Source organism: Ranitomeya imitator, chromosome 10 (genome assembly GCF_032444005.1).
Source record: "Ranitomeya imitator isolate aRanImi1 chromosome 10, aRanImi1.pri, whole genome shotgun sequence".
Lineage (NCBI taxonomy): Eukaryota > Metazoa > Chordata > Amphibia > Anura > Dendrobatidae > Ranitomeya > Ranitomeya imitator.
In genome coordinates this window covers 16,900,751-17,044,929 of record NC_091291.1, presented here as the reverse complement: position 1 = coordinate 17,044,929, position 144,179 = coordinate 16,900,751, and the positions used below count along the sequence as shown (strand labels likewise).

The window sequence follows — 144,179 nt, the reverse complement described above, 5'->3', positions numbered from 1 at the left end:
GGACAATCGGAGATAGCATGAGTGGATTCACCACAGTAAAAACACAGCCCATTCCGACGTCTGTGTTCTTGCCGTTCAGCTCTGGTAAAAGTCCTATCACACTGCATAGGCTCAGGCATATGCTCAGAGAATATCGCCAAATGGTGCACAGCTTTGCGCTCACGCATGCGCCGATCGATCTGAATGGCCAAAGACATAGACTCATTCAGACCAGCAGGTGTGGGAAATCCCACCATGACATCCTTAAGGGCTTCAGAAAGACCGTTTCTGAAAATTGCCGCCAGGGCACATTCATTCCACTGAGTAAGCACAGACCACTTTCTAAACTTCTGACAGTACACCTCCGCTTCATCCTGACCCTGACACAAAGCCAGCAAGATTTTCTCTGCCTGATCCACTGAATTTGGTTCATCATAAAGCAATCCAAGCGCCAGAAAAAACGCATCAACATCACGCAATGCAGGATCTCCTGGCGCAAGGGAAAATGCCCAGTCTTGAGGGTCGCCACGTAACAAAGAAATAATGATTTTTACCTGTTGAACGGGGTCACCAGAGGAGCGGGGTTTCAAAGCTAGAAACAGTTTACAATTATTTTTGAAATTCAAGAACCTAGATCTATCCCCAGAAAATAAGTCAGGAATAGGAATTCTAGGCTACAACATAGGATTCTGAACCACAAAATCTTGAATGTTTTGTATCCTTGCAGTGAGATGATCCACACAAGAGGACAGACCTTGAATGTCCATACCTACACCTGTGTCCTGAACCACCCAAAGGTCTAGGGGAAAAGAAAGACAAAACACAGTGCAAAGAAAAAAAAATGGTCTCAGAAGTTCTCTTATCCCTCTATTGAGATGCATTAATACTTTGGGCCAGCTGTACTGTTATGACCTGGTGGTTAGGAGCACCCAGAATGACCTGATAATTAAACCTCATACAGGACGAGCTCTGGGATGTGGGAGCTCTGCTGACCGCAAGCCCTAATCCTATCACACACACTAGAAATAGCCGTGGAGCGCTCCTGACCAGACCTAGGCGCCTCGTCACAGCCTAAGAACTATCTAGCCCTAGAGATAGAAAATAAAGCCTACCTTGCCTCAGAGAAATTCCCCAAAGGTAAAGGAAGCCCCCCACATATATTGACTGTGAGTAAAGATGAAAGTCACAAACGCAGAAATGAAACAGGTTTCAGCAAAGGGAGGCCAGACTTACTAAATAGACAGAGGATAGGAAAGGTAACTTTGCGATCAGCACAAAAACCTACAAAAGACCACACAGAGTGTGCAAAAAAGACCTCCGCACCGACTCACGGTGCGGAGGGGCCACTCTGCATCCCAGAGCTTCCAGCTAGCAAGACAAAATCATGAAAACCAGCTGGACAAGAAAACAGAGAACAAAATAAGACTATAAGGAACTTAGCTTCTGCAGGAGAAGGCAGGTCACCAGAGAGATCCAGGAGCGAACTGAACGAATGCAAAAACATTGACAGCTGGCATGGAGTAACGATCTGAGAGGAGTTAAATAGAGAATCCAACCAAAGGATAAACCACGTCACCTGTGTAAGGAACCTCAGAAGCAGCAGCTTCACTCATAGCCACCAGAGGGAGCCCATAGACAGAACTCGCCGAAGTACCATTCACGACCACAGGAGGGAGTTCGACAACAGAATTCACAACAGCCTTTATTTTTGATAACCAGCCTTGCTGAAGCTGACAGCTGATGATTGCAGCCCATAACTGTCAGTTTTTCCTGGCTGGTTATCAAAAATACAGGGGAAACCGACGCCATTTTTTCATTATTATTTATTTGTAGTGCAGGGGCAGCTGATGAATACTCCCATCATCCGCCAATTGCTCTCGCTGTTAACAATTGAATACAATCTCAACATTGTTCCCTGCTAGCGCTGATCGCAGCGTGAGCAGGAGACAGTAATGTGAGCTGTCTTCTTGAGTTCCAGGCGTGAACAGTACCGCTATGCCGGTATGTGTCACACTGATGACACAGGGATGTCATCCGTGTGTCATCAGTGTGCATGTTTGCAGGACATTTTGCGGCCTGTGCTGCTACCGGAAGCATTGACGTCTGAAAGAGCCCTTGGTGAACTCGGTAATTTACCAAACTTTGGCCAACTTTTGCCGATTTTTGGGAAAAATGCTCAGAAATCTGAATAAAATCAAAAATTTGCAGAAGATTAAAAAAAGAAATATATATTTTTTTTTAATTCAAAAATTTTATTTAGCGTAAGACAAAATAATTAGTGAAAAAAAATTCCAGATCGAAAAAATTCCAGCAAACCTGACAAGTGTTTTGAGGTCTAATTAAACAATCATGCTTTCACCAAACTAGTCGACTATTCTTCGTTATGGTGGACATCGACCATTGCATTCAAAGCTTTATCTAATCTGCAGGCCTTTGCCTGGTCCTCTCCATTGTCAGGAAACCGTCCTTCCTGGACTGCAGATGTTTTGGTCTTAGTTTGCTCAGTTTCTTCTCCAGCAGTGACATCTAGCGGTCACTTTCCTTTCCTTCACCCAGATGACATTTATCGTGTAACTGTTTGTTATCTCTTCATATGTCTACCTTTGACCCAGATCCTAGGTCTACTCCAAGAGATGTCTGGAGATTCTTCAATAAAGTTCTACTTGTCACACTTGTGTTCCTCAGCCACTATCTTGGAGGTATTGTAATCTTAGGGTGTTAAGGGGATAATTTTGTTTTTTTTTTTTGGCTTTGGCGGTTGAGTGGGGGTTCTTGGAGTTGGTGGCAAAATTCTGGTGGGTGGTGGTTTCATCTGGAAGATGGTACCCTCTAATTGTACTAGCATGGTGGAGTTTTGGGACTCTTCAAGGTGGGTTCTCTGGGAGTCGATGGTATGGCAATGGGTCACAATTATAGGCACTATTACGTTCTATCATGCACACATGGGACCATATTACTTTCTAGGGAGCATCATGGGGGCAACATTTCTATGTGGCATACAGGGGTCATGATTACTTTTGAGAGGGCACTTAATGTTTGGGGGAAATGAGAACACCACGATTGCTGTATGTGGCACTAGAGATGTGTTATGTCTCACCTGGTGGATCCTCATAGTCCTTGGTCCGGATGAGCAGTTGTGATGCAGCATGGACAGATGACGTTGGTGCAGCGGGGAGATCCAGACGGAACAATGGAGGCCGTGGTGACAGAATGGTTGGGATCTGCTACTACATGGTCAATGTATGGTGGTAATATTGGTCATTTTATAGTGTTTATTATTTTGTGACAGTTTGGAGCAATTCAGTCACTCTCTAGTCGTAGCGGTATTACTTATTTTGTACAATGTGTTTTGTTCGGCAGTAGTATGGTAATATTATCCATTCACGGTGTGGCCATATAATTTGGTCCTATTATAGTAGTATTATTGGTAATAATGGTCTTTCTAGAATGTTTAGTGATGCAGAAATATTATCTATTGTTTATGTTGCGGTAATAGTAGTGGTCATGATGTGGCGGCATTATTATTTTTGCTTAGTATAGTGGTATTATTGGTAATAAGATGTTTTGTCCATCACAGTATGCAGGGATTATTTAGTCCTGGAACAGCATCTTATAAAATCTGTACATATGTTATATAAATATAGGTATTCTAGTTGGTGGTGGGATGCATAGGGAGACATATCGTTGTGAGCTTGTGCCCCTGATAATTTAGGACCCTAGCGGCCTCCTGTGATGACAGTGACGAATGCGAATTTTTGTAGCGTGTGATTGGCTGCAGAATTCTTCTTTTCCGATGACTTTTTTTTTCAAAAAAACTCACAAGAAATCAGGGGCCTCATACTGTCCCGGTAACAGGGACCCTAACTATTTCTATCACGGGGGTACTCTTGATGGTAGAGAGGCCTGAGTCTCCGACCTTACCATGCTCCTGTCAAACCCTGATCTGTCCCCTCCCCTGCGCCATGAAGCCTATGATAGAAATATAAGGCAAACAAGACACACGACAAAACAGGGATAACAGAAAGCAACAAACACTCATTAGAGGTAAAGAAATCTATAGGGAAGGATAGAAATGCACCAACCAAATGGAAATAGGACATTAAGGAAAGCATACATCCAAAAACAGCACGCAACAATCTCCTATTCAGCACAGCGTCTCCAAGGAGCTAGGAAGAAAAGCTTTCACTGGCAAGACAGAGACGGTCTGGCCAGGTTTTATAGGGAGAGGTAATGACCAGATCAGAAGCAGCTGAAATGGAGCTGCAAGTTTCTCACCAGCATAGAAAGGGTCGTTAACCTCCTCAGTACCAAAGGAAGCCAAATCCATTTGCTATGAGACACAAACACACAGGCTAAATGGAAAATCTGTGATTCACAATACGAACCCCAGATGTCCCAGGAGGACATGACACACTCGTGACAGTTGGTCATGTTTTTATTTTTTTCCTTCAATCCTGGAGTGGGCAGTTGAAATTCACCAGTGCCCAGTAGATCTTTTGCTTTCGGCTTTACCTTGCACGACACAAGCCTTTGCCCACCGCCGGCCACACTAGGCCATTGATGGACCACTACTTTGAAATATTCATGGAGACAAAAAGAATATAAAAGTATTAAAAGGCAATCTTTATTCCATGCGGAAGATACTAGAACATTTCGTTTTTAACTTTTTTTTACGTTTATTATTTTTTTTACTGCAGTCTAAAAACGAATTTTATCCGTACCTACAACTATCTCTCCCCATCCCTCACATGAGATCTGTCACGGTATCTAAAAACAGAGCGAGGGAGTGCGGAAGTCACATTTATAGATGGATCCCTCCTGGGAGAGAAGCCACAGGTTTCCCTGATCATAAGATACATGTCGGAAGTTGCCATTGACCATCAACTGGGTCCAAGAAGTTCCAACAGGATTGGCAGCCGAGATCCCATCCCTGAAATGGAAAAGCCAGAAGAAGTCAATGTTCAGCGTTTAGCAACAGACACTAACTGTCCGGTCCGTACCCCAAATTTTTAAGTTCGGGTTCGCTCATCTCTACTCAATACATGCAATGCGCACATGTATGGCGGAAATTGGAATCTCATCAGATTGGTCTTCCTAGTCTTGCCTGTTGCTGTCACTGTCCATTTAATCAGTACTAAACTGCTTACCCTGCTCGCGTGATGCTGTCATAGTTATAACTTGCATTCACCACTAGGGGGAGCCCACTGCTTATAGTATAATATAGCTCTCGTTGACTTTATTACAAATCCATATGCAGTGAGCTCCCCCTAGTGGAGGCTGCAGGTAGTCAGAATTTTAAAAAAAAAGTATATTAAAGCAGTTAAAATTCTGCATCTGGAACTAGTTCTGAACTTCAGCTAGACTAAAGTGCTGGCTGTGTAACACAGCTTGCACTAGAGCGTTATGGAATTTGGGTCAGCTGGAACCAGTTCTGAACTTCAGCTAGACTAAGGTGCTGACTGTGTAACACAGCTTACTGTTGTGAATTCTGTGGCAGAGTTCACTCCTGTGGTCACAAGTGGTACTTCGGCTGATTCTCTCTGGGAGCTTCCGTTTGTGGAGGAAAGTGGTACTGCAGCTTCTGAGTTTCCTCCCTCAGGTGATCTGGTGAGGTCGTTAGCTGCTTCTCTACTTAACTCCACCTGATGCTTTGATCCATGCTTCCTGTCAATGTTCCAGTGTTGGACTTGTGTTTCTCTGGATCATTCCTGTGGCCTGCTGCTCTGCATAGCTAAGTGCTTCTTTGCTATTTGTTGCTATTTTTTCTGTCCAGCTTGTCTATTTGTTTTGCTGGAAGCTCTGGGACGCAGAGGGTGTACCTCCGTGCCGTTAGTTCGGTACGGAGGGTCTTTTTGCCCCCTTTGCGTGGTTTTCTTTAGGGTTTTGTGTAGACCGCAAAGTTATCTTTCCTATCCTCGTTCTGTCTAGAATATCGGGCCTCACTTTGCTGAATCTATTTCATCCCTACGTTTGTCTTTTCATCTTACTCACAGTCATTATATGTGGGGGGCTGCCTTTTCCTTTGGGGTATTTCTCTGAGGCAAGGTAGGCTGATTTTCTATCTTCAGGCTAGTTAGTTTCTCAGGCTGTGCCGAGTTGCATAGGGAGCGTTAGGCGCAATCCACGGCTGCCTCTAGTTGTGTTTGGAGAGGATCAGGAATTGCGGTCTACAGAGTTTCCACGTCTCAGAGCTCGTTCTATTATTTTGGGTTATTGTCAGATCACTGTATGTGCTCTGATCGCTATGTACATTGTGTTACTGAATTGCCTATCATAACAGCTTACACTAGAGCGGTATGGAATTTGGGTCAGCTCCTGAGTCTACTCCATACATGCAGTGATCACATGTGTGCGGCCAGGGGCGGATTATCAGAGGGTCAATATGGGTGGTAGCCCAGGGCCCAGTGGTCTGGGGGGGCCCTGGGCTACCGCAGATTGACCCTCTGATAATCGTAGGTGACTGCCCGCCTGGCGGCGTTTGTGTGCCCCCGGACCCGGTGGGCAGAGAGAGGGGGCCCGCATTGGGCCCCTTCTAATCTGCTCACCGGGCCCTTTCCGGCGCTGCGGCGGTTTCCTATTGATGTGCGGGCGCGCGCCCGCACGTCAATAGTTAACAACAGCCGCCAGCCAATTGGAGGCTGGCAGCTGATGTCGGCCGCAGCGCGCACACGTCGCCGGCGTCTGACGTCATTGTCAGTCGCCGGCGAGTGTGCGCTGCTGCAGGGAGCTCGCCGCCTGGAGCGCGGACAGGTGAGGAGACTGCTTGTTTTTTTTTGTTTTTTTTTGGATCAGTTATCGGTGGACACACTGGGGGGCAATGCTGGAGGACATACTAGGGCAGATTGGAGGACACACTGGGGGCAATGCTGGAGACAGTGGGGCAGATTGGAGGACACACTGGGGGGCAATGCTGGAGACACTGGGGCAGATTGGAGGACACACTAAGGGCAATGCTGGAGACACTGGGGCAGATTGGAGGACACACTGGGGGCAATGCTGGAGACAGTGAGGCAGATTGGAGGACACTGGGGGCAATGCTGGAGGACACAGTGGGGCAGATTGCTGGAGACAGTGGGGCAGATTGCTGCAGACAGTGGGGCAGATTGCTGGAGACAGTGGGGCAGATTGGTGGAGACAGTGAGGCAGATTGGAGGACACACTGGGGGGGGCAATGCTGGAGACACTGTGGCAGATTGGAGGACACACTGGGGGCAATGCTGGAGACACTGGGGCAGATTGGAGGACACACTGGGGGCAATGTTGGAGACAGTGGGGCAATGCTGGAGACAGTGGGGCAATGCTGGAGACAGTGGGCCAGATTGCTGGAGGACACACTGGGGGGCAATGCTGGAGGACACACTGGGGGCAATGCTGGAGACAGTGGGGCAGATTGCTGGAGACAGTGGGGCAGATTGCTGGAGACAGTGGGGCAGATTGCTGGAGACAGTGGGGCAGATTGCTGGAGGACACACTGGGGGCAGATTGCTGGAGGACACACTGGGGCAGATTGCTGGAGACACTGGGGGCAGATTGCTGGAGACACTGGGGGCAGATTGCTGGAGACACTGGGGCAGATTGCTGGAGACACTGGGGCAGATTGCTGGAGACACTGGGGCAGATTGCTGGAGACACTGGGGCAGATGATTGCTGGACACACTGGGGTAATGCTGGATACACTGGGGCAGATGATTGCTGGACACACTGGGGCAATGCTGGAGACACTGGGGCAGATGATTGCTGGACACACTGGGGCAATGCTGGATACACTGGGGCAGATTATTGCTGGACACACTGGGGCAATGCTGGAGACACTGGGCCAGATTGCTGGACACACTGGTGGTAATATGCTGGACACACTGGGGGCAGGACTGGAGGCATGGGCAGAATGTAGACACGGGGCATGATTGGAGACATGGGGCAGGATTGGATCATGGGGCAGAATGGATACGATGGAGACAGATGGGGCAGGATGGGGAGATCATATGGGGTAGAATGGATACTCATGAGTGCAGGATGGGAGAACATATGGCTGGAGCGAGGAATGAGATAAACGGGGCCAGGGTGGGGAATATTATTACCATAGGGGCTAATTAAGGGATATTATTACTGCAGTGATGTATTTATTTTATTTTTTGAGTATACTGTTTTAAATGGGGGGGGGGGCGGTCCTGTTATTGTGCAGAGTGACACTATATCGCCTTTTTATCTTCATGTGGTGTAATGTAGAAGTTGTGAAAAATTAAGTAATGTGTTCTGCAAGTGGAGCTCGAGATTACTGTGTTATTTCCTGCAGAAACGAGTCCTGGCTGGAAGGAATGATGGCGGTCTGTGCTGGATGAAAGATGAAGGACTTCACCTAGAGACGTCACTGGTGAGTCAGTGTTGCCTATACACTGACACTATACACTGTATACTATATACAGAGCTCCTGTGTATAATACCACCAGTGATCACTGTATTACCTCTACACAGACACTGCATACTAAGTACAGATCTCCTGTGAATACTGGCACTTATGGTGATAGTATTGTGTTTTTTGTTTTTTTATTACTGATCAGTATTGTGGTACTCAGTCACTATGTGGTGGTAATATGTGGTCTGGAAATGGTGCAGTGATATTTGTTCCTTGTATGTGATATTATTCGATCACTGTGGTTGTAATTTGTGGTCTGGTCATGGTGCGGTGGTATTTGTTCCTTGTATGTGATATTATTGGTCAAGATATACCTAAATTGTATTGCAGATTTTAACAAATATTTAATAGGTTACAGTAGAGTAGGGCCCGGCCATTTTTCTGGAATAATCTGGTTCGGGTATATCATGACCCCCGTCACATGACCCCCGTCACATGACCCCCGTCACATGACCGGGGGGGCCCACAGTGTGTGAACAGCCCGGGGCCCTGGCTACCCTTAATCCACCCCTGTGTGCGGCGGATGTCGCCAGTTGAAGCTTGGGCAGTTTGGGCTTCCTAGTGATGACGTGGTCCCTGTAAGCAGCAGTAAACTCATTCCCTTGCTTGTTGGATGCTGTCATAGCAGCCACCACTAGGGGGAGCCCACTGTTACAGATTCTCATTGAGCAGTTGAATTCTATATACAGTGAGCTCCCCCTAGTGGTGGCTGCAGGTATCCATAATTTTCCCAAATAATATTCCCAGATACATCATAAATTCATAGCTACAAAATTTTGACCTAAGAGCAGAATGTCCGATAATGGAATTTATAGTTAATTATTCTAATTTTTGTACCTTTTATATACCATTCCTCCAGAGTTCACGCCGTATACAGAACCATCGGTGGCGACCTCCACCATGACCAAACTGCCTTCTACCTGCTGCCAACGACTTCCTCTGCAGGCACTGGGCTGCACGTCATAGCGGTAATAGATGTTATTGATGCTGTTCACACCCCAGCAGCCATTCAGGCCACAAGAGTAGTATTTGAGAGCCCCATCTAGTTGAACAAAGGGCAGCACTGTAGCTTTAGAAAGTGTGTCCACTTGGTTCAGGCAGTAAATCCAATCCAATCCATTAACTCCAGACACGAATATCTCTCCACCTGCGTCTATTTGTTTCAGAGCACCTATAGAAGCAAAATCAAAGATAAATGGAATGGAATTTTTTGCACCAATATATGCCTGCATTAACAAGTTACCACCATTAGAGGGCACTGTAGTACTGTTGACTATAAAAAGAGGCTGTAAGCAGGAAGTAAATGACAGTGGTGGCTGAAGCCGCATGGAAGGCAGTGATCCCCCTGTACTGAGGAAAGAAAGCAGCCATTCTTTCACTCCTTCAGCAAAATAAGTTATGAAACTTTGCAAATTGCTTAATGATTTATATTTTTTCTTGTAAATAGACACATATAAATGGCTTCTAAACTTCAGTTTGTTTTTCCCAGCCTGTTTTCCTGGAATCAGCTGGAGTACAGATGATGGCAGTGATGAGTCAGCTCAGCTCCTGTGTCTCCAATTCTAGGGGAAAGCTGCTGCAGGAGATTGTTTTCATAAGCAGAACAGTCAAAGGAGGAGACAGGAGCTGAGCTGACCCATCACTACCATCATCTGTACTCCAAATGAGTATGCATTGATATCAATGCAGCTGAAGGGAAATAGACTGGGGAAAAAGCAGGAGGTTGGAAGCCAATGTCCCTGCCTTCATCTGCACTGATATCAGAGTGTACTCTTTTGGAGTACGAATGATGGCAGTGATCCGTCAGCACCTGACTCCTTCTCTTATTAGAACAATTTTCTGCAGCAGATTCTCCCCAGAATTATTGAGACAGGTGCTGATCTGACCCATCACTGCCATCATCTGTACTCCAAATGAATATGTGTTGATATCAGTCAGCTGAAGGCAAATAGACAGGGGAAACGTAGAAGGTTGGAAGCCAATGTTCCTGCCTTCTGCTGCATTGATATTGGAACAAACTCATTTAGAGTACAGATGATGGCAGTGATGGGTCAGCTCAGTAGCTGTGCCATTAATTCTGGAGAAAAGTTGCTGCAGGAGATTGTTCTGATAAGATGAGAAAGAGCTTAGCCGTAACTAACATCATCTGTACTCCAAATGAGTGCATTTTGATATCAATGCAGCTGAAGACAAATATACTGGAGGCAAACTGTGGGATGGAAAGCAATGTCCTTCCCTTCAGCTGCATTGGTATCAGAACATACCCCTTTGGAGTACAGATGATGGCAGTGATGGGTCAGCTCAGTGCCTGTGTCACTAATTCTAAGGAAAAACTGTTGCGGAAGATTGTTCTAATAAGAGGAGACAGGCAATGATCCATCACTGCCATCATCTGTACTCTAAATGAGTACATACTGATATCAATGAAGCTGAAAACAAATAGACTGAGGAAAAGACTGGATTTGAAAAGCAATGACCCCCGCCTTCAGCTGCATTGGTATCAGAATGTGCTCATTTGGAGTACACATGATGGCAGTGATGGCTCAGCTTGGCATCTGTGTCACTAATTCTCTCCATAATTCTCTCCAGGAAATTGTTCTGAAAAGCACAACACTTAAAGGAGGAGACAGGAGCTGACTTATCACTGCCATCATCTGTACTCCAAATAAGTATGCTCTGATATCAATACAGCTAAAGACAAATAGACTGGGGAAAAGCAAGGGATTGGAGCCAATGATCCTGCATTTAGCTACATTGATAGTAGAGCATACTCATTTGGAGTACAGATGATTGCAGTGATGGGTCAGCTCGGCATCAGTGTCATCAATTCTCTCCGGAAGCTGCAGCAGGAGGTTGTTATGATGAGCACAACACTTAAAAGAGGAAACAGGAGCTGACTTATCACTGCTACCATCTGTACTCCAAAAGAGTATGCTCTGATATCAATACAGCTAAAGATAAATAGATTGCAGAAACGCTGCGGGCCTTAAGTTGCATTGATTTCAGAGCGTGTTCACTTGCAGTACAGATGATGGCAGGGATGGGTCACTAATTCAAGGGAAAAACTGTTGCAAGATACTGTTCTGGTAAGAGAATACAGGCAACGACCTATCACTGCCATCATCTGTACTCCAAATTCCTAAGTTCTGATATCAATGTATCTGGAAGTAAATAGACTGGAGAAAAGCAGGGGGTTGGAAGCCTTCAGCTGGATGGATATCAGAATGTGCTCATTTGGAGTACAGATGATGACAGTGATGATTCAGCTCGGCATCTGTGTCACTAATTTTCTCCGAGGTTGTTCTGAAAAGCACAACACTTAAAGGAGGAAACAGGGTCTGACTTATCACTGCCATCATCTGTACTCCAAAATAGTATGTTCTGATATAAACACAGCTAAAGACAAATAGATTGCGGAAAAGCTGGGGGTTGGGAGCCAATGATCCCACCTTTAGCTACTTTGAAATCAGAACATACTCATCTGGAGTGCAGATGATGGCAGTGATGGGTCAGCTCAGCATCTGTGTCACTAATTCTCTCCGGAAGCTGCTGCAGAAGGTTGTTATGATAAGCACAATGCTTAAAGGAGGAAACAGGGTCTGACTTATCACTGCCATCATCTGTACTCCAAATGAGTATGCTCTGATATCAAAACAGCTAAAGACAAATAGATTGCGGAAAATCTGGGGGTTGGAAGCCAATGATCCAACCTTTAACTACATTGATAGTAGAGCATACTCATTTGGAGTACAGATGATGGCAGTTGTCCCCAATTACAAGCAAGGTATAAGGTATTTGACTGCCGGACCCTCCAGGGATCAGCTATGGAATCAATCCCAGAAGATGCACGTTATATACTGATGCCATAAAGGTTATGGGTTCATAAAGCTGATAGATCAGGAGATGTTTGGTGAGACCCCCTAGAGATTTTCTAGCTGTGCCGTTCTGTCCTGCCACCTGGAGAAGACACTATGGTCTAGTGAGAAGACTTTTTGACCATGAGGAGCTTCAAGCAAACATCTCCCCATATCTTAGCTTCTTATGGGGAAGAAAGTAGAAAACTGCAGTAGCCCCTCGCTGAACTAACATGGAGAGGGTCGAAATTCGGAGCTGCAAGGCATCTAAGGGGTCTTCTTACCTGCTACGTTCTGCCAGAGGTTGTCTTGCCACTTATAGATATTGTTTGCCCTGTTGACTCCCCAGAGTCCGGCTGGACCGAACGTCACATGGATCAATTTTCCAGGCAACTGTATCCAGTTATTGTTCTCCCATTTGTAGATGTCGTCACCAAAATTTACGCCGTAAACCTGACCGTTGCTAGCATCGATCTGCTTCAGAACTCCAGGTATCGCGGTGCACTGCAGCTCTGAGAAGAGAAGATATGATAACGGCAAAAGGAACGCAGAAGATCACAGTAAGAGAAAAGCAAAAGTAATAATGTACAAAGTTCTACCATATCTAAGCTTCATGTATAGACAGATGTTACCTGCAGAAGTGGCCGCACCGATGCACAGCAGTAGACCAAGGATCAGGTGCATGATGACTCCTTGTGTGAAGAGCAGCAGGTTCTTCACCATTTATAAGCCGCTCGAACTCCTCCCCAAGGCACTTGTAAAACCGGCAGGGACTAGTAATGACTCAAGACTTCAAAATATTTCTAAAGTAACTATATACAGTGGTTTGCAAAGTATTCACACCCTTGACATTTGCGACCTCACAACCTAGAATTTCACGTTTTTTTTTTAAGGGTCTGCAACCGTTCATGTACAGAACATACCGACAGCTGTGAACATTTATTTTTCTTTTTATTGCAAAGCAAACAACAAATAGGACAAAAAACTGAGAACTTCAGTGTGCATAACTATTCACCCCCCCTAAAGTCAGTACTTTGTAGAGCCTCCTTTTACGGCATTTGCAGCTGCATGTCACTTTATGAGCTTTCCACATCTTGCCACTGGCATTTTTGACCATTGCTCATGCTCCAACTACTTCAAGTTTGATGGTTTTCTCTGGTGGACAGCGATCTTCAAGTCAGACCACAGATTCTCAATTGGATTAAGGTCTGGGCTGTGAATAGGCCTCTCCAAAACATTCACACGCTTCCCCTTAAAAAACTTAAATGTTGCTTTAGCTTTGGTTCATTGTCTTATTGGAAGGTGAACCTCCGTCCTAGTCTCAAATCACTGACAGACTGAAACAGGTTTTACTTTTCACACCATCCTTTTTCTCCTCAACTCTGACCATTTTCCCTATCCCTGCTACTGAAAAACATCCCATCATGATGTTGCCACCACCATGTTTCACTGTGGGGATGGTGTTCTTGAGGTGATGAGTTGTGTTGGTTTGGTGTAAGACATAGCATTTATCTTGGTGGCCAAAAAGTTCAATTTTGGTATCATTTGACCACAGCACCTTCCTCCATACATTTGGGGAGTCTCCCAAATGTATTTTTGTAAACTCAAAATGAGCCTTACAATTTGTGTGTAAGTAAAGGATTTTTTTCTGCCCATTCTTCCTTAAAGGACAAATCTATGGAGTGTATGGCTTATTGTGGTTGTATGAACAGATTCTCCAGTCTCTACCTGAGAACTCTTCAGCTCCTTCAGTGTTACCTTTGGTCTCTGTGCTGCCTCTGTGATTAATGTCCTCCTTGCCCAGGCTGATAGTTTTGGTGGGCGGCCCTCTCTTGGCAGGTTTGTTGTGGTACCATGTTCTTTCCATTTGATAATAATGGATTTGAAGGTGCTCCAGGGGATCATCAGAGATTGGGATATTTTTTATAACCCAAACCTGACTTGTATTTCTCAACAACTTTGTCCTTGGCTTGTTTGGAGATCTCCTTAGTCTTCATGGTGTTTGGAGATGTCCTTGGTCTTCATAGTGTTGTTTGGAGATCTCCTTGGTGTTGTTTGGAGGTCTCCTTGGTCTTTATGGTGTTATTTGGAGGTCTCATTGGTCTTCATGGTGTTGTTTGGAGATCTCCTTGGTGTTGTTTGGAGGTCTCCTTGGTCTTCCTGGTGTTTTTTGGAGGTCTCCTTGGCCTTCATGGTGTTTGGAGGTCTCCTTGGTCTTCATGGTGTTTGGAGATGTCCGTGGTCATGGTACAGTACACTGGATGATTGCAGTTTGCACAGAATGGTACAGTATACTGGATGATTGCAGTTTGCACAGGATGGTACAGTACACTGGATGGTTGCAGTTTGCACAGGATGGTACAATACACTGGATGGTTGCAGTTTGCACAGGATGGTACAGTACACTTGATAGTTGCACATGAATTGAATATTTCTTAACTCAAATTATCTTGAGGAGTTTGTTACAAGGTCAATAGAAATATTTGATTGGACCACAGACAGCCGGGATGTACCTGGAGCTCTTTTCCTCCATCAGTGCTGCTGTAAGACCTCAGGTGCCTACTAACCTCAGCCTGTCCTGCCTAGGAGAGCGACATGGTGTTAATTCGCTCTATTTTCTTCTACCCAGTGCCTAATAAAGTCATCTTGTCTGCAAAGTAACCGCCTATTAAAATGCCCCATCCAAAGCACAAATCTCCAAATCTCTACTTTAAAGGATCCCAGGTCCACCACCCCACGTGCCGCACCGTCCAAATTCTTACATGGGAATGGCACCAAAAACTACAGAAGCGGCACAATTCATTAGCACTCGATCCAGAGACTCACAGGTCAAATTAAAGGCATTTCAAGGGGTCGACCATTCTGAATATGTAGCACCCGACCGGACTCAGCGCCGTAGTATACAGCCCCCGGGCACCTCCGTAAACATTCCACGGCTCTCGTAACATTCACTAATCCTAGGGCGTTTTCGCTTTGTTACAGCCTTATCAGATAAATATTTAAAGTAGGTAAACCCACACCTTTCCAAGTAACCTCACACCTTGCTTTTGTGGTTTTCTCCAGAAAAGTGAATCTTCTCTGTCAATATGTAATATAAAGATAAACCGCACAGTGTAATCCAAAGACGACCACGTCTAGCCAACTTCCCGTCATGGCCAATTTTTTCTTTTCAGTAGCCATAACGTTTTTTTCCAACATCGCTCTATGAGGGTTTGTTGTTTTTTTGTTTTTTTTGTGAGACAAGTTGTAGTTTTGTGCTGAAAAGCAGGAAAACATGGAGTATTGCAGTATATAGGTAAAGTGAAGGTCTCCGATGAAGCCTAGGGTGTTGTTGTGCTTACGAGAAATATGAAGATGGCATCCATGCCCCCCAGCTGCATTGTCAACCCATCGAAACCTTGCGATTACATCATGGGGGAAGTAAAGGGTTCCCAAAACAGTGCGCTAATGTGTTTCCTCCACTCGAATACTGGAGTCAGACTTTGACAGTGGGATTTAATGAGCTAACAGCTCCTAATAGCCAGATTCCTACTCCACACTGATGAGGGGCAAAAACCCCGAAACAGCTGTCTGTGGATGGATACCATGCTTGGCATAGGTGGCTTTCCTTCATAGGATGCTGCCCTTCCCGTGGTTGTTCCTTCCCGGGGAAAGGCCTGGCTATTCACTGCTTGCGTCGAGAAACACGTGATGGTGTCTCCGCAGCTTCTTTACTTGCATCTGCATATTTCCCATAAGGGATGGGGGCAGTGTTCTGGAATCACTGCGTTGAGAAACACGTGATGGTGTCTCCGCGGTGTTTGATGTTTTGGTCTCCCCGAGGCCAATCATCTGTGCCTTTATAGCCTTTTTACTAGGCACTGCTCCTAATAGCCAGATTCCTACTCCACACTGATGAGGGGCAAAAACCCCGAAACAGCTGTCTGTGGATGGATACCATGCTTGGCATAGGTGGCTTTCCTTCATAGGATGCTGCCCTTCCCGTGGTTGTTCCTTCCCGGGGAAAGGCCTGGCTATTCACTGCTTGCGTCGAGAAACACGTGATGGTGTCTCCGCAGCTTCTTTACTTGCATCTGCATATTTCCCATAAGGGATGGGGGCAGTGTTCTGGAATCACTGCGTTGAGAAACACGTGATGGTGTCTCCGCGGTGTTTGATGTTTTGGTCTCCCCGAGGCCAATCATCTGTGCCTTTATAACAGCAACTCTGGTCGCTGCTTTTACAGAGAAATCTTGGCTGTATAATACAGCCAGCATCCACCATGTGTGAGGCTTACTCAGCTTCACAGCCCCCTCCATTCACCAACACCTGGGTTCCAGGCTGCAGATGTCATGATCCAGGCCGGGGTTTGTTTCTTGTTATTTTCTCTCTGGTCTGGTCATGCGGAGGTTTACCTTCTTTGCCTCATTTTGGCTTCTGTGTTGCTATTTCAGTTTGCTGTGGCCTGCAGACCAATGTCAGTGATAGTTCATACTCCCAGGCTAGAGCAGCTGACCCCTTGATACCGTGTTTTGTCCTCTGCCCGTGTACTCTGTTCCCATGACTTCCCTTTCCTGCCACCCCGCTTTGTCTTAGTGTTCGCTCCCTGTGCTTGGACCTCTTGCTATGTAACCCGGCTTGTCTTCTGACCTGTTTACTGTCTCTCGTCTGGGTTATATCTGCTCCCATCTGGCTCTGACTTCTGGCTTGTATTTGACCACGTGTGTTGCTGTGACCTCTGGTACTTTTTATCCTGATGGTTTCTGACTCGGCTCGTCTGACCACTCTTTTGCCACTTGGTGGCGCTTGTGCTGCTGCTCAGTGGTGTTCCGCTGGGTGTGCAACCTCTCTACCATCACCAACATCCCCTGGTGGAGGTTTACTGCACTGCAGCAGCATTACAGCAGACATTCTCACAACAGACAGCTCAGGTCTAAGTTCTAACCATCACATAGGTCAATGACAAGTTTTTCCGGCACATCATGTATAATATTGCACCCTTCCCTCTCAAACCTCTATCCAAAAAATTGCTCGATAAAGTTTTGCCTTTGCCCTTGTACAACAGTGTGAATGTTTTGCCACTGAAGACCTACAACGATAATATCAGTCCTGTGCCTTTTCAGGGTCCGCACTGATGTTGGCTCTTTCTCCAACAACGCGCGTCAGGGCCACCTGGGCTTTTTGAGAGCTACCAGTCGATGACAATTTGGTATGGAGGGTGCCCAGATGGTGCATAACTATACGAATCCAGCAAGAAAAAAAATCACACACATGATCTATTTCTGGGGAAAATATGTCTGTCTAGCAGCACAAAGAGGCTTTTGTACACAGTTTTATCGACTTTTTACACATGGCCGAGCCCCGAACCATTAATCTGGAGACATTCATTGATTTCGGCCTTGTAACTGTGAATAATGGGGAAACACCCTGAGAAGTAAATGTTTATATTGGATTAATCTAAAACTTTCTAAGTAATTTCATAACTTATTTATTACAGCTTGTAAGGAGGTAAAAAAAAAGAATCTGCCACCGTCTTACAAAAAAAATCAAGCATTACGAGGACATCGCTGTGAGGTTCAAGAGATTTCTGCTTTGGTAAATTCCACGAGGTTGCCCAAGTTGCCTCAGGTCGACATTGTTAGAAGTCGTTACAACATCACAATGCACTACAAGTGAATGGGGTCACATTGTGACCCAGAGTGTACTAACCACACTACGACTTACCAACGATCACGGCCAGGTCGTATCGCTGGTCGTGATCGTTGGTAAATCGTATAGTGTGACGGTACCCTAAGACGGAAACAAGTAAGTTGCAAAAAATCCAGCCTGCTTGGACTTTTTGCTTTATGCTCATCATGGTCGCAGTATACTCAATGTTGCATTGTGACTCCATTTACTTGTATTGCGCTGCAATGTTACAGCGTGACCGAACAAACTTTGGCCATCAACATCGCGGTGTAGCCCCAGTCTTATTGCTTTATGCTAATGTTCCTTGACTCTCCTGAATCCATCAGGTGCTGTTTCCTCTTCTTGCCACCATCTCTCCCTGTTCTTTGTTATGTTGAATTGCCATTGCAACTCTATTGCCATGTCCCGCGGTCCTATAGGCAACCAAAGAAGTGGAACTCCCCCTGAGTATTCAGGTAGTAGGAGTTCATACTGTGACACTAATCACTGCTCACGGACAAGCCGTGAGGCTCGGGTAGTCAAGAGGCCTGGGGTCTGATACCGAGAGGGCTCATCGTAAACAATGGGGTAAGGCAAAGGTGTAGGTCACAGTCCAAGGTCAAAATTCCAGGAAGGTAGCGGATCAAGACAAAGGGCCAAGACAAATGGATGGTCGGAGGCAAGGTCCAAGGTCAGGCAACAAAGATCAAATACAGGAACACAGAGAACAAAGCAAGAGGACGCTACTTGAGCTAAGCTACAACTGGCATAATTGGAAGCAAGAGACACCTAAATAGCCAGGTAATCACTCCGAACAGGAGACACATGGAGGAAGCCCCGGCACTCCCCAGCCCTGATTGGATGGTTAAACTGGCACTCAACACACTGAGAGCTCAACACAGCCCAGCCTCTGATTGGACGGCTGAGCTATCCATCACCATACTGTCAGCTAAGCATGCTCCTGTCCTAGATTGGATGGCTGAACTGTCACTCACGACACCGATAGGTAGAATCGTGACTCATGTCACTACTGTGGGCTGTTTCACTGCCCAGCTTTTTGCTTTGTACACTGCTGGCTCTGTTATAATAAACTTTGTGAAGAGGCCAGCTGCACAATACAGCTGACCAGCTTTCTCTACTAGACTCTGTAACAAAATCAGCTGTGCTGCAACTCTGCCATACCGGTGACAGCTCTGCATTGGACTCTGTGACAAATTTGGCTCTACCGTACCACTGTCAGCTATTAATTGGACTCTACGACAAGCTTAGCTTTGCTTTATCACCGAATTTAATTTGTTACACGACTAGTCCAGTCCTGCCACATCAGCGCCTGTGCTTCTTTGTCCCCTATGACACTGTTATGCCTTTGTAGATCCCATCTTTTCTGTGAGCTCCTCCTGTTGCCCTTTTACCACCGCTGCTCCCGTTGTTCCTTCTTGATCTCCCCGTTGCACCAACATCCTCCGTCCCTGCTGCATCACAACTGCTCATCCAGACCATATGGTTTGAGGATCCACCTCACCATTCAACAATTTATTCGGTGCTAGGCATGATGAAAGTTTCGAATGGAACATCATCGAAAGAAAAAAAAGGCAAACAGAAGTGACTTGAATGAAAAGCTCAACTCCACAGTATATATCACTAGAGCTACAGTGTTTATTATCAGACAACAACCTGTTTGGTTTCACAATGTATAGGAGTCTGAAAAATGTATTTATTTTTCATAAATCAATAGTACACATAAAAAGAAGCTACCCTGTAATATATCTTATCAGAGAAATTGACATCTTTCTCCTTCCGGACTGATCTTTTACTCTCAAATTGTGAGAAAAATCTGTGTTCAGTGAAGACAGATTTTCCCATTACTGTGATGGGAGACGACAGTTGGTGCTTTTAAAACTCTATGGAGAAGGGAGGAACTAGGGGAGGGAGGAGCTAGAGGAGGGAAGAGCTAGAGGAGGGAGGAGCTAGAGGAAGACACAGACATTCTGCTGCAAGTTCTCCGGAGTCGACACTTACAGTTATCTTTATAGAAGGTGAGAAAAAAGAGCCAGAGGCAGACACAGACATTCTGCTGCAAGTTCAGCTGAATTGACAGTTACGGTTTTCTCTATGGAGGGGCAAAGGGGAAGAGCTAAAGGCACGCAGAGACATTCTGCTGCAAGTTCTCCTAAATTGACAGTTACAGTTTTCTTTATGGAGGGGGAGGGGGAAGAGCTAAAGGCACACAGAGACATTCTGCTGCAAGTTCTCCCTAATAGACAGTTACAGTTATCTCTATGGAAGGGGCAGACAGACATTCTGCTGCAAGTTCTCATAAATCAACAGTTATAGTTATCTCTATAGAGGGGGATGAGTGTTGTGACCTGGTGGTTAGGAGCACCCGACCTGATAGTTAAACTCATGCAGGACGAGTTCTGGAATGTGGGAGCTCTGCTGACCGCAAGCCCTAATCCTATCGCACACACTAGAAATAGCCGTGGAGCGCTCCTGACGCTCCCTAGGCGCCTCGTCACAGCCTAAGAGCTAGCTAGCCCTAGAGAAGAAAATAAAGCCTACCTTGCCTCAGAGAAATTCCCCAAAGGAATAGGCAGCCCCCCACATGTAATGACTGTGAGTAAAGATGAAAGTCACAAACGCAGAAATGAGATAGGTTTCAGCAAAGGGAGGCACGACTTACTAAATAGACAGAGGATAGGAAATAAATCTTTGCGGTCAGCACAAAAACCTACAAAAGACCACGCAGAGTGTGCAAAAGGGTCCTCCGCACCGACTCACGGTGCGGGGGGTGCCACTCTGCATCCCAGAGCTTCCAGCTAGCAAGACAAAATCAAGATAACCAGCTGGACAAAGAAACAAGAACAATAATAACAATCAGGAGCTTAGCTTCTGCAGGAGAAGACAGGACACCAGACAGATCCAGGAACGAACTGAACCAATGCTAAAACATTGACAGCTGGCATGGAGAAACGATCTGAGTGGAGTTAAATAGAGAAGCCAACCAAAGAATAAACCACGTCACCTGTGTAAGGAACCTCAGAAGCAGCAGCTCCACTCACAGCCACCAGAGGGAGCCCACGGACCGAACTCACCGAAGTACCATTCATGACCACAGGAGGGAGCTCGACAACAGAATTCACAACAGATGAGGAGCTAGAGGCAGACACAGACATTCTGCTGCAAGTGCCCCTGAAATAACACTTACAGTTCTCCATGGAACTTTATGAGCACCAACTGTCATGTGTTATCTTTGTCCTGGGAAAATTGAGCATTTTGAGAATGAAAGATCAGTTCAGGAGGACAAAGAAACAGATATGCCTGATAAGAGACATTGCAAAGTTTTTCCTGACGTCACGTCATTGATTTCACATCAGAGGAAAAAAAAAACGTAGGGGGTCTCAAAATATGGTGACACAAAGCAAATCTTTATATTTACAAAGTTCAGAATTGAAAATAAAAAGTATACAAGTGTTAGGCGTCAGGATTCTCCCACTGCACATGGTAGCATCCCAAGCCTTATCTGCCTCTGCGCTCAGGTTTGGCTGCTGCTCAGCATACAGTATATGTCGGTCCCAGTGTCTAGCTCAGGCTCGTGGTGTACTCTTGCTTACTTCTGGCTCTGCAGACAAACCTATAGTAACTAGTGATGAGCGAGTGTACTCGTTGCTTGGGTTTTCCAGAGCACGCTCGGGTGACCTCCGAGTACTTGTCAGTGCTCGGAAATAAGGTTTCATCACGGCAGCTGAATGATTTACAGCTACTAGCCAGGCTGAGTACATGTGGGGGTTGCCTGGTTGCTAGGGAATCCCCACATGTAATCAAGCAGCCTAGTTGCTGTAAATCATTCAGCTGCCGTGATGAAAACTAAATCTCCGAGCAGTCATAAATACTCGGAGAAAAACAGCCGCACTCAAGTCTTTATGTTTACGTAGAAAAATTTTTTTGTTGCTTTTATTCACATGTACAGACACCACCAAATAATTTCAAAGATAAAGAAGGGTGATTGCGGACAACAGGGTTAACGTTTTCGACCAGGCACGGTCTTTCTCAAAACCTCACTGCAAAACAAATAAACTGTATAAGTGTGCTGTACAAATCTACACGTGTTGAGATACAGGTGAACAAGTAGCGTACATATATACATACATACATAAAAGGAAGAACATCTATAACTTCCAGTCACAAGGTAAATAGAGAATATATACAGCTTACCATATATTACATAAGGACTAATCTAAGTCCAAAACAACTCTTTTCATAGTACGTCACGGACCAAAATGAGGTCCTATGGGACCAGGCTAGAAGAAGGACCAGGATAAAGCACGCACTTATAATGGAGCAAATATTTAGTTCTAGGTTCACGTGGATACAGATAAAAACGGATCAAGCCGCCATAATGATATACTGACCTTGTGCAGGAGTAAATAGGGAAAAAGAAGTATAGAGGGAGAGTCCATAAAGGCTAGAGGGAAGAGAGGAGACATAATAGGTAAGTATACAGTACTGCTACATTAACCTGCAAAGGCAAGGACCATGAGGGCATCGAACATCTGTAATTACCAGCTCCAGGTAGAGATCACAGGAAGGATGTCCGTTCACCTTACCAGGTATCACAAAACACACAACACACTTCACACTCCAGTCCACCAGGGGGAGCCTTGCTCCTATCTACTATGGCGCTCCTCACATTAGGGTAAAACTGGTGGGTTGGATAGAAAGTCAGAGAGAAGATGACTGGGCTTTGCCCAGACAACACCTGTCAGGCAGACAGAGGGAAAAGGAGGAACATCGAAGCTGAAGACATAGGGTCCCTGTCAGGGGTGGGATCCTGACAGAGGTCTAGCAAGACAGAAAGACACGGAGCTGCGCCTGCCCCACGTGCGGCAGCATCCCAAGAAAGGAATTGTATTGTAAGGAGTGAGAAACTAAGTCATAGCACAAGGAGAACAAAACCAGAAGGATTCTTGTCCTGGGAGAGGCTGCCTCCTTCTGGAGCGCGGACCGGTGGCCAGAACACCGAGGGAGTAATAGACTCTATGCTTTACTTCAGAGACTGGCAGGACAGTCAATTCCAAGTTGACTGCCCGACCTTAATACCTAAGAAGACACAGGTGGCAAATTGTGGAGGCCGGGGCGTTTCTAGAGTTCCTGTAAAAAGCCTCAGGCCACCCCGTCATACGGGTTTGTCCTATCCATACCATCTGGGGGACAGAGAGGAAGACATAACATCTACAAAAGTTGTGAGGACCTTACTGAGTTGCTCAGCAGGGAGGTACTACAACGCATGAGCCCTATAGGAAGGCTACTGATTTCCACCTGGATAAGGGGACTCTGGAATTGCCATCAGACTGGCCGGACCCTGCCTACCCTGTCATCCGGCATCCGGGACTGTAGATGCTGAAGCCTTCAGTAAAGGTAAAGAGACTGCACCCATTGTGTCCTCGTTATTCACTGCGCCTTACATCATCCACCATCACCATCTACACTTCTGGGAAGCCCTGGGGGAACACTTCACCTGTGGGAAGGAATACCATCTAGCTGCCATCACATCACCCCAGCGGACCCCTGAGCAGCGTCGGTCACTCTGACCGAATACCACAGGTGGCGTCACGAATACTACCATTCCATACGAACTCTGCCTTTTATTAGATACCCCTCATAGGGCCACGGGCTGGGTCGGGCCACCATGACATCCTCGCTAAAGAACCGAAGGACCCGGTACTGAGTACCCCATTGCCCTTACGTGGGGGCGCTCCATGACACAGCTCAGTTGCAGAGCATCTGTTCCGTTTCTGTGTGCGAGTGACACATCTCAGTTGCAGAGCATCTCTTTCGTTTCTTTGTGTGAGTGACACAGCTCAATTGCAGAGCATCTGTTCCATTTCTGTATGCGAGTGACACAGCTCAGTTGCAGAGCATCTGTTTCATTTCTGTGTGCGAGTGACACGGCTCGGTTGCAGAGCATCTGCTTAGTTTCTGTGTGCGAGTGACACAGCTCAGTTGCAGAGCATCTGTTTAGTTTCTGTGTGCGAGTGACACAGCTCAGTTGCAGAGCATCTCTTTTGTTTCTGTGTGCGAGTGACACAGCTCAGTTGCAGAGCATCTGTTTCATTTCTGTGTGCGAGTGACACATCTCAGTTGCAGAGCATCTGTTTAGTTTCTGTATGCAACTTCAGTTCACGTACTTGTCCTGTGCCGTTTAACAGGACAAAGCACTCAGTACTCGTTTGCACTGTTCCTTCCTGTGGAATAACAGAGTTTAGAACTCAGTGTCCTGTCCACAGTGAGTGGTGTTAACCAAGTGTGTATGGGTGATCGCTCGCCGTGTGTTCCCTCATTCTTTACTAGCAGCAGTATTCCATCACTGCACGGTGGACCCCGGGTTGCGATTGCGCTTTATTATTTATTTATTTGGCGCAATCCGCCAACCCAACCTACAAGTTTTCGCATCCCTGGAATCGTATTGACCTGAACTATCCTATTGCCAGTTTAGTTTTGACTGCAAAGTTATAACGAATCTTCCCAAAAATTGGTAGAATTGAGAGTTTTTTTGCTAATTTATCGCACTTGGATTTTTTGCTTAGTTTTTCCATGTTAAATGAATTACGTTGTTCATTGCTACAACACACAAGTCCTCACACGCCAAATCGGAAAAAAAAAATTCTTTGTGCAAGAAGGGAATTCAAAAAGGAAAAAAAACGGAAAATTGCCCCATCATGAAAGGCTGAACATATTTCTAGTTCGGGTGTAAATTTTAAGTTTTTCCTGCCATATTTTTACTATTATTGCAGTCACTTACAAGGTGTTTCTTGATCCGCCCATAATACTTCTGCCATAAGACGAGTAGTCTCAGTGTTTATGGTGTTTGCTCTCTGTGGCCTCCCAGCTGTAAAGTTTGGGCTTCCGCTTTGGTCGCGGCAGTCAACTTCTCACGTTTAATTTTATTTTTTTACGCTTGATCATCTTACCTGGGACATACCTCTATTCATTCCGTATAATCTTTGCTATTGTCTCTGTTATTGACTCTCGAGTTCCAGTATTAATACCGTAGTCTTCCTTTACTTTTGCCACCTCGTGGCCCATTTTTGAAACTACCATTGCAAATTATGTTTCTTTCTTTTTTTTTTTTCTGTTATTTTTGAGAGTAAGCATATTTTTTTTTTTTTGCGTTGATAACAGACTATTGCCAAAAAAACTTGCCTTTTTTATTGCATTTTTTTTATATGTTGCTAATTCATTTTTATCTCAATTGGGGAAAAAACTGCGGTAAAAGCACTGAAAGAATTAACTTTAAAAAAAAAAGCTCAACAATCTCATTCATTTTGCTCATTTTGCGCATGGAAAAAGACATCAAAAACACAACGTGTAAACAAGACCTAAAGAAAACAAAAAGCAGCACTCCGCAATCGATGCAAAAAAATGATAGTGCATTGTAATTAGAGACGTGTGAATCTTTTTAAATTAAAATTCAATTTTTTTTCCAAAAATCAAAAGTGCTGCAAAATCTCTATTGCCCTTAAAAGATGTGTGTAACACCCTGAGGACTCCTAGGCCTGTATCCCAACCAAATTCCTTAATGCAAGCACAACCTTAGTAATATCTAATTGATTTCAACATATCTGGTTGTAGGTAAAAGCTGATTTTCACTGTTTTGCTGTCACACACTATCTCTACGGTTTCTTTAGCGTTTCATGGCTTTCTTTCCTTATCTCCATGGCTAAGCTGTGAGCTGTGACGTCCTCTCACTGTCCAGATTCACCATCAGATGGCTGCTGCATTCCCTGCCTCTGCTTTCATACGGGCTATGATAGTCCCTCCTGATTGGCTGTGCTATACAATGAGATGCCATACATGCAAGGCAACATGGAGAAGCCTGTGATGCTACGCCTGTGGTCACGTGACCCTTCTGTGTCTGGCGCAACCTTCTGCAATTTGTAAAATGGCAGCATTTTATGTGATTTAGACAAACTGAGTCCATGAGGAATTACATAATGTGACTCATCCTGCTGGCTTTATATCTAATTTTCAGCTGTCTCTGAACTACTGGTTAGAGACTACCTGCTAGGATGTCTCCCATACGTAGCATAAACCGACATGACGGATTCCTGCTCTCCTGTCTCTATGTACCTCATGTGCCAAAGCAGCATTGAGGACATTATACTGCAGTACTGAGCAGTGTAGCTGTTAATCTAGCTTTGGAGTGAGATAAAACACTAGAAAGCAGAAACGCCAGGATGTTTCCCATACGTAGCATAAACCGACATGACAGATTCCTGCTCTCCTGTCTCTATGTACCTCATGGGCAAAAGCAGCATTGAGGACATTATACTGCAGTACTGAGCAGTGTAGCTGTTAATCTAGCTTTGGAGTGAGATAAAACACTAGAAAGCAGAAACGCCAGGATGTTTCCCATACGTAGCATAAACCGACATGACAGATTCCTGCTCTCCTGTCTCTATGTACCTCATGGGCAAAAGCAGCATTGAGGACATTATACTGCAGTACTGAGCAGTGTAGCTGTTAATCTAGCTTTGGAGTGAGATAAAACACTTACTAGAGAGCAGAAACGCCATTTTATGTTTATGTCTGAGGACGCACATCCAGTTGAAGTTTGGAATGGCGTCTCAGTGGTCCTCAACCTCTGCCACCGCGGACGTTACACCCCTGGGTAGCTGTAATCTGATCTCTCACTGAGCTGGAAGAATTTCTTGTTTTGAGAAAGACAGATTTCAGCAGTTTTTGTAGCATAAATGAAAAATACTGTATATGTATAGAGCTTGTTTGTTTTGTTTTTATCTCAAGAATGATCAGATTAGGGCTTTGCAAATCCCCACCTCAGATATTCTTTTCTTTTATCCCAGCAATTATTCTACTTATGTCAATATACGATTAGTTTGCACGGACAACCAAACCCCTTCGCCTTCTAGTGCAGATCGTGTGTACTTTACAGGCGGATCCAGTCGGTAAGAAAAATGAACAATACAAAGAGAATGAAAAAAAAATAAAACACAAAAACTCTACAGTCAAAAAACAACCTAAAATAAAAGTATTATAAGTCAGTGAGCTCAGGACTGACGGTCCAATGCCAGAGTTTATATATATATATATATATATATATATATATATATATATATATATATATTTTGGACGCTCTCAGCTGATTTATGACCGCAGAACACGTCAAAGTTAAATGCGTAGCAAAAAAAGAGTCTTTTAAAGTAAACAGGTGACTTTTTTATTTTTATAAAATCGAAAAATTATTTTTAACCCCAAATACTTACATTTAAGTAAAAAAAAAAAAATGTAAAATGTTTCTCAAAGGTGGTGATCAGAAATTTTCTCTGAGCAAAGTGTTAAAAAAAAAATTTGGTCGTCTCTGATTGCTTACCTAAAAGGGATTTATTTATAAAAGTGTTTTTTTTTTCTAGAAGCAGATATGTTGTGTCTAGCATTGCAGCTCATCCCGCTTGACGTGAATGGAGCTGTGCTGCAATACCAGACACGGCCCACGGGTGAGAGTGGCGCTGTTTGATGAAAAAAGCAGCAGGTTTTAATATCTCCAGCAAATCATTATATAGTTGACGATCAAACAAAAGGTGTAAAAAGTTACTAACAAAAAAGCAAAAACTTTATTGTTCACCAATTCCTTCTGTGACTCTCGTAGAATCATTGCATGTTCGTAAAAAAAATAAATTGGACTAATTTTCTTCAGTGCATTTATAAATATCTCCGTTTTGAGACAAGGCCCAAAGAAATCCGGCGTCATAGGTGACATGTTTTACTTTGGCACACTCGTCCACGCGGTACCAAGCTGTGCCATGGGGGGCCTTATCAAAGACGCCGATCCTGGAAAAAAGAACAAATAAATTGTTAGGATTTGTGGCGATATGGAACAAAGGGTTCAAATGTTATTGCTAAAATCTTCCATTTATTATTTCACTTGCTTATATAGCGCCATGATATTCCGCAGCGCTGTACAGGCATCATCATCAATGCCCACATCGGGGCTCATAATCTACATTCCCTACCAGTCTTTCGAGTGTTGGGAGGAATCGGAGAACCCATAGGAAACCCACCAAACTCGGAGGTAACCCACCAAACTCGGAGGAAACCCACCAAACTTGGAGGAAACTCACCAAAATCGTAGGAAACCCACCAAACTGGGAGGAAACCTGCAAAACCCAGAGAAAACTCGCCAAACTCTCAGAGGTAACCCACCAAACTCGGAGGAAACCCACCTAACTCGGAGGAAACCCCCCAAAACTCAGAGGAAACTCGCCAAACTCGGAGGAAACCTACAAAACTCGGAGGAAACCCACAAAACCCAGAGGAAACTCGCCAAACTCTCGGAGGAAACCCACCAAACTCAGAGGAAACTCACCAAACTAGGAGGAAACCCACCAAACTCGGAGGATACCCACCAAACTCTGGGAGACCATACAAACTCCTTGTAGATATTCTCCTTGGTGGGTTCTGAACTCAGGAACCAAACACTACAAAGCAGCAGTGCTAACCACTGAGCAAATGATGGGACAACGGGGGTCATAGACCTGATTATGGAGTGGGAGAAGGGGATCTCTGCAAAAGGTGTGGTGGACACAACACATTGTACAGGAAAGCTTTGTGTGATACTTTCCTACCAAACAGCTTCCCAGATCTCCGCTTCCACGTGGAGTGGTAGGATGTTAACCCATTATCTAGCATGTGATCCTTTCCTTACCTCTTGTATATAACTCCAGCTGAGTTGACACCAAAGACGGAGCCATCAGGTCCAACCTCAAGCATGCTCAGACTACCATCCAGAGGCTGCCATTTAACACCCTGGCATGAATCGGGGGTCACAAATTCACGGTAAAAGACATTTTCATTGCTGTTGACACCCCAACAGCCATATGGTCCACAGCTGTAATATTTCAGAGAGCCTTCAAGAGGATAGAATGTCACGATCGAAGACCTTGAGACGGTGCAATTCTGCATCAGGCAAAAGATGTTGTTCTGGGCATTCACTCCACCAAGGTACTGATTGCCACCGGCATCCACCTGCCTCAAGGAACCTGTAGATAAATGGGGAGGTGTATTAGAAGAGTTATAATATATTGGGTAATGCATAATACAAAAAAGCCCCCAAGACGGAAAGACAGAGTTTTGATCATCCTCAGCATTTTTGTAACCCCCCAAAAGTTCTGTTGACTTGTTCTTGGACGCCAGTTGAAATCACGCTGCAGCTGATTGGGGAAAAAAGCCACTTCATGAAAAAAATGGGAACGCAAACAATTTGATTTCAGCAGTTTGCTCGAATTTGGTCAGGAAATTTGATTCACATCAATATATGATGTTCCTTACCCCCAATGCATAATAAACCGATCTCGCCACCAATGACCCCTCCTGTCCTTTTCACAGCACCGTCCGGGGTCGTCCTTCAGTGCCTGAAGTTCTCTACTGGACTTTCACTCTGTGTCGGTGTTTCCGGTGTTGAGTTGACTTCCAACATCACAACATTCATTACTCGTGGTTTAGTCAGGTGAAGAACACACCAAGACATCAGAGGAGGACTACTCAGCACTGGAAGGCCCTGCACAGAGCTAAGGTGTCACCTCAAGGTGACAACAGCTGGAGCCTGATGGAGGACCAGTTTAAGGACTGTGGCAAAGGAACAGGTGACTGTCAAATTGAATTTCAATTTCTTTTTTTAAGCCCATTCGATCCTCTAATTTGAGTAAAATGGCAAAATATTCCAAAAAATTCAATTGCCCTCCATCTGATTTGTTCACTAAACCAAAAGTAAGAACAATTTTTGATGGAGAAAATAATTTTGATCAGTGAGGACCTCTATGCTATGTGTCCCTATATGATCAGCAACCTGTTGAGTCATTTTTCCTACGTTTTGACCATAACCATCTATTGCCAACCACCATTTATTTCTTAGATCTGACAATAAAACCTTATAAAAAAATTTGGCATTTTGGTTTTTTTTTATTACCTGTCACAGGCTGCCACCTGTTGTCCTGATATCTGAAGACGGTACTGTCGCTATTGACCCCCCAGACTCCAGCTGGTCCGACAGACACATGAATGAGCTGCCCGGGAACTTGCTGCCAAATGCCATTGACATAGTTGAAGATCTGTCCGGCATCATTAACTCCCCACACTTGTCCGGCACCGGCATCGATCTGTTTTAGGTTTCCTGGTATCAGGACACATTGGTAATCTAGAAATCAAAAATATTTTGAAAAAAATCATAAATATCATACAAATTACGCACTCCTGTTCCGTATGGATAGAAGTTGGGCCCTACTGAATAATTTCTTCTGGTGGGCTCAAGTATGACCCAGTCTAGATAACAGGTATGTGGAGCTGTATGTTGGGACGGTCACACTATAGTCCTTGGAGTACGCCAGTGTCTGGAAAGGACAGGAAAGGTCTTATGGTACTCTAAAGGCCCCTATATCCATTAAGATTGGCCAACAGTGTGATGGGTCTGGTGGTTATTTGATTATATTGAGGGAGAGAAGGATTCGACACATCGGATTTCCAATGGATCAATCCTCTCCAAGAGATAAGTCGCTGCCAGGAGAGCCTCGTAGAGAACACAGGTGCTCAATCGAGTTGAATGTTCCAGGGTATGGGGAACTCGGGAGAGAGAGTTGTTGGACAAACAATGGTTCAACCATTCATTTGGCCGACAGCCATCTCTTCTAACTCTTTCATACACCGGAGCGTTCCTATATTTTCTACGTTCTGAGTCTCCTCCGGCGACAACTTATCCCACCAAGAACTAAGGGATCGACAATCCAAAATTGGACATGTTGGATCATTATCTCTGCCAACCTGTCGGGGGAACGTCGGTTGGACCCCAACGGTATTAGACTTCCAGCCAAACCACTAATATCGGCAGGTTCACCCGACCTTACTCTAATGTGTATGGAGGGACTTAAGAGAGGTTTTAAAATTATCATGAGATGATCCCAACTATTACAGGGGTAGATAGGAGAAAAGATACAATCCAAAAACACAAGGGTATAACAAATGCAACCTCAAGTTTGGTTAATAATGGAAAAAAGAATAAGATCGAGCAAAGGATGAAGAAGGTCTTACCAAGGGCGAAAGTAGTGGCTCCTGCGCACAACAGGATCAGGCTGAGGATGAAGCTCATGGTGACCGGAGATGGAGTCAGGGAATGTCCTGGGCTGTAAACTCAATCCTATTTGTATAAGACCCCCGACTCCTCCTTAAACTACAACCACCTCACTAATGATCAAAAGGACAGGGAAGGAGATAACGATCTGCTCCTTGAATCGGTCCTTTCTGTCTTCATAGTCAAAGTGATTTTTAGAGTAATTTTTTTTTTACTTTATTTTTACTTAATTTCAGCAACTCATTTTTTTTACATTAGTGTTTTATTATGTCAATATATTAATTTACCTTTAATCTAGTATTAGTTTAACCTGTTGTATTTACTGTATTTATTTTTGTCTTGGTTTTATTCTTATTATACGTTCTTATATAAAGTTTATTGAATGCATTATATCAAAATAAATCCATTAAAAAAAATGCTACAAAAAAAACCTCTGCAATACGAGTGACGGAAAAGGTAGATTTGTTTTCTTTGTTTCTAGAGAATCAAAATATTATTATTATTTATTATTATAGCGCCATATATTCCATGGCGCATTACAAGTGAAAAGGGGTATACATAATAAAACAGGTACAATAATCTTAAGCAATAGAAGTCACGACTGGTAGGGGAGTTGAGAGGACCCTGCCCGCGAGGGCTCACAATCTACAATGCCCCCTTAATTAATTTTTGTTACATTAGCGCTATAAATTTAATTACTTAGGTGAATTTCCTTGCCTTTACTAATTTACTATTTTTATTTTGTGTATTGCGTTTTTGGTTGTTGTTTTTTTTTTTTAAAATGACATGTATAAAGTTTATTAAATACGTTATAAGACTTGCTAAAGAAAAATGGAATCCAAGACATGGAAAAGCTTTTAAGTAGATTTTAACCCTTTAACCCCCGGAGCTTTTTTTTCGGTTTTGCGTTTTCGTTTTTCGCTCCCCTCCTTCCCAGAGCCATAACTTGTTTATTTTTCCGTCAAAATGGCCATGTGAGGGATTATGTTTTGCGGGACGAGTTGTATTTTTGAACGACGCTATTGGTTTTACCATGTCGTGTACTGGAAAATGGGAAATAAAAATTCCAAGTGCGGTGAAATTGCAAAAATAAAGTGCAATCCCACACTTGTTTTTTGTTTGGCTTTTTTTGCTAGGTTCCCTAAATGCTAAAACTGACCTGCCATTATGATGCTCCAGCTCATTACGAGTTCATAGACACCAAACATGTCTAGGTTATTTTTTATTTAAGTGGTGAAAAAAAAATCCAAACTTTGTTTAAAAAATGGCGCCATTTTCCGATACCAGTAACGTCTCCATTTTTCGTGATCTGGGGTCGGTTGAGGGTTTATTTTTTGCGTGCTAAGCTGACGTTTTTAATGATATCATTTTGGTGCAGATACGTTCTTTTGATCGCCCGTTATTGCATTTTATTGAAATGTTGCGGCGACCAAAAAAATGTAATTTTGGCGTTTTTACTTTTTTCTTGCTATGCCATTTAGTGATCAGGTTAATCCTTTTTTTTATTGATAGATCGGGCGATTCTGAACGCGGCGATACCAAATATGTGTGGGTTTGATTTTATTTTTATTGTATTATTTTGATTGGGGCAAAAGGGGGGTGATTTGAACTTTTATATTGTTTTAAAAAATTTTAAAACTTTTTTTTTTTTTACTTTTGGCATGCTTCAATAGTCTCCATGGGTGACTAGAAACTGCCATAGCCTGATCGGCTCTGCTTCATAGAGGTGATGATCAGATCACCTCTATGTAGCAGAATTAATGCATTGCTATAAGCGCCAACCACAGGGTGGCGCTCACAGCAAGCCGGCACTGACAACCATAGTGGTTATTCCACCAAATATTGATTTCTGAACTCTTTCTGAGTTAAAACATTAGTATTGTTGTTTTTAAATGATTATAAACTTGTTTTCTTTGCATTTTTTGAGGTCTGAAAGTACTGTTTTTTTTTTTTAATTTTGACCATTTTTCTTTGTCAGAAAAAAACTACAAAAATTATTAGTAGGAATTTCAGAATTTAGAGAATAAAATAACAATTTACATTTTTCTCAAAAATATACCTACAAAGAGAAAATTCTGAAAGTTTACTTTGGGGTGAAGTTTACCCGTCTTTTCCTATCGGTTTGACACCGAGGAACCATGTAGTGGAAGTTTAACCCTGCTGTTGTCTTCGGTCTGGGGAGACCGATTTTGAACTTTGGTATTTTTTGGGGGTGTTCAAGATGCGGTTCTGAAACTTGTGGTTGATTGACTTAAATGAGGATGGGTCGGTCGGCCACGGGTTTCAGAGCCGCATCTTGAATATTTGAAAGAATATTGAAGTTCAAGGTCGGTCGTTTTTGACCGAAGACAACAGCCGGGTTTTAAGGAACACAATGTATTTGTAAGAAGATGGAGAAAATGTAGGATCTTGGAGCATATGGATATATTTGTTTTTTCCTCTTTTTCTCCTGCTCAGCATTCCCTTCCCTGACCAAGTGCATAACTATTGCCAATCAATAGCAGCCCCTGTCCTACAAAGACAGCCATCTAGGCAAAAGGTTGGAACACTTGTTAATCCGGGTCATTCTAGCCACAGACTCTTTTTTTGCTATGTTAATTAGTACATATCATTAGGGTGGGAGAACAGGTTTCTTATTGCGGGAGGAGAAGGTGCCTTGGGCAGGGCTCTTGTAAGGGAGCAGTCCCATGGGTATCATTGCAGCCACTCATATACAAAAACTTTAATTACCTGCAGATATAGGGTTAATCCACAGGTAAATAGCATTAAAATGCCACCTGGCCTCCAAAAGTGCGACTACTGGTAGGCAATGAACTTATATCCACCCAGGAGACGATCGCTTTCAATCACTGGTTGGTGCACGGATGTAATCACTCACTGGCACTTTGATTGACAGTTCGGTCTGCACATACTTGGGCAGCACGGTGGCTCAGTGGTTAGCACAGCAGCCTTGCAGCTCAGGACAACATCTGCAAAGATTTTGTATGTTCTCTCCGTGTTTGCGTGTGTTTCCTCCGGGTTCTCCGGTTTCCTCCCACATTCCAAAGACATACTGATAGGGAATTTAGATTGTGAGCCCCATTGGGCACAGCGATGATAATTTGTGCAAACTGTAAAGTGCTGAGGAATATGTTAGCGCTATATAAAAATAAAGATTCCTGGGAGGATATAAACTCATCTCCTCCCGGTATCTGTGCCTCAGCAGGAAGCACTTTAATGCTATTTACCTCTGGATTTTCCCCATACCTGCAGGTAAATAGCATTTTTGCACATGACAGGTTCCATATGGTCCTTATTTGTGTTCTTTTGGATAAACCTTAGGTCTGCTGCGGACCTAGGATCTGTCTGTCAGATCCTGTACGTGGATCTGGCCTCTCGACTTCTTTACTCGGATCTGGTCTTTCAACTCTTTTACCCAAATCTGGTCTCTCAATTTCTTTACTCGGATCTGTTCTCTCGATTCCTTTACCTGGATTTGGTCTCTCAATTATTTTACCCGAATCTGGTCTCTTGGCTCCTTAACTCTGATCTGGTCTCAACCCTTTTCACTGTGATCTGGTCTCTCGACCCTTTTACTTGGATCTGGTCTCTTGACTCCTTTACCTGAATCTGGCCTCTCAATTTCTTTACACGGATTCTGGTCTCTTGACTCCTTTACCTGAATCTGGCCTCTCAATTTCTTTACTCGGATTCTGGTCTCTTGACTCCTTTACCGGATCTGTTCTCTCAATTCCATTACCCGTATTTGGTCTCTCGATTCTTTTACCTGGATCTGATCTCTCAACTCCTTTACGTGGATCTGGTCTCTCGACTCCTTTACTCTGATCTGGTCTCTTGACTCCTTTACTCAGATCAGGCCTCTCGACTTATTTTCCCGGATCTGGCTCTTGACTCATTTTCCCGGATTTGGTCTCTCGACTCCTTTACTCAGATCTGGTCTCTCGACTCCTTTACTCAGATCTGGCCTCTTGACTCCTTTTCACAGATCTGGTCTGTCAGATCCTGTACTCTGATCTGGCAACTGGACTCCTTTACTTGCATCTGGTCTCACAATTCCTTTACTCAGATCTTGTCTCTCGATTTCTTTACTTGGATCTGGTCTCTCGACTCGTTTACCCAGATCTGGCCTCCTGACTACTTTAATCGGGTCTGGTCTCTACACTCCTTTATTCAGATCTGATCTTTCAGCTCGTTTACCCAGATCTGGCCTCCTGACTACTTTACTCGGATCTGGTCTCTTAGCTCCTTTATGTGGATCTGGTCTCTTGGCTCCTTTATTTGGATCTGGTCTCTTGGCTCCTTTATTCAGATCTGGTCTCTCGGCTCCTTTACCCAGATCTGGCATCCTGACTACTTTACTCAGATCTGGTCTCTCTATTCCTTTACTCAGATTTAGTCGCTTGGCTCCTTTATTCGAATCTGATCTCTCAACCCCTTTACTCAAATCTGGCCTCTAGACTTCTTTACTCGGATCTGGTGTCTGATCATTGTGTTTCCGTTTTTATGATCCAAAAATGGAAACAACAATTGGACTTGTGATCAGAACCTTATCTCTTTTGCATTTATCTGCTGGTTTTTGATCTTCATTTTACCTGTGCCCTTATCACATTCCCTTGTTTCTTACCACAAAAACATCATTAGATACGTGACAGCAGACACAGAAATTACATGAATGGGACAGAAATGTGGATATCTCCAAAGTGTTTCTTGTGATGAGTCAATTATCAGATCACCTTTGTCTTCTACTACCCAACATCATTATCTTTTCGATCTCCATGTGCAGCTTTCCTTTGTTGTCTGCATGACCGGAGTCTCTACGCATCAGTTCATACATGGACCGCATTGTACTAGTTCCAGTTAGTGGCCATGTACATTGCAAAAAATCATAGGTTGACGTCAGGAAGCTTTAGAAAGTAAAACATTTGGGTTTTGATTCATCATTGCCATTGCTGCTGTTTTTCGTCTAGTTTGTATATTTTGCACCTTTTTTTGCTCACAATTCATTATTTTTATTGAACTTTTTAAAAAAATCTATTTTACATGTGCCTACCTGCCAGAGTTTAGCAATTCCAGATATTTTTCAGCTGATTAAACAATTGTGACTTTTTAAAAAGTGGCAAAATTTGACTCAACTCCCCTCCAGTTCCCCACGCCTGGGGAGACTTTCCTCACTGAGATCAAAAAGTTGCGACGTTTTGAAAATAAATTGCTCGAAAAGTTGCAAAAAAATGATAAGTGACAGCAAAAAAAAAAGCCCATTTTTGACTTTGCGCCAAATTCTTGAACGAAACTAGCCATTTTGATGAATTAGGTGCAATAAATGGCAAGTCAAAAATAGAAAAATTGTAAAACATGAATCCAGGAACATTGGTCTTTGAATAAAACAGAACACAAGTTGGGCTCCGGTGATCCGGAGAATGTGCTTGTGTTAGATCAAGTTGTCCTATCAAAGCCGCCCATTAATTAATGTCAGCCAAACTTCCCAATAAGGACGGGCTCAGCTGTCAGTCATATCCAAATAATACTCTTTATAATTCCACCATATGGCGAGGTCCGTTCCGATGGGCTTTGTTGGTCTTCCTTGGTGCCTCCTCTATCCCTACAGTCGCCGTTCCCCAGCCTTGGTTGATGTGGATGACGCATCCTACATCATCCATACAGCGACGCCAATCTGCCTTCTGCACAGTTGGGGCACAGACCTGTGGAGGCACGTTTCACTTTGCCTAGCTAAGGAAGAGCAAAGTTCTGTAACGTCGAAGCGTCTGCTTTTCCGAGCCATCGGCGCTTTCTCTGTCTTCTCCTGGGCACATGCACATTACAGGGTAGGGCAACGTTCATCTGCGCAGGTCTGTGCTTTTCTACGCAGAAGGGAGATTGGTGGCATTGTGTGCATGGTATCATCTACATCAGTCAAGGCAGGAGGAAGCTGTTTGTGCCGGTAAAGTAGACGCGGAGCAAGACCAGCGATGCCCATCGGACCGTGCCTTATGATGAAATTCTAAAATGTATTTTTCGGGGATATGCAGAGGGAGTTGGGGGCTTTTATACAGGTTGAAGAACCTTGGTAAAAGAGTCATTAAACGTGGTGGCTTCAGTATAGACTGGGAAAAGCTGATGACAGGTTCACTTTACATTTTCCGCTCATTAATGACCAACGAGCATTCATTAAATATGGTTAGATTGGATATACCTATTCGTACCGGTAAGGTCTAATTCAGAGGAGCATTTTGTACCAGGGATGTAACTGTACAAATTAGGGATATTCCATGGGTCAACAAAAAATGAACTTGTGGACCAATTGGGTTGATGGCCCTGAAGGTTTGGTTCTGTAGACCCCTTTTTAAGGAGGGATCGTGATGTCACATCCAAAATATGTAAATCCTGCAATCCCAATGAAGGATTAAAATTTCACATTTATTCCCAAAACTTTAAAAACATAATAGAAAAATGAAGGAGGGAGTGAATAAAATCACATGGATGACGCGCTTCAAACCAAACCGGTTCTTAATCACATCTTATCCAGCTTGGTTCGAAATGCGTCATCCATGTGTGACATCTGACATCACTAATGGATTGTGTGCCTTCAAGGATGGACCTTCACATCAAGGTGGGATAGAAGAGCAATATCCAGAGGCAAAGCTGCCGAGATGACAGATTAGGAGGAATACTGTAAGGTCAACAATAAGAAGGTTTTAAATATTTGCCCCTGAGATAATAACTTCTAAAGTCATCTTATCAGGTAAGGAACAAAAGGCAAGAGAGATGGATGACATCCCTCTACAAACACTTCGGTGACTCCTACATTGATCCCTTAAGATCCAAGAGATAAAACGCATCATTACATCTTATCAATAAAGCAAAAAAAAAAAAACAGAATCTGGTGAAAAATTTGGATTTATCCAGTTTTATCAATCAGTATATCACGTATGTGAAAAATAAAGTTTGTTTGTGGGGGTCAACATTGATGGATAATAGAGAAAGGTTTCTTTTGTCTGATGTTTTCACAAAAATCTTTGTTTGCCTTAAAAAAATAAATGAGTTTTACTCATTGCTTAATGTACTTAAAAAAAAGTCAAACAAAAATTTAAATTGCTTCAAAATGCGCCAGAAAGAAAGCACAAAAAGAAACTTCCGAAAAAAAAATGCAAAATTGCTGTTTTCTGAAGCATTTGCTTATTTGGGTTTTTTTAAGGTTTTTAAATGTCGACGTGAATTTTGTTTTCCAGATGTTTGTGTCTAGTTTAAAAATTTTAAAAAAGGTCCTAAATTTTTTGCGCAAACCTCTCCCATGGAGTGATTTTAGTTATGTTGGTAATTTATGCACAAATGTCGTGGCGTTTTAGCTTTACAGACAACTTTTTATTCTTTAAAAAAGTGCAAATAAGTAAAAACAAATCTATATGCTGTATATATATATTATACAGTAATAATTAACCACATGAACTATTTTGAAGAATTTGGTCCAAAAATGTCATTGAATACTACAAGATAAAAAAAAGAAAAGTGATTAGTAAAAAACAGCAAATGATGAATTAGGCCCATTATAGATCGAAGATATTTTACATTTTTATTTTTTAGGGGACTTTAGAAAAACAGCAATTCTACAATGTTACTGTTTTTTTTTTGCATTTTGTTTTTATTGCGATTATTTTGTCAATACCAAACGCTTTTCAATTTTGGGTGAGCAATTTCTGATGGTCGTAACTCTTCTATTTTCTGTTGATTGGTTAAAGTTATAGAGTTTGAGTCAACGGTCACTGATATCTATTTCATACATTTTTTCTTTATTGATTTTGATATTTTTTTTTAATTATGAAGAGGCTTTTTTAGATTTTAAAATATTTAATTTAACTTTTTCATATACAGTATTTTTTTCCTTGTTCCGCTAAGGACTTGACCATGTAATCACACATAACATAATGCTGAAAGGTATCCCATTAGAGTCAAATCTATATACAAGGATTGCCGACTAAGGGCCTTCATTACACCTGCGTCAGGCACGACCGTTCATTGGCACAGAACTTCTGCATGGTCACTTTAATTTCATAATTGTAATTAGAGATGATCAAATCTGCCAAAATTTTAATTCATAGAATCTCATGATTCAACTAGGAAATGTAATTTGCATCAAATTTATTCGATACAACTGAAATTGCCCTAATAGCAGAAAAAAATTGTTTACTATGTTCTGAAGTCTTCCGACCGCGAAGATTAATAAATGAATGGACCAGGAAAGGGCTTAAAAGACAATAAACTATCATAATCACCATTCCCTCATTTGTCTCTTCTGCCGTTTCTCCTATGGCTTTCTTAGACCCACTCCATACTCTGGTCTCCTCTTCACAAATGCCTCCAGTAATGGCTTTCTTAGATCCAATCTGCACTTTGATCTGCTCTTCATCAATGCCACCAGCAATGGCTTTCTTAGATCCACTATGCATTCTGGTTTCATGTTCACCTCCATGATGGTTTTCTTACACCCAGTTGGTCACTCTTGCACTTTGGTCCTCTCTTCATTAATGCCTCTAGTGATGACTTTCTTAGAACCAGTCCATATTTTGATATCCTCTTCACCAATATCTCCATTGATTACTATTTTAAACCCATTCCCCACTCTGGTCTCCTATTCACCAATGCCTCTAGTGATGGCTTTCTTAGACCCACTCCGCACTCTAGTCTTCTCCTCAACAATGCCTCCAGCGATGGATTTCTTAGACCCACTCTTCACTCTGGTCTCCTCTTCACCAATGCTTCCAGCGATGGCTTTCTTAGTTCCATTCTGCACTGTGGTCCCCTCTTCACCAAGGCCTCCAGTGATGGCCTTTTTAGAACCAGTCCATACTTTGGTAGCCTTTTCATCAACATTTCCAGTGATTGCTTTCTTAAACCCATTCCCCACTCTGGTCTCCTCTTCACCAATGCCTCCAGCGATGGCTTCGCACTCTGGTCCCCTTTTCACCAATGCCTGCGGCGATGGCTTTCTTAGACCCAGTGTGTCAATCCGCACTCTCGTCTCCTCTTTACCAATGCTTCCAGTGATGGCTTACTGAGACTCACTGTACACTCTGGTCTCCTCTTGACCAATGCCTCCAGCGATGGCTTCGCACTCTGGTCCCCTTTTCACCAATGCCTCCAGCGATGGCTTTGCACTCTGTTCCCCTTTTCACCAATGCCTCCAGCGATGGCTTCGCACTCTGGTCTCCTCTTCACCAATGCCTCCAGCGATGGCTTCGCATTCTGGACCTCTTTTCACCAATGCCTCCAGCGATGGCTTTCTTAGACCCAGTGTGTCAATCCGCACTCTCGTCTCCTCTTTACTAATGCTTCCAGTGATGGCTTACTGAGACTCACTGTACACTCTGGTCTCCTCTTGACCAATGCCTCCAGCACCGGTTAGGTTTCTATGAATGTTCTGATATCATAAGATGTGCCTCATCATTTGTTTACATGGAGCAACGTGTAGTGAAGAGGAGACCAGAGCCGAAATGGAGGTAGTAGGTATGTTAGCAAGCCAGCAAGCTCCAGAGAGGAACTGAGGAGGGAGGTAAGTATGATATATATTTTTTCCCTACAAGTCCAATTTAGAACTAGCAGAATGGTCCTGGCTGTGGACACCTTTTTACTTGATTCAGAAGACTTGAATATCCAATCTTTTGGATTTGATAGAATCCGTAAATTTTTGGGAAATTGGGAAATTATTCGGTTAGTTTTTAAAAAAGTTTTTGGGGAACATTGTATACACAGGACACAGGATATTTCATCAATAAGATCTAATCATTATTTGTGAAACATCCCATAGAAAAACAGAGTCTAGTGGCCAGTGATTGCTCCAAAGTCACCTCCAAATTGGGGTCCATTTTTGTGCCAGGAGCTAGACTTCCCGGGGAATGTTGGATACTCTAATTAGGCTAGTCTGACGTTGATGTGTTTTTCATTGGTTCAGGAATTTATTTTACAAACAAATGCAATCCATTTTAGGAAGGTTTCCTCCTACAGATTTTAATATCAGTTTTTACACTGCACCAAAAAGTTCAACCTCTAAGGGCAAACTTTGTTGCAGTTTTTTAAACACTTTTTTTTGCATTTCCATAAAACATTCAATAAATGACATAATTTGTAAAATAAATGAAAAAAAAAATCATAGGGTACAAAATAAAATCCTAATTTTATGAAGTTCTAAAAAAAAAAAGTCAAAGCCTATTACACGTATAAACACACATAAAACTAATTTTTAAAAAAATGTCAATGTGTATTAGGGTCTTTATTCTGGTGTTCTATGGATAGAGAAATAAGTTTTTCCATTCTTCATGATGTTTACCATGAAATCAACACAGACTCAGTTAAGGAGCAGATCATTATCTCCTTCCCTGAAATTCTGACCATTAGTAAGGTGGTTGTAGTGTAAGGAGGAGCTGGGGTCCTGTATAAATAGGATGGAGTTTGTAGCTTATGACATTCCCTGACTCCATCTCCAGCCACCATGAGCTTCATCCTCGGACTGATCCTGTTCTGCTCAGGAGCCTCCTATATAGCTGCCGGTAAGACCTTCTTCTCCTTTGACCACTTCTCTACCTCCATGTCTGACTCCCATTGATGTAGAAGAGTATTGACCATTTATATGACATGTGCACTAATGATCCTTTTTTTTATTTATAAAAAAATGATTAGTTATTTAATAGTTTATGTAATTTAGACCGGTAATCCATAATAGAGAAAGGACTTTTTCGTGGAGGCTGTGGTCCATCTAGAATTGATAGGAACCATATGCAAGTTCATATATATGCAGTTGGGCTAACCAAGAGCTAAATAATATTCAACACCATACAGGTGGGATCCTTTGGCTGTGGCTTTCCCCAGCTAGTTTGTAGGCAACTGTAGATGGATCCTTTGGATCTTGGTAGCCCGTAATATCCAGAAGGTTCCTATATATAAGTTTGGATAAGATCCTTGTTGATTTATATGGTTCACAGCCCCCCAAAAAAGGTCCTATAGATGTCAAAAGTTTGCATCTGACACTTTTAGGGTTTTTATCCATTGTACTGTCCATGAAACACTGACCATGCTCAGATCTGAAGACCCTGCCCGACGCTCTGAGCTAAATGCTTAGTAGGCATATTTGAGTCAGTTATCTCAACTCGGGAAGCTTGGTGGTTGGCCCAGTGGTCAACCCAGTGGTTAGCCCAGTGGTCATTTCGGTGGACGGTTTAGTGGTCAGTAGATGTCTTCCAATCAGAGCAGGTCAATGTTTTACGGATGTGAGAAACCATCCTAACTTTTTGTGGTTGCCGCAAGCTGATGAGATCCACCTATTAATAAAATATGGAATAATGAGCAACGATGATGAAGTTATTACCCAATTAATGTATTTTTCTTGAATTTCATGTTTGTTTGTTTTTGCTAGTCTTAGCTAAATGATATTGTCTTCATTTATTGCATCCGACATAATTAAAGGTCAATTACCAGATAACAAAAAGTGCTATTGTACCTCACTGTCATTATTTTGTCCCTGAGGGTTAATCTTGTAGACTGTGGCTGAAGCCAATTGGGGGAAAGGAGGTTGTGAGCAAATAGTCAAGAAATTAGGAAATGTGTTTTACCTTGGACATCCTAGTCTGTGTTCCGAAAACTTGTCTAAATGATGACTAGTGTTCACACTACAGGAGAGTAAACATACAAATTAATTGAACTTTTTGTGATCTTTTTTTGTCTCCAGATTTTCAATGTACTCAAATACCTGGAAAACTAAAACAGATCGATGCTGGTGCTGGACAAGTGTATGGTGTGAATGATGATGGAAACATCTTCTTGGTGACCAGTAGCTTACAACAAGTTCCTGGGCAACTTATCCATGTGTCGGTAGGACCGGCTGGAGTCTGGGGAGTCAATAATGCCAGTGTTGTCTTCAAACTTCAAAACAATCAATGGCAGTCTGTGACAGGTGAGATGGGTTCACGTTACATTGTCAAGATGTCTATGTGTCTAGTGGCAATGCTTCCTAGATGGGTGTCTGCCTAATGCTTAGTTGGCCAACAGTCATCTTGACTGAGCGTCCATGTATTTTCAATGATGTAATCTGTACTAAAACCCAGTGTCAAAGAGAAAAGAAGCCGAAGGTTGGGTATGTAATGTTGGACAAGGGCAAGAGAAACTTTTAGAATCCACTTTTCACCATGGCCAAGAGATTGGGATTCTGAATGGAGGAACCCTCTAAACCCCAACATTTCTTAATAAAGTATGTGACAATGGGTTTTCTCAACAGGACAAGGGCTTTAGGTCATTGGGTCTAATTTGTGCGTAGTAACAAAGGGTGACAACGCTTGAGGAATGATTTACGTGCGAAACCATAGTTGTCTTGAATCCTCTATGTAACAAGTGTTCTTTCTGTTCTTGACATCTACAGGACTCTTGAAGCAGGTGGACGCCGGTGGTAATCAGTTCCTGGTTGGAGTAAGCGCTGACAACAGCATTTATTGCTTGAAACAGAGTTGTGTAACTTCAAAGGCTTCATTGGTGTCATTTAGCCTTGTGGATGGAAAACTGAAATATTACAGCTGCGGTTCTGCCGGTTGCTGGGGTGTTAACGGCGACAACAATATCTTTTTCCGTCAAAATGTGAGCCCAGAAGCGTGTGTAGGAAGTCAATGGCAGCAGGTTGATGGCAGACTCCTCATGTTGGAAGTCAGCACCGATGGATTTGTCTATGGGGTCAACGAGGCTGGAAATGCTTTCAGAAGGTGAGTGCTTGACTCTCTTACTGTACTAACCAATACAATTTGGAACGCTCTCCTCTATTCGTATTCTTCTTTCTCAGAGGAGTACAGATATCCATTAAAATTGATACCTACTGATATCACCGAGAACCATATCATGCTTCCATGTGGAGCATTCTAGTCATTTGGCACTACCCTATTTTTTGCAGTAAACTTTCACAACTTTTTGAACATAACAGAGGCCGAAACCGTATAAGAGAACACCAAGAGCTTACAATGGTCTTTCCTCTCTTACCACATGTGCCCCATTTATAGAGGACGTGATACTTCTGTTCAGACCTCCACTGATAATAGGAAAGATGGAGAGGACCATAAAGTTGTCCATTGGTCTCACAAATATGTTTTATCCTAGGGGAGCTCTGTAGAATTCATACATGTTATTGACGTGAAACCCGTTAGAATTTCTCTTCCGTGTACATATTGAACTGTGTTGCATTGCTCCATATCTGTATCACCACTGATTCTCTCTTTTTTTTTTTTAGGGATGGTATCTCTGCCAATAACCCAACTGGCACAGTGTGGACTCGTCTAGATTTTTGCGCAACCTTCAAGCATGTCACTTACGATTCCGGATTCCTTTGGCTTCTGTCTCGGGCTGGAGACATTTATAGGTGCAATAATCAAAACTAAAACCATCACGATGAAACTAAAAGTGAAAAACATCCATCCACTGATCTGATGATCTTGCGCATCATGTGCCCGCTCACTAGTCAACGCAAGGCTGCAGCGGCATTAGAATTTGGCAATATGCAATATTTTTGGAGAGGCATTTTTTTTTAACAAGTAGAAATCATTATTCAAATATCTTTTCAGTAAAAAGAGAATATTTTCTGTCTTTTTTTATGTTTGGATAACAAATAAAGATATTTTCAAATTACTGATTGCTTTTTTATTCACCACTTTTCTCATACATATAGAAAAACATTAAGGGGTTATATGGGACTATTACATTTCATGACTATGGACTCACAGAACTAAACAGGAAGGTAACTGCCATATTCTGCCGGCGCAGAGTGGTCACAGACTGCTCCTGCTGGCGATTCAGCAGCTTCCACAGTGGCTTCTCATCTGTTCTACTCTGCTGACAGGGTGTAACTGTTGACATCATTCCTAGTGACTGACGGCTCCCCGCTTCCTAGCTGGGGGGAGCCAGCTGTCGCTTAGCATGACGTCGGCAGTCACGCCCCATCAACAGAGGAGCCTGGAAGAACAAGAGCTGATATGTTGTCATGGAGCAGCCGGGATCCAAGGGGCAACGGTTCTGGATCGCCCCGCCTGGGCAGTGGGGTACTCGGTACTGGGTCCGGTCTTAAAGGGGATGTCACGGTGGCTGCGACCCGGTCTGTGGCTCTGGATGTGCAATTAAAGAAAAAGGTCTTTTAGGGGAATTTGTAATGTCTATGTTCGTGACGCCACCTGTGGTGTTTGGTCAGTAGGGACCGATGCTGCTAAAAGGGGTCTTCTGGGGTGATGTTGTTGCAGCAAGATGGTAACGTTTCCCACAGGTGAAGCGGGGTCCCTAGGGCTTCCCAGGTGTATGGCAAGATGGTGTAAGCCAAAAAATGCACAAAGAGCGATGACACAGGTTTGCAAGTCTTTAACTGGTTTACTGATGGTAGTAGTAGTCCTCAGTCCAGGGTACCAAGTACAGGGTAGCTGTGGTCCGGCTGGCTTGGAGGCAATAAGAGATCCCATTACCAGGTGAGGTCTGTAAGCCTTTCCTGCTGGCGCCATGTAGTTAATTAGGTCCCTGCTGCTTGAAGCTCAGTGCAAGTCCCCTTCCTCCTGTTCTAAGACAGATGTCTGTACGATAGGCAGTTTGAGCCTGCTTATAGGATCTCTTAGATGACCCAGCTCTCACGGTCACTGCTTCACCTCAGACTTGCTACGGGCAATTGACATATATTGCTTTTCCCTCCGGTTCTGTAACGCGTCCTGGAGAACAACACGACCTCGGGCTCCCGGTACCCGGCTTCTGCGCTCTGACTCTGAGGGTGTCATTCCGCTGTTCCCCTCCTGAGCCCTTTCCTCCTCTATACTTCTTTCCTCTAAGCTCTTCCACAATTCAAGTCTCCTTCAGCTTCTCTTTCCAGGGGTAGCAGCTCCCTCTTGGATGCTCGGCCCCCACGTTTCCTCCAGATGTCCTTCTACTCTCCTCTCTCAGACTGACTGACTCCTCCTCCAAACCAAGATGCATATAGTATGGCTAAGGGACGCTCCCCTGAATCCGGGTTCTGAGCTCCCCCTCCTGGCCTAGATTCAGATGTGTTGAATGTAAGTGCCGTACCTGATAGAAACAACCCCCCCTTGCCTCCAAGTGTGACATCACCCTCCCCGAAGGGAAGGCAACATCACTGCAGCAACCGGTTACCTGCGGGTGCTGCACTCCCCCCGTTAACTTCAGTACTCCCAGACTGGGAAAGGAAAACATAAACAAACAGGTGTTAAAAGACATGAAGAACATTTTTGAATGCTTAATAACAGGTATAAAGCAAATTAATAGTAACTGTGGCATCCCTATTCGGAAGGAATTAATTTCTTTAACGTTACCAAACATATTTACACTAATGTAAACAACTCCTACGCTATGCACGGTAACTACCCTTACGGGTATTATATCTTTAAGTCTTCAAAGTGCATTTTCATTTACTATCTCTTTAATACAGTGCAATTACCCTCTAAGGGTATACTATCTTCACAATTAAAGTGCATAACTACTCTCATAGCTAACAACCACCTTTTCAGGTATTCTACATCATAAATATATATATTTTATTCAAAGTGCAATACTTTAGCTGGTCAAACAGTGCATAATTTAGTCTACAAAACTCTCTAGCACATCAAAATCAATTCTAACTTTTCTCAACTCTGAGGTAGTGCAATTTTATTATTTAAATCAATATTCAAGTCCAACAATCACATTCTTGAACAGCAGCAATGAAGCGAGGCACCCGTTATCAACCCCCAACGTAGGTCTGGGGAGGGCTACAAGGCTTATCCAGGCCCAGGGTTCTGCCACACCAACGGGTTTTGCTTCAGGTCTCTATGTAAACAATCAACAATTAAAGGCAACTTTGGAACTGTCCCTTTAAGGGTTCCACATAAAACCAGTAGAAAGCACCTAAGGAAGTGCCAACTATTTACAGTACAGTTTGTGAACCATTCATTCTTCATGATCCTATTGTCTTTTTAAACAAATGAACTCCATAACTGGAAACCTGATCAGGTTTAATAAAAATTTCAAACTGGAACAACTAAGGAATATTCCAACAGGGTTAAATCAACAGTCATTTTCAAATTTTGAAAAACAGTTTCTTTACTTCCTTTTCCAGGGCTGAGAAGCACTGTCACCCCCTGGTCGGGAACACTCTGGATCATACCTCTCCATAGGTACTGCACACCAGGGCCTGCTGGCTAGTTGCACCACCGGTGTCTGAGTGGACTGGTCACTTTTGGGCGTTGGCCTGGCCTGGGCTGTGACTTTTACAGGGGCTGAGGGTGGTACACGCTTTTTGCAGTCTAGTGCATACCATCCTTTTTCTCCAATGTGACGGGTGTAAGTCACACGGTCTCCAGTATTCAGATCCCTGTCAGGATGTCTCTCAATTAGGTGTGACTCCACATCCCTGCAATTGACGAAGATTTCGTTGATCATGCCAGCTTCTTTTATAAAGCCCCAGCCATGCTGTTTGTTAAAGACTGCAACTTCCCCCAGCTGCAGTGGTCCTCTCTCTGACCATGGGATCTTACGTACACGGGCCTTCCCTGCCAGATTTTTCTCTTCAAATGCAGCTGCACGGGCCAAAGATTCCTGTCACTCCCTCTCCTCCCGACGCCTGCAGTGCTCCTGCCAGGTAATCATGGGGATCTCTCCCTGGAGCACGATCAGGTCCTCCCCCGTGGTCCCCCTGCAAACACCATGGGCTCTGGGGAGCTAGCCTGGGATTCACTTGCGGGGATAAGTGGAGATGTCAGCTGTCTCCAGATGCTGTCGTCCCGCGGTAGTCAGCGGCATGTCCGTCCAGGTGTCGTCGGGCCCAGAAGATGGTGTCGAGCTGTTGGCCGGGATATCCTCTAGGTACAGTGTTGTGTCATCAAGGGCCTCGTACCCCTGGACGGGTGGTGCATATCACGGTGGAGGTGAGTCAGCGGTGTCCGTCGGGCCTTTCGCTGTTGGGGTCATCAGGGTCGTGCCCCTTACCTCTGCTTCCGGAGAGCTGGATCTTCTTTTCGGCACCGAACCAGTCAGGGTATTCAGCGGTCGTCCGGCGAGACTTCCGATCAAGGCCTCTCTCCACCCGGTCATGGTTTCCAGCAGCAACCGCGTAAGTTGTCGGGTCAGCTCCTCCGCTTCTCTCCACAGGAGGTCCGGTTTCATCATCTGCGACGGGTAAAGTTCTTGCGTGTCCTGGCCGGGAGAGTCCTCTTGCTCCATCCCATGCTCCGGGGTCCACTCACCTCCCTCTGCCGTGTTGATTTCCGGTTCTGCCTCCTCGGCGTTGCTTCCCGTGGTTTTGCTGCACCACGCCCGTCTTATTGGGAGGTTCCTTTTATTCTCCCCGCCATCCCAGATCAGGAGGCGGACCTCTCTAGTTGATGCGCATATTTCACAGACATAGTAGTTCCAACGGTAAAGAAATAGAGAAAGGGACGGCACCAGAGGAGTACAAACTCTTATGGACTTGGACTCCTAGGAGAAACCGATTTGCAGGTGTCACGAAATCTCTGGGTATATGGTGCTCTGCACTTCTAGCGTGTAGCTGAATTTTTGTAAAAACAGAGAAAAAGAAAATATGCGGCACTCACCCTTCTTTTGCTGTGTATTCGTGCTCTTTATTGGAATAAAATTATAGCATGTTCATACATCCATTAGGACATCAGGTATACAGGAGGGTGCGGGAGTGGAGAGAGGACGACGGCCGTTTCGCACAGTGAGTGCTTTGAAGGATACCAAGTCTGTAGCCTTCCTCTATTATTCTGTCCGCTTTATCTTTAAAGTCATTAGATGGATTAACCTTAAGTTCTGTATACGTTGTCACATCCGATAAAAGTTCCATAATTTTTGAATGATAATCTATTGTGTTTTCAGATTGGTTGGTATGGTAGATACATCGACGATTTACTCATTATTTGGACCGCCGATGTATCTGCCATACCTGACTTCATTAGTTATCTCAATTCAAATGAATATAATTTACGCTTTACATATAGATATGATCAGAAACAGATCAATTTTTTGGATCTGAGTTTAGCTGGTGATGTTGACCAGGTGATAGAAACAAGAACTCACCATAAATCTCTTGGTGGCAATACTATACTCCATGCTGATAGTAGCCACCCTCTGCACACTATTCAATCCATCCCCGTCGGGGAATTTACCAGAATCAAACGAAATTGCAGTAATGAGAACATTTAAAAAAATGAAATAAATATAGCATCCGGTAAATTGAAAAGCCGCAATTATCCATTTTGGATGCTGAACAGGGCACAGAAAATTGTCGCACGAAAAGATCGTGACAATTTAATTATACCAAAAACATCAATATCTCCTGTACCTATTTCTGCCAAAGTAAATAAGAAACCATACATCTGTTTCCAGTTTAGTTCTCAGTTTAATCAAATAAAGAATATAGTCAACAAATTTTTACCTATATTGTATGAGGATGCTAGTTTGGCTAAAATTTTGGATACAGGAGTTAATGTAGTATCAAGAAAAGCCCTGACCATTGGTGATAGGGTTTCACCAAGTATGTTCCGCTCCAGTACAAATAAGAGTAAAACCTGGTTGAATTATACGGGTTTCTATAAATGCGGCAGTAATAGGTGCAAGACGTGTGATCATGCATTAGTCACTAAGACATTTGATGACTCCAGTGCTTCCAAGCACTTCAACATAAAGCAATATATTAATTGTAACACTGTGTCAGTGGTTTATAAGATTGACTGCATATGTCATACCTGTCATATGTTGGCTGCATATGTCATACCTGTCATATGTTGGCTGCATATGTCATACCTGTCTTATGTCGGCTGCACCTCTCGTAAGTTAAAAACACGGATCAGTGAACACTTACACGATATAGAGAAGTCAGGTGAGTCTGTTCGTTCAGTGTTGGCAGCCTCCAGGCATTTCATTACCCAGCATTCTGGCAGCACTAAAAGTTTCCGTGCTTATGGGATAGAACGTGTTAACAAACCATTGCGGGGAGGTGATTCCAGACGCTGTCTACTGATGCGTGAGGCATTTTGGATTTATCACCTGAGCACTCGTTCCCCTGTTGGTCTCAATAAGAGCAATGAATTAATGTATCATTATTAGTGTCTCTGTCATGAGTATTTGAAATTAATGTGTTTTTTTATGTGTCTAATGTGTTTATACAAACTTTTAATGCTTATGTGCAATATTTTTCCTTCTTCGCTTTATATTGTAATTTGCCAGTGGGATTCTTTCCTGTCATGTGATTTGGAGATTGTTGTCTATTGGCTGGTGGTGGCTATATAGTATTACTAGTTTTATTCAGTTGTAGCTCTGACAAAGCTCTGCAAAGATCGAAACGCGTAGCTCATTTCCTATTGTGCTGTGGAGAGTTATTCAGCTTGTGCTTTTATCATGTACTAATAAAGGACTCAATTTTAAATTTTGGAGCTGGAACAAAGCTTTTTTCGTCTTCCTATGCAACACTACGTGGATCAACGTGGAAGTTCCGTGCACCTGCTACAAGCTGCCTGGTGAGCTGGCTTTTTGTTTTTCTTCATGACTCCCCATAATACTCCATATAGTATACTGCATTCCAAATAGTCATCCATACAGTATTCTGTATTTACCATAGTCCTCCATACAGTATACTGTACTCCCCATCGTCCTCCATATAGTATACTGCACTCCCAATAGTCCTCCATACAGTACGCTGCACGCCCCACAGTCCTCCATATAGTATACTTCACTCCCAATAGTTCACCATGCAGTATACTGTACTCCCCATAGTAATCCATATAGTATACTGCACTCCCCATAGTCATCCATACAGTATACTGTACTTCCCATAGTCCTCCATACAGTATACTGCACTCCCAATAGTAATCCATACAGTATACTGTACTCCCCATAGTCCTCCATACAGTATACTATACTTCCCATAGTCCTCCATACAGTATGCTGTACTCCCCATAGTCCTCCATACAGTATGCTGTACTCCCCATAGTCCTCCATACAGTATGCTGTACTCCCCATAGTCCTCCATACAGTATGCTGTACTCCCCATAGTCCTCCATACAGTATACTGTACTCCCCATAGTCCTCCATACAGTATACTATACTTCCCATAGTCCTCCATACAGTATGCTGTATTCCCCATAGTCCTCCATACAGTATGCTGTACTCCCCATAGTCCTCCATACAGTATGCTGTACTCCCCATAGTCCTCCATACAGTATGCTGTACTCCCCATAGTCCTCCATACAGTATACTGTACTTCCCATAGTCCTCCATATCATATAATACACTCCCCATAGTCCTCCATACAGTATGCTGTACTCCCCATAGTCCTCCATACAGTATACTGTAATCCTCATAGTCCTCCACAGTATACTATACTCCCCATAGTCCTACATACAGTATGCTGTACTGCCTATTGTCCTCCATACAGTATGCTGTGCTCCCCATAGTCCTCCATACAGTATGCTGTACTCCCCATAGTCCTGAATGAAGTAATCTGGCCACAACAATGTTCTCACATTTAAAAAAAAAATATACAACACTCACCTCTCCTCCTTGTTCTGAAGTGCTGCATTTTTCAGTGCAACAGACATCATGTAGAGACGTCATCACGCCCGCTGCGCTGAGGAGTCAGATGCCGAGGAAGAATGATGGAGGAAGAAGTGTCAGCTGATGTTCCCTCCTCCATCATTTATATCAACTGTATCAGAATCCAGGATGCTGATACAGTTGAATGTGCAAGGACACGTGGCGGGGCCCTGAATCTCACGGGCCACATAGAGGCCGGGTGGCCTGCCACCATTGGTGGTACACCATTGCTTATGCAGTAACAGGCACCGCACACCTCGGGGTCTCATCCTTTCAGCCAATCACAGACTCTGCTTTATGAGCACATCTATAATTGGCTGTCAAAGTGTAAGGCGGAAGACCGGGCTGTGTGGTGAGCCAGCTCTGGAACTGTCGAGGTTGCGTCCCATGTTGCCCGGGGGAAGGAATAGGGGACCGGACAGGTTCCTTGACCCGGAAAGGGAGGGTGCATGTGAACCGGAGGTTAAGGGAAAAGCACGCAAAGTAGTGAGCAGTTTCCCGCCATCAGAGAGAGCGCAGCAGGGTGAGAATCGCGCTCCGCACCCCGAGCCCTGGCGCTGCGACGCACGGCAGCCGACACCTACGGGTAACATCAGTGGGACAATGCATGAAGAGAGCGCTGCGCATCCAGAGGCAGTAAAGGCTGCGCACGTGCAAAGAAGTGTGGGCCGGTTGCAGGACATTAGGCCGCGGTACCGTATGCTGGACAGCACATCTGAGCTCACACTTGATTCTGGGATTGGTGCAGCCCTCATTGCTTTGGTTGCACAGGGTCATCGACTAGGGGCTCAACGGGTAAAACTGGAGACCGCCCGTTGTCGCCAGAAGCTGGATTGCCGTCTGTGGGATCCCCATCTGTGGACACTACTCCGGCCGCTGCCAGTACTACAACCCCCAACGGATCATCTGCAGTGGTTGACCATAAGGACACGATAAGTTGGATACTTGGACTGCTGTCATCTTACATTTGCTATTTGTTTTTTTCAAGTTTAACTGTTTATCTCCCTGAGATGAGTTTTCTCCTTTGTTATAATTAAACTGTTATATTGTTAACCCCTGCACTGCCTCCCTTGCATCACTGCATCCCGCGACCAGCTTACAAAGGGACAGAGGACAAGTGTCTCCTGTGCCCTGGAGTCACAGTGAACAAGTCTGGTCAGAAGAGCCAGTCGTGTCCGCACATTACAGACGTGACAGTCTCTGTGTGCATACAGCAAAGGAGGAGAACGGCGCCAGCCGACTAATGACGCACACTAGCCTATAGAACAGATCAGATTGGTACATGCTATGGCTGGGCTATATAGGAGAACGTCATTTTTGTCTATATATTACAATACTATAGCATTGCAGTGTACAGAACAGACCATCACAAATTCATGTCACTTAAGTCACCAAATAAGAAAGTGAAAAATAAAAGTTTTCTAAAATGTAAAAGCATAAAAATTCAAATAACCCTCTTTTTCTCAATTAAAAAATAAAGAAATATATGATATATACACACATACATATATATATAATTTATATATATATATATACTATATATTTATAATATATTATATATTTGATATATTTGTAATTATATAATTATATTTATTTATATATATTTATATATTTTTATAATATGTTATATATTTCTACTACATATATTTATATATATAGATATATATTTATGTATATATATATTTATATATCTATATACATATACTAGCTATTGAACCCGTTCTACGCCCGGGTGGCGAGCATTTATATTGGTATATTGTCTCCATCCTGGTATGTGCTGCTCCATCCTGCGTCCCCATCCTGTCATGTGCTGCTCCCATCCAGCGTCCCCATCCTGTCATGCGCTGCTCCCATCCTGCGTCCCCATCCTGTGATGCGCTGCTCCCATCCTGCGTCCCCATCCTGTCATGTGCTGCTGCATCCTGCGTCCCCATCCTGTCATGCGCTGCTCCATCATGCGTCCCCATCCTGTCATGCGCTGCTCCATCCTGCGTCCCCATCCTTATGTGCTGCTGCATCCTGCGTCCCCATCCTTATGTGCTGCTCCATCCTGCGTCCCCATCCTTATGTGCTGCTCCATCCTGCGTCCCCATCCTTATGTGCTGCTGCATCCTGCGTCCCCATCCTTATGTGCTGCTCCCATCCTGCGTCCCCATCCTTATGTGCTGCTCCATCCTGCGTCCCCATCCTTATGTGCTGCTCCATCCTGCGTCCCCATCCTTATGTGCTGCTCCCATCCTGCGTCCCCATCCTTATGTGCTGCTCCATCCTGTGTCCCCATCCTTATGTGCTGCTCCATCCTGCGTCCCCATCCTTATGTGCTGCTCCATCCTGCGTCCCCATCCTTATGTGCTGCTCCATCCTGCGTCCCCATCCTTATGTGCTGCTGCATCCTGCGTCCCCATCCTTATGTGCTGCTGCATCCTGCGTCCCCATCCTTATGTTCATGCTCCATCCTGCGTCCCCATCCTGTTATGTGCTGCTCCATCCTGCGTCCCCATCCTGTTATGTGCTGCTCCATCCTGCGTCCCCATCCTTATGTGCTGCTGCATCCTGCGTCCCCATCCTTATGTGCTGCTGCATCCTGCGTCCCCATCCTTATGTGCTGCTCCATCCTGCGTCCCCATCCTTATGTACTGCTGCATCCTGCGTCCCCATCCTTATGTGCTGCTGCATCCTGCGTCCCCATCCTTATGTTCATGCTGCATCCTGCGTCCCCATCCTTATGTGCTGCTGCATCCTGCGTCCCCATCCTTATGTGCTGCTGCATCCTGCGTCCCCATCCTTATGTGCTGCTCGATCCTGCGTCCCCATCCTTATGTGCTGCTGCATCCTGGGTCCCCATCCTTATGTACTGCTGCATCCTGCGTCCCCATCCTTATGTGCTGCTGCATCCTGCGTCCCCATCCTTATGTTCATGCTGCATCTTGCGTCCCCATCCTTATGTTCATGCTGCATTCTGCGTCCCCATCCTTATGTTCATGCTGCATCCCCATTCTTATGTGCTGCTCCATCCTGCGTCCCCATCCTTATGTGCTGCTGCATCCTGCATCCCCATCCTTATGTGCTGCTCCCATCCTGCGTCCCCATCCTTATGTTCATGCTGCATCCTGCGTCACCATCCTTATGTTCATGCTGCATCCTGCGTCCCCATCCTTATGTTCATGCTGCATCCTGCGTCCCCATCCTTATGTGCTGCTGCATCCTGCGTCCCCATCCTTATGTGCTGCTCCCATCCTGCGTCCCCATCCTTATGTTCATGCTGCATCCTGTGTCCCTATCCTTATGTGCTGCTGCATCCTGCGTCCCCATCCTTATGTTCATGCTGCATCCTGCGTCCCCATCCTTATGTTCTTGCTGCATCCTGCGTCCCCATCCTTATGTTCATGCTGCATCCTGCGTCCCCATCCTTATGTGCTGCTGCATCCTGCGTCCCCATCCTTATGTTCATGCTGCATCCTGCGTCCCCATCCTTATGTTCATGCTGCATCCTGCGTCCCCATCCTTATGTGCTGCTCCATCCTGCGTCCCCATCCTTATGTGCTGCTCCATCCTGCGTCCCCATCCTTATGTGCTGCTCCCATCCTGCGTCCCCATCCTTATGTGCTGCTCCATCCTGCGTCCCCATCTTGTTATGTGCTGCTCCATCCTGCGTCCCCATCCTTATGTGCTGCTCCCATCCTGCGTCCCCATCCTTATGTGCTGCTCCATCCTGCGTCCCCATCCTGTTATGTGCTGCTCCATCCTGCGTCCCCATCCTTATGTGCTGCTCCATCCTGCGTCCCCATCCTTATGTGCTGCTCCATCCTGCGTCCCCATCCTTATGTGCTGCTCCATCCTGCGTCCCCATCCTTATGTGCTGCTCCATCCTGCGTCCCCATCCTTATGTGCTGCTCCATCCTGCGTCCCCATCCTTATGTGCTGCTCCATCCTGCGTCCCCATCCTTATGTGCTGCTCCATCCTGCGTCCCCATCCTTATGTGCTGCTCCATCCTGCGTCCCCATCCTTATGTGCTGCTCCATCCTGCGTCCCCATCCTTATGTGCTGCTCCATCCTGCGTCCCCATCCTTATGTGCTGCTCCATCCTGCGTCCCCATCCTGTTATGTGCTGCTGCATCCTGCGTCCCCATCCTTATGTGCTGCTCCATCCTGCGTCCCCATCCTTATGTGCTGCTCCATCCTGCGTCCCCATCCTTATGTGCTGCTCCATCCTGCGTCCCCATCCTTATGTGCTGCTCCATCCTGCGTCCCCATCCTTATGTGCTGCTCCATCCTGCGTCCCCATCCTTATGTGCTGCTCCATCCTGCGTCCCCATCCTTATGTCCTGCTCCATCCTGCGTCCCCATCCTTATGTGCTGCTCCATCCTGCGTCCCCATCCTTATGTGCTGCTCCATCCTGCGTCCCCATCCTTATGTGCTGCTCCATCCTGCGTCCCCATCCTTATGTGCTGCTCCATCCTGCATCCCCATCCTTATGTGCTGCTCCATCCTGCGTCCCCATCCTTATGTGCTGCTCCCATCCTGCGTCCCCATCCTTATGTGCTGCTCCATCCTGCGTCCCCATCCTTATGTGCTGCTCCATCCTGCGTCCCCATCCTTATGTCCTGCTCCATCCTGCGTCCCCATCCTTATGTGCTGCTCCATCCTGCGTCCCCATCCTTATGTGCTGCTCCATTCTGCGTCCCCATCCTTATGTGCTGCTCCATCCTGCGTCCCCATCCTTATGTCCTGCTCCATCCTGCGTCCCCATCCTTATGTGCTGCTCCATCCTGCGTCCCCATCCTTATGTGCTGCTCCATCCTGCGTCCCCATCCTTATGTGCTGCTCCATCCTGCGTCCCCATCCTTATGTCCTGCTCCATCCTGCGTCCCCATCCTTATGTCCTGCTCCATCCTGCGTCCCCATCCTTATGTGCTGCTCCATCCTGCTTCCCCATCCTTATGTGCTGCTCCATACTGCGTCCCCATCCTTATGTGCTGCTCCATCCTGCGTCCCCATCCTTATGTGCTGCTCCATCCTGCGTCCCCATCCTTATGTCCTGCTCCATCCTGCATCCCCATCCTTATGTCCTGCTCCATCCTGCGTCCCCATCCTTATGTGCTGCTCCATCCTGCTTCCCCATCCTTATGTGCTGCTCCATCCTGCGTCCCCATTCTTATGTGCTGCTCCATCCTGCGTCCCCATCCTTATGTGCTGCTCCATCCTGCGTCCCCATCCTTATGTGCTGCTCCATCCTGCGTCCCCATCCTTATGTCCTGCTCCATCCTGCGTCCCCATCCTTATGTGCTGCTCCATCCTGCTTCCCGATCCTTATGTGCTGCTCCATCCTGCGTCCCCATCCTTATGTGCTGCTCCATCCTGCGTCCCCATCCTTATGTGCTGCTCCATCCTGCGTCCCCATCCTTATGTGCTGCTCCATCCTGCGTCCCCATCCTTATGTCCTGCTCCATCCTGCGTCCCCATCCTTATGTGCTGCTCCATCCTGCGTCCCCATCCTTATGTGCTGCTCCATCCTGCGTCCCCATCCTTATGTGCTGCTCCATCCTGCGTCCCCATCCTTATGTGATGCTCCATCCTGCGTCCCCATCCTTATGTGCTGCTCCATCCTGCGCCCCCATCCTTATGTGCTGCTCCATCCTGCGTCCCCATCCTTATGTGCTGCTCCATCCTGCGTCCCCATCCTTATGTGCTGCTCCATCCTGCGTCCCCATCCTGCTTCCCCATCCTTATGTCCTGCTCCATCCTGCGTCTCCATCCTTATGTGCTGCTCCATCCTGCGTCCCCATCCTTATGTGCTGCTCCATCCTGCGTCCCCATCCTTATGTGCTGCTCCATCCTGCTTCCCCATACTGCCTCTGACCCGCTCGGCGCCGAGTGCTGGGGGGCCTGAGCAGGCGGGGACACCGGCGCGCTGTGGGGGTCAGGTGCCGGTATCGCCGCCAGCTCAGGACCCCCAGCACTTACTATACTCACCTGTCCCCGTTCCATCGCTGAGCGCCGCCATCTTCCCGGTCTCCTGGCCGTGACTGTTCAGTCAGAGAGCGGCGCCCTCTGAACTGAAGGTCACAGGCCGAAGACTGGGAAGATGGCGCCGCTCAGCGATGGAACGGGGACAGGTGAATATAGGCAGATACTCACCCTCCTGGCGGTCTCTGCTTCTGCGGTGGAGATCGCGGTGTGCGTTCAGTGTGAACGCATACCGCGATCTCCCGGGAGCGTCGCTCTGTGAGGCCCAGACTGCGCCGGCGCTTGCGCAGTCTATAGAGGCTTCGGACAGAGTGACGCTCCCAACGTTATATTATAGATAATTGTCGAAGGGGTACTTCCGTCTGTTTGTCTGTAACTTCCGTCTGTCTGCCGCGGAAATCCCGGGTCGCTGATAGGTCGCGGCCGGCCGCGACCAATCAGCGATATTGGGGCAGGATTTAAACACCACTTCACTTTTACCACTTCACTTTTTACTATTGATGCTGCCTACACAGCATCAATAGTAAAAACATATAATGTTAAAAATAATAATAATTAAAAAAAACAAACATTATATTCTCACCTTCCGGCGTCCGCGGCTCCTATCCCGCGCCTCGCGACGCTCCGGTCCCAAGAATGCATTGCGGCAATGACTCGAGATCACGTAGCGTTCTCGCGAGATCGCTACATGATCACGGGTTATTGCCGCAAAGCATTACTGGGAACGGGGCGTCGCGAGGAGCATCGTTAAATGCCTGGGCTCGATCCGGAGGCCACCGGAAGGTGGGTCTACAACTATTTTTTATTTTAATTGTTTTTTTAACAGGGATATGGTGTCCACACTGCTATATACTATGTGGGCTGTGTTATATACTACATGGGCTGTGTTATATACTGCGTGGGCTGTGTTATATACTACTTGGGCAGTGCTACATACTACGTGGGCTGTGTTTTATACTGCGTGGGCTGTGTTATGTACTATGTGGGCTGTTTTATATACTACGTCGCTGTGCTATATACTACGTGGGCTGTATTATATACTGAGTGGGCTGTGTTATATACTGCATGGGCTGTGTTATATACTGTGTGGGCTGTGTTATATACTACTTGGGCGGTGCTACATACTACGTGGGCTGTGTTTTATACTGCGTGGGCTGTGTTATATACTATGTGGGCTGTGTTATATACTATGTGGGCTGTTATATACTACGTCGCTGTGCTATATATTACGTGGGCTGTGTTATATACTATGTCACTGTGCTATATACTACGTGGACTGTGTTATATACTGCGTGGCTGTGCAATATACTATGTGGGCTGTGTTATATACTGCGTGGGCTGTGTTATATACTGTGTGGGCTGTGTTATATACTACATCGCTGTGCTCTATAATACATGGGGTGTCTTATATACTACGTGGCTGTGCAATATACTGCATGGGCTGTGTTATATACTGTGTGGGCTAAGTGATATACTGCGTGGGCTGTGCTAAATACTATGAGGGCTGTGTTATATACTACGTGGGCTGTGTTATATACTGCGTGGGCTGTGTTATATACTATGTGGCTCTGTTATATACTATGTGGCTGTGTTATATACTACGTGGGCAGTGTTATATACTGCGTGAGCTGTGTTATATACTGTGTGGGCTGTGTTATATACTACGTGGCTGTGTTATATACTACGCGAGCTGTGTTATATACTGCGTCAGCTGTGTTATATACTACGTGGGCTGTGTTATATACTACATCACTGTGCTATATACTACGTGGCTTTGCTATATACTACGTGGCTGTGCTATATACTACGGCCGGCCACAAACAATCAGTGACAGATGCAGTCCGGCCGCTAATTGGCGCACGATTTGAACCATGCTTCGCTGACTGGTCGCGCCCAACCGGACGAATCCTGTGTATTCATTGCATTATTCTGAAATCTTCATAAATAAACTACATACATATTCCAGAATAATAGATCTGTTAAAATAAGAAAAAAAATGTTGCCAGAAAACGCTATGAAGAGAAAAAAACAAAGACTCTAAAATGTTTTTGGTCACAACAGATCGCAAAGTGAATGCAATAAAAAGAGATCAAAACATCTTATTCAATCAATAGCAGTATCAATAAAAACGTCATCTCACCACTCAAACAATGAGCCCTTACACAGCTCCATCTACAGAAAAATGAAACTATTCGGGTTCTCATAAAAAAGGAAATTTTTGTGTTACAAATTTCCCACATTTTTCATCAGCTGAATGGAACCTGACATCATGATTTTACACCACAAGCCGTGGTTTATCTGCCCCCTAATTACCCCTATAATGATGCCAGGATTACCCTAAACACTATACTGTGCTCCCACAGTAGCATTGATTGACAGGAGGCCAGGACTAGTCCTGGACTAGTTTGCTGACTGCAGGAAGGGACGATTAAACATCATTTATAAACACATATTTTGTGCAGTGATGACGATGCATCTATCATTCACCTGGGAAAATTGGTTATTTTTTTCTAATTTGCCGCTGTTAGTCAAGTCTCTGAAAACAAACTCTTTAGAAATAAAGAAATAAAACATTTTTATTTTTTTGCACTTGTCTGATCTTTCTGATCAATTTTGAAGTTCTGCTAAACTTTTATTTCAATTATTGTATTTTTTTTTAAAGAATAACTTAATAATAATACATTTTATTTATAATGGGCTACACACACAAACATAAAATGACTGATTAGGGAACGTGATAGGCCGCTCGGAACAAATGTGTTTTGAGGGAGCGTCTAAAACTATGCAAATTGTAGATGGTCCTAATATCTTGGGGTAGAGCATTCCAGAGGTTTGGCCAGGGGTGGATTAAGGGTAGCCAGGGCCCCGGGCTGTTCACACACTGTGGGCCCCCCCGGTCATGTGACGGGGGTCATGTGACGGGGGTCATGTGACGGGGGTCATGTGACGGGGGTCATGTGACGGGGGTCATGTGACGGGGGTCATGTGACGGGGGTCATGATATACCCGAACCAGATTATTCCAGAAAAAGGGCCGGGCCCTACTCTACTGTAACCTAGGAAATATTTGTTAAAATCTGCAATACAATTTAGGTATATCTTGACGAATAATATCACATACAAGGAACAAATACAACCGCACCATTTCCAGACCACATATTACCATACCTCCCAACTTTTGAAGTTGGGAAAGAGGGGCGTTGCGCGCCGCAGCAAATTTTGGGACACACCTCTGACCACACCCATTCACTAGTCACACCCATATCCATGTCTCAACCACACCCATTTAGCACTGCTGATCACTGTTCATAAAGAATAATTATAAAAAATAAATATGGCCACACAGTGCTCGATACTGTATAATGGCCACACAGTGCTCCATACTGTATAACGACCCCACATGACCACATGATGCTCAATACTGTATAATGGCCACACATGATGTTCAATACTGTATAATGGCCACACATGATGCTCCATACTGTATAATGGCCACACATGATGCTCAATACTGTATAATGACCCCACGTGATGCTCAATACTGTATAATGACCCCACATGATGCTCAATACTGTATAATGGCCACACATGATGCTCCATACTGTATAATGGCCCCACATGATGCTCAATACTGTATAATGACCCCACGTGATGCTCAATACTGTATAATGACCCCACATGATGCTCAATACTGTATAATGGCCACACATGATGCTCAATACTGTATAATGACCCCACATGATGCTCAATACTGTATAATGGCCACACATGATGCTCCATACTGTATAATGGCCCCACATGATGCTCAATACTGTATAATGATCCCACGTGATGCTCAATACTGTATAATGGCCCCACATGATGCTCAATACTGTATAATGACCCCACGTGATGCTCAATACTGTATAATGGCCCCACATGATGCTCAATACTGTATAATGACCCCACATGATGCTCAATACTGTATAATGGCCCCACATGATGCTCAATACTGTATAATGGCCCCACATGATGCTCAATACTGTATAATGACCCCACATGATGCTCAATACTGTATAATGGCCCCACATGATGCTCAATACTGTATAATGACCGCACATGATGCTCTATACTGTATAATGACCACACATGATGCTCCATATTGTATAATGACCGCACATGATGCTCCATAATGGCCACACATGATGCTCCATACTGTATAATGACCGCATATGATGCTCCATACTGTATAATAGCCGCACATGATGCTCCATACTGTATAATGACTGCACATGATGCTCCATACTGTATGACAGCACATGATGCTCCATACTGTATAATGACTGCACATGAGGCTCCATACTGTATAATAACAGCACAGGATGCTCCATACTGTATAATGACAGCACATGATGCTCCATATTGTATAATGGCCACACATGATGCTCCATACTGTATAATGACCGCACATGATGCTCTATACTGTATAATGGCCACACATGATGCTCCATACTTTATAATGACCGCACATGAGGCTCCATACTGTATAATGGCCACACATGATGCTCCATACTGTATAATAGCCGCACATGATGCTCCATACTGTATAAGGACCGCACATGATGCTCCATACTTTATAATGACTGCACATGAGGCTCCATACTGTATAATGGCCACACATGATGCTCCATACTGTATAATGACCGCACATGATGTTCCATACTGTATAATGACCGCACATGATGCTCCATACTGTATAATAATAATAATAATAATAATTTTATTTATATAGCGCCAACATATTCCGCAGCGCTTTACAAATTATAGAGGGGACTTGTACATACAATAGACATTACAGCATAACAGAAATACAGTTCAAAACAGATACCAAGAGGAGTGAGGGCCCTGCTCGTAAGCTTACAAACTATGAGGAAAAGGGGAGACACGAGAGGTGGATGGTAACAATTGCTATAGTTATTCGGACCAGCCATAGTGTAAGGCTTGGGTGTTCATGTAAAGCTGCATGAACCAGTTAATTAATTTTTTTTTTTTTTTTTAGTATAGGCCACACAGGGATCGTTAGGTTAATGCATTGAGGCGGTAGGCCAGTCTGAACAAATGAGTTTTTAGGGCACGCTTAAAACTGTGGGGATTGGGGATTAATCGTATTATCCTAGGTAGTGCATTCCAAAGAATCGGCGCAGCACGTGTAAAGTCTTGGAGACGGGAGTGGGAGGTTCTGATTATTGAGGATGCTAACCTGAGGTCATCAGCGGAGCGGAGGGCACGGGTAGGGTGGTAGACTGAGACCAGAGAGGAGATGTAGGGTGGTGCTGAGCCATGGAGTGCTTTGTGGATGAGGGTAGTAGTTTTGTACTGGATTCTTGAGTGGATGGGTAACCAGTGTAATGACTGGCACAAGGTAGAGGCATCGGTGTAACGGTTGGTGAGGAATATGATCCTGGCAGCAGCATTCAGGACAGATTGGAGCGGGGAGAGTTTGGTAAGAGGAAGGCCGATTAGTAGAGAGTTACAATAGTCCAGACGAGAATGAATAAGTGAAACAGTAAGAGTTTTTGCAGAGTCGAAAGTAAGAAAAGGGCGAATTCTAGAAATGTTTTTGAGATGCAGGTAAGAAGAGCGAGCCAGTGATCGGATGTGGGGGGTGAATGAAAGGTCAGAATCAAGGATGACCCCAAGGCAGCGGGCATGTTGCTTTGGAGTAATGGTGGAACCGCAAACGGAGATGGCAATGTCAGGCAAAGGTAGGTTAGTAGAGGGAGAAAACACGAGGAGTTCAGTTTTTGACAGGTTTAGTTTCAGATAGAGGGAGGACATGATGCTAGAGACAGCGGTAAGACAATCACTGGTGTTTTCTAATAAGGCAGGCGTGAGATCAGGAGAAGAAGTGTATAGTTGGGTGTCGTCAGCATAGAGATGGTACTGGAAGCCAAATCTACTGATTGTTTGTCCAATAGGGGCAGTATACAAAGAGAAGAGGAGGGGGCCTAGGACTGATCCTTGAGGAACCCCAACAGTAAGGGGAAGGTGAGAGGAGGAGGAACCAGCGAAACATACAGTGAAGGATCGGTCAGAGAGATAGGAGGAGAACCAGGAGAGAACGGTGTCCTTGAGGCCGATGGAGCGGAGCATAGTGAGGAGGAGCTGATGATCCACAGTATCAAATGCTGCAGAGAGATCCAAGAGAATTAGCATGGAGTAGTGACCATTAGATTTAGCTGTTAGTAGGTCATTAGAGACTTTAGTGAGGGCAGTTTCAGTAGAGTGTAAAGAGCGGAAACCAGATTGAAGAGGGTCGAGAAGAGAGTTATCTGAGAGATAGCGGGTAAGACGGGAGTGGACCAGGCGTTCGAGGAGTTTAGAGATGAAGGGAAGATTAGAGACAGGTCTATAATTAGCGGCACAGTTTTGGTCGAGGGATGGTTTTTTAAGTAATGGATGTATGATGGCATGCTTAAATGAGGAGGGAAAAATACCGGAAGTGAGGGAAAGGTTGAATATTTTTGTTAGGTGAGAGGTGACAGCCGGGGAAAGGGACTGGAGGAAATGTGACGGAATGGGGTCACTGGTGCAAGTGGTCGGGCGAGAAGATGCAAGGAGCCTGCTTACTTCTTCTTCTGTAACTGGTTCAAAGTCAGAGAGTGAACTAGATGCAGTGGGGGAGGGAGGACAGTGCATGGTATGAAGAGATTGGGAGATGATTTCCTGTCGAATATGGTCAATTTTTTCTTTGAAGTAATTGGCCAGATTGTCAGCACGGAGATCCGTGGTTGGGGCCTGCGCTCTTGGGTTGAGTAGGGACTGGAACGTGTCAAAGAGACGTTTAGGGTTATTGGACAGGGAGGTGATGAGGGTGTTGAAGTAGGTTTGTTTGGAGAGGTGAAGGGCAGAATTGTATGTCTTTAGCATGAACTTATAATGGATGAAATCTTCGGGTAGATTAGATTTTCTCCACAGACGTTCTGCGCACCTGGAGCACCGCTGCAGGAAACGTGTTTGCAGCGTGTGCCACGGTTGTTGCCGTCTGTGCCGAGTTGTTTTATGTATAGGAGGAGCAGCTTCATCCAGGGCACTTTGCAGGGTTTCATTGTAATGCTTCAGAGCAGAATCAGGACATGAGATGGAGGAGATTGGGGCCAATGAGGACTGCAAGTTCTTCATAAGTTCCTGGGTGTTAATGGCCTGTATGTTTCTATAAGTGTGGAAAGTGGGGGTGACCTGAGCGGGATGGCAGTTCTTGATAGAGAATGAAAGAAGGTGGTGGTCAGAGAGTGGGAGAGGGGAGTTTGTGAAATCATCCACTGAGCAAAGCCGGGAGAAGACCAAGTCAAGGGAGTTTCCATCTTCATGTGTTGGCGAGTTAGTATGCTGCGAGAGGCCGAAAGAGGAGGTTAGAGCCAAAAGGTGAGAAGCAGATGGGGAGAGGGGAGAGGCAATAGGGATGTTGAAATCACCCATGATAAGGGTGGGGGTGTCACAGGAAAGAAAGTGTGGAAGCCAGGTGGCAAAGTGATCCAGGAACTGATGAGAGGGGCCGGGAGGACGATACACCACCACCACTCGCATGGAGAAGGGGACGTAGAGTCTGACCACATGGACCTCAAAGGAAGGGAAGACAAGTGAGGGTACTTGGGGGATAACTTGGAAAGTACATTTTGGTGAAAGGAGCAGACCAACGCCTCCACCTGCTCTGTTGTCCGATCTTGGGGTATGAGAAAAGTGTAGTGCACCATATGAAAGAGCAGCAGCAGCGGTGGTGTCTGACTGCTGGATCCAGGTTTCAGTAAGAGCCAGGAGATTAAGAGAATTAGAAAGGAAGAAGTCATGGATGAAGGAGAGTTTATTACACACAGAGCGAGAATTCCAAAGGGCACAATTCAAAGAGACAGAAGGCATGCAGGGAATATTAATAAGGTTAGAGGGGTTTCTGGGTGTAGCAATTGGGAGGTTTGACTGGCTATAACATGGGGGGCCGGGGTTTGGAGAGATGTCTCCAGCAACTAGGAGGAGGAGGATCGAAAGAGTGAGCAGATGGTTAAGTGATTTGTGAGAGCGTCTCTTGTGTTGGATGGTGGGACTGAATGGATCTGCGCTGCTAAGCAATGTGAACAGAGCATGAGTGCTATACATAGGAGAGGCAAGGACAGAGGGGCCGATATGGATGGAGTGTAGAGAGTTAATGCAAGGGCGGTGAATGTGAGTGAATGCAGCAGCCAGGATATAGAATATGCAAATAAATATGGTGAGTATTTGTGTTGTTTCAAGTGAATATGGATTAGATTTAGATTGTCTTACCTGTCTCCTGCCCTGTCTAACTGCCATGTTATAACTGCCGAGTACTTAGAAAAAAAAGTACTTTGAATAAAAATACACGAATACAAGTGCACGAATGCACCCCTGCATGAATGCTTCCCCAAGCTAAGTCTACATTTATAGAAGGCTAGCCCTTAGATCTTCCTATTTTTTTTTTTTTGTGTTAAAGCTCGTTAGCAATCAATCAAACTCAGTTGAGACAACAGGACACAATAAATGTAGTGATCAGATAAACAAATGTCCAGGTCTACATGGATCATAGACCACTTTGAAACAGTTATGTGATCTCGCTGAGTAAGGACATGCAAAGTCAGATTAAATATCTATAAACACAAAAAATGCATAATAGGATGACTAACATATATAGATATATGCAGGATTCAATGCCGAAGATGGAATGACTCAGATACCATTCAAGCTGCTTGCTGTCAGGGACTGGAGCAATAGACATGCAGGATATTTCAGCTCAGAGAATGAATGATCTGTTTACCATTCAAGCTGCTTGCTGTCAGGGACTGGAGCAATAGACATGCAGGATATTTCAGCTCAGAGAATGAATGATCTGTTTACCATTCAAGCTGCTTGCTGTCAGGGACTGGAGCAATAGACATGCAGGATATTTCAGCTCAGAGAATGAATGATCTGTTTACCATTCAAGCTGCTTGCTGTCAGGGACTGGAGCAATAGACATGCAGGATATTTCAGCTCAGAGAATGAATGATCTGTTTACCATTCAAGCTGCTTGCTGTCAGGGACTGGAGCAATAGACATGCAGGATATTTCAGCTCAGAGAATGAATGATCTGTTTACCATTCAAGCTGCTTGCTGTCAGGGACTGGAGCAATAGACATTCAGGATATTTCAGCTCAGAGAATGAATGATCTGTTTACCATTCAAGCTGCTTGCTGTCAGGGACTGGAGCAATAGACATGCAGGATATTTCAGCTCAGAGAATGAATGATCTGTTTACCATTCAAGCTGCTTGCTGTCAGGGACTGGAGCAATAGACATGCAGGATATTTCAGCTCAGAGAATGAATGATCTGTTTACCATTCAAGCTGCTTGCTGTCAGGGACTGGAGCAATAGACATGCAGGATATTTCAGCTCAGAGAATGAATGATCTGTTTACCATTCAAGCTGCTTGCTGTCAGGGACTGGAGCAATAGACATGCAGGATATTTCAGCTCAGAGAATGAATGATCTGTTTACCATTCAAGCTGCTTGCTGTCAGGGACTGGAGCAATAGACATGCAGGATATTTCAGCTCAGAGAATGAATGATCTGTTTACCATTCAAGCTGCTTGCTGTCAGGGACTGGAGCAATAGACATGCAGGATATTTCAGCTCAGAGAATGAATGATCTGTTTACCATTCAAGCTGCTTGCTGTCAGGGACTGGAGCAATAGACATGCAGGATATTTCAGCTCAGAGAATGAATGATCTGTTTACCATTCAAGCTGCTTGCTGTCAGGGACTGGAGCAATAGACATGCAGGATATTTCAGCTCAGAGAATGAATGATCTGTTTACCATTCAAGCTGCTTGCTGTCAGGGACTGGAGCAATAGACATGCAGGATATTTCAGCTCAGAGAATGAATGATCTGTTTACCATTCAAGCTGCTTGCTGTCAGGGACTGGAGCAATAGACATGCAGGATATTTCAGCTCAGAGAATGAATGATCTGTTTACCATTCAAGCTGCTTGCTGTCAGGGACTGGAGCAATAGACATGCAGGATATTTCAGCTCAGAGAATGAATGATCTGTTTACCATTCAAGCTGCTTGCTGTCAGGGACTGGAGCAATAGACATGCAGGATATTTCAGCTCAGAGAATGAATGATCTGTTTACCATTCAAGCTGCTTGCTGTCAGGGACTGGAGCAATAGACATGCAGGATATTTCAGCTCAGAGAATGAATGATCTGTTTACCATTCAAGCTGCTTGCTGTCAGGGACTGGAGCAATAGACATGCAGGATATTTCAGCTCAGAGAATGAATGATCTGTTTACCTGTATGAAGAGAGAAGAGATGCTTGATTATATTCTGCCATGTTATAACTGCCGAGTACTTAGAAAAAAAAGTACTTTGAATAAAAATACACGAATACAAGTGCACGAATATACTGTATAGTGACTGCACATGATGCTCCATAGTGTATAATGGCCACACATGATGCTCCATACTGTATAATGGCCACACATGATGCTCCATACTGTATAATGGCCGCACATGATGCTCCTTACTGTATAATGACCGCACATGATGCTCTATACTGTATAATGGCCACACATGATGCTCCATACTTTATAATGACCGCACATGAGGCTCCATACTGTATAATGGCCACACATGATGCTCCATACTGTATAATGACCGCACATGATGTTCCATACTGTATAATAGCCGCACATGATGCTCCATACTGTATAATGACTGCACATCATGCTCCATACTGTATAATGACCGCACATGATGCTCCATACTGTATAATGACCGCACATGATGCTCCATACTGTATAATGACCCCACATGATGCTCCATACTGTATAATGGCCACACATGATGCTCCATACTGTATAATGGCCCCACATGATGCTCAATACTGTATAATGACCCCACGTGATGCTCAATACTGTATAATGGCCCCACATGATGCTCAATACTGTATAATGACCCCACATGATGCTCAATACTGTATAATGGCCACACATGATGCTCAATACTGTATAATGACCCCACATGATGCTCAATACTGTATAATGACCGCACATGATGCTCTATACTGTATAATGACCACACATGATGCTCCATATTGTATAATGACCGCACATGATGCTCCATAATGGCCACACATGATGCTCCATACTGTATAATGACCGCATATGATGCTCCATACTGTATAATAGCCGCACATGATGCTCCATACTGTATAGTGACTGCACATGATGCTCCATACTGTATAATGACCACACATGATGCTCCATAGTGTATAATGGCCACACATGATGCTCCATACTGTATAATGGCCACACATGATGCTCCATACTGTATAATGGCCGCACATGATGCTCCTTACTGTATATTGGCCGCACATGATAATGGCCACACATAGCTACTCCTACACACGCGGCTGCGCTCCGTAAACTTTGCATACACGGCTCCGCTCCGTACACACGGCTCCACTCCATACATCTCATACACACACGGCTCTGCTCCGTACACATTCAGCTCCGCTCCATACACGGCTCCGCTCCATACACCTCATACACACACGGCTCCGCTCCATACATCTCGTACACACGGCACTACTCCGTACACCTCATACACACACCGCTCCGCTCCATACACATTGCACACACTGCTCCGCATACCTTGCACACACACAGCTCCACTGCGTACACCTCATACACATACGGCTCCTCTCCATACATCTCGTACACACGGCACTACTCCGTACACCTCATACACACGTGGCTGTGCTCCGTACACCTCATACACACGTGGCTGTGCTCCGTACACCTCATACACACGCGGCTGTGCTCCGTACACCTCATACACACGCGGCTGTGCTCCGTACACCTCGTACACACGCGGCAGTGCTCCGTACACCTCGTACACACGGCTCCGCTCCGTACACCTCGTACACACGGCTCCGCTCCGTACACCTCGTACACACGCGGCTGTGCTCCGTACACCTCGTACACATGGCTCCGTACACCTCTTACACACGACTCCGCTCCGTACACCTTGTACACATGCGGCTGTGCTCCGTACACCTTGTACACATGGCTCCGTACACCTCTTACACACAACTCCGCTTCGTACACCTCGTACACACGCGGCTGCGCTCCGTACACCTCGTACACACGCGGCTGTGCTCCGTACACCTCGTACACACGACTCCACTCCGTACACCTTTCACATGCTGCTCCGCTCCGTACACCTCGTACACACGACTCCGCTCCGTACACCTTTCACATGCTGCTCCGCTCTGTACACCTCATACACACGCGGCTGTGCTCCGTACACCTCATACACACGCGGCAGTGCTCCGTACACCTCGTACACACGGCTCCGCTCCGTACACACGCGGCTGTGCTCCGTACACCTCGTACACATGCGGCTCTGCTCTGTACACCTCGTACACACGCGGCTGTGCTCCGTACACCTCGTACACATGGCTCCGTACACCTCTTACACACGACTCCGCTCCGTACACCTTGTACACACGCGGCTGTGCTCCGTACACCTCGTACACACGACTCCGCTCCGTACACCTCGTACACACGACTCCGCTCCATACACCTTTCACATGCTGCTCCGCTCTGTACACCTCATACACACGCGGCTGTGCTCCGTACACCTCGTACACACGCGGCAGTGCTCCGTACACCTCGTACACACGGCTCCGCTCCGTACACACGCGGCTGTGCTCCGTACACCTCGTACACATGCGGCTCTGCTCTGTACACCTCGTACACACGCGGCTGTGCTCCGTACACCTCGTACACATGGCTCCGTACACCTCTTACACACGACTCCGCTCCGTACACCTTGTACACACGCGGCTGTGCTCCGTACACCTCTTACACACGACTCCGCTCCGTACACCTCGTACACACGCGGCTGTGCTCCGTACACCTCGTACACATGGCTCCGTACACACGCGGCTGTGCTCCGTACACCTCGTACACATGGCTCCGTACACCTCTTACACACGACTCCGCTCCGTACACCTCGTACACACGCGGCTGTGCTCCGTACACCTCGTACACATGGCTCCGTACACCTCTTACACACGACTCCGCTCCGTACACCTCGTACACACGCGGCTGTGCTCCGCACACCTCGTACACATGGCTCCGTACACCTCTTACACACGACTCCGCTCCGTACACCTCGTACACACGCGGCTGTGCTCCGTACACCTGGCTCCGTACACCTCTTACACACGACTCCGCTCCGTACACCTCGTACACACGCGGCTGTGCTCCGTACACCTTGTACACATGGCTCCGTACACCTCTTACACACAACTCCGCTCCGTACACCTCGTACACACGCGGCTGTGCTCCGTACACCTCGTACACACGACTCCACTCCGTACACCTTTCACATGCTGCTCCGCTCTGTACACCTCGTACACACGCGGCAGTGCTCCGTACACCTCGTACACACGGCTCCGCTCCGTACACACGCGGCTGTGCTCCGTACACCTCGTACACATGGCTCCGTACACCTCTTACACACGACTCCGCTCCGTACACCTCGTACACACGCGGCAGTGCTCCGTACACCTCGTACACACGGCTCCGCTCCGTACACACGCGGCTGTGCTCCGTACACCTCTTACACACGACTCCGCTCCGTACACCTCGTACACACGCGGCTGTGCTCCGTACACCTCGTACACATGGCTCCGTACACCTCGTACACACGCGGCTGTGCTCCGTACACCTCGTACACATGGCTCCGTACACCTCTTACACACGACTCCGCTCCGTACACCTCGTACACACGCGGCTGTGCTCCGTACACCTCGTACACATGGCTCCGTACACCTCTTACACACGACTCCGCTCCGTACACCTCGTACACACGCGGCTGTGCTCCGCACACCTCGTACACATGGCTCCGTACACCTCTTACACACGACTCCGCTCCGTACACCTCGTACACACGCGGCTGTGCTCCGTACACCTGGCTCCGTACACCTCTTACACACGACTCCGCTCCGTACACCTCGTACACACGCGGCTGTGCTCCGTACACCTTGTACACATGGCTCCGTACACCTCTTACACACAACTCCGCTCCGTACACCTCGTACACACGCGGCTCCGCTCCGTACACCTTGTACACATGGCTCCGTACACCTCTTACACACAACTCCGCTCCGTACACCTCGTACACACGCGGCTGTGCTCCGTACACCTCGTACACACGGCTCCGCTCCGTACACCTCGTACACATGGCTCCGTACACCTCTTACACACGACTCCGCTCCGTACACCTCGTACACACGCGGCTGTGCTCTGTACACCTCGTACACACGACTCTGCTCCGTACACCTCTTACACACGACTCCGCTCCGTACACCTCGTACACACGCGGCTGTGCTCTGTACACCTCGTACACATGCGGCTCTGCTCTGTACACCTCGTACACACGCGGCTGTGCTCCGTACACCTCGTACACATGGCTCCGTACACCTCTTACACACGACTCCGCTCCGTACACCTCGTACACACGCGGCTGTGCTCCGTACACCTCGTACACATGGCTCCGTACACCTCTTACACACGAGGCTGTGCTCCGTACACCTCGTACACATGGCTCCGTACACCTCTTACACACGACTCCGCTCCGTACACCTCGTACACACGCGGCTGTGCTCCGTACACCTTGTACACACGACTCCGCTCCGTACACCTCGTACACACGGCTCCGCTCCGTACACACGCGGCTGTGCTCCGTACACCTCGTACACATGCGGCTCTGCTCTGTACACCTCGTACACACGCGGCTGTGCTCCGTACACCTCGTACACATGGCTCCGTACACCTCTTACACACGACTCCGCTCCGTACACCTCGTACACACGCGGCTGTGCTCCGTACACCTTGTACACACGACTCCGCTCCGTACACCTCTTACACACGACTCCGCTCCGTACACCTCTTACACACGACTCCGCTCCGTACACCTCGTACACACGCGGCTGTGCTCCGTACACCTCGTACACATGCGGCTGTGCTCTGTACACCTCGTACACACGACTCCGCTCCGTACACCTCGTACACACGACTCCGCTCCGTACACCTCGTACACACGCGGCTGTGCTCTGTACACCTCGTACACATGCGGCTCTGCTCTGTACACCTCGTACACACGTGGCTGTGCTCCGTACACCTCGTACACATGGCTCCGTACACCTCTTACACACGACTCCGCTCCGTACACCTCGTACACACGCGGCTGTGCTCCGTACACCTCGTACACATGGCTCCGTACACCTCTTACACACGACTCCGCTCCGTACACCTCGTACACACGCGGCTGTGCTCCGTACACCTCGTACACATGGCTCCGTACACCTCTTACACACGACTCCGCTCCGTACACCTCGTACACACGCGGCTGTGCTCCGTACACCTTGTACACACGACTCCGCTCCGTACACCTCTTACACACGACTCCGCTCCGTACACCTCGTACACACGACTCCGCTCCGTACACCTCGTACACACGCGGCTGTGCTCCGTACACCTCGTACACATGCGGCTGTGCTCTGTACACCTCGTACACACGACTCCGCTCCGTACACCTCTTACACACGACTCCGCTCCGTACACCTCGTACACACGCGGCTGTGCTCTGTACACCTCGTACACATGCGGCTGTGCTCTGTACACCTCGTACACACGACTCCGCTCCGTACACCTCTTACACACGACTCCGCTCCGTACACCTCGTACACACGCGGCTGTGCTCCGTACACCTCGTACACATGCGGCTGTGCTCTGTACACCTCGTACACACGACTCCGCTCCGTACACCTCTTACACACGACTCCGCTCCGTACACCTCGTACACACGCGGCTGTGCTCCGTACACCTCGTACACATGCGGCTGTGCTCTGTACACCTCGTACACACGACTCCGCTCCGTACACCTCTTACACACGACTCCGCTCCGTACACCTCGTACACACGCGGCTGTGCTCCGTACACCTCGTACACATGCGGCTCTGCTCTGTACACCTCGTACACACGCGGCTGTGCTCCGTACACCTCGTACACATGGCTCCGTACACCTCTTACACACGACTCCGCTCCGTACACCTCGTACACACGCGGCTGTGCTCCGTACACCTTGTACACACGACTCCGCTCCGTACACCTCTTACACACGACTCCGCTCCGTACACCTCTTACACACGACTCCGCTCCGTACACCTCGTACACACGCGGCTGTGCTCCGTACACCTCGTACACATGCGGCTGTGCTCTGTACACCTCGTACACACGACTCCGCTCCGTACACCTCTTACACACGACTCCGCTCCGTACACCTCGTACACACGCGGCTGTGCTCTGTACACCTCGTACACATGCGGCTCTGCTCTGTACACCTCGTACACACGCGGCTGTGCTCCGTACACCTCGTACACATGGCTCCGTACACCTCTTACACACGACTCCGCTCCGTACACCTCGTACACACGCGGCTGTGCTCCGTACACCTCGTACACATGGCTCCGTACACCTCTTACACACGACTCCGCTCACCTCTTACACACGACTCCGCTCCGTACACCTCGTACACACGCGGCTGTGCTCCGTACACCTCGTACACATGGCTCCGTACACCTCTTACACACGACTCCGCTCCGTACACCTCGTACACACGCGGCTGTGCTCCGTACACCTTGTACACACGACTCCGCTCCATACACCTCGTACACACGGCTCCGCTCCGTACACACGCGGCTGTGCTCCGTACACACGCGGCTGTGCTCCGTACACCTCGTACACATGCGGCTCTGCTCTGTACACCTCGTACACACGCGGCTGTGCTCCGTACACCTCGTACACATGGCTCCGTACACCTCTTACACACGACTCCGCTCCGTACACCTCGTACACACGCGGCTGTGCTCCGTACACCTCGTACACATGGCTCCGTACACCTCTTACACACGACTCCGCTCCGTACACCTCGTACACACGCGGCTGTGCTCCGTACACCTTGTACACACGACTCCGCTCCGTACACCTCGTACACACGCGGCTGTGCTCTGTACACCTCGTACACACGACTCCGCTCCGTACACCTCTTACACACGACTCCGCTCCGTACACCTCGTACACATGCGGCTGTGCTCTGTACACCTCGTACACACGACTCCGCTCCGTACACCTCGTACACACGCGGCTGTGCTCCGTACACCTTGTACACACGACTCCGCTCCGTACACCTCTTACACACGACTCCGCTCCGTACACCTCTTACACACGCGGCTGTGCTCTGTACACCTCGTACACATGCGGCTCCGCTCTGTACACCTCGTACACACGACTCCGCTCCGTACACCTCGTACACACGCGGCTGTGCTCCGTACACCTCGTACACATGGCTCCGTACACCTCTTACACACGACTCCGCTCCATACACCTCGTACACACGACTCCGCTCTGTACACCTCGTACACACGCGGCTGTGCTCCGTACACATGCGGCTGTGCTCCGTACACCTCGTACACATGCGGCTCTGCTCTGTACACCTCGTACACACGCGGCTGTGCTCCGTACACCTCGTACACATGGCTCCGTACACCTTGTACACACGACTCCGCTCCGTACACCTCATACACACGCGGCTGTGCTCCGTACACCTCGTACACATGGCTCCGTACACCTTGTACACACGACTCCGCTCCGTACACCTCATACACACGCGGCTGCGCTCCGTACACCTCGTACACACGGCTCCGTACACATCGTACACACACGACTCCGCTCCATAGATCTTTCACACGCTGCTCTGATCCATACACCTCGTACACACGCGGCTGTGCTCCGTACACATGCGGCTGTGCTCCGTACACCTCGTACACATGCGGCTCTGCTCTGTACACCTCGTACACACGCGGCTGTGCTCCGTACACCTCGTACACATGGCTCCGTACACCTTGTACACACGACTCCGCTCCGTACACCTCATACACACGCGGCTGTGCTCCGTACACCTCGTACACATGGCTCCGTACACCTTGTACACACGACTCCGCTCCGTACACCTCATACACACGCGGCTGTGCTCCGTACACCTCGTACACACGGCTCCGTACACATCGTACACACACGACTCCGCTCCATAGACCTTTCACACGCTGCTCTGATCCATACACCTCGTACACACACGGCTCTGCTACATCCACCCTGTAAACACCTCCTGACCTCACACATACGCTGCCTTACCCTCCTCCGGCGCCATGGCAACCAGCAAAGTCCTGTACACGGAGGTCCTCCTCCCGATCATGTGACCCCTGACTCCTCCCATCCTGTGACCTTATCACAGGTCCTGTGCACAGAGCAGCCATTATGTGGTGTGCTGCTCTGCAGGCTGGGTGCAGGGACTCAGGGAGCTCTCAGCTGACCGGCTGATACACGCACCTCCCAACCAATGCGGCCCCCTCTCTCTGCCCACCGGGTCCGGGGGCACACAAATGCCGGCGGGCATTCAGACAATTAGTGGAGGGTCAATCTGTGCGGTAGCCCAGGGCCCCCCCAGACCACTGGGCTACCGCCCATATTGACCCTCTGATAATCCGCCCCTGGGTTTGGCGCAGCACGGGAGAAGTCTTGGAGTTGGGAGTGGGAGGTACGGATTAGTGCAGAGGTTAGTCGAAAGTCATTTGCAGAGCGCAGCGGTCGGTTAGGCCGATAGACAGAAATGAGGGAGGAGATATATGGGGGGCCGCACTGTGGAGAGCTTTGTGGGTGAGAACAAGTACTTTGAATTGTATCCTGTAATGAATGGGCAGCCAGTGTAACGACTGGCGAAGAGCGGACGCGTCCGAGTAACGATTAGCCAGATGGACGACCCTGGCTGCTGCATTAAGGATAGAATGGAGAGAGGAAAGTCGTGTGAGGGGGAGGCCAATTAATAGAGCGTTACAGTAGTCCAGGCGGGAGTGGATCAGGGCGACCGTGAGGGTTTTTGTTGTTTCTATAGTGAGAAAAGGGCGGATTCTACACCATGTTCCAAGTTATTATGCAAATTACATTTTTCTCAGATTTTCCTAAATGGTCGGTGCAAATGACACAAGATTTTACATCAAATTTTATTGAAGAAACCTCCCAATGATAACAGTATAATCTCCAAAATGAATAAAAACTCAGAATGCACTGTTCCAAATTATTAGGCACAGTAGAATTTCTAAACATTTCATATGTTTTAAAGAACTGAAAATGCTCATTTGTGGAATTTGCAGCATTAGGAGGTCACATTCACTGAACAAAAAAGCTATTAAACTCCAAGACCTCCTAACAGCCAAGTTACATGTAACATCGGACCCTTCTTTGATATCATCTTCACAATTCTTCCATCCATTGAACTTGTGAGTTTTTGGAGAGTTTGTGCTTGTATTTCTTTGCCTCCCAGAGCCGCTGTTTTGATGTGATTGGCCTCCCACCCTCATAGATCTTTTGCTTGATGATCCTCCTGTCACGCACGCGCCCAGACTGGTTGGCGCGGGCATACGGGGGTGTGGCCCCACTGGACCACAGACCAAACTTCCCTGGAAGGGGCGTAACTAAGTAGCTTCCTAGGTGTTCGCTGGAGCCTCTGATGGTGAGGTCAGACTTGTGCAATAGGAAGCTACCAGGTGCCACTCCAGGGTGATGTCTGGCTGTGGCTGCTGATCCCACTAAGGAACGGAGCGGGCACGGCTGGCACTCTGGCTGACAGGCGGGCATGGCTGGGACACAGGCAGGCAGACGGGTACAACAGACACTGGCGGGCAGGCGGACACGGCTGGCTCTCTGGTAGGCAGGCGGGTACGGCTGGAACATAGGAAGAACCGGTAGGGACCGGTCTCCAGGCAGGTATGAGAAACAGGTTGGAACCTGTTCAGACAGGAGGACTAAGTAACAAGTAGAGAAAGACCGCAAGAGCGGATGCAGAGCGAAAGCACAAGAGCTAGAACCAAGAACAGAAACGCAGGAGGCTGAGTACGAGTAGAAGGAGGAGAGAAGAGAAGGAGAAGGCAGAGCCAAGGATGGAGCCGCAAGAGGCGGAGCCGCTGGAGGCGGAGCCAAGGGCAGAGCCACTGGAGGCAGAGCCAAAAGCGGAGCCGCTGGAGGCGCAGCCAAGAGCGGAGACGCTGGAGGCGGAGCCAAGAGCGGAGACGCTGGAGGCGGAGCCAAGAGCAGAGACGCTGGAGGCGGAACCAAAAGCGGAGACGCTGGAGGTAACGCCAAGAGCGGAGACGCTGGAGGCGGAGACGGAGCCAAGTGCAGAAACACAGGAGGCAGAGCCAGATAGAACCGCAAAGAGCGGAGCCACAGAGCAAAGCCAGAGAGTGCGAAGCAAAGTCTGAGTGCAGAGCTGAGAGCAAAGCCACAGAGTGTAAAGCAAGGTCAGAGAGCAGAGCAAAGTTACAGAGAGCAGAGCTGAGGGAAAAGCTGAGAGACACAGAAGCACAGGTTGTGGTAGAACTTAGCAAAGAGAAGTAGAGCCACAGACAGTGGCGAACAGAGCAGAAAAGGCAAACCAAGACAGATATAAACAGACAGTGGAATAGGACTAGACTAAGACAGAGTCAGGAACAAGACAAGACACAGAGACATAGACACAAGTCAGGGTATGATGCCCCTCTGGGTGTGTACACAAGACAGAGACCAGGGTACAAAGCCCCACTGGGTGCCTACACAGGACAAGACCAGGGTACAACGCCCCCCTGGGTGGCAGACAAGAAAGAGTAAAGGTACCGTCACACTAAGCGACGCTGCAGCGATACAGACAACGATCCGGATCGCTGCAGCGTCGCTGTTTGGTCGCTGGAGAGCTGTCACACAGACAGCTCTCCAGCGACCAACGATCCCGAGGTCCCCGGTAACCAGGGTAAACATCGGGTTACTAAGTGCAGGGCCGCGCTTAGTAACCCGATGTTTACCCTGGTTACCATCGTTAAAGTAAAAAAAACAACCGCTACATACTTACCTACCGCTGTCTGTCCCCGGCGCTGTGCTCTGCACTCCTCCTGTACTGGCTGTGAGCGCCGGGCAGCCGGAAAGCAGAGCGGTGACGTCACCGCTCTGCTTTCCGGCCGCTGTGCTCACAGCCAGAGCAGAGAAGCAGAGCGCCGAGGACAGACAGCGGTAGGTAAGTATGTAGCGGTTGTTTTTTTTACTTTAACGATGGTAACCAGGGTAAACATCGGGTTACTAAGCGCGGCCCTGCACTTAGTAACCCGATGTTTACCCTGGTTACCAGCGAAGACATCGCTGAATCGGTGTCACACACGCCGATTCAGCGATGTCAGCGGGAGATCCAGCGACGAAACAAAGTTCTGGACTTTCTTCCCCGACCAGCGACAGCACAGCAGGGGCCTGATCGCTGCTGCCTGTCACACTGGACGATATCGCTAGCCAGGACGCTGCAACGTCACGGATCGCTAGCGATAACGTCTAGTGTGACGGTACCTTAACCGAGACAGGACCTGGCACCTCAGCAGCTAAGACCTGACTGAGGGAGTAAGTTGCACAGGCCCAGACCACAGGGTGGAGCTGCACTATATACAGGAGGCCTCTTGGTAATTGGTCAGGAACTGATTGGACAGATGCACCTGATTCCTATAAGAACCAGAGAGTTCAGGCGCCGGCCCCCTATACACATAGCCATGAAGCATGCACAGAGCAGAGACACAGAACATGGAGCTGGCATGAAACAGAAACCACATCATGGCCTGGAGCAGTGGGTAAGATTGTGTGAGAGATGTGAGGCCATGCCGTGATGCCAGCAGAGTTGTTACACCTCCAAAGGTTCTCTATAGGGTTGAGGTCAGGGAAGATGGTGGCCACACCATGAGTTTATCTCCTTTCATGCCCATAGCAGCCAATGACTCAGAGGGATTCTTTGCAGCATGAGATGGGGCATTGTCATGCATGAAGATGATTTTGCTCCTGAAGGCACGTTTCTGCTTTTTATACCATGGAAGAAAGTTGTCAGTCAGAAACTCTATATACCGGTACTTTCCAGAGGTCATTTTCACACCTCCAGGAACCTTAAAGGGCCCCAACAGTTGTTTCACCATGATTCAGGCCCAAAACATGAGTCCTTCAACTCCTTGCTGACGTCACAGCCTTGTTGGGACATGGTGGCCCTCCACCAACCATCCACTACTCCATCCATCTGGACCATCCAGGGTTGCTCGACACTCATCAGTAAACAAAACTGTTTGAAAATTAGTCTTCATGTATGTCTGGTCCCACTGAAACCGTTTCTGGTTGTGAACACTGTTTAGGGGTGGCCGAATAGTAGGTTTATGCACCACAGCAAGCCTTTGAAGGGTGATACACCTTGAGGTTCGAGGGACTCCAGAGGCACCAGCAGCTTCAAATAACTGTTTGCTGCTTTGTAATGGTATTTTGGCAGCTGCTCTCTTAATCCAATGAATTTGTCTGAAAGAAACCTTCCTCATTATGCTTTTATCTGCATGAACTTTGTCTGTGCTCTGTGTCAGTCACATATCTCTTCACAGTATGATGATCACTCTTAAGTTTTCGTGAAATATCTAATACCTTCATAATATCTTCATACCTTGTCCAACGCATTGCACTATTTAACGCTTTTCAGCAGCAGAGATATCCTTTTTATTTCCCATATTGCTGGAAACCTGTGTCCTGCTTAATAATGTGGAACATCATTTTTAAGTAGTTTTCCTTTAATTAGAATCACCTGGAAAACTAATTATCACATGTGTTTAAGATTGATTTCAGTGATCCATTGAGCCCTGAGACACAATACCATCCACGAGTTTATTTGAAAAACAAAACAATTAAATCTTTATGACACTTAAATCCAAATTGCATAATAATTTGGAACACAGTGTTCTTTAGGTGTTCTTTAGGTGTAAGCGGCACAATAACTTTGCAAAGTCAGAACAATAATTGAATTTAAAAAAATCTGCAAGGCAAGGGAACTTCAAAAAGAGTTAGAATTAGGCAGTTAAAACGTCACTTTCAGCAAGGTTTGATCTATCATTTGGCTTGCGGTTATCTCGCAGGCTCTCCCTTACGCATTAGTGCCCAACAGGTCGTTCCTGTTCTCTGAGGGACCTGTTACTCCATATCTCTGGTGTCTTATCTCAAGTCTCAAAGACTGCAAATCTGAAAAATGTCCTTGTCCTCCCAGACACTTGTTAGGAGACCCCGACTGTCTGCCAAACCCATAGCTATTGATGAGTTTCGGCCGAAGTTAGAGTAACCTGTTTGGTGGGCTTTACGGCTTCTTGTGCAATGGGCAGGAGGAGATAGCTGTCAGCCAAGTGATCCATTTTCAAACATGATAAATCCCACTGCTTATGGTTTTATTGATAGTATTTCCTTATGCTAATTTTAAGCAGTTCAGATCAGACTTATCAAATGAGTAAGTTAGATATTGCTCTATTCTTATAGTCATGGGCGAAAGTGTTGGCACCTTTGAGATTGTTCCAGAAAATGAAGTATTTCTCCCGAAAAATTGTTGCAATTATTATTATTTTTATTTATTATAACGCCATTCATTCCATAGCGCTTTACATGTGAGGAGGGGTATACATAATAAATAACAAGTACAACAATCTTAAACAACTCATGTCACAACTGGTCCAGGAAAAGAGAGGACCCTGCCCGTGAGGGCTCACAATCTACAAGGGATGGGTGAGAATACAGGTAGGGGAGGGTAGAGTTGGTCATGCAGCGGTTTGGTCAATCGGTGGTTACTACCAGTTGTAGGCTTGCCGGAAGAGGTGGGTCTTCAGGTTCCTTTTGAAGGTTACCATGGTATGCGAGAGTCTGATGTGTTGGGGTAGACAGTTCCATAGTATGGGGTGATGCGGGGGGGGGGGGAATCTAGTATGCAATTGTGGGAAGAGGAGATAAGAGGGGAGTAGAGAAGGAGATCTTGTAAGGATCGGAGATTGCGTGTAGGTAAGTACCGGGAAACAAGGTCACAGATATATGGAGGACACAGGTTTTGCATGGCTTTGTGTGCCATGGTTAGGGTTTTGTACTGGAGTCTCTGGGCAATGGGGAGCCAGTGAAGGGATTGACAGAGAGGAGAGGCCGGGGAATAGCGGGGGGACAGGTGGATTAGTCGGGCAGCAGAGTTTAGAATAGATTGGAGGGGTGCGAGAGTGTTAGAAGGGAGGCCACAGAGCAGGAGGTTGCAGTAGTCGAGGCGGGAGACGATGAGGACATGGACTAGGGTTTTTGAAGAGTCTTGGTTGAGGAATATACAGATTCGGGAGATATTTTTGAGTTGGAGTTGGCAGGAAGTGCAAAGGGCTTAGATCTCAGATTTGAAGGAGAGATCAGAGTCAAGCCATTGATTTTCATGGATAGGTCAGTTGCGGGGATTGAATGAGATGGTGGAAAGATGAAGAATTTGGTTTTATCCATGTTAAGTTTTAGAAATCTAGCAGAGAAGAAAAATGAAATAGAGGACTGACTTTAGGGGGAGTGGATTGATGATGGTTGAGGAATGTGCGGAGATATTTTTGAGAAAGGGCTTGGATATGTGGTTTGAAGGAGAGATCAGAGTCCAGAGTTACCCCGAGGCAGTGAGCTTGCAAGATGGGAAAGAGTGAGCAGCCATGGACTTTGAGTGAGATGGTGGAAAGATGATGAATTCTGTTCTGTCCATGTGAAGTTTTAGAAATCTAGCGGACAAGAAGGATGAAATAGCGGATAGACATTGAGGGATTCTGGTTAGTAGGGAAATTATATTGGGTTCACATAGGTAGATCTGTGTGTCATCAGCATAGAGGTGATACTGAGACTCCATGAACTGTCCCAGGCCGAAGGTGTAAATGTAAAAGGGCAGGGGTCCTAGGACTGATCCTTGTGGAACTCCGACAGATAGGGGGCGAGATGAGGAGGTGGTGTGTGAATGGGAGATGCTGAATGTCCGGTCTGTTAGGTATGACGAGATCCAAGATAAGGCCAAGTCTGTGATGCCAAGAGATGAGAGGGTCTGTAATAATAGGGAATGATCTTCTGTGTTGAAGGCAGATGACAGGTCCAGGAGGAGGAGGACAGAGTGGTGCTGCTTGGGTTTAGCAGTTAACAGGGACGTTGCTGACCTTAGTTAGGGTAGTTTCAGTAGAATGGGGCAGCCGGAAGACATATTGTAAGCGCTTGAAGAGGGAGCAAGAGGAGAGGTGGGAGGACAGTTCAAAATGGACGTATTGTTCCAGTAGTTTGGAGGCATAGGGGAGAAGTGATATGGGGCGATAGCTAGACATAGAGGATGAGTTGAAGGAGGGTTTTTTGAGATTGGGTGTGATTGAGGCATGTTCAGAGCATGAGGAGAAAACACCAGTTGCTAGTGACAGGTTGAAGAGATGGAAATCCGAAAAAACTTTGCACTCTAGATGAATAATTATCATATGCAAAAGGTTTATTGATGTGCATCCATAAAGGCAAGTCGAACGTTTTCGGTCCACATCCGGACCTTCATCAGAACAAATATAAGAGATATGGTGCAGGGAGAAACGTTAATCCTGTCTCTATAAATTCCAATATTGGTAGGGTAGCCTGGATGCAGCAAGAAGTCCTGTCCACGTAGGCGCACATGTGAACAAATATAAGAGATATGGTGCGGGGAGAAACGTTAATCCTGTCTCTATAAATTCCAATATTGGTAGGGTAGCCTGGATGCAGCAAGAAGTCCTGTCCACGTAGGCGCTCATTTACCCAGCGACTCCGGTCGCATCACATGTGCGCCTATGTGGACAGGACTTCTTGCTGCATCCAGGCCACCCTACCAATATTGGAATTTATAGAGACAGGATTAACGTTTCTCCCCGCACCATATCTCTTATATTTCTTCTGATGAAGGTCCGGATGTGGACCGAGAAAGGTTTGACTTGCCTTTATGGATGCACATCAATAAACCTTTTGCATATGATAATTATTCATCTAGAGTGCCAAGTTTTTCGGATTTGGATTTATTGGGCTGGATACCCTACTTGAGCACCTACTCTATACACTACTACGAGTGCCGTGTTGTTCTATTATTAGGTTTAAGAAATGGGTTAGGGTTGGGATGAAGCCTATGGTTAGGCTTTGGATGAGGTGGGATGGAATTGGGTCGAGTGTGCAGGTGGTGAGATGTGATCTTGACAGTAGAGCGGAAAGTTGATCTTCAGTAATGGCAGAGAAGCTGGTTTTGGAAGAGGAGGGCTAAGTTGCTATGAGGAGGGGCTGTGGGGATTGTAGACCAAAGTTATTACACGTTTTGTTATACACATGTTTATGTCATTTTTATGTATTGGAACAACATAAGAAACAGAAAAAATGCATCATTTACACAGTCCATTAAAAGACCGTCAATTGGCAAAATGCAGGTTGTTCGGCACCTACTTAATAACTTGGAAGACTGCACTTCCATGTTCACAGAACAAACGATACCATGATCGTTCTGTGCTCATACAATATCTCAGTTCTTGGCAGCCCAGGTCTTGTTCACACTGGACTTTGTGCTGCCGCTAACGATGATTTTTTTAACCAAGCTTAAAACTCATTTTAACAGACATAAGAGACTTATCTAAGCAATGTGATTGTACTGGAGATCATCACAGTTAGTAGTTAGTATTTGGCCTTTGTTGAACTTGAATTATCAGAAAAGACAGTATTTTTCTAGGAAAATATTCACCGAATAAGAATTTTTAGGAAATACTTGGTATGAGTTTTATTTTAAGGCTCATATTCTACTTCAAATATTACCTTTTTTGCTGTGATTTTGAATATTCTGTTTTTCTTTGGTTTGTTTGTTTATTTAATCCATTGTGTTTTAACATTTTTTTTTTGTTCTTGTAGTTTTTCAACTTTTGTCTTTTCCCTACTGACTTCAATGTGAAAAAAATGCAAGTAGAAAAGCACATATATAGTGGCCAGTGTAGCAAGGCCAGGTAGGACTGGGTTAAATCCAAGCACTGCAGGTCTTAATTAGAAGTACCTAACTAGTTTTAACTAAGAACCACGGCCTGTGTTCACTAGGTGTGTCAGTCTCCTGGATGGAGCAGCGTTGAGTGTGCTGCTGATGAGTGACCAGCCAAAATGTGAGCTGTAGCTGGAAGATAAAGAAGTGAATGGAGACTGCTTGGGTCAGCTGGTAAAGCTGGGCAGTCTGCGTGTTTCAGTTGTAGAGAACATGTGGAAGCTACAACTTGTTCAGTGTGAATTGTGTCCAGAGTGGAACACTTCTGTTTGGTGCTGGAAGCTACTGGAGATCAGGATGAAGGGGATACAGAGATTTCTAAAACTGTACCACTTCTTTCTGTAAATTTTGCTTTGGAAGAAACAACTGTATATGTTCAGGTGAGCCCACACTGACATATATGTACTTGTTGAATTAACTGTTTATTTGCTGTGATACTTTTGTGTTCAAAAAAGGCTGGTTTTGGTTTTGAATACCTTGGAAGCCAAAAAACTGCACCTGTTTGGACCAAACCGCATTGCCTGTGTGAACGCTACCTAATGCCTACCTGAGATTGTGAATTCCTACAGTAGATATAAGATGTTTTGCAGTCATGAAAGTGATATCATATAGCTAGACAGTCAGGACTCCCACCAAACCGGGGAATAAAAAGGCTTTGGCGATTGAGGATGACGCTTTGCTATGATTCCTGACCACAACCGATCAAAAAAATAAATATTCTATCACTTTCTGAGATGGAAAACTCCTTTATCTGGTGACTTAGCACATGTTATGTGTACTTTACTACAATACTATAGCTGTCAACATTTTTTCATTTATTACTCGACTATTTGTCTAGAACCCCCCTCCCCCCAAATACAGACCCAAGACGAGACCCAGGAAAATCACTTGAACAATGCAGAATAAACAAAGCAGAACATTTTTAATTCTAATTCAATTTTAATGAAATTTTTAAACTTTAATTCAAATTTTTAATTCCACGCGTTCTCGAATTAAAAATTCACTCTCTTAAGAAATGTAACAGCTCTCCTCCTCAACTATCGAGAAAAAGGAACTTTTTTAGAAATTTCGGCAAGCTCCCTAATAGGTAGTAGAAGTAATCTCATTGCATTTATAAATGTCTCCGGTTTGAGACAGAAGCCACAGAAATCCGGCATCGTAAGTGACATGTTTGATGCTGCTGCAGGAATCGAAACGGTACCATCCTGTACCATAAGGTGCCCTATCAAAGATATCAAGCCTGGAAGAAAGAAGAAAAACAACAAATCATTAGAACAATGTTTGTTTTTTTTAAAGTTCATTGCTAAAATTCAATTTTGACAAAAATTGGACATATGCGACGCGAAGAAACGAAGAAGGTTCTTCTCACTGGATCTGGTCTACTGTTCTGAAGGACAATTTTTTTTGAGATGCTAAAAAGTGATTCTACAATGTGAGAACCTCTTCAAAGAGCCTCCTATATCTCAGCTTTAGGACTTTTCGAAGAATAGACAATCCATTGGCACAAATTCTAAAATTTGATTCTTTCCTTACCTCTTGAAGACCTGTCCAGCTGCGTTGACACCATAGACGGAGCCATCTGTGCCGACCTCAAGCATGCTCAGGCTGCCCGCCAACGGCTGCCATTTAACTCCCTGGCATGCTTGTGGGGTCACAAACTCACGGTAAAATATATTATTGGCGCTGTTGACTCCCCAGCAACCATATAGTCCACAGCTGTAATATATCAGAGATCCGTCAATAGGACTAAATGGCGTGTATGAAGATGGTGAGCAAAACACATTGTTCTGGGCGTCCACACCAGCCACGTAAATAGCACCACCGGCATCCACCTGGTTAAGGCTACCTGTAGGCAGAGAAATAGTGAAATTAGAAGTTACATTGGGTAATGCCTAGAGTTGGCCACTAGAGGCAGTGTATGACACAGGGATTGAATGGAGGAAATCATTCTGACCCTTACAAATGCCCGTCATGTATATCCCTTTATAACTACCATTAGTAAAAAAAATTATAGGAACTCTTCAGATTTCACCGTCTGTAGAGATGAGTCAATAAATTTGAGTGGAATCGAATTCTACTCAAATTCGCCAACATGCTTGTTTCTTGTAATCTGATTCTACGCGGAATAAGCAAAGTTTAGTGCTATTTTTCTGAACCATAAAAGACCATCAAAATGTAAAAGAAATCCTTATACTCGCCTTACCGCTTACATTGCCTCCCCCTCTGCTCTTTATCAGCACCCATCCTGTCCTAGTCACATCTTCAGATCGCCGCCGCTGGCATTGAATTCCCCGGGAGGGTTATGCACGTGCCATAATCACATGACCGTTGGCGCACGCTTGCCCAGAACCCTCCGGGGCATCATCAGACTCGGAAACCCCGTTCCTGTGCGAGAGGCCAGGAAATTCAATCCAAGCAGCGGTGATATGAAGATGCGATGAGGGCTGGACAGGTGACGGGGAGGAGTGGAGGGTCCAGAGAGGTAAGCAGAGGGGGAGTGCGAGTATTTTGTATATATTTATTTTACATATTATGTTTGTTATGCTCTGGGATCTGGCAAAACAGGCAGTACGGGAGACCTATATACCAGGATGGGGACATATATGCTAATATGGGGAATATATACCAGGATGGGAGACATATATACCAGGATGGGGGACATATATACTAGTATGGGGAACATATATACCAGGATGGGGGACATATATATCAGGATAGGGGACATATATACCAGTATGGGGGACATATATACTAGTATGGGGAACATATATACCAGGATGGGGGACATATATGCTAATACGGGGAATATATATACCGGGATGGGGGACATATATACAAGGATGGGGGACATATATGCTAATATGGGGAATATATATACCGGGATGGGGGACATTTATACCAGGATGGGGGATATATATACCAGGATGGGGGACATATATACCAGGATGGGGGACATATATACCAGGATGGGGGACATATATACCAGGATGGGGACATATATACCAGGATGGGGACATATATACCAAGATGGGGGACATATATACCAGGATGGGGGATATATATACCAGGATGGGTCCAGGATAAGGGACATATATACCAGGATGGGGGACATATATACCAGGATGGGGGATATATACCAGGATGGGGGACATATATACCAGGATGGGGGACATATATACCAGTATGGGAGACATATATACCAGGATGGGAGACATATATACCAGGATGGGGGACATATATACCAGGATGGGGGACATATATACCAGTATGGGAGACATATATACCAGGATGGGAGACATATATACCAGGATGGGGGACATATATAGCAGGATGGGAGACATATATACCAGGATGGGGACATATATACCAGGATGGGAGACATATATACCAGGATGGGAGACATATATACCAGGATGGGAGACATATATACCAGGATGGGAGACATATATACCAGGATGGGAGACATATATACCAGGATGGGAGACATATATGCTAATATGGGGAATATATATACCAGGATGGGATACATATATACCAGGATGGGAGACATATATACCAGGATAGGAGACATATATACCAGGATAGGAGACATATATACCAGGATAAGAGACATATATACCAGGATAGGAGACATATATACCAGTATGGGGGACATATATACTAGTATGGGGAACATATATACCAGGATGGGGGACATATATGCTAATACGGGGAATATATATACCGGGATGGGGGACATATATACAAGGATGGGGGACATATGCTAATATGGGGAATATATATACCGGGATGGGGGACATTTATACCAGGATGGGGGATATATATACCAGGATGGGGGACATATATACCAGGATGGGGGACATATATACCAGGATGGGGGACATATATACCAGGATGGGGACATATATACCAGGATGGGGACATATATACCAAGATGGGGGACATATATACCAGGATAGGGGACATATATACCAGGATGGGAGACATATATACCAGGATGGGGGATATATATACCAGGATGGGTCCAGGATAAGGGACATATATACCAGGATGGGGGACATATATACCAGGATGGGGGATATATACCAGGATGGGGGACATATATACCAGGATGGGGGACATATATACCAATATGGGAGACATATATACCAGGATGGGAGACATATATACCAGGATGGGAGACATATATACCAGGATGGGAGACATATATACCAAGATGGGGGACATATATACCAGGATGGGGGACATATATACCAGGATGGGGGATTCAAATACCAGGATGGGAAGAATATATACCAGGATGGGGACATATATACCAGGATGGGGACATATATACCAGGATAGGGACATATATATCAGGATGGGGCCATATTTGCCAAGACGCGGGATATATATACCAGGATGATGAACATTTATGCCAGAAAGAAGCCCAGTATGGGGAACTTGTATATCAGTAAAGGACTCAACTCAGGCAGGATAGGGTACATGTATACTTTGAAGAGCCCAGGATGGGGGACATTAGAACAGAAATGGGGGACATTGCTACATAATCGGGGCCCATCAGACTATAGTTACGCCACGGCTAGCAGCCTAATGACTGTTGGGGCATCTTGGTTCTATTCTGATGTTGATATTGACAAAACTCATGTTTGTTGGCTGGAATGATTATACATCATGCTTCTCAGCAGCTCAACGTCCTGTGTAAACAGTATGTGCTGCCGAGAACAGTGACAGTCTAGGCACAAAGGATGATCTATTGCTAATCAATGTGTATTATTATTATTATTAAGCTACCTGTGCGTAACCGATCGTCTGCAATGATGTAGTCTACATGAAACCTTACTTTACCTGGCACAACCGTCCACACGTTGTTCTGAAGATTGAAGACGGTATTTGCCCTATTGACCCCCCAGACTCCAGCAGGTCCGACGGACACATGAAGGAGCTGCCCGGGAACTTGCTGCCAGCTGTCACCGACCAACTGGAAGATCTGATCTTGATAATCAACTCCCCATACTTGTCCAGCGCCGGCGTCGATCTGTCTCAGGTTTCCTGGTACCAAAACGCAACTAATATCTAAAAAGTCTTAAAAAATAAAAATAAAAAAATAAATACAATTTTTATTAAAATAATACTAAAATATAGCAGTAAAAATAATACAGAAACATAACGTGTATCTAACATAATAATACAATTAAAATTTTTAAAAACTACAGAAATATAACTAAAAAAATAATAATCATAAAAAAGTAATATATTCATCTACATATATTTCTACATATATTAAGCGCGTTTTAAAAGCTGAGATATGGGGAGCTGTATACTGGGGTTGCCCTAGTACTGAAAAAAAAAACCTAAACCTTCATATTGCCATATCTCAGTTGGAAAAGTAACATGGACAAGGGGGACTATTGGGCATAACTGCAGTCTCCTATACATTTTCAGATTTTGAGATTTTACGTTTACTATTCACCCATTGGAAATGATCCAAACAATTTTAGTGGCAAAAAAAGGCAAAAACTACAAAACAAAAACACAAAAGAAGGATAAAAGTAACCAAAAAAGTAGAAAAAAAGATGGAAGAAGAAGGGGAATAAAGTCTTACCGGAAGCTACAAAAGAGGCTCCTGCACACAACAGGATCAGGCTGAGGATGAAGCTCATGGTGGCTGGAGATGGAGTCAGGGAATGTCCCGAAATGCAAACACCAACCTATTTATACAAGCCCTCTCCTTGTGCAGTAATCCCCTCACTATTGGTCCAAAGGGCAGGGAAGGAGATAACGATCTGCTCCTTGATTTGGTGTTTTTTTTCCCTCTAAGTAAATGTTTTTGTACTAGTTACTTATAGGGGGTAGGCCGGTGAAACTTTAGTGATCGTCTATTCTAATATCTCATTGATTAGTAGGGTCTGCTAAGTCCCATGCTGACTTGGGAATCCATTAGGATAGAGATCATTTCTCAATTTATTCTTCATTTATTCCATTTTTCGGCAGCCCCATAGAGAATTAATGGGTATCCCACCTGATGCTTAATTTGGTAACAGGTATAAAAGTGCCCCATCGGTGATAAAAATTCCCCATTCTCCCAGTAGTTGGACCACCACTGATGAGCAAATTGTGATAGTTTTCTCCAGACTACTCCTTCTGTAGGTGGCTGATCCACATTGTACTCTGTGGCCACACTAGTCAAAGCTGAACGTGTCCTCTCTCATAACCTGGTACTATATGAAGGCACCATTTGGCGGCCCATGGAGAACCACGGAAGCAATCTATAAGGACTCAGGATGCCACCATATAAGATCTGTGCGCATGGCTGTATGAAGATTCTCTATCTCTACCCTTAAGACGACCATTGATGGAGAGTCGATGGTTCAGTCAATGGTTTGGCCAAAAGCCATCTTGGCCATCTCTCCCATACACAGGAACATTCGTTCCGCCTGAGCGTTCCTATGTTCTTTACGAGAAAGCCAACAGATATTTTTGTCTTATCTCTGTTAGAGCAAAGTGTTCGGCAGTCCGAAAATCAGATGTTACTGATCGACATCTTCCCCCACCATCAGTTGGTCGGCGTCACCGTAGTGTTGGCCCAACTCGTCGATATCGGCATTGGTCTAATGTGTATGGGGGCTCTACTGGTTGACTTTCAATGACAGCCCAATAATTGATTATCTGACAACCACCGGTTCCCACTGATTTTGGATTAAAGGAATTTAAAGTACTTTGTACCTACTTGTTTATAATCCTAACATATGTGACTACGTGACGTGAAATCTTCTGATTGACTCAGAATAATGACATGTATGTAGCATTTAAGAGGTCTTTGGTGGTGGGATCCTTATCAGTGTTCTTAGGCTCCTATCTGGATGGCATTGTCACTCTCCAATTACAGATCTCCTTTGTTTCTAATAGGCAAATATAGTCCCTATTATATAACCAAGTCCCTTATCACCTAAAGATGGCCATTCAAATGGACTGATGAGTCTTTAGAAGACAAAATAATTGATCGATGTCTGCTGTGACTTGGGACCTCGTCTAGGTTAAAGCCCTCTACACACAATAGACAGCTTTTCAGCTGATCGTAATCTTTGTGTCCTCTGTGACCAGGGCTGGGTCAAGGGGTAGGCAGGTTTATTGAGAATATGTAAAAATGAGAAAATCTCAGCAATATACAATATCAAGATCTAATAAGGTGAGAAACATGAAAACATACAAGGATAGGCAGAGCCTAGTATGGGATATGGTTGCAACCGATGGGAGCCCCAGCATATATGCCAAGATTAACAGCATATGCACATAGAAGTCAGGAGAACAATCATGGTGCTGGTAAGGACCCTCTAGCATCAGGTACGTTTGGGACATTGCAAGAGTGGCTAGCTATGGGGACATAAGGGGCTGGTTACAGGGACATTACAAGAGGGGTTGGCTGTGGGAACATGAGAAGAAGGTCTGGCTGTGGGGTTATTAGAAGAGGGGGCTGGCTATGGGGACTTTACAAGAGGAGCTGCCTTAAGGGACATAACAAGAGGGTGACCATACTGTAGTGGGTGCTGTTGGTGACCTTATCTTGGGGGCTGTAGTGATGATACTGTACAGTGGGGCAAAAAAGTATTTAGCCAGTCAGCAATAGTGCAAGTTCCACCACTTAAAAAGATGAGAGGCATCTGTAATTTACATCATACGTAGACCTCAACTATGGGAGACAAACTGAGAAAAAAAAATCCAGAAAATCACATTGTCTGTTTTTTTAACATTTTATTTGCATATTATGGTGGAAAATAAGTATTTGGTCAGAAACAAAATTTCATCTCAATACTTTGTAATATATCCTTTGTTGGCAATGACAGAGGTCAAACGTTTTCTGTAAGTCTTCACAAGGTTGCCACACACTGTTGTTGGTATGTTGGCCCATTCCTCCATGCAGATCTCCTCTAGAGCAGTGATGTTTTTGGCTTTTCGCTTGGCAACATGGACTTTCAACTCCCTCCAAAGGTTTTCTATAGGGTTGAGATCTGGAGACTGGCTAGGCCACTCCAGGACCTTGAAATGCTTCTTACGAAGCCACTCCTTCGTTGCCCTGGCGGGGTGCTTTGGATCATTGTCATGTTGAAAGACCCAGCCACGTTTCATCTTCAATGCCCTTGCTGATGGAAGGAGGTTTGCACTCAAAATCTCACGATACATGGCCCCATTCATTCTTTCATGTACCCGGATCAGTCGTCCTGGCCCCTTTGCAGAGAAACAGCCCCAAAGCATGATGTTTCCACCACCATGCTTTACAGTAGGTATGGTGTTTGATGAATGCAACTCAGTATTCTTTTTCCTCCAAACACGACAAGTTGTGTTTCTACCAAACAGTTCCAGTTCGGTTTCATCAGACCATAGGACATTCTCCCAAAACTCCTCTGGATCATCCAAATGCTCTCTAGCAAACTTCAGACGGGCCCGGACATGTACTGGCTTAAGCAGTGGGACACGTCTGGCACTGCAGGATCTGAGTCCATGGTGGCGTAGTGTGTTACTTATGGTAGGCCTTGTTACATTGGTCCCAGCTCTCTGCAGTTCATTCACTAGGTCCCCCCGTGTGGTTCTGGGATTTTTGCTCACCGTTCTTGTGATCATTCTGACCCCACGGGGTGGGATTTTGCGTGGAGCCCCAGATCGAGGGAGATTATCAGTGGTCTTGTATGTCTTCCATTTTCTAATTATTGCTCCCACTGTTGATTTCTTCACTCCAAGCTGGTTGGCTATTGCAGATTCAGTCTTCCCAGCCTGGTGCAGGGCTACAATTTTGTTTCTGGTGTCCTTTGACAGCTCTTTGGTCTTCACCATAGTGGAGTTTGGAGTCAGACTGTTTGAGGGTGTGCACAGGTGTCTTTTTATACTGATAACAAGTTTAAACAGGTGCCATTACTACAGGTAATGAGTGGAGGAAAGAGGAGACTCTTAAAGAAGAAGTTACAGGTCTGTGAGAGCCAGAAATCTTGATTGTTTGTTTCTGACCAAATACTTATTTTCCACCATAATATGCAAATAAAATGTTAAAAAAACAGACAATGTGATTTTCTGGATTTTTTTTTCTCAGTTTGTCTCCCATAGTTGAGGTCTACCTATGATGTAAATTACAGACGCCTCTCATCTTTTTAAGTGGTGGAACTTGCACTATTGCTGACTGACTAAATACTTTTTTGCCCCACTGTATAGGGGGCTGTGCAGAACATTATACTGTATATTGGGGGGCTGTGGTTGATATCATACTGTGTGGGGTGCTGTGGGGGACATTAGGGGACATAACAAGAGGGTGACCATACTGTATTGGGTGCTGTTGGTGACCTTATCTTGGGGGCTGTAGTGATGATACTTTATAGGGGGCTGTGCAGAACATTATACTGTATATTGGGGGGGCTGTGGTTGATATCATACTGTGTGGGGTGCTGTGGGGGACATTAGGGGACATAACAAGAGGGTGACCATACTGTATTGGGTGCTGTTGGTGACCTTATCTTGGGGGCTGTAGTGATGATACTGTATAGGGGGCTGTGCAGAACATTATACTGTATATTGGGGGGCTGTGGTTGATATCATACTGTGTGGGGTGCTGTGGGGGACATTAGGGGACATAACAAGAGGGTGACCATACTGTATTGGGTGCTGTTGGTGACCTTATCTTGGGGGCTGTAGTGATGATACTGTATAGGGGGCTGTGCAGAACATTATACTGTATATTGGGGGGCTTGTTATGTCTGCTAATGAAAGGTGTAATGAAGGCAATCCAGAGACACAGTGTGCCTAGCGATCAGAGCGCACACAGTGATCTGACAAATACCCCAAAACAAAAGAACGAGCTCTGAGACGTGGAAACTCTGTAGACTGCACACCTGATCCTATCCTAAACACAACTAAAAGTGGCTGTGGATTGCGCCTAACCACTACCTATGCAACTCGGCACAGCCTAAGAAACTAGCTAGCCTGAAGATAGAAAAATAGGCCTGACTTGCCCCCAGAGAAATACCCCAAAGGAAAAGGCAGCCCCCCACATATAATGACTGTGAGTAAGATGAAAAGACAAAACGTAGGGATGAAATAGATTCAGCAAAGTGGGGCCCGATATTCTTAGACAGAGCGAGGACAGTAAAGCGAACTTTGCAGTCTACAAAAAACCCTAAAGCAAAACCCACGCAAAGGGGGCAAGAAAGACCCACCGTGCCGGACTAACGGCACGGCGGTACACCCTTTGCGTCTCAGAGCTTCCAGCAAAACAAAAGACAAGCTGGACAGAAAAAAGGCAACAAAATAGCAAAAAAGCACTTAGCTATACAGAGCAGCAGGTCACAGGAACAATCAGGAGAAGCTCAGATCCAACACTGGAACATTGACTAGGAGCAAGGATAGCAGCATCAGGTGGAGTTAAGTAACGAAGCAGCTAATGAGCTCACCAGAACACCTGAGGAAGGAAGCTCAGAAGCTGCAGTACCACTTGTGACCACAGGAGTGAATTCAGCCACAGAATTCACAACAGGGGCTGTGGTTGATATCATACTGTGTGGGGTGCTGTGGGGGACATTAGGGGACATAACAAGAGGGTGACCATACTGTATTGGGTGCTGTTGGTGACCTTATCTTGGGGGCTGTAGTGATGATACTGTATAGGGGGCTGTGCAGAACATTATACTGTATATTGGGGGGCTGTGGTTGATATCATACTGTGTGGGGTGCTGTTGGGGACATTATACTGTATATAAAGGGCAATGGGGCCATTATACTGTATCGTTGACTGGGGGCCATAATACTGTATGGGGTGCTGTGGGGACTATCATACCATATAAGGAGAGGCTATGGTTTTTTTTGTTGCGTTTTCCGACACGTGCGTCGTTTCCGACGCTAGCGTCGGACGCAAGAAAATGCAACAAGTTGCATTTTTCGTGCGTCCGATTTTCGTCAAAAAACGAAGCACGCGTCGCAAAACGCAGCGTTTTTGTGCGTCGTGCGTTGCCTCGCCGACGCAGCGGCGCGCAACGCTAATGTGAACGTAGCCTTGGAGAGGACAACGTGGTGGGCAGGATGATAACATAGCGTTAAGAAGGGGTATAGTATGAATGTGGAGAGGGGGCAGCATGAAAGGGGGGCACAGTATGGAGAGTGGTCAGCATGGCGGGGGCACAATGTGGAGCTATTGATTGTAAGGGAAAACAGTGGAGAGGGGACAGCCATCATATAGGGCGTGGTTCCAAGAGGCAGATGGTGCGGTGGTTATAGCTGATAATGGCGGACAGTGGGGTGGTTACACCTCATCAAGGCGGATAGTATGGCAGGTGTATTACATAAGGGCAGACATTGTGGAGGCAAAATACCATAAGAGGCTTATTTAGGTCATAATATGGACAGATATTTTATGCAGAGGGCATTTTAATAACCCTCTTATTTTTAAGGCCACCTTGTCAGGATGTGCTGCAGAAGACCGGAGAAGAGGGAAGTCTTCAAAGAAGAGCGGTGGATGTGAAAAGTCATCATGGCATCTGGACGTAAATGTTTACTTGTTGATACTGACTACGCCTTATCAGTACTTTGGTTCCTGTATGGTCCACAGCCTGATAATGATTGATAACAACTCCCAGCATCTCTTGACTTTTGTTAAGGACATAATGGGAGTTGTAGGTTCATGAGATATAAATGTAAATGGCCCTGACTTGACATTAAAATTGATTGCTGTACTAAGGGTACCGTCACACAGTGAAATTTTGATCGCTACGACGGCACGATTCGTGACGTTCGAGCGATATATCCGTGACGTTCGAGCGATATCGCAATGTCTGACACGCTCCTGTGATCAGGAACCCCGCTGAGAATCGTACGTCGTAGCAGATCGTTTGAAACTTTCTTTCGTCGTGTAGTGTCCCGCTGTGACGGCATGATCGCATGGTGTAACATATATCGTATACGATGTGCGCATAGTAACCAACGGCTTCTACATCGCACATACGTCATGAAATTATCGCTCCAGCGTCGTACATTGCAAAGTGTGACAGCAGTCTACGACGCTGGAGCGATATTGTTACGACGCTGGAGCGTCACGGATCGTACCGTTGTAGCGATCAAAATTTCACTGTGTGACGGTACCCTAAGCTTGGTGATGTATTCATGAACTTATGGTGATGCTGGTGATGTATTCATATATTGATGGTGGTTCTGGTTTTGCTTTATTTACTTACAGTGGTTCTTGTGATGTATTCATGTACTGATGGAGGTCCTGGTGATGCGTTAATGTACTGATAGTGGTTCTGGTGACCTATTAATTTACAGATGATATTTCTGGTGCCATTTTTATGTACTGTTGATGGCTGAGATTATGTTTTCATGTACAAATGATTATTTTGGTTTCGTAGTCATGTACTGATGATGGTTCTTGTGATGAACACAGCACCAGAACCATCACCACTATGTGAATACATCACCAGAGCCATCAATAGTACATGAATACAGCACCAGAACAATCATCACTACATGAAGATTTCACCACAACCACCATTAGTATAGGAACTAAAGACCAGAACCACCATCAGTACATGAATATGTCACCAGAACCACTATTCATACAGGAATGTGGCACCAGGACCACCATTAGTTTAGTTGCAAACTGTATTTGTTGCATGACAGATATAAAAACCATCATACATGTTCCTTTATAATGGGGTCCGTTTAGCTTCCATTGGGGTATCCGCCAAATGATGTACACCATAACTGAAACCAAATGGCCCCCATTATAGTTAAGTAATGTTAGTTTCCATGACTGTCCTTGGGTTTGACATTTACAATGTAAGATGTCAGGGATGAATATCACTATTTTTCCCTGGTATGGTGTAAATGGTCTGCAAGCAATGAATGATTCCATATCTAACTATGAAAACACAGTCCCTGTTGAGCGTCACCTCTAAGCTACATCAATTTTTTCTTTTGCCAGCATTTTTTGGTGAAACAGGTAACAATTCTAGTAGAATTGGTTGCCACAGCCTGTTACCTGATCCATTGGAGAGGGAGAGGGGTGCGTTAGGGTTACTGTTACCTTAGTCTCTGACCCAGTCCTTGGGGGCTGAGGGTTCATGTGTGGGGGTGCCATCTGCTTCATCTGCCTAGGGCACCCATGTACCTTGTCCCGGCCCTGTCTATGACAGATACGCAACCAGACTATTCTGGTGGGGCAGCTTATCTATGAGAGAACAAAAGGATCAAAGGTCCAAAATTGGACATGCTGAGTCTTTCTTTTTCTCAACATCATCTGTCGGGAGAGAGTCGATAGAGTCCCATACACATCATATTGGAAGGATCAGTTGACAGTCTAATGTGTGTGGGGGCCTCTCAATTGTCCCCAAAAAGATAATGGGGACAGAGAAGGATCCCGCCTGTTAAATTTCAACAGTTAAACCTTTTGTTCTCCGGGAGATGGAGTACAGCTGCGGCTCTGTCACGGGAGTGCTCAGACAAGTCAACTGCTCGTATGAAGAAGAATGAGGATAGATAGGTGCCGGCCAAACGATCGATCGCCGACAGCTATCTAATGTGTACGGGGGACTACGCTGAGAAGTATGTAGACATAAATTACAGCTCCCCACACCAACAAGTCTTCATCCTCCATACTTGTAGCTGAGAGCAAAGGCAAGAAATCCACTGAGAAAAAGAGACCGGCACTCCGTCTTCCTTCATGAAATTAAACAATAAATGCTGTTTGGGGGAAAGAGCGCAATAGGGTCTTATCCGGGATACAATTGTTTAGAATGATCAGATCCTACTCACCAATTTTAGCAGAGAGACAGGCTCATAGAGAAATCCAGCTGCAGCAGATCCACCGGTCCGCTCGTGACCATCCAGCGATACAAAAAAATGGGTTAAACGTGGATTTAATCTGGGCTCCCGAATGATTCAAGGTCCAGAATATATAGCCACTAAACTGTGGATTTATTCAACGCATTTCAAAGTACAAGACTTCTTCATCAGGAACACCACAATATACATGTACAGACACTTCGGGACTTTAAATAGATATACCGCTCAAATTCCAGAGGGAAAAACAATCACCTGACATACCAATGTCAAAGATGTATTCACTGTGTATATAACAAATATTTCAATTTTTTTTAACTTGTATGGCATTAATATCATTTTCATTTCTTTTTCGTATCATAAGAAAAATATAGATTGGATATAACAACTAAAGAAGAAAAAAGAAAAAAAAGAAGAAAAGGGAGGGACTCAATGGAATGGAACTAGAACCCGGTGTTCCAAAAGAAGAGTGCCATACATATCCACGGGTCATGGCCCAGAGGGGATTCATAGTGATGGTAGTGATGGTTGTTCTGGTGCTGTATTCATGTAGTGATGATGATTTTGGTGACATATTCACCACCAGAACCATTATCAGTACATGAATATGAAATCAAAATCATCATCAGTACACAATTAGAGCTCCAGAGCCATCAATAGTTTATGAATGTGGACCCAGACACATTATCAGTAAATAAAAATATCACCAGAATCACCATCACATTAATAGGTTATCAGAACCACCATCAGTACATGAATACATCAACATACCCACCATCAGTACATGACTACTTCACCAGAAACACCATCAGTAAATTAATACATCACCAGAACCACCATCAGTACATGAATACATCACCAGAACCACCATCAGTACATGAATACATCACCAGAAACAACATAAGAACCTGAATATATAACCAGAACCAAAAGTACTTGAATACAAGAACCAAGCTTAGCATGACAATCAATTGTAATGTCAAGTCAGGCACATAAACAATTGTATCTCATGAACCTACTATCCTACAACTCCCAGCATGTTTTAGCAAGGAAATACTGGGAAATGGCATTAACAACTATTATCAGACTACTGACCATTCATGAACCACAGCACTGATGAGACACAGTATCACAAATAAACATTTACATCAAGGTACCTTATAGATTACATCTTCTCTGGAGTCGTCTCTTTCTTCTCATCTCCATCTTGTCTAGATGCCATGATGACTTTTCACATCCACAGCTAGTCTCTGCAGACCTTCCTCTTCTCCCGTCTTTTGTAGCACATCCCGACACAGTGCCCTTAAAAATAAGAGTGTTATTAAAATGCCCTCTGCATGAAAGTATCTGTCCATATTAAGACCCTAAATAAGCCTCCTATGGTATATGTCCTTCACACTGTCTACCATTATCCACCATGGACCTTACCATGAATGTCCCCTTTCTAATTTTCTCTAAATTTCCATTACACTTTCTATATCTCCACACTGTCCCCCCCACGATGCTAACCACTGTCCAGATTGTGCCCCCTTTTCACACTGTCCCCTCTCCACATTCAATCTGTGCCCCCTCTTCACACTATGCACTCATATTGCCCAACATACAGCCCTCTTCCAAATGTAACCACTCCTCACAATGTTCCCCTACACAGGATGATGGTCACCACAGCCGCCCAAACGGTATGAAATCCACAACAACCCCCAATATATACAGTGCCATCAAAAATAATCTTTACAAGTTCAGTGAAACCACAAAATCTTAACATTGAGTGTTTTATTGTGGATATTTCATTACAATTAATATTTTGTCAGGTCACCCTTACTGGAAACTTAGCCAGTTTTGCTATTAGACACTTTTTGATTATCTCCCCTTTTGTGTGCACTTTTAACAACTGAAATCATGACGTGGATTTTTTTATGTAAAGTTTTTTTGCCTGCACTGTAGTATGGTCGCAACCACAGCCCCCCATAAATAGTATGATGTCCACCACAGACCCACTTAAATAGTATGATGTCCAAAACAGGCCCCAATATCATGGCCACCACAGCACCCCTTTCAGTATTATGGCCTCCAAATATTCACCACAGCCCCCCAGTTTAATGTCCTCTACAGTCTCTCATTTTATGCCCCCCCTGCAAGCCCCTCATTTTATGCCTCCCTGCACAGCCCCTCATTTTATGCCCCCTTGAATAGCCCCTCATTTTATGAGCTCTGCACAGCTCCTCATTTTATGACCCCCTGCACAGCCCCACATTTTATGACTCCCTGTACAGCTCCTCATTTTATGACTCCCTGCACAGCCCCTCATTTTATGACTCCCTGTACAGATCCATATTTTATGACTCCCTGCACAGCCCCTCATTTCATGACCCCTGCACAGCCCTCATTTTATGACTCCCTGCACAGCCCCTCATTTTATGACCCCCTGCATAGCTCCTCATTTTGTGACCCCCTGCACAGCCCCACATTTTATGACCCCCTGTACAGCTCCTCATTTTATGACTCCCTGCACAGCCCTCATTTTATGACTCCCTGTACAGATCCTCATTTTATGACCCCCTGCACAGCTCCTCATTTTATGACCCCCTGCACAGCCCCCCATTTTATGACCCCCTGTACAGCTCCTCATTTTATGACTCCCTGCACAGCCCTCATTTTATGACTCCCTGTACAGATCCTCATTTTATGACCCCCTGCACAGCTCCTCATTTTATGACCCCCTGCACAGCCCCCCATTTTATGACTCCCTGCACAGCCCCTCATTTTATGACTCCCTGTACAGATCCTCATTTTATGACTCCCTGCAAAGCCCCTCATTTCATGACCCCTGCACAGCCTCTCATTTTATGACTCCCTGCACAGCCCCTCATTTTATGACCCCCTGCACAGCCCCTCATTTTATGACTCCCTGCACAGCCCTTCTTTTCATGGCCAAGTATTATAATAAAAAAATATATACTCACCTAATCCAAGCTCCCGTCCACTGTCTCCTCTGTGCAGCAATGGGCACTTGACGGCACATTGACGTCACTGCATCACGCCATCTGACGTCCCCTGAGTGTGCCTTCTCCAATAACACGCAGGCCAGAAGTAGCCTGTGTCTTGCTGAAGATCACAGCTCCTCTGCTCTTGTGAGTGCGGAGAGAGAGCGAAGGCCTTGGCGCAGGCAGAGAGGTGAGCGTTGTCAGTGACTGATTCTGCTCCCCTGTGTGCCCGCTCCCCGGACATCATTGTGCTGAATGCCTGCAGCCAGAAGAAGTTGCTGGGTGGCCACAGGCATTCAGCAATTTTTGTTTTCAAAGTGCGCCCCCTCGGGTAGGCAAGAGGTAGCGCCTCAGGATGTGCCTACCCCTGCTGCAAGCTCCGATGTCTATTTTTTTTTTTCAAAAAAAGTTTCAATTGTATTTATTGCTTACCTGTATGGGGGTGGTGAGGTCACCATACTGTTTACCATGAAGGATTTGTCTCTCACATCGCTTGTCAGGCTATCTTATGTTCTTGTATCACAACGATTTCCCAATTTTATCCTATGTAATTGTTGTGTTAAATAAAGTTTTTCTACTTTTATTATACACATTGCTGAAGGGTCCTTTCTTCATGTTGGTTTATTGGTGCTTATGGATCTTTTCACTACACAATGGTGTTCTTTGGATTTTTGCTTGCTAAGGAGAGCTGAGTAGTTAGTAAGGGAAAGCTCATCCTGGGGAGCTCAGTGGTTATTAGGGAAAACTGAGCGGTTACTAGGGAAACTAAGTGATTTCTAGGGAAAGCTGAGTGCTAGGACAGAGCTGAGTGGTTACTAGGGAAAACTGAGAGGTTACTAGGTAAAGAGCTGAGTGGTTACTAGGGATAGTTGAGTGGTTACTATGGAAATTGGAGTGGTTACTAGGGAAAACTGAGTGGTTACTATGGATATAGCTAAGTGGTTACTAGGGAAAACTGAGTGGTTACTAAGGAAAGCTGAGTCATTACTACAGAAAGATGAGTGGTTACTGTGAAAAACTGAAAAAAAATGCCGTCTAGATGAAGCCTTAGGTCTTATTCACACGTCTGTGCAGGTAGTTTTTTCCATGGACACGTTATATTCCAATGAGGCTTGGGCCATGTCCAATGGAAAAATAGATTTCATGAGAAATGGATCCTAAGAGATGGTGATTCATTAAGGCATCCATTTTTTAACACTGCACATACCCCGAAACAGAAACAATTGCAAAATGTCCATTTTTAATCCTTTTTTTTTATTATTTAAAAGACAGAAACTCCTGTTTCTATTTTGCATGAGTTTTTCTTCCATTTGTGGAGGATCCGTTTTTACTAGAGGAGTTCCTGAATCCGTCTTGTGTTCTGGTCATGCGCAGGACTTAATAAAAATTATTCGTTAATAGATGACATAGCCATTATGATCCATCTCCCATAGACCTCAATGTTAAAAAAGACGGAGACAGTTTCGAAAAATTTGCCCAAACTCCGTTCTTTGAATTCTGGAAGACATTTTAGGATGTTTCCGTCCCCATACAAGTGAATAGATCCCATACTGGATCATTTTATTACCAATTCTGTCATCCCACAATGGATCCAAACATGGAAATAACCACTGGACATGTGAACCAAGCCTGAGAAGAGGAATGAGGCGGGAGACCTGAGAATTTGGGCTGCCAAGATGCCAGATAAAAGTTTGTGAAGCTCTGAGATAACCATCAGTTGTAATCATGTACTGAACACAAAGGAGAACTGATAGATCCCGACTCTCGCAGACACTTCGGAGACTCCGAAATTGCCCATAATGTCTTAATGATAAAATCTAATACGACACAAAACCCAGGGATGTATTCAGGTGTTTGTGGAGACAGGTGCACCTTATAGATGACAAGATGATAATACGTGTACAAATACAATCACGTGTTGGCACCCTTGAAATTGTTCCAGAAAATGAAGTATTTCTCCAAGAAAATGATTGTAATTCTCCATATTTTGTTATACACACGTTTCTTTCCTTTGTGTGTATTGAAAGAACACAAAAAAAAACAGAGAAAGAAAATGCAAATTGGACAAAATTTCACACAAATCCCCAAAACGGTCCGGATAAAATTGTTGGCACCATCAACTTAATATTTGGCTGCACCCTATTGAATAAATAACTGTGATCAATCATTCCTAATAACCATCAACAAGCTTCTTACACCTCTCAGCCTGAATTTTGGACGACTCTTCTTTTGTAAACTTCTTCAGGTCTCTCATAGTTTAAGGCGCCTTCTCCCAGCAGTAATTTTAAGATCTCTCCACAGGTGATCAATGGGATTTAGATCAGGACTAGTGATGAGCGAGTGTGCTCGTTAGGCCGGGATCACACATGCGAGAAACACGTCCGTGTCTCGCATGTGAAATCCAAGCTCTGGCGCCGCCACTCCAGAGCGGAGCGTGCGGCCGCATAGGAACACATGGAGCCGCACGCTCCGCTCCCAAGTGCCGGCGCCAGAGCTTGGATTTCACATGCGAGACACGGACGTGTTTCTCGCATGTGTGATCCCGGCCTTACTCAAGTTTTCCGAGCATGCTCGGGTGTTCTCCAAGTAGATTGTTTGTGACTCCGCAGCTGCAAGATTTGCTGCTGTTAGACAACCTGAACACATGCAGGGATTGCCTGTTTGTTAGGGAATCCCTACATGTATTCAGGCTGTCTAGCAGTCGCAAATCATGCAGCTGAGGGGACTCAAACATAATCTACGAGCACGCCCAAGAACACCCGAGCATGCTCGGAAAACTCGAGTAACAAGCATACTCGCTCATCACTAATCATGACTGACCGCTGCCACTTCAAAACTCTCCAGCGCTTTGTTTCCTTCCATTTCTGGATGCTTCGTGAAGTATGTTTGTGGTCATTGTCCTGCTGAAAGACCCATGACCTAGGACACAAGCCCAGCTTTTTTACACTGGGCACTACATTGTGACCCAACATCCTTTGGTAATCTTCAGATTTCATGATGCCTTGGCATACAGTCAAGGCACCCAGTGTCAGAAGCAGCAAAACAACCCAAAACATCTTTGAACCTCCACCATATTTGACTGTAGGTACTGTATTCTTTTTTGTAGGCCTCATTCCGTTTTCAGTAAACAGTAGAATGAAAAGATGTGCTTTACCAAAAAGCTCTATCTTGGTCTCATCTGTCCACAAGATGCTCTCCCAGAAGGATTTTGGCTTACTCATGTACATTTTGGCAAACTTCAGTCTAGCTTTTTTATTTCTCTGTGCTAGCAGTGTGGTCCTCCTGGGTCTCCTGCCATAGAAATTCATTTCATTGAAATGTTGACAGATAGCTCACACTGACACTCATGCACCCTGAGCCTGCAGGATAGCTTGCGTTTCTTTGGAACTTGCTTGGAGCTGCTTATCTACCATCCGGACTATCCGGCATTGCAACCTTTCATAATTTTTTCTCTGCTGTCCACATCCAGATAGATTAGCCACAGTGCCATGGGTTGTAAACTTCTTGATTATGTTGGGCACCATCGGCAAAGGAACATCAAGATGTCTGGAGATGGACTTGTATCCTTGAGATTGTTGATATTGTTCAATAATTTTGGTTCTCAATTCCTCAGACAGTTCTCTTCTCCTCTTTCTGTTCTCCATACTTAGTGTGGCGCACACAGACACACAATGCAAAGCTTAAGTCAGCTGCAACCGCAACATGTCGGAAAGCTCCAGTCGTCGCTTTCTACTCACTTGGAAAGCTCCAGATGGACCATACTGTGGTATCCATTATTGGAATCCAATCTACTGTATACTTCTTTTAATAGTTGTTGTCACAGAACGAATAAGTGCACTTTGACAAACAGCCAAAAATAAAATCAAAATGGCCTCCATCTAGTAAATGTGGTTTCTAGGATCCACTCAGACTACGATCCCATGTCCAGTAATCATTCGTTGAAATGGATCCAGAAGAATCCATTGCCAAAAATGTTGAGCAGACACAACTTTTTTGTCCTGCTAAAAAATTATTTCAGCTGGATCCATTTTTTTTTAAACATTGAAGTCTATGGAAAACACATCGTTTTGTTCCATTTGAAACTGATCCAGTAAGAAAACAACGGATCTCAAATCAAAGAAAAACTGATGGCGTCTTAATGAATTTGTTTTCCATAGACTTCATTGTTAAAAAAAAACGGATCCAGTTGAAATAAAACATTTTTAGCCCAACAAAAAAAAGTTGTGTCTCCATGATATTTTTGTTAGCAGATTCTTCTGGATCCATTATAACTGATGATTGCTGGACATATGAACATGGCCTTACGGGATCAGTTTCAAGTTTCTTGTTAAATATTTATTTTTCTACCTCTGGTAGGTTAAAAAAAAACAAAAAACAGGACTTTTTCAAATGGAAGTAAAAAGGATGGCTACTTAACGGATCCGTTCTTTCATAGACTTCAATGATGTTGGATCCATTTCAGCAGATGATTACTGGACATGTGAAGATAGCCTGACCTGGCCTGTACATATGAGGTAGTGTGCGCAAATAAAGGACGCAGTGTGCCTAAATAAAGGACGCAGCGTGTGTAAATAAAGGATGCAGTTTATATAGGTAAGGAACGCAGTGTGCGTGAATAAAGGCCGCAGTGTGCGTAAATTAGGGACGCAGTGTGTGTAAATAAAGGATGCAGTGTGCGTAAATTAGGGACACAGTGTGTGTAAATAAAGGACGCAGTGTGCGTAAATAAAGGATGCAGTTTATATAGGTAAGGAACGCAGTGTGCGTGAATAAAGGCCGCAGTGTGCGTAAATTAGGGACGCAGTGTGTGTAAATAAAGGATGCAGTGTGCGTAAATAAAGGATGCAGTATACATAAATAAAGGATGCAGTGGGGGTAAATAAAGGATGCAGTTTATATAGGTAAGGAACGCAGTGTGCGTGAATAAAGGCCGCAGTGTGCGTAAATTAGGGACGCAGTGTGTGTAAATAAAGGATGCAGTGTGCGTAAATAAAGGATGCAGTGTGCGTAAATTAGGGACGCAGTGTGTGTAAATAAAGGACGCAGTGTGCGTAAATAAAGGATGCAGTTTATATAGGTAAGGAACGCAGTGTGCGTGAATAAAGGCCGCAGTGTGCGTAAATTAGGGACGCAGTGTGTGTAAATAAAGGATGCAGTGTGCGTAAATAAAGGATGCAGTGTGCGTAAATAAATGATGCAGTATATATAAATAAGGAACGTAGTGTGCGTGAATACAGGACGCAGTGTGTGTAAATTAGGGACGCAGTGTGCGTAAATAAATGATGCAGTATATATAAATAAGGAACGCAGTGTGCGTGAATAAAGGCTGCAGTGTGTGTAAATTAGGGACGCAGTGTGCGTAAATAAAGGATGCAGTGTGCGTAAATAAATGATGCAGTATATATAAATAAGGAACGCAGTGTGCGTGAATAAAGGCTGCAGTGTGTGTAAATTAGGGACGCAGTGTGCGTAAATAAAGGATGCAGTGTGCGTAAATAAATGATGCAGTATATATAAATAAGGAACGTAGTGTGCATGAATACAGGACGCAGTGTGCGTAAATTAGGGATGCAGTGTGTGTAAATAAAGGATGCAATATATATAAATAAGGAGCACAGTGTGCGTAAATAAAGGACGCAGTGTGTGTAAATTAAGGAAGCAGTGTGGGTAAATAAAGGACGCAGTGTGATTAGACCCTTAGGGTGCTTTCACAATGCGTTCGGTGGCCCCGTCGGACAGCGTAGTAGACTGCGTATGAATGTCCGTCTCCTTTAGGCGTATACTCCCTAAAATCATTGGCGGGGGGTTTAGACGTATGGCCCAACAGGTCCACCGAACGCAATGTGAAACCTCTCTTATTTAGGTGGGCCAGTCGAACCTTAATTCTTTTTCCTTTTTGTGCCTTCTTTTGGCCCTTTGTTTTATTAAGCTAAAACTCAGCCTTCTCCGCAGTTGTGGGTAGAAAGGAACTCTCCGCCCGAACAGTATAAAGTAGAAATTACAGGAGGCTCTTTTGACTCTCTACATATGACCCTGGGGTAAAGGGCCAACAAAGACAATCGTTATCTCCTTCATTGTCCTTCTGACCAATAGTGAGGGGATTGCAGTGTAAGGAAGGGTCTTATATAAACTGTATGGAGTTTTGTAGCTTGGACATTCCCTGACTCCATCTCTGGTCACCATGAGCTTCATCCTCGGTCTGATCCTGTTGTGTGCAGGAGCTTCCGCTGTAAATGCCAGTAAGACCTTCTTCTTCTTCTATCATATATCTACCTTCATCCAAGTAGACTTGTCCTAGTTTTATGGGGGGTGTAGACATTAAGTGTTTTTGAAACTTTACTACAAATTTTTTGCACTTTTTATATTATTGCTTCAATTCCATTTGCACCTTTTTTGTATATTTTTTGGTGTTTTTCGCCCATTTTTCATGTTTGCCCTATTCCACTTTCACATCTGTTATATTATTTTCGCCATTGTTGATGGGGAATTTGGGGTTCCCACTTATTTTCAAGTTTTGATTCATCTATTATATCTTTTAAAAAGTTATACCTTTTTTTCACTCCGATCTTACCCTGGAGGGATGAAATGTTTTGGAACTTTTTGCACTCGCAAGTCACGAAAAAGATTTTAGACAAAAGGAGCATTTTTGATTTGCTGCAAAATTCACAAACGACATGCGCCATTTTGAAAAATTTGGTGCAAAAAGAAATCAATGATTAACACAAGACATTAAAAAGAAAAAATACTTTAAAAAAACCCTCAATAATAAATCTGACCCGTAGTGTTATATTTGGACTAAAATCATAAATCATAATGCAAAAGTATTTTTTTTAACTTTTTTTCTTATTTTTATTTTGCTTCAGAATTTCAGTGTATTCGAGTTCCTGGAAATCTGAAACAGATCGATGCCGGTGCTGGTCAAGTTTATGGTGTGAATGATGACGGAAACATCTTCTCCTTTGTTAATAACATCTGGCAACAAGTTCCCGGGCAGCTCGTCCATGTGTCGGTGGGACCCGCCGGAGTCTGGGGAGTCAATAATGCCAGTATCGTCTTCAGATTTCAAAACAATCAGTGGAAGTCTGTAACAGGTAAATTCGGGGTTCAGTCCATTGTCAAGATGCCTAAAGTGCCTTAGGCCAATTTGCCAAGATTCGGGTAGTGAAACTCAACCATGCTCAATTCTTTTCCCCAAACATCATCTTTGGTGGCCTTCTGTACATATTAGATGATCAGCTGGTCCCAGCAAAATTGGCATCTCAAGCCAACAGCAAATTCATGTGAAAAGGGGCCTGTAGGCTTAAGCTTTGGGGTTGAGGAACCTTCTATTCCTATACCCAGGCACCTATGTTACCAGCTCCTTGTTGGTCTAACTAGCCTAAAGGGGTTATCTCCTTTGGAAAATGTCAAAAAGGTTCCTTAACAAGATGAAAAATTTCCCCCTACTAAAAAGTACTTCCTCAATTTCTCTGCTTCACCCTCTGTAATTTTGATGGGTTATCATGAATTTTGCTTATTCTACCCAATGGGGCTAAGTATGTACAGGTAGGTAGTTGCTAACTACCTGCCGGTCATCAACTTCTGCTTGATCAGAGTGGTCCCGGTTGGACCATGGGTTCTGGTGGAGTTATGTCGACAGAGCAGCTTCTTCACTTTCATGCCGATTGACAGCTGGCTCCCTGCTTCCTAACTTCGGGAGCCGGCTGATAATCAGCATGAAGTTGGTAGTGACCCCTCGGCTACAGCGCCGATCGGAAAAGGAAGTCCTGCTGACTGTTGACACTGGGTCAAATGAACAGCAGAATTGCCAGAAGGGGCTGTCAGTGACGGCTCTGAGCCGGCACCTGACAGAGCAGGCAGATAATTAGCAACTACCTGCCATAGGGGAAAATAAGCAAATTCCTGGATAACCCCTTTAAGCATTACACAGTGTCCAATAAAATCAATAGGTTGACCATGTAATTCCCTTTGGCTATTAAATGAGGATCCAAAAAAGAGCTCCAACCCATTCCCCATAGGGTGACTGGATGACCTCTTCAAGTCAACAAGTCTCAACCTCATGCCACATCCGAGAGTAACAATGCTGAACATATATACAGTGGTCCTGTAGCCTCTATAATTTTTGCTTTCTTCCATTGTTGATATATTCAGGACTCTTGAAGCAGGTGGACGCCGGCGGTAATATATTCTTGGGTGGAGTGAACTACCAGAATTGCGTCTTTTGCTTGAGTCAGAGTTGTACATCTTCAAAGGCTTCAATGGTGACATTCACCAGTCTGGATGGCAGCCTGAAATATTACAGCTGTGGACCTTTCGGTTGCTGGGGTGTTAATAGCGTAAACAATATCTTTTTCCGCCAAAATGTGACCCCCGATGTATGCGAAGGAAGTCAATGGCAGCAGATTAACGGCAAACTCGTAAAGTTGGAGGTCGGCACAGATGGATCAGTCTATGGAGTCAATCATCTAGGAACGGCTTACAGAAGGTAAGTGCTTGACGCGTTCATTTTTGAGTAGCATGCTTTGCCCCGTTAGACCGCACTGAGCTGCTGCAGCTTCTATTTCTATTTTTCTAGATTTAACATTTTAAAATGGTCTTCCCATTATTAGCTGATATGGATGATTCGTAAGGGAACCCAAAACTTGCTGATCAAAGCAATGGGTGATAGATTTTCTAAAAAGGAGTTGAGAAGGGATGACCATAAAGTAGCCCATTGGTCTCACAAATATGTTGTGCCCTAGGGGAGCTAGTTAATGACCATAAACCCACTAAAACAAACCTGGGCAAAGTGCGGCCCGAAGCTCGGACTGGAATAGTCGAAAGGGCAGGACGTGCAGGCCGCACTTTGCCCAGGTTTGTTTTAGAGGGTTTATGGTCATTAACCTCTTTCTGATCCAGTCTAGGCTGACAAAGCCGAGACAGTGGCGGCACCATGCTCGCCAACTGCAACATCCCAATTACTCTGCTATGTGCAGATATTGGAGGAGGATGGAGCCGTCGGTTCCTTCTTCCACCAATCAGCATGTGTGACTGAGACAACAGTCACAATGATGTCACTACATCGCTTCTACTGTACGGAGAGTCACTGCACCTGAGACTGGAGCAGAGCGCCAGGGGAACGGGAGAGAGATGGTGTGTGTGTATGGGATGTGTGCTTGTATATAGGCTATGTGGGGGCTCACACTGTATATAAGAGGCTATGTGTGGGTTCATACTGTATATAAAGAGGCTATGTGAGGGCTCACACTGTATATAGAAGGCTATGTGAGGGTTCATACTGTATATAAAGAGGCTATGTGAGGGCTCACACTGTATATAGGAGGCTATGTGAGGGCTCACACTGTATATAAGAGGCTATGTGAGGGCTCACACTGTATATCGAAGGCTATGTGAGGGCTCACACTGTATATAAAGAGGCTATGTGGGGGCTCATACTGTATATAAGAGGCTATGTGAGGGCTCACACTGTATATAAGAGGCTATGTGAGGGCTCACACTGTATATAAGAGGCTATGTGAGGGCTCACACTGTATATAGAAGGCTATGTGAGGGTTCATACTGTATATAAAGAGGCTATGTGAGGGCTCACACTGTATATAGGAGGCTATGTGAGGGCTCACACTGTATATAGGAGGCTATGTGAGGGCTCACACTGTATATAAGAGGCTATGTGAGGGCTCACACTGTATATCGAAGGCTATGTGAGGGCTCACACTGTATATAAAGAGGCTATGTGGGGGCTCATACTGTATATAAGAGGCTATGTGAGGGCTCACACTGTATATAAGAGGCTATGTGAGGGCTCACACTGTATATAAGAGGCTATGTGAGGGCTCACACTGTATATAGGAGGCTATGTGAGGGCTCACACTGTGTATCGAAGGCTATGTGAGGGCTCATACTCTATATAAAGAGGCTATGTGGGGGCTCATACTGTATATAAGAGGCTATGTGAGGGCTCACACTGTATAAAGGAGGCTATGTGAGGGCTCACACTGTATATCGAAGGCTATGTGAGGGCTCATACTCTATATAAAGAGGCTATGTGGGGGCTCATACTGTATATAAGAGGCTATGTGGGGGCTCATACTGTATATAAGAGGCTATGTGGGGGCTCACACTGTATATCGAAGGCTATGTGAGGGCTCATACTCTATATAATGAGGCTATGTGGGGGCTCATACTATATATAAGAGGCTATGTGGGGGCTCACACTGTATATAGGAGGCTATGTGAGGGCTCACACCTGTATATAGAGGCTATGTGGGGGCTCACACTGTATATAGAGAAGCTATGTGGGGGCTCATACTGTATGTAAGAGGCTATGTGAGGGCTCATACTCTATATAAAGAGGCTATGTGGGGGCTCATACTGTATATAAGAGGCTATGTGGGGGCTCATACTGTATATAAGAGGCTATGTGGGGGCTCATACTGTATATAAGAGGCTATGTGGGGGCTCACACTGTATATCGAAGGCTATGTGAGGGCTCATACTCTATATAATGAGGCTATGTGGGGACTCATACTATATATAGGAGGCTATGTGGGGGCTCACACTGTATATAGGAGGCTATGTGAGGGCTCACACCTGTATATAGAGGCTATGTGGGGGCTCACACTGTATATAGAGAAGCTATGTGGGGGCTCATACTGTATGTAAGAGGCTATGTGAGGGCTCATACAGTATTTAGGAGGCTTTATGGGGGCTCATACTGTATATAGACAGGCTATGTGAGGGCTCATACTGTACATAGGAGGCTATCTGGGGCTAATACTGTATATAGGAGGCTATGTGAGGGCTCATACTGTACATAGGAGGTTATGTGGGGCTAATACTGTATATAGGAGGCTATGTGGGCTAATACTATATATAGGAGGCTATGTGGGGGCTCATACTATCTATAGGAGGCTATATGGGCTAATACTGTATATAGGAAGCTATGTGGGCTAGTACTATATATAGGAGGCTATGTGGGGCTAATACTGTATATAGGAAGCTATGTGGGCTAATACTATATACGAGGAGGCTATGTGGGGCTAATACTGTATATAGGAGGCTATGTGGGCTAGTACTATATATAGGAGGCTATGTGGGGCTAATACTGTATATAGGAGGCTATATGGGGCTAATACTGTATATAGGAGGCTATGTGGGGCTAATACTGTATATAGGAGGCTATGTGGGGCTAATACTGTATATAGGAGGCTATGTGGGCTAATACTGTATATAGGAGGCTATGTCGGGCTAATACTGTATATAGGAGGCTATGTGGGGCTAATACTGTATATAGGAGGCTATGTGGGGCTAATACTGTATATAGGAGGCTATGTGGGGCTAATACTGTATATAGGAGGCTATGTGGGGCTAATACTGTATATAAATAGCTATGTGGGGCTAATACTGTATATAGGAGGCTATGTGGGGCTCATACTGTATATAGGAGGCTATGTGGGCTAGTACTATATATAGGAGGCTATGTGGGGCTAATACTGTATATAGGAGGCTATGTGGGGCTAATACTGTATATAGGAGGCTATGTGGGGCTAATACTGTATATAAATAGCTATGTGGGGCTAATACTGTATATAGGAGGCTATGTGGGGCTAATACTGTATATAGGAGGCTATGTGGGGCTAATACTGTATATAGGAGGCTATGTGGGGCTAATACTGTATATAGGAGGCTATGTCGGGCTAATACTGTATATAGGAGGCTATGTGGGGCTCATACTGTATGTAGGTGGCTATTTGGGGCTAATACTGTATATAGGAGGCTATGTCGGGCTAATACTGTATGTAGGAGGCTATGTGGGGCTCATACTGTATGTAGGTGGCTATTTGGGGCTAATACTGTATATTGGAGGCTATGTGGGGCTAACACTGTATATACGAGGCTATGTGGGGCTAATACTGTATATTGGAGGCTATGTGGGGGGGAGGAGGGGGAATTAATTGCCCACCCCTGCCCTAGAATATCTGTTTCCTGTTTCATTGGACAGTTTTGCTCCATATCTTTACCATTGACAATCTTCTTTCTTCTAGGGAAGGCATCTCTGCCGTGACCCCAACCGGCACATCATGGACTGCTCTAGATTTCTCTTTTAAATTCAAGCATGTCACTTACGATGCCGGATTCCTGTGGCTTCTGACTGAGACCGGAGTCATTCATAGGTGCTATAATGAAAACTAAAAATCGACCCCCAATAAAACTGAAGACCTAAAAAAAATCCACTCTTATTTTTTTATCAAATATCTGTGTTCAAATATATTCTGTAAAAAAAATAAAAAGTTTTCAGTAAATTTCAATAAAGTTTCAGATAAAAAAATGATTGTTTTCTCTTACTTAATGCATTACATAGAAGCAGCAACACACTTAAAGGGGTTTCCTCCCCAAAACTGTACGGTATATTCATATGTTGCCCCCTATTGCTAATATCAGGAGAGTAGAGCTGCAATGACCCTAATCATCAGGTGAATTTTAAATGTCAAGGTGGTCTATGAAAACTGCCTTCCAGAAGGCATCATTTTTTCTCTTAAAATTTCCACTCAACTTTTTCATGACCTCATCAAAGTTCAGATCTACTGTACTTTGATGTGGTCTGTGGCTACAAATCAGCACAGAAAAGAGCAGAAAAAAAAAGAATTACAAACTAGCTCACTGACAGATTCCCAGTTATCTCATTTTTACACTCACCAATATGTATGAAAACAAAAGAGAATGTAGAAGCCAAAACTGCAAAATGTTTAATTGAACTTAATTGCAAAAAATTATTCGTAGCCCAAAATATATGCCTCTAGATTAAAAAAAAAACATATTCTATAGGAGATGCCAAGATGGTAAATGACACCTGGTAGGTAGGGAGGAGTGATGAGCGAGCGTGCTGGGATAAGGTGCTATCTGCTGATCAGAAAATAATCGTATGCAGCCTTATGGAAAAAAAACTCTAACCAAAGCCACCACTAGGGGGAGCTCACCAAGGACAGGTGTATACAGATGTTTCTTTGCGCTCAATACTAAACCTGTCGACACTAGGGAAGGTTGTCAGCTGTCATTTTCAATATCTCTTGGTTTTATTCCATCCGAAAACATTTTCTTACAGCATTTTTGCACTTACTCATTGCTTTCCTTGGGCGAAAAAACAATGGAAAAAAACATTGAAACAATTGTCAGGCTCCAGATTTAACGCTGCAAGTGTGTGCATGAGATTTCTGAAAACTCGTAGCTTTTCCTGGTACTATAAAAAAGCAGCTTCTAATTTGCATAAAAAAAAAAGATGAAAAAATAAACACTGCAAAAACGCAAGGTGTGAACGTAGCCTAAGTATTTGCTGCATTTTTGTTACATTTTTTTTTTCTGTGCAGTTTTGCCACAGGTCAGAATTCCAGGTAGGAATCAAGACAAAAAGGGACTAGGCAAATGGATGATCCAAGGTCGGGCAACAAAGATTTCAGAAATCTCATGCGCACTCTTTATTTTTCCTGAATAAAAAATCATTATTATTTTTAAATCTGCTGCAAGTCAATTTTGCAACTTTTTTTTCACCCATAAAGTGCAAAAACTCATAGTTTTATTCACTAAAGACACAATAAACTTTATTAAAAACAAGCACTTAGTTGTTAAAGCGTTACCCTCTGCTCAGATCACCAGCAAACCAACTGTAACTTATAAGGGGATCTTGGCAGTAAGTATTTCATTTTTCTGCAGCGCCTCCGCAGGAGAAATGAAGTATTACACAAAATATATCAAATTAATTCGGTGAGTAATGCAGGACAAGGACGGGTCCTCCAGATCTTATCAACTCCTACCAAGAGATGAAAATCCCCTCCACCCACCTATTAACCAAGTGATTTTACAACACTAATTTTTCATATTTGGACAAGCCCTTAAAGCTGCCATTTTGGATCAATCCACTATGATAAGACTTCGCCAAATATTTTACAAATACTTCAAACCGGACAAGAGGATATAATACGTAGATCAATACAAAAGTTGAGATGGAGATCTGATGTTTGTGATGATTCTACGCGATGAGATGACCATGGTGATAAAAACCCAACTGGTGGTTTTGGTGGTTCCTCCATTATTTTTTTTCCCACGTGGGACAAATTTCTCATCTCATGGTTTCTCCAGTTGAATGTTTGCTGCCCGGAAGGTGCCCACATCTTCATAGGTGGCTTGTAGACCACGGGAGATGTCTTCATACAAGGAACAGTCCTCCAAGTTTAGCCCCTTTAAAAGTCAGAGAAATCATCAGTAATGGAGTTTCCTCGAAGAACAATCCCTCTCTAGATATATAAAGCGATATCCTCCCGTCCAACATATATCAGCTGATGTTCATGTATCTACTAAAAATATATCAATAAATAATTAATAGTCTGCCCAGGTTTGACTTGAGTTGTCCTGTGAAAATAAGTTATCTATCTACAGGATTGGTCAGTGAGAGTCCGGCCACCAGGATCGGCTTGAGAGAATGGGGAATTTGTATCCTGCAGGGGGCACTTTTATCCTCAATATGCCCTACAATCAATCCTTTCCTTTTCTATAAGGCTGTTGGGAAAAACCCAAGCCCCATTCGGAATGAATAGAGTAGCAATCAACCGAGTGCACTGTCACTCTAACAGTGAAACAAGTGCACTGTCACTCTAACAACGAAACGAATGCACCGTTTTGCATAGTCATACCCCCATTGGTTTGGATCCCACTGGACAACTCCTTTGAATTAAAGCTGGCCCTATCTTCTCCAACCAAGAAATATCAGTAAGTGAACTTTCAGGATAAACATGTTTAGGGTATGAGACTTTTAATGTCCCATCTTGCAGCAAAGAACACAATACGGTCCCAACAATCGGGAAATTAAAACAGTCCTTAGGTGTCAGGTCCGTTTTCGATCTTCAGTCCCGAACCATCAACCAATAATTACCACCTGACACATTCTTACCTCATAAAGATTTTCTCCTTCGGCTTCTTTCAGAGACATTGAGTTCAGATTTTCGAAACGTTTCTGTTGGCAGAACATGCGAGACAATGAGACAATAAGGAAAAAAATTGGACCATGCGTGTCATGATCCCAATGGCAGGGGATCACCAAAGGACAAGCACAGATACAAACAAGCTCTAGGGCGATGGAACCTGAGCTGACCGCGACCCTGAACCTAACACACAAATAAAAGTAGCCGGGGAACGTGCCTACGATGATCCTAGACGTCTCGCTCCAGCCGAAGATCTAACTTCCCCTATTAGTAGAAACACAGACCTCTCTTGCCTCCAGAGAAATGCCCCACAGAAATAGCAGCCCCCCACATATAATGACGGTGAAATGAGAGGAAAGCACATACGCAGTATGAAAACAGTTTCAGCAAAATGAGGCCCGCTAAAGCTAGATAGCAGAGGATACAAAAGTGAACTGCGCGGTCAGCGAAAAACCCTTCAAAAAACCATCCTGAAATTACTTGAACTCATGTGCCAACTCATGGTACATGAGGAGCAATTTCAGCCCACTAGAGCAACCAGCAGCAAGAATCACATATCTGCAGGCTGGACTAAAAACCAAATAAAGCAAAACACCAAAACAGGAAAATCCAAACTTAGCTTTACCAGAAGGTTCTAGGAGCAGGGAGCAGAGGTAACAAGACACACTGGATACATTGATAACCGGCGAGGAAATGCCAGCAAAGCCAGGTTAAATAGGAAACTCCCATATGCTGATGGAACAGGTGGAACCCAGAAACCCAGGAAAGACAAGTCACCCAGTACCATCAGTAACCACCAGAGGGAGCCCAAAAACAGAACTCACAACAGTACCCCCCCCTTGAGGAGGGGTCACCGAACCCTCACGAGAACCACCAGGGCGACCAGGATGAGCCCTATGAAAAGCGCGAACCAAATCATCAGCATGAACATCCGAGGCAACCACCCAAGAATTATCCTCCTGACCATAACCCTTCCACTTGACCAAATACTGGAGTTTCCGTCTGGAAACACGAGAATCCAAGATCTTCTCCACAACATACTCCAATTCTCCCTCCACCAGCACTGGAGCAGGAGGCTCAAGCGAAGGAACAACAGGTACCTCATACTTCCGCAACAACGACCGATGGAACACATTATGAATAGCAAACGATGCCGGGAGATCCAAACGAAACGACACAGGGTTAAGAATTTCCAAGATCCTATAGGGACCGATGAACCGAGGCTTGAACTTAGGAGAAGAGACCTTCATAGGAACAAAACGAGAAGACAACCACACCAAGTCACCAACAAGAAGTCGAGGACCCACGTGGCGACGGCGATTAGCAAACTGCTGAGCCTTCTCCTGGGACAACTTCAAATTGTCCACCACATGACTCCAAATCCGGTGCAACCTATCCACCACCATGTCCACTCCAGGACAATCAGAAGGTTCCACCTGACCAGAGGAAAAACGAGGATGAAACCCCGAATTACAAAAGAAAGGAGAAACCAAGGTAGCAGAACTAGCCCGATTATTAAGGGCAAACTCGGCCAGCGGCAAAAAGGTAACCCAGTCATCCTGATCAGCAGAAACAAAACACCTTAAATAAGTTTCCAAGGTCTGATTAGTTCGTTCAGTCTGGCCATTCGTCTGAGGATGGAATGCAGACGAAAAGGACAAATCAATGCCCATCTTAGCACAGAACGTCCGCCAAAATCTAGACACAAACTGGGATCCCCTGTCAGAAACGATGTTCTCAGGAATCCCATGCAAACGAACCACATTCTGAAAAAACAGAGGGACCAACTCAGAGGAGGAAGGCAACTTAGGCAAGGGTACCAGATGAACCATTTTAGAAAAGCGATCACACACAACCCAGATGACGGACATTTTTTGAGAGACAGGGAGATCCGAAATAAAGTCCATGGAAATGTGCGTCCAAGGCCTCTTCGGGATAGGCAAAGGTGACAACAATCCACTGGCCCGAGAACAGCAAGGCTTAGCCCGAGCACAAACCTCACAAGACTGCACAAAAGAACGCACATCCCTCGACAAGGAAGGCCACCAAAAAGACCTGGCCACCAAGTCTCTAGTACCAAATATTCCAGGATGACCTGCCAACGCAGAAGAATGGACCTCGGAGATGACTCTACTGGTCCAATTATCCGGAACAAACAGTCTCTCAGGCGGACAACGATCAGGTTTACCCGCCTGAAACTCCTGCAAAGCACGTCGCAAGTCTGGGGAGACAGCAGACAAAATCACCCCATCCCTAAGGATACCAGAGGGCTCAGAATTTCCAAGGGAGTCAGGCACAAAACTCCTAGAAAGAGCATCCGCCTTCACATTCTTTGAACCTGGCAGGTATGAAACCACAAAATTGAAACGAGAGAAAAACAGTGACCAACGAGCCTGTCTAGGATTCAGACGCCTGGCAGACTCAAGGTAAATCAAATTTTTGTGATCATTCAAGACCACCACACGATGTCTAGCACCCTCTAGCCAATGACGCCACTCCTCAAATGCCCACTTCATGGCCAAAAGTTCCCGATTACCAACATCATAATTCCGCTCAGCCGGCGAAAACTTTCTAGAAAAAAACGCGCATGGCTTCATCACTGAGCCATCGGAGCTTCTCTGTGACAAAACCGCCCCCGCTCCAATCTCGGAAGCATCAACCTCAACCTGAAAAGGGAGCGAAACATCTGGCTGACGCAACACAGGAGCAGAAGAAAACCGGCGCTTAAGTTCCTGAAAGGCCTCCACAGCCGCAGGAGACCAATTAGCAACATCAGCACCCTTCTTAGTCAAATCCGTCAAAGGCTTAACAACACTAGAAAAATTAGTTATAAAACGACGATAGAAATTAGCAAAGCCCAAGAACTTCTGTAGACTCTTCAGAGATGTAGGCTGCGTCCAGTCACAAATAGCCTGAACCTTGACGGGATCCATCTCAATAGTAGAAGGGGAAAAAATATACCCCAAGAAAGAAATCTTCTGGACTCCAAAGAGACACTTTGAGCCTTTTACAAACAAGGAATTGGCCCGCAGGACCTGAAACACCTTCCTGACCTGCTGAACATGAGACTCCCAGTCATCAGAAAAAACCAAAATATCATCCAAATACACAATCATAAATTTATCCAGATATTCACGGAAAATATCGTGCATAAAGGACTGGAAGACTGAAGGAGCATTAGAAAGTCCGAAAGGCATTACCAAATACTCAAAATGGCCCTCAGGCGTATTAAATGCGGTTTTCCACTCATCACCTTGCTTTATTCGTATAAGATTATACGCACCCCGAAGATCAATCTTAGTGAACCATTTAGCCCCCTTAATGCGAGCAAACAAATCAGTCAACAATGGCAAAGGATACTGATATTTTACGGTAATCTTATTCAAAAGACGATAATCTATACAAGGCCTCAAGGAACCATCTTTTTTGGCCACGAAAAAAAAACCTGCTCCCAAAGGGGACAAAGATGGACGAATATGTCCCTTTTCCAAGGACTCCTTAACATAATCCCGCATAGCAGTATGCTCTGGCACTGACAGATTGAACAAACGACCTTTAGGAAATTTACTGCCTGGAATTAAATTTATAGCACAATCGCAATCCCTGTGAGGAGGAAGCGAACTGAGCTTAGGCTCCTCAAAAACATCCCGATAGTCAGACAAAAACACAGGAATCTCAGAAGGAGTAGATGAAGCGATAGAAATCGGAGGTGCATCATCATGAACCCCCTGACAACCCCAGCTTAACACAGACATTTTTTTCCAGTCAAGGACTGGATTATGAGTTTGTAACCATGGCAGACCAAGTACTAGAACATCATGCAAATTATACAGTACCAGGAAGCGAATCACCTCCTGATGAACGGGAGTCATACGCATGGTCACTTGTGTCCAGTACTGAGGTTTATTCATAGCCAAAGGTGTAGAGTCAATTCCCTTCAAAGGAATAGGGACTTCCAGAGGCTCCAGACTAAACCCACAGCGATTGGCAAATGACCAATCCATAAGACTCAGGGCAGCGCCTGAATCCACATAGGCATCGACGGAAATGGATGATAATGAACAAATCAGAGTCACAGACAGAATGAACTTAGACTGTAAAGTACTAATGGCAACAGACTTATCAACCTTTTTTGTGCGTTTAGAGCATGCTGATATAACATGAGCTGAATCACCACAATAAAAGCACAACCCTTTTTTCCGCCTATACTTTTGCCGTTCACTTCTGGACTGAATTCTATCACATTGCATTATCTCAGGTGACGGTTCAGACGACACCGCCAAATGATGCACAGGTTTGCGCTCCCGTAAACGCCGATCAATCTGAATAGCCATAGTCATAGACTCATTCAGACCAGTAGGCGCAGGGAACCCCACCATAACATCTTTAATGGCCTCAGAAAGGCCATCTCTGAACTTTGCAGCCAGAGCGCACTCATTCCACTGAGTAAGCACCGACCACTTCCGAAATTTTTGACAATAAATTTCTGCTTCATCTTGCCCCTGAGAGAGGGCCAACAAAGCTTTTTCAGCCCGAATCTCTTGGTTAGGTTCCTCATAGAGCAAACCCAATGCCAGAAAAAACGCATCCGCATTAAGCAACGCAGGGTCCCCTGGTGCCAATGCAAATGCCCAATCCTGAGGGTCACCCCGCAGGAAAGATATAATTATCTTGACTTGCTGAGCAGGGTCTCCAGAGGAGCGAGATTTCAGAGAAAGAAACAACTTGCAATTGTTCCTAAAATTCAGAAAACGAGATCTATCTCCAGAAAAAAACTCTGGGACAGGAATTCTAGGTTCAGACATAGGAGCATGTACAACAAAATCCTGTATATTTTGAACCTTAGTGGCAAGATTATTCAGGCTGGAAGCCAAACTCTGGACGTCCATGATAAACAGCTGGGATCAGAGCCATTCAAAGATTAAGAGGAGGAGGAAGTAGCCAGGCTGCAATAAGGCTAGGCAGCAAACTCTGAGGGAAAGAGAAGGAAAAAAAAAAAAAAAACTTCCTCAGACTACTCATCCTCCTACTTCAGCCAATACAATTAACACTTTGGGGGCCGGTTATACTGTCATGATCCCAATGGCAGGGGATCACCAAAGGACAAGCACAGATACAAACAAGCTCTAGGGCGATGGAACCTGAGCTGACCGCGACCCTGAACCTAACACACAAATAAAAGTAGCCGGGGAATGTGCCTACGATGATCCTAGACGTCTCGCTCCAGCCGAAGATCTAACTTCCCCTATTAGTAGAAACACAGACCTCTCTTGCCTCCAGAGAAATCCCCCACAGAAATAGCAGCCCCCCACATATAATGACGGTGAAATGAGAGGAAAGCACATACGCAGTATGAAAACAGTTTCAGCAAAATGAGGCCCGCTAAAGCTAGATAGCAGAGGATACAAAAGTGAACTGCGCGGTCAGCGAAAAACCCTTCAAAAAACCATCCTGAAATTACTTGAACTCATGTGCCAACTCATGGTACATGAGGAGCAATTTCAGCCCACTAGAGCAACCAGCAGCAAGAATCACATATCTGCAGGCTGGACTAAAAACCAAATAAAGCAAAACACCAAAACAGGAAAATTCAAACTTAGCTTGACCAGAAGGTTCTAGGAGCAGGGAGCAGAGGTAACAAGACACACTGAATACATTGATAACCGGCGAGGAAATGCCAGCAAAGCCAGGTTAAATAGGAAACTCCCATATGCTGATGGAACAGGTGGAACCCAGAAACCCAGGAAAGACAAGTCACCCAGTACCATCAGTAACCACCAGAGGGAGCCCAAAAACAGAACTCACAACACATGCGCTGCTCAGAGAAACGTCGGTGGTGGATGTAAAAAAAAAAAATCTCATTTGTTGGCAACAAGAGCTAAGAAGAAAAACTGCAGTATGATTAATTGCCCATGGGGCTCGGTCAAGTTCCATATTTACGAGTAAATGCTTTGATTTTTGGGGAAATGTTGATATAAAGCAAATAAAAAATAATGTAAAACCATACCTAAATATTATAAGTAGCAAATAGTGCCAAAATAATCCAGTCCTAAAACCCCCATGCAGTGCAAAAATAATACCACCATATAGTGTCCAAATAAAAGTACCTTAGAAATGCCCCAGGTGGTGCCCGATGTTTATAATGCCACCCCAAAAATACATTTTAGGGATTTCCAACTTAGATTTTTTAAGACAGGCCATCCATTAATATTAAGTAGATTGGGGTCCGACTCTCGGCACCCCCATTGAGCAGCTTTTTAAAGGGAGCCATGATGTGACACTAGTCACTACTCATGGACCAGAGGTCAAATACAAAGAGGGCTCGTCATATACAGAGAGGTATGACAAAGGTGTAGCCAGGTCCCAGTCCGAGGTCAGAAGCCCAGGAAGGTAGTGGATCAAGACAAAGGGGCAAGACAAATGGATGGTCAGAGGCAAGGTCTAAGGTTTGGACAACAAAGATCAAAGACAGGAACACAGAGGATGGAACAAGAGCACACCATTTGAGCAAAGTTACAACTGGCATTAATTGGAGGCAGAGAGCCAGCTAAATAGCCAGGTAATCTCTCATATAGCAGACACATGGAGGTAGCCCCGGCACTCCTCGGCCCTGATTGGATAGCGGACCTGCCTCACACTGACAGCTCAACATGTGCCAGACTCATATTTGACGGCTGAGCTGTCCAGCACCATACCGACATGCTACTGCCCTTGATTTTACGGCTGAACTGTCACTCACTTCTTCCACACACATCGATAAGCAGAACTGTGACTCACGGTGCTCCTATGAATCCCGTGTGCTTTTACTTTTTTATGGTTTCTTAGATTTTAAAGGTCATTTTTTTAATATAAAAATATATTCTTTTCCATATCTCAAAAAAAATTTAAAGATTAAAATCTACAGTAAATTTACATGAACATTAGCAGCAGTGAACAGACTCCTCCCCTATCTTTTGTATTGAAGCATCTAAAGAGCGTGTGCAAAAGTTATTGCATTAAGTGTAAAAAAAAAAAAGTTAAAAATTCTAAAGCATGCTGATTTAAGATGTGATTTGATTGAGATGAACTTTGAACTCCACCCAATAGACCTGATGGGTTTTGATTCTATGTTGATAGAAATGACACAGTGAGACACCATGGAGGAGAAAAAGTTTTATTGTTAGCTTTCTTCACTAACAAAAAAAAAACACTCAGAAAAAAACACAACACAAACACAATTTTTTTTATTTCTTTATCATTGGTTACAAATCTAGATATCTAAAGAAATATCTAGGTGTAAATATAAAGGAAGCAATAAAGGTATATACTGTATATTCACACAAGTCAGGAACCACTTAATAGGGAAGGATGACTCACATTATCTGTAATCTGATTGGCTTAATACAACGCCAACAACACCCAACAATCGATCCTATAGGATATTGATCTGCGCTCTGCAATGGTTCACTGTCGGCAGCACATGGCTTGTGCAGAACTAAGATACTTGGAAGGATCCCTCACTGATAAGCTGACCGGATGCTGAGACCCTTAGTAGATCATCAGAAAATTATCAATTCTTTAAATGAGGTCTTTATGTTACATGTATTTTTTAATAATTTTTGGTAATTTCTGTTTCCTTTCTATATGAAAATCTGTATTAAAACAAAATAGAAATCTTGCAATTCTCACACTGACCACCGGGGCTCTTTTAGACTCTAACTTCCTGTTTTTCAGGAAATAATACATGTACATTAGCAGCAATGAACAGACCATATCTTTTATATTGCAGCATCTAATGAGCACGTGCAAATTTCATAGTGATGGAGCTGGGTTAGCTGTGACATTGATTATTGTTTTTGGTGGATTCTATATTATCTACTGTATATAGAGGTGTTATCAATCATTGTACAGGAGGAGAAGGTGAGCTGTGACATAACCTATTGTGAATAGTGGATCTTGTGTTATCTACTGTATATAGAGGTGTTATCAGTCATTGTACAGAAGGAGAAGGTGAGCTGTGATATCACCTATTGTGAATGGTGGATCCTGTGTTATCTACTGTATATAGAGGTGTTATCAGTCATTGTACAGGAGGAGGAGGTGAGCTGTGACATCACCTATTGTGAATGGTGGATCATGTGTTATCTACTGTATATAGAGGTGTTATCAGTCATTGTACAGGAGTAGGAGGTGAGCTGTGATTTCACCTATTGTGAATGGTGGATCCTGTTTTATCTACTGTATATAGAGGTGTTATCAGTCATTGTACAGGAGGAGGAGGTGAGCTGTGACATCACCTATTGTGAATGGTGGATCCTGCGTTATCTACTGTATATAGAGGTGTTATCAGTCAGTGTACAGGAGGAGGAGGTGAGCTGTGACATCACCTATTGTGAATGGTGGATCCTGTGTTATCTACTGTATATAGAGGTGTTATCAGTCATTGTACAGGAGGAGGAGGTGAGCTGTGACATCACCTATTGTGAATGGTGGATCTTGTGTTATCTACTGTATATAGAGGTGTTATCAGTCATTGTACAAGAGGAGGAGGTGAGCTGTGATATCACCTATTGTCAATGGTGGATCCTGTGTTATCTACTGTATATAGAGGTGTTATCAGTCATTGTACAGGAGGAGGAGGTGAGCTGTGACATCACCTATTGTGAATGGTGGATCTTGTGTTATCTACTGTATATAGAGGTGTTATAAGTCATTGTACAGGAGGAGGAGGTGAGCTGTGATATCACCTATTGTGAATGGTGGATCCTGTGTTATCTACTGTATATAGAGGTGTTATCAGTCATTGTACAGGAGTAGGAGGTGAGCTGTGATATCACCTATTGTGTATGGTGGATCCTGTTTTATCTACTGTATATAGAGGTGTTATCAGTCATTGTACAGGAGGAGGAGGTGAGCTGTGACATCACCTATTGTGAATGGTGGATCCTGTGTTATCTACTGTATATAGAGGTGTTATCAGTCATTGTACAGGAGGAGGAAGTGAGCTGTGACATCACTATAGTGAATGGTGGATCCTGTGTTATCTACTGTATATAGAGGTGTTATCAGTCATTGTACAGGAGGAGGAGGTGAGCTGTGACATCACCTATTGTGAATGGTGGATCCTGTGTTATCTACTGTATATAGAGGTGTTATCAGTCATTGTACAGGAGGAGGTGAGCTGTGACATCACCTATTGTGAATGGTGGATCCTGTGTTATCTACTGTATATAGAGGTGTTATCAGTCATTGTACAGGAGGAGGAGGTAAGCTGTGACATCACCTATTGTGAATGGTGGATCCTGTGTTATCTAATGTATATAGAGGTGATATCAGACATTGCACAAAAGGAGGAGGAGGTGAGCTGTGACATCACCTATTGTGAATGGTGGATCCTGTTTTATCTACTGTATATAGAGGTGTTATCAGTCATTGTACAGGAGGAGGAGGTGAGCTGTGACATCATCTATTGTGAATGGTGGATCCTGTGTTATCTACTGTATATAGAGGTGTTATCAGTCATTGTACAGGAGGAGGAGGTGAGCTGTGACATCACTATTGTGAATGGTGGATCCTGTGTTATCTAATGTATATAGAGGTGATATCAGACATTGCACAAAAGGAGGAGGAGGTGAGCTGTGACATCACCTATTGTGAATGGTGGATCCTGTGTTATCTACTGTATATAGAGGTGTTATCAGTCATTGTACAGGAGGAGGAGGTGAGCTGTGACATCACCTATTGTGAATGGTGGATCCTGTGTTATCTAATGTATATAGAGGTGATATCAGACATTGCACAAAAGGAGGAGGAGGTGAGCTGTGACATCACCTATTGTGAATGGTGGATCCTGTTTTATCTACTGTATATAGAGGTGTTATCAGTCATTGTACAGGAGGAGGAGGTGAGCTGTGACATCATCTATTGTGAATGGTGGATCCTGTGTTATCTACTGTATATAGAGGTGTTATCAGTCATTGTACAGGAGGAGGAGGTGAGCTGTGACATCACTATTGTGAATGGTGGATCCTGTGTTATCTACTGTATATAGAGGTGTTGTCAGTCATTGTACAGGAGGAGGAGGTGAGCTGTGACATCACCTATTGTGAATGGTGGATCCTGTGTTATCTACTGTATATAGAGGTGTTATCAGTCATTGTACAGGAGGAGGTGAGCTGTGACATCACCTATTGTGAATGGTGGATCCTGTGTTATCTACTGTATATAGAGGTGTTATCAGTCATTGTACAGGAGGAGGAGGTGAGCTGTGACATCACCTATTGTGAATGGTGGATCCTGTGTTATCTAATGTATATAGAGGTGATATCAGACATTGCACAAAAGGAGGAGGAGGTGAGCTGTGACATCACCTATTGTGAATGGTGGATCCTGGGTTATCTACTGTATATAGAGGTGATATCAGACATTGCACAGAAGGAGGAGGAGGTGAGCTGTGACATCACTTTTTGTGTCACTGCACACTCAACTTTAATTTGTCTGTGGACATAAGTCAGCTGAGAGCTCAGAAAGGAAAGATAAAAGCGTTATCAACTCTCCATTGGACTTTGAAATTGAACTCACTGGTGGATCTCAGTTAACTCATTCTGCAGCCGGCAATAAACAATTTAACACAGCTGCAGCAGAAGGAAAACAATGCAAAATTTTTAATGAAACCCAATTACAAAATAGATTTTTAGCCAAAAATACATGCTTACATGGAAGAAAAATGGTCTTAATAGGTGGACATCCCCTTTAATAGAAAATTTTAAACTGGAATTTATAATCCAGGCTGCCCCCTACGAACCTTTCGGTGGTTCCTTGACTTCTGACTTAAGTCTTTTAAGCAATGTGTTAAGCGATGAAAGCATTTGTAGGCTGGAGAGTGGGAGTCAATGATGATGACTGTCAGGTGGAAAGCCGATAATGCCGCTATAATGCTCCTGCGCTGCTCTACATCGCTTTATGTGCCCCTTGGATGGTCAATAGCTCTACAGCAGACAGGGACGTGTAATCATTACTGCTGGCTTTGCCCGCCGTGGAGTACGCTTCCCATAAACGCTTGTGCGCCTCAGCTTGATGACATCGCTACAAGACAGGAATGGGGAGAATTTTCTTAACATCATGAAAAAACTAAAGAGGGGATATTTATAATTTTTCTCATATAATGTAACATTTAGACATATGCTTTAAGCCAGCTGCATGGACCATAGACAACTTTCAATATGAGAGTATTTTGGGCATGCTCTGTGACCTGTGCAGAGGTCACTGCGCAGGGAGGAAGAGGAGGTGAAGACAAACTATTGTGAATGGCAGATCCTGTGTTATAGATATAGATAGTTATCACAATCCTGCCTGTGAAACTAACAGAATAACTACCGAGATGTAATCTCTAAAGAAGTGGATTATTTTAGGATTTTAGAGATGTTAAAAATGAGACCAAAAATGTAAAAAAAATGTGTTTAATGGTAGCTCAAAACAGCTCAAAGGTTAAGATTTTAAGTCAGGTGGAAGGAAAAACATAGAAGGTGCAGAGGTAGCCATCACGACCAGACTTTGGAGCCTAAGGTCAAACAGACCCTCTGCCACATTAGATGACACCAGTATTATAAATGACCCTCATTAAGGCAGCACAATATTAAGCTTATACACTTATGAAGCAGTATACAATAGAGGACAGGGATAGCGATGGGGGCAAAATATACCCCTACATACATCAATTTTTTTTTGTGAATGTTTTTTATCCAATTATCATTCATGGAGATTTGAATGTGGAGTATGATAATAGAACAAAGGTAATAGAACACCAAACTCAAAACAGCTCAAAGGTTAAGATTTCAAGTTGAGGTGGGGGAAAGACATAGAAGGTGCAGAAGTACCAGTCACGACTAGGCATAGAAGCCTAAAAGGTCAATAGACCCTCTACAATGTTAAGCTTATAGACTTAGGAAGCAGTATATAACAGATGACAAGGGACAGCGATGGGGGCAAAGTATACCCCTACTAACATAAATCTGTGGATTTTTTTTATTAATTATTTTATGTAGGTAACAATATTTGGAGAGTTTCAGATTAGGAATTGACAGTTTTCCTTAATGGGTTAAATATAAAATAAAAAAATATAAATATAAAAAAGTACGGAATATAAAATTTGTTATGAATTTGGCAAAATGTCTGTTTTAAAGTACGTATTTTAAATTTAAATATGTTAGTTGCTGGTTTATAACCATAATAAAAAAAAACATAATATAAACATCCATCTAATGTGCTAAGTGGTAGTGATGATCACGCATGCTCAGTTACTCTCCCTGCCAGGTCTCTACATTGTGCCTATTAGTCCACTAAAGAGCAGCCAATAAATTTATCTTTCTGACCTGCCGGTCAGAGAAGGATCAAAGCTTCTACGGTAGCAGGACAGTATAGGTGAGAAGACTCAAGTCTACTGAAAGTAAGAAGCAACTACATTGTCAGCTTCCAGAAGGGGAAGGAGACTCATTTTGATCAGAGATCTGCTCTCAGCAGAACCGAGGAAGATACATGGAAGCAAAACTTTGATGAATTACACATTTTCTAGGCTAGAAAAGCTACAAATAAAGTTTTAACAGCTATTCAGGACTTTTTTTTTTATACAAAAATGATTCTTTGGATAAACCCTTGGTATATATATGGCTCATGGGAAATCTAAGGCGACACAATCATGATCCGATTAAATAAGATTCTAGATGTACTTTTTTCTGCAATCAAATGTGGAAGCATATGGAAAGTCAGAGGGCTTCAAGTATGGTCCTAAAATTATCATTATTATCATTATTTATTGTTATAGCACCATTTATTCCATGGCGATAAAATGACATATGAATACTAAGTACTCCCTGAGTGATGGTTAGCAGCGGTATATTATCTGTATTATTGGCTGCTTTTTAGTTCTCCTCCATTAGGACATACTTGTGTATAGCTAAAATGACGCAGAAGTAATGGTTACACCCAGACTTTTGATCCTGAGGAAGGCCATTGACCACACAAGATGACACCGTAATTACAAATGAACATGCCAAGAAGACGACCTGTCACAGGCTTGTATTGAGGCTCCAAAACTTTATGACTCACCCCTGAGGAATATTCAGCTGTCTAAAGAGGGTCTCAAGAAGTCTAAAATCCAAACCTTGTGTCATTAGAGGCTTATGTCCCATTTGTTATGTTCATCAAATCATCCAAAGTCCCATTTCTGAAGTTTGAGCGCCATTTTTTTTCTCCATGTATATGATGATATAATAGTCTTCTTATGACCAAAAATATTCAGTATAAACAATTCTATTTTAATAGTTGTAGCGTTCGGTAGATTTTTCTAACATTTTAGAGGTCTGACTTTTTTTTAATAAAAATATTTACATTTTATTCCATATCTCAAACTGTATAAAAAAAATTGGAAATTCACACGTACATTAGCTGCAATGAACAGACTTTGACCCTATCTTTTGTACTGAAGCAACTAATGAGCGTGTGCAAGGTTCATTGTGAAGGAGCGGGGGAGCTGTGACATTGTCTATTGTGATTGGTGGATCCTGTGTTATAAGCTGTGTATTTGTCATTGTCATCCTGCCTCTGATGATAATGAACCTGCTGAAAACTCTCCCTGAAAGTACAGGAATTAAGAGTTTAAAATAGCCCTGGTGGCCAGTGTGAAGATTGCAAGATTACTAATTTTGTTGTTTGCTTTCTTTGTTTCATAAAGATGGTAATTAGAAAAAAAAAGTTTTTTTTTAACAAAGATTTAAACAATGGGTCGTTATCGGATAAATCAAGACCTTGATGCTAGCATCTATATATATAATTGTCTAAGGGTTTAATTGTCTGTCTGTCCTGGAAATCCCATGTCGCGGGCACAGTCTCTGATTGGTCGAGGCCAGCTGGCCTTGACCAATCAGCGACGCGGGATTTCCAGGACAGATGGCGGCAGACTGTGCCCGTCGCTGATTGGTCGAGGTCGGCTGGCCTCGACCAATCAGAGACTGTGCCCACGACGTGGGATTTCCAGGACAGACAGACAATTAGGCCTCGACCAATCAGCGACGGGCACAGGGTCGGGTACAGTCTCTGGGTACAGACGGGTACAGTCTGCCGCGAATTCTGGAATCATTGTCCTCCACTGCTGTCAAGTGCCGCCATTGTGTTTTCTAAGGGTCTAATTGTCTGTCTGTCTCAGAAATCCCGCCTTGCTGATTGGTCGAGGCCAGCCGGCCTCTATGGGGCCATAACTGCATGGAGCATTATAATACGTGGCTGGGCAATATACTACGTGACAGTGCAATATAGTACATGGACATGCATATTCTAGAATACCTGATGCGTTAGAATCGGGCCACCATCTAGTCTACTATATAAAGGTCTAAGGGTCACTTCCGTCTTTCTGAAATCAGTCCCAGTTTTTAAAACTCCCACCTGAAGAAGACGGTGTTTACCGTCGAAACGAGTTGTGGTAAACGACATATGTTGTCTGAGTTTCCTTCAGCGCTCTTGGGACTGATTTCTGTTTGACACACATTCTTATCCTCCTTTGGAGGTATTCAGCTGGAGCTGCGGTGGTGCTCGACAACTCCCTTTTATCTCCCCTTCCCTGGGTCGATTCCTCTGCGCTCCCCTCTGACTGCTTTCACTTATCTTGACTTTCGTCTTTCTGTCTTTCTGTCTGTCACGGAAATCCCAAGTCGCTGATTGGTCGCGGCAAAACGGCCACGACCAATCAGCGACGGGCACAGTCCGGCGGCAAAATGGCCGCTCCTTATTCCCCACAGTCAGTGCCTGCTCCATAATCCCCTCCAGTCAGCACTCACACAGGGTTAATGGCAGCGTTAGTGGACCGCGTTATGCCGCGGTGTAACGCACTCCGTTAATGCTGCTATTAACCCTGTGTGACCAACTTTCTACTATTGATGCTTCCTACGCAGCATCAATAGTAAAAAGATCTAATGTTAAAAATAATTAAAAAAAAAAAATCATTATATTCTCACCCTCTGTTGGCCCCCCCCCCCCCCCCCGCATCCAGCCGAGGCCTTTCCCGCTCCTCTCGATGCTCCGGTGACCGATCCATGCATTGCGGTCTCGCGAGATGATGACGTGCGGTCTCGCGAGACCGCTACGTCATCATCTCGCGAGACCGCAATGCATTCTTTGGACCGGAGCGTCGCGAGGAGCATCGGTAAACGCTTCGGCTGGATCCGGGGGGCCGAAAGAGGGTGAGTATATAACTATTTTTTGTTTTCATTCTTTTTTTAACAGGGATATGGTGCCCACATGTACTACTTGGGCTGTGTTAGATACTGCATGGGCTGTGGTCTATAATACATCTCTGTGCTATATACTATGTGGGCTGTGCTATATACTACATTGCTGTGCTCTATACTACGTGGCCTGGGTTATATACTGCATGGGCAGTGTTACATACCACATCTCTGTGCTATATACTACGTGGCTGGGCAATATACTACATGGCTGTGCAATATGCTACGTGGCTGTGCAATATATTACGTGGCTGGGCAATATACTATGTGTCTGTGCAATATACTACGTGTCTGTGCTATATTCTACATCTCTGTGCTATTTACTATGTGGCCTGTGTTATATACTGCATGGGCTGTGTTATATACTACGTGGCTGTGCAATATATTACGTGGCTGTGCTATATACTACGTGGCTGTGGTATATATTACGTGGCTGGGCAATATACTACATTGCTGTGCTATATACTAAGTGGCCGGTGTTATATACTGCATGGGCAGTGCTATATACTACGTCTCTGTGTTATATACTACGTGCCTGTGCTATATACTACGTGGCTGTGGTATATATTACGTGGCTGGGCAATATACTACATTGCTGTGCTATATACTACGTAGCCGGTGTTATATACTGCATGGGCAGTGCTATATACTACGTCTCTGTGTTATATACTACTTGTCTGTGCTATATACTACGTGGCTGTGCAATATACTGCGTGGCAATTTGAACCACGCTTCGCTAATTGGTCGCGGCCGGCCGAATCCTGTGTGTAAATTGCATTATTCTGAAAACTTCATAAATAAACTACATACAGATTCTAGAATACCCGATGCGTTAGAATCGGGCCACCATCTAGTATAATATATGTGTCTATAGAGAGATAATAATAACCAATAGCTGTAGTGATATGCTCACCTTATACAGGAGGAAGGTCCCGGGGATAATAGCACAGAGGAGCAGAATAATCCCCTCAGCGGTGATTAGTCTGTTTTTTGTAGCTTCCGCAATATTGAAGAACAGGTAAACAGGAGGTTCTGAAACGTAAAACGAGGGAGGTAAAACTATATCTGGGCAGTGAACCATGTCTTGTTGATGCCCTTTGCTCCTACTCACCCCTCACTCTTAGGTAGGTTCCACAAGACGTATACATCTTAGATCCTGCAGTGACTTTGCACAGATAGATCCCGCTATCATTTTTCCTTGCATTGTAGATGTTCAGGATCCGGGAGGTAGATGACAAGTTCTTGGTTATGGTTTCCTGGAATGGCACGTTGTTTATCTTCTTCACTAATTTGTAGATCTGGACCCAGGAGACCGACACATTCTCATTCTGCTTACTCTCATAGTTGCATGGAATCTTAGCGTCCTCCCCAAATAATATGGATATTGAGGTGGGCACCCAAAGCATCTCCAAACTCCAGCATGGAACTGCAGAAAAAAGACACTGTTATGGATACATATACAGAATAACTATATACATCTGTATTTAGGGCCACTCTATGTACTATGACGGGATCAGAAAAACTCCATATGCCTCTATAACTGGACATCCACACGGGTTGTGTGCATGAACAGGACCAGTGCTAGCTCCGGTACTCGGCAAACCCAGGCAAGTGCCAGATCCTACGGTGCCCTGGGAGTCTCATTCTGCCCAGACTCCAATTGATGACTTCCACCATACAGTATGTGTGCCCACTGCATGTATGGAGCAGGCTCAGGAGGTAGACCTGGTCCAGGCCCAGAAGGTGGACCTGCTCCAGGCTCAGAAGGTGGACCTGCTCCAGGCTCAGGAGGGGGACCTGCTCCAGGCTCAGGAGGTGGACCTGCTCCAGGCTCAGATGGTGGATCTGCTCCAGGCTCAGAAGGTGGATATGCTCCAGGCTCAGAAGGTGGATCTGCTCCAGGCTAAGAAGGTGGATCTGCTCCAGGCTCAGAAGGTGGATCTGCTCCAGGGTCAGAAGGTGGACCTGCTCCAGGCTCAGAAGGTGGATCTGCTCCAGGCTCAGAAGGTGAATCTGCTCCAGGCTCAGAAGGTGGACCTGGTCCAGGCTCAGAAGGTCAACCTAGTCCAGGCTCAGGAGGTGGACATGCTCCAGGCTCAGGAAGTGGACCTGCTCCAGGCTCAAAAGATGGACCTGCTCCAGGCTCAGAAGGTGGATCTGCTCCAGGCTCAGAAGGTGGATCTGCTCCAGGCTCAGAAGGTGGACCTGGTCCAGGCTCAGAAGGTCAACCTGGTCCAGGCTCAGGAGGTGAACATGCTCCAGGCTCAGGAGGTGGACATGCTCCAGGCTCAAAAGATGGACCTGCTCCAGGCTCAGGAGGTGGACCTGCTCCAGACTCAAGAGGTGGACCTTCTCCAGGCTCAGGAGGTGGACCTGCTCCAGGCTCAAAAGATGGACCTGCTCCATACAGCTTGAGTGCCAGTTGTGTTATACAGTCGGCACCCAAGTCAAAATGCTGCTATTGGAGTTAGCTCCAATAGAAAAACGTCATGATAGTGGTATATAAGAGGAAACCGGATGAAGGTGGCCCTTATGATGCCCTCCAACCTTCCCTGTCCCATATCATGATTGAGTGTCAAATACATTGTCATGGCTGCTGAAAGCTACTAGAGGCCCCACTTAGAAAAATCTAAGAAAATTACAAATTAATAAATTAATAAAAAAATACACATATACTGTATATCTATATTTATAGATATGCAATGAATAATAATAATACAACTACATATAATAGATAGATAGATAGATAGATAGATAGATAGATAGATAGATAGATAGATAGATAGATAGATAGACAGTATATATGTATAAAATATATAAAAACATTCATATTACCCCCTCAATTAAATTTGAAAATAAAAAAACTTATAAAAACTTAAATAAATAATAATAATACAGGAATAAAAGAATTTGAAATATTATTATTTTTCAGTTATATATATATATATATATATATATATATGTATATGTATATATATATATATATATATATATATATATATATATATATATATAAAATGTATAAAGACATTCATAGTACCCATAAATAAAATGCAAAAATAAAATATAAATTACCATAAATGATAATACATTAATAAAAGAATAATAATTTTTAGTTCTTATTATTTATATAATAAAATAAATAATAATAATACATTCTAAAATTATATATGTATAAAATATATAAAAACATCATATTATGCCGTAAATGAAATCTAAAAATAAAACAATTAATAATAAATGATCAAATATATAAAACACTCATTTTATTTTTAATAAAATGTAAAAATAAAATAGTAAATTAAATAGTAACAATAAATGATAAAATTATATATGATATATATATATACAGTGTGTGTGTATATATATATATATATATATATATATATATATATACATACACAGTACAGACCAAAAGTTTGGACACACCTTCTCATTTAAAGATTTTACTGTATTTTCATGACTATGAAAATTGTACATTCACACTGAAGGCATCAAAACTATGAATTAACACATGTGGAATTATATACTTAACAAAAAAGTGTGAAACAACTGAAATTATGTCTTATATTTTAGGTTCTTCAAAGTAGCCACCTTTTCCTTTGATGACTGCTTTGCACACTCTTGGCATTCTCTTGATGAGCTTCAAGAGGTAGTCACCGGGAATGGTTTTCACTTCACAGGTGTGCCCTGTCAGGTTTAATAAGTGGGATTTCTTGGCTTATAAATGGGGTTGGGACCATCAGTTGTGTTGAGCAGAAGTCTGGTGGATACACAGCTGATAGTCCTACTGAATAGACTGTTAGAATTTGTATTATGGCAAGAAAAAAGCAGATAAGTAAAGAAAAACGAGTGGCCATCATTACTTTAAGAAATGAAGGTCAGTCAGTCTGAAAAATTGGGAAAACTTTGAAAGTGTTCCCAAGTGCAGTGGCAAAAACTATCAAGCACTACAAAGAAACTGGCTCACATGAGGACCACCCCAGGAAAGGAAGACCAAGAGTCACCTCTGCTTCTGAGGATAAGTTTATCCGAGTCACCAGCCTCAGAAATCGCAGGTTATCAGCAGCTCAGATTAGAGACCAGGTCAATGCCACACAGAGTTCTAGCAGCAGACACATCTCTACAACAACTGTTAAGAGGAGACTTTGTGCAGCAGGCCTTCATGGTAACATAGCTGCTAGGAAACCACTGCTAAGGACATGCAACAAGCAGAAGAGACTTGTTTGGGCTAAAGAGCACAAGGAATGGACATTACACCAGTGGAAATCTGTGCTTTGGTCTGATGAGTCCAAATTTGAGATATTTGGTTCCAACCACCGTGTCTTTGTGCGACAAGGAACTTATCTGGATGTGTGGTGAGCACTTTGACACACCAAGTGCTTCACAGAAGTTTATAATGCAGAGCCGTAAAAATAAAAAATCATATTTTTTCACAAAAATTATCTTTTCGCCCCCAATTTTTTATTTCCCCAAGGGTAAGAGAAGAAATTGGACCCCAAAAGTTGTTGAACAATTTGTCCTGAGTACGCTGATACCCCATAAGTGGAGGTAAATCACTGTTTGGGCGCATGGGAGAGCTCAGAAGCGAAGGAGCGCCATTTGACTTTTCAATGCAAAATTGACTGGAATTGAGATGGGACACCATGTTGCGTTTAGAGAGCCACTGATGTGCCTAAACATTGAAACCCCCTACAAGTGACCCCATATTGGAAACTAGACCCCCAAGGAATTTATCTAGATGTGTTGTGAGAACTTTGAACCCCCAAGTGTTTCACTATAGTTTATAACGCAGAGCCGTGAAAATAAAAATTCTTTTTTTTTCCCACAAAAATTCTTTTTTAGCCTCCAGTTTTGTATTTTCCCAATGGAAACAGGAGAAATTGGACCCAAAAGTTGTTGTCCAAAGTACGCTGATACCCCATATGTGGGGGGGGGGAACCACCGTTTGGGCGCATGGCAGAGCTCGGAAGGGAAGGAGCGCCATTTAGAATGCAGACTTAGATGGAATGGTCTGCAGAGCCCCTAATGTACCTAAACAGTAAAATAATTATTTTTGCATCGCTTTATTCTGAGGACTATAACTTTTTTATTTTTACGCTGATGATGCTGTATGGCAGCTCGTTTTTTGCAGGATAAGATGACGCTTTCAGCGGTGCCTTGGTTATTTATATCCGTCTTTTTGATCGCATGTTATTCCACTTTTTGTTTGGCGGTATGATAATAAAGCATTGTTTGCAGAGCCCCTAATGTACCTAAACAGTAGAAACCCCCCACAAGTGACCCCATTTTGGAAACTAGACCCCCCAAGGAACTTATCTAGATATGTGGTGAGCACTTTGAACCCCCAAGTGTTTCACTACAGTTTATAATGCAGAGCCGTGAAAATAAAAAATCTTTTTTTTTTCCACAAAAATTATTTTTTAGCCCCCAGTTTTGCATTTTTCCAAGGGTAACAGTTAAAACTGGACCCCAAAAGTTGTTGTCCAATTTGTCCTGAGTACGCTGATACCCCATATGTTGGGGTAAACCCCTGTTTGGGCGCATGGGAGAGCTCGGAAGGGAAGGAGCACTGTTTTACTTTTTCAGCGCAGAATTGGCTGGAATTGAGATCGGACGCCATGTCGCGTTTGGAGAGCCCCTGATGTGCCTAAACAGTGGAAACCCCCCAATTATAACTGAAACCCTAATCCAAACACACCCCTAACACTAATCCCAACAGTAACCCTAACCACACCTCTAACCCAGACACACCCCTAACCCTAATCCCAACCCTATTCCCAACTGTAAATGTAATCCAAACCCTAACCATAACCCTAGCCCTAACCCTAGCCCTAACCCTAGCCCCAACCCTAACCCTAGCCCTAACCATAGCGGGAAAATGGAAATAAATACATTTTTTTTAATTTTTTAATTTTTCCCTAACTAAGGGGGTGATGAAGGGGGGTTTGATTTACTTTTATAGCGGGTTTTTTAGCGGATTTTTATGATTGGCAGCCGTCACACACTAAAAGACGCTTTTTATTGCAAAAAATATTTTTTGCGTTACCACATTTTGAGAGCTATAATTTTTCCATATTTTAGTCCACAGAGTCATGTGAGGTCTTGTTTTTTGCGGGACGAGTTGATGTTTTTATTGGTAACATTTTCGGGCACATGACAATTTTTTATCGCTTTTTATTCCGATTTATGTGAGGCAGAATGACCAAAAACCAGCTATTCATGAATTTCTTTTTTTGGGGGGGGGGGGTTTATACCATTCCGCGTTTGGTAAAATTGATAAAGCAGTTTTATTCTTCGGGTCAGTACGATTACAGCGATACCTCATTTATATCATTTTTTAATGTTTTGGCGCTTTTATACGATAAAAACTATTTTATAGAAAAAATAATTATTTTGGCATCGCTTTATTCTGAGGACTATAACTTTTTTATTTTTTCGCTGATGATGCTGTATGGCGGCTCGTTTTTTGCAGGATAAGATGACGTTTTCAGCGGTACCATGGTTATTTATATCCGTCTTTTTGATCGCGTGTGATTCCACTTTTTGTTTGGCGGTATGATAATAAAGAATTGTTTTTTGCCTCGTTTTTTTTTACGGTGTTCACTGAAGGGGTTAACTAGTGGGACAGTTTTATAGGTGGGGTCGTTACGGACGCGGCGATACTAAATATGTGCACTTTTATTGTTTGTTTTTTACTTAGATAAAGAAATGTATTTATGGGAACAATATATATATATTTTTTTCGGATTTTTAAAAAATTTTTTTTACACATGTGAATATGCTCTGAGCAGGCGCTGTGAAGCCACCTCCCTGCAGGACCCGGATGCAGCCCTGCAGCCATTTTGGATCCAGGCCTGCTGCAGGGAGGAAGGTAGGAGACCCTTGGAGCAACGCGATCACATCGCGTTGCTCCGGGGGTCTCAGGGAAGCCCGCAGGGAGCCCCCTCCCTGCGCGATGCTTCCCTATACCGCCGGAACACTGCGATCATGTTTGATCGCAGTGTGCCGGGGTTAATGTGCCGGGGCGGTCCATGACCACTCCTGGCACATAGTGCCGGATGTCAGCTGCGATAGTCAGCTGACACCCGGCCGCGATCAGCCCCGTGAGCGCGGCCGCTCGCTATGACGTACTATCCCGTTGGTGGTCATACGGGCCCACCCCACCTCGATGGGATAATACGTCACATGTCAGAAAGGGGTTAAAGAACCTAGAATATAAGACATATTTTCAGTTGTTTCACACTTTTTTGTTAAGTATATAATTCCACATGTGTTAATTCATAGTTTTGATGCCTTCAGTGTGAATGTACAATTTTCATAGTCATGAAAATACAGAAAAATCTTTAAATGAGAAGGTGTGTCCAAACTTTTGGTCTGTACTGTACATATATACAGGACATAGATATAAAAATAAAAAAAAACAATATCATATTTTGTATAACCGCATGGGTAACTGTCTGACTTTATAAAACTTTTAGAGTATTTTATTTATCCCATAGAGTCAAAGACAAAACCAAAAAAAAAAATCTACCTGGCAGAATTGCTGTTTTTTATGTCACTTTTCCACCAAAACAATGGAATAACAAGAGATTAAAAAGTCGCATGTGACACAAAATGGTGATGATAAAAAATGCAGCTTATACAGCAAACGAGAAAAAAAAAACACATCCTAGTACAACTCTGTTCACAGAAAAAAATAACCAGTTAGAGCTCGTAGTAGACAAGCGAAAAGGACTCTGTTGGCCAAGAGACCAAGGACCTCCATAGAGGACATTTACTATTTCTGGAGATTGTCGGATCAGTTATTTAGAAGATCTTATTAATAGATGGATTACAATAAGTTTTTGCATCAACCAAAATGTAGGTAAAAAAAAAAAAAGGTCGTGCGTGAAACGAGAGATCGCTGGGTTCTAATTCTGTCTTACGTTTTGCTCTCTAGGGAGGTTCACATGATAACAACACTGGTGGCAGGTGCTTCCGGTTCCTCTTTCCATTATGTTCTCGACAAAAGCAGATATTATCTAAAGTTTTCTAACACTCTGATATCAAGGTCAGGTCTGCATCATTAAATATATAAGAGAATTGCACAAACAGCAATTCTGACATCTAAATACAACTGATCTAAAAATTGCTCTTTGCAAATTTTCACCCAATTCCTTGTGGGTCTATGAGAAAAAAAATAAAAATAATATATATAAATATGTATACTGCAATTACAGCGCATAAATCTGCTAAAATAACAATTCCTTAATATATTATAGTGAAGGAGCTGGAGTAAAGTGGCACTGTCGAGAGTCATCTCCCACCAAAATTTGGAAGAGATGTATCAGAATACTGGAAATTCGTAATTCTTGACTAATCGATTGCATAATTCATCATTACAAGAATTTATTTTCCTAATACAGAGCTCCAGATTCCCATTTTCCCATCCAACAGCTTTAACAGAAAAATTGTATCTGCTTCCCGACACCACTAGGGGGAGCTCACTGCATACAAACCTACGCAGCTGACACTCAACTATATGAATTACTGTATATGCAGTTGGCTCCCTCTAGTGGTGGCTGTAGATGCAAAAAAATAGGATTATTTACAGCATGTAGCGAAGCAATGCAGGACTAAATCACAGCTGCAGCCCATTCATTGTAAGGATTGGAGTGACGGCATATCCAAGCAATTTGCCATAGGTTTATACTTTGAAAATAATAATATAAAGCTATTCCTGTTTCCTGTGTGAAGTCAAGCAGTGGATTTGGAGTTCTGTATCAGAAAATTAGAGTTCCAACTATAAAGATATATTAAGAAATTAACTATAGCAGAGTTTTTGGACATAAATGTTTTAATTTGTGACTGTCTTCCTATTCTTGTTAATAGTTACTCATGTCCTCCCATCCTATGCTAGTCCCTGCTCCTGTATATCTATCCTTTAATGGTTACTGATCTTGTTCTCTTAGCCTATATTGGTCCCTGCTCCTGTTGTCCTCTGATGGTTACTGCTCCTGTTCTCCTATCCTATGCTGGTTCCTGCTCCTGTTCTCCTATCCTCTGCTGGTTCCTGCTCCTGTTCTCCTATCCTCTGCTAGTTACTAGTCCTGTTCTCCTATCCTCTGTTGGTTCCTGCTCCTGTTCTCCTATCATATGTTGGTTCCTGCTCCTGTTCTCCTATCCTATGCTGGTTCCTGCTCCTGTATATCTATCCTCTGATGGTTACTCTTCCTGTTCTCCTATCCTATGCTGGTTCCTGCTCCTGTTCTCCTATCCTATGCTGGTTCCTGCTCCTGTTCTCCTATCCTCTGCTAGTTACTAGTCCTGTTCTCCTATCCTCTGTTGGTTCCTGCTCCTGTTCTCCTATCATATGTTGGTTCCTGCTCCTGTTCTCCTATCCTCTGATGATTACTGTTCCTGTACTCATAACCTATGTTGGTTCCTGCTCCTGTTCACCTTTCCTCGGCTGGTTACTGCTCCTGTTCTCCTATCCTCTGATGGTTACTGCTCCTGTTCTCCTATCCTCTGATGGTTACTCTTCCTGTTCTCATAACATATGTTGGTTCTTGCGCCTGTTCTCCTAACCTATGTTGGTTCCTGCTCCTTTCCTCCTATCCTATATTGGTTCAAGCTCTTGCCCTCTATTCCTGGTGCTTTCTGCTAAATTATCTCCTTTCATATGTTGGTTTCTGCTCCTGTTCTCCTACCCTGTGATGATTCCTACTGTTTTCCTCCTAAATTATATAAGTTCCTGCTCATGTTTATTTCCCCTATATATATATATATATATATATATATATATATATATAGGAACTTGTCCTGTGCTTCTATTTTATATTCTCAACCCTGTTCCTGTCATCCTATCTGCTGATGGCTCGAGTAACTTGTCCTCCTATCCTATGTTGGTTCCTTCTCTTGTCCTCTTCTCTGACATTGGTTCCTGCTCCTTTCCTCCTATCATATATTCATTCAGGATCTTGTCCTCTTTTCCTATGTTGGTTACAGCTCTTTTTCTCCTATCCTATTTTGTTTCAGACTCTTGCCCTCTATTCTTATGTTGGCTCCTGCTCTTGTCCTCCTATCCCCTGATAATTTCTTTCTTTCATATGTTGGTTCTGCTCCTGTTCTCCTATCCTATGCTGGTTCCTGCTCCCATCTTCCTATCCTCTGAAGGTTCCTGCCCATATCTCTCTGTAATATGTTGATTCCTGCTCCTGTTTTCCTATCCTCCGATGGTTCATGCTCCTGTTCTCCTATCCTGTGATGTTTCCTGCTCCTGTTTTCCTATCCTCCGATGGTTCATGCTCCTGTTCTCCTATCCTGTGATGGTTCCTGCTCCTGTTTTCCTATCCTCCAATGGTTCATGCTCCTGTTCTCCTATCCTGTGATGGTTCCTGCTCCTGTTTTCCTATCCTCCGATGGTTCATGCTCCTGTTCTCCTATCCTGTGATGGTTCCTGCTCCTGTTTTCCTATCCTCCGATGGTTCGTGCTCCTGTTCTCCTATCCTGTGATGGTTCCTGTTCCTGTTTTCCTATCCTCCGATGGTTCATGCTCCTGTTGTCCTATCCTATGATGGTTCCTGCCCGTTTTCCTATCCTCTGATGGTTCCTGCTGATATCCGCTTGTAATATGTTGGTTCTACTCCTAGTCTCCTATCCTCTGAAGGTCCCTGCTCTTGTTCTCCTATCCTATGATGATTCTTGCTCATGTCCTCTTTTCCTATATTAGCTAATACCAGTTATATTTGCAACATACCTGAGAGAAGTATGAAGAACATGACTTTAGGTGTTGTCCATGTCAGGTGCGGTGCATTTAGTGGCATCTTCTCCGATGTTATGTTTCACCCTCAATAACCTGCAGAAGTCGCCTCGAGAGCCTGTACCAGACTGCTGCTGACTGTGTGTGTGTTATTTCTATGTAGTTAAGCAGCTGATCAGTGGGAGGCAGGATGTGAACAGGAGATCAGCACCATTGCTTCAAAGAAAATAGCCAAAAAACTTATCTTACCTCGTACTGAAATATATGCACAGCCCCAAAAAAGACGGGGAGGTCAAAAGAGGCACTGCAAATAAAACTAATTAATACATAGGCCCCTAGACGTGTGATTTTTGTAACAAAATATGACTGACAAATGATGGTCTGACTGATATAGTCAGGCAAATGCTGAATTTAGCCAAGAAGATTGACAACCACAGGTATGAAAGTGCACACAAACACACATGGGCGTACACACAGGTGCTGGATAGACAGAATCCTCATAAACAAAAACACAACTTTTCAATGCAGACAAACTAATCAACTATACAATGCCGCCAAACAGTGCACCTAAACAATACCACCAAACAGTGCACCAAAACAATGGCGCCAAACATTGCACCTAAACAATGCCACCAAACAGTGCACCTAAACAAAACCACCAAACAGTGAATCTAAACAATGCCGCCAAACATTGCACCTAAACAATGGCGCCAAACATTGCACCTAAACAATGCCACCAAACAGTGCACCTAAACAAAAACACCCACCAATGCACCAAAACAATACCCCCAAATATTGCACCAAAATAATACCGCCAAATATTGCACCAAAACAATACCACCAAACAGTGCACCTAAACAAAACCACCAAACAATGAATCTAAACAATGCCGCCAAACATTGCACCTAAACAATGGCGCCAAACATTGCACCTAAACAATACCACCAAACAGTGCACCAAAACAATGGCGCCAAACATTGCACCTAAACAATGCCACCAAACAGTGCACCTAAACAAAAACACCCACCAATGCACCAAAACAATACCCCCAAATATTGCACCAAAATAATACCGCCAAATATTGCACCAAAACAATACCACCAAACAGTGCACCTAAACAAAACCACCAAACAGTGAACCTAAACAATGGCGCCAAACATTGCACCTAAACAATGCCGCCAAACAGTGCACCTAAACAATACCACCAAAAGTGCACCTAAACAATACCACCAAACAGTGCACCAAAACAATGCCGCCAAACATTGCACCTAAACAATGCCACCAAACAGTGCACCTAAACAAAAACACCCACCAATGCACCAAAACAATACCGCCAAATATTGCACCAAAACAATACCACCAAATAGTGCACCTAAGCAATACCACCAAACAGTGAACCTAAACAATACCACCAAGCAGTGTGCTTAAACAATACCACCAAACAGTGCACCTAAACAATACCATCAAACAGTGCACCTAAACAATGCCGCCAAACAGTGCACCTAAACAAAACCACCAAACAATGAACCTAAACAATGCCGTCAAACATTGCACCTAAACAATGCCACCAAACAGTGCACATAAACAAAACCACCAAACAGTGCACCTAAACAAAACCACCAAACAATGAACCTAAACAATACCATCAAACAGTGCACCTAAACAATGCCACCAAACAATGCACCTAAGCAATACTACCAAACAGTGCACCTAAACTATACCACCAAACAGTGCACATAAACAATGCCGCCAAGCAGTGCACATAAACAATGCCGCTAAACAGTGCACCTAAATGAAGTCACCAACCTGTGCATCTAAA

At 44.5% G+C, this 144,179-nt stretch overlaps 6 protein-coding genes across 7 annotated transcripts; 2 read left to right on the top strand and 4 right to left on the bottom strand.

Moving 5' to 3' along the window:
* Nucleotides 1-4,581: 4,581 nt before the first annotated feature.
* LOC138651066 (fish-egg lectin-like) lies at nucleotides 4,582-12,986 on the bottom strand. The gene is made up of 4 exons (XM_069741025.1): nucleotides 12,879-12,986; nucleotides 12,531-12,758; nucleotides 9,230-9,563; nucleotides 4,582-4,909 (listed from the first exon to the last, which is right to left on the bottom strand). The coding sequence occupies exons 1-4, from the start codon at nucleotides 12,967-12,969 to the stop codon at nucleotides 4,747-4,749; spliced, it is 816 nt and encodes a 271-aa protein (XP_069597126.1). The 5' UTR covers nucleotides 12,970-12,986; the 3' UTR covers nucleotides 4,582-4,746.
* A 14,604-nt stretch (nucleotides 12,987-27,590) lies between these two features.
* Nucleotides 27,591-35,372, bottom strand: LOC138652156 (fish-egg lectin-like). Its single transcript, XM_069742927.1, has 4 exons — nucleotides 35,225-35,372; nucleotides 29,873-30,100; nucleotides 28,613-28,946; nucleotides 27,591-27,738 (listed from the first exon to the last, which is right to left on the bottom strand). The coding sequence occupies exons 1-4, from the start codon at nucleotides 35,370-35,372 to the stop codon at nucleotides 27,591-27,593; spliced, it is 858 nt and encodes a 285-aa protein (XP_069599028.1).
* Nucleotides 35,373-41,507: 6,135 nt separating this feature from the next.
* LOC138652155 (fish-egg lectin-like) lies at nucleotides 41,508-44,517 on the top strand. The gene is made up of 4 exons (XM_069742926.1): nucleotides 41,508-41,565; nucleotides 42,741-42,965; nucleotides 43,428-43,761; nucleotides 44,280-44,517. The coding sequence occupies exons 1-4, from the start codon at nucleotides 41,508-41,510 to the stop codon at nucleotides 44,425-44,427; spliced, it is 765 nt and encodes a 254-aa protein (XP_069599027.1). The 3' UTR covers nucleotides 44,428-44,517.
* A 41,152-nt stretch (nucleotides 44,518-85,669) lies between these two features.
* Nucleotides 85,670-90,257, bottom strand: LOC138652154 (fish-egg lectin-like). The gene is made up of 4 exons (XM_069742924.1): nucleotides 90,200-90,257; nucleotides 89,389-89,679; nucleotides 86,128-86,440; nucleotides 85,670-85,834 (listed from the first exon to the last, which is right to left on the bottom strand). The coding sequence occupies exons 1-4, from the start codon at nucleotides 90,255-90,257 to the stop codon at nucleotides 85,675-85,677; spliced, it is 822 nt and encodes a 273-aa protein (XP_069599025.1). The 3' UTR covers nucleotides 85,670-85,674.
* Nucleotides 90,258-91,844: 1,587 nt separating this feature from the next.
* On the top strand, nucleotides 91,845-113,582 carry LOC138652153 (fish-egg lectin-like). Its single transcript, XM_069742923.1, has 4 exons — nucleotides 91,845-91,938; nucleotides 108,254-108,481; nucleotides 109,542-109,875; nucleotides 113,435-113,582. Exons 1-4 carry the CDS (start codon nucleotides 91,845-91,847, stop codon nucleotides 113,580-113,582), a joined length of 804 nt encoding a protein of 267 aa, XP_069599024.1.
* Nucleotides 113,583-114,958: 1,376 nt separating this feature from the next.
* CD79A (CD79a molecule) lies at nucleotides 114,959-142,511 on the bottom strand. 2 transcript variants are annotated; one of them, XM_069740922.1, is made up of 5 exons: nucleotides 142,358-142,511; nucleotides 132,728-133,042; nucleotides 132,530-132,648; nucleotides 116,332-116,394; nucleotides 114,959-115,622 (listed from the first exon to the last, which is right to left on the bottom strand). In XM_069740922.1, the coding sequence occupies exons 1-5, from the start codon at nucleotides 142,422-142,424 to the stop codon at nucleotides 115,509-115,511; spliced, it is 678 nt and encodes a 225-aa protein (XP_069597023.1). In that variant the 5' UTR covers nucleotides 142,425-142,511; the 3' UTR covers nucleotides 114,959-115,508. The 2 variants fall into 2 exon arrangements, with proteins under 2 accessions (XP_069597023.1, XP_069597024.1); XM_069740923.1 differs by lacking the exons at nucleotides 114,959-115,622; nucleotides 116,332-116,394 and adding an exon at nucleotides 123,500-127,426.
* Nucleotides 142,512-144,179: the final 1,668 nt, after the last annotated feature.

What these genes read in the sequence shown, in the direction of transcription:
- LOC138651066 (XM_069741025.1), bottom strand. Translation starts at nt 12,969, where the DNA reads ATGGTGAAGAACCTGCTGCTCTTCACACAAGGAGTCATCATGCACCTG. An exon ending in CCTCTGGCAGAACGTAGCAG is followed by an intron (nt 9,564 to 12,530) that starts GTAAGAAGACCC and finishes TTGCTTCTATAG; the next exon opens with GTGCTCTGAAACAAATAGAC. An exon ending in GGAGGAATGGTATATAAAAG is followed by an intron (nt 4,910 to 9,229) that starts GTACAAAAATTA and finishes TTTCCATTTCAG; the next exon opens with GGATGGGATCTCGGCTGCCA.
- LOC138652156 (XM_069742927.1), bottom strand. Translation starts at nt 35,372, where the DNA reads ATGCCAGATCTGGGTAAAGGAGCCGAGAGACCAGATCTGAATAAAGGA. An exon ending in AGTCAGGAGGCCAGATCTGG is followed by an intron (nt 30,101 to 35,224) that starts GTAAACGAGCTG and finishes TTTGATTTCTAG; the next exon opens with ATTACCAATGTGTCCTGATA. An exon ending in CAGGTGGCAGCCTGTGACAG is followed by an intron (nt 28,947 to 29,872) that starts GTAATAAAAAAA and finishes ATTTATCTACAG; the next exon opens with GTTCCTTGAGGCAGGTGGAT.
- LOC138652155 (XM_069742926.1), top strand. Translation starts at nt 41,508, where the DNA reads ATGAGCTTCATCCTCGGACTGATCCTGTTCTGCTCAGGAGCCTCCTAT. An exon ending in TCAATGGCAGTCTGTGACAG is followed by an intron (nt 42,966 to 43,427) that starts GTGAGATGGGTT and finishes TGACATCTACAG; the next exon opens with GACTCTTGAAGCAGGTGGAC. An exon ending in GCTGGAAATGCTTTCAGAAG is followed by an intron (nt 43,762 to 44,279) that starts GTGAGTGCTTGA and finishes TTTTTTTTTTAG; the next exon opens with GGATGGTATCTCTGCCAATA.
- LOC138652154 (XM_069742924.1), bottom strand. Translation starts at nt 90,257, where the DNA reads ATGAGCTTCATCCTCAGCCTGATCCTGTTGTGTGCAGGAGCCTCTTTT. An exon ending in AGCCTCTTTTGTAGCTTCCG is followed by an intron (nt 89,680 to 90,199) that starts GTAAGACTTTAT and finishes TTATTTTTTAAG; the next exon opens with ACTTTTTAGATATTAGTTGC. An exon ending in GCTGGACAGGTCTTCAAGAG is followed by an intron (nt 85,835 to 86,127) that starts GTAAGGAAAGAA and finishes TCTTTCTTCCAG; the next exon opens with GCTTGATATCTTTGATAGGG.
- LOC138652153 (XM_069742923.1), top strand. Translation starts at nt 91,845, where the DNA reads ATGGGAGCCCCAGCATATATGCCAAGATTAACAGCATATGCACATAGA. An exon ending in TAAGGACCCTCTAGCATCAG is followed by an intron (nt 91,939 to 108,253) that starts GTACGTTTGGGA and finishes ATTTTGCTTCAG; the next exon opens with AATTTCAGTGTATTCGAGTT. An exon ending in TCAGTGGAAGTCTGTAACAG is followed by an intron (nt 108,482 to 109,541) that starts GTAAATTCGGGG and finishes TGATATATTCAG; the next exon opens with GACTCTTGAAGCAGGTGGAC.
- CD79A (XM_069740922.1), bottom strand. Translation starts at nt 142,424, where the DNA reads ATGCCACTAAATGCACCGCACCTGACATGGACAACACCTAAAGTCATG. An exon ending in GTTCTTCATACTTCTCTCAG is followed by an intron (nt 133,043 to 142,357) that starts GTATGTTGCAAA and finishes TTTTTTCTGCAG; the next exon opens with TTCCATGCTGGAGTTTGGAG. An exon ending in GGACCTTCCTCCTGTATAAG is followed by an intron (nt 116,395 to 132,529) that starts GTGAGCATATCA and finishes TTCTGCCAACAG; the next exon opens with AAACGTTTCGAAAATCTGAA.